The 144,179-nt window shown below is 42.9% G+C and overlaps 2 protein-coding genes across 11 annotated transcripts; one reads left to right on the forward strand and one right to left on the reverse strand.

Annotated features, from left to right (window-relative positions):
* Positions 1–39,680: 39,680 nt before the first annotated feature.
* Positions 39,681–58,351, reverse strand: POLR1D (RNA polymerase I and III subunit D). Of its 8 annotated transcripts, XR_015257482.1 has the most exons (7): positions 57,827–58,351; positions 56,280–56,358; positions 55,875–55,923; positions 55,527–55,579; positions 48,849–48,923; positions 46,379–46,553; positions 40,923–41,061 (listed from the first exon to the last, which is right to left on the reverse strand). XR_015257482.1 is itself a non-coding variant. In XM_086739455.1 (5 exons), the coding sequence occupies exons 1-5, from the start codon at positions 58,127–58,129 to the stop codon at positions 40,776–40,778; spliced, it is 918 nt and encodes a 305-aa protein (XP_086595581.1). In that variant the 5' UTR covers positions 58,130–58,325; the 3' UTR covers positions 39,681–40,775. The 8 variants fall into 8 exon arrangements, 6 of the variants coding, with proteins under 6 accessions (XP_086595581.1, XP_086595584.1, XP_086595585.1 ...); XR_015257481.1 differs by lacking the exon at positions 55,875–55,923; XM_086739455.1 differs by lacking the exons at positions 55,527–55,579; positions 55,875–55,923 and having other exon boundaries at positions 39,681–41,061; positions 57,827–58,325.
* A 191-nt stretch (positions 58,352–58,542) lies between these two features.
* Positions 58,543–117,600, forward strand: LNX2 (ligand of numb-protein X 2). 3 transcript variants are annotated; one of them, XM_086739475.1, is made up of 11 exons: positions 58,543–58,732; positions 89,614–90,132; positions 98,644–98,882; positions 99,972–100,171; positions 103,974–104,345; positions 105,847–105,993; positions 108,114–108,291; positions 110,103–110,334; positions 112,102–112,260; positions 115,200–115,375; positions 115,471–117,600. In XM_086739475.1, exons 2-10 carry the CDS (start codon positions 89,732–89,734, stop codon positions 115,333–115,335), a joined length of 2,064 nt encoding a protein of 687 aa, XP_086595601.1. In that variant the 5' UTR covers positions 58,543–58,732; positions 89,614–89,731; the 3' UTR covers positions 115,336–115,375; positions 115,471–117,600. The 3 variants fall into 3 exon arrangements, with proteins under 3 accessions (XP_086595601.1, XP_086595602.1, XP_086595600.1); XM_086739476.1 differs by having other exon boundaries at positions 115,511–117,600; XM_086739474.1 differs by having other exon boundaries at positions 115,200–117,600.
* Positions 117,601–144,179: the final 26,579 nt, after the last annotated feature.

Consider the following 144,179-nt stretch of genomic DNA (forward strand, 5'->3'; position numbering starts at 1 on the left):
AATAGGTAAGCAATGCTATAGCCGAGGGCGTGCGAGCACATCTGCCTGGTGAACCACCTGCGTGATGGGCTGAGGTCCCAGGTGGTGGCTTTCCTGGCACTCCAAGTAAAAGAGAGCTTGAGACTCCACCAGTTCACTTCATGGCAACGTTTTGCCAAGTAAGTAGGTGAACTTTTAAAGGTTAAGGTCTTAACCCATTAAGATAAAGGTCTAGCAAAATCAAGTGACGAATACTATTAATGAACATGTAACATGGAAGCCAAATATCGTGTATTTCTAAGACTTCCCTCGTTACTTTCCATTTCTTCAGATTAGCAGTATTAGATAACTTCACAACTAGAAGGGAAAACCACCAGAGGTTGTTTTTCTAGTGTTTTCATGTCTTAAAGTTTCTTTCTCAATACAGCTTTACAATATCCCACCACAAAAATATCCCAAGCAACACAACCTCCCTTTTCAAGCTGGCCATTGCTCATCAGTCTTCTCCATGTGCCCGTCACCACTTTCAAATGAAAACTGGCACTGTAAATTGGAGAGTGAAAGAAGAGCAACCATCAGTTTTCTCCGGTTGGAATTTATGGATTATACTTCCTTGCAGGAAAAAAATCAACCTTCTGAAGAGTTTAATGGCATCTGATAATACTAGATATTTAGATTATCATGTTCTCTACAGTTTCAACAAATACTATTTAACATTTTATAGTATAAATGAGGTAATAAACCAGATAAATTCTTCCTTAATCATGGAAAAATGTCCCCAGAAGAATCTCACAGAATAGCTCAGGAGAGAGAGGCACATCTTTCACTAGGATTACAAACTAACAAAGGATGCTTATGAACACCCAAACATGGGAAACATCAAACAAAAAAAATAATTCATTCATTTCACATTTAAAAAAAATGGTGAATCTGGAAAAAAATTAAAAAGTTTCCCTAAAAATGTTGCTGTTCACAATTAATATCCCATTTTAAAAATTTTCTTAGATCAGCTGCTCTTCTCTCTTGCTTCACATCAGCCGCTGGGCAGCTGGGCATGGTGGATGGCTCCTGGCATTTTTCCATCTCTCAGCCTCCAAACAGGACCAGTGCTAAGAGACTGTGGGTCCTTGCAAGGGGAAAAACTACTACATCTCTGCTTCCCTGCCTCAAATTAAACTTTATTTCTTAAACACTGCCATCTCTTCATGTTCTTGGTCAAAGGTGCTTTGAGGTCAGTGAAAGAACCGCCATTGCTGCCAATGGCTTTTGAATTCCTATCACCTTGCAATGCTTTCTAGTGTTTTGTTGTTGCCCACTCTTTAATGAGTTTATTTTGTGCTGCTCTCCATACCAGCATGAGGAATAAGGTTCTGAAGTCTCTGATCATCCTTCCCCTTCATGGTTTATCTTCACGAAGCTTTATTTCCCATTCTGACATCACGGGGTCCCTGGAGCACAGTCCAGCCATCCTTCCCGTGTCCTGGAAGTGCCAACAGCAACAACAGCAGCTGCTGAGCACTTCAGGGGCCTCCAGACAAGAGGAAGTCTTGTGTGAGTAAATCCAAGGTAGGATCCCATGTCAGGCAATACATATTGCTTGAGATGTGTTTGCATTAGCATTTTCGCAGGGAGCAATAGCATTATTTTGAAGCAAACCCCTGACCATCTCCTCATATCACACTTGGGCTTGGTTGACAGAACGGTTTGAGTGTGTGTGAGTGAGGTGCTATCTGGGGAATAGCAAAACAGGAAGCTCTACCCAAGAGACACATCAAGTGGGCTACAACCCATAAACGTGGACATGAGGATCTGAACCAGTTACTGGCCCTTCGAGAAGCAAAAAAGCAGGGACACAGTGGAGACATTTGATCCAGGGGACCACTCCAAAGCTGGTTCAGAAGATAGCCCCTCATCTGAAAATGAATGTAAAAGAAGGGATTGCGGCACCAGAGGCTTCAGGCTACACACCTGCTCCTACTGTGCTGCATTACTTCTGCAGTGAGCACAGTCCCAGAAAGCAAAGGACATGGGCCCATGGAGAGAAGTGCATCCTCTCCATAGCCGGGCCATATAAATTCACCATGCTGAGTATGTGACTTTACTTCCAGGTTATTGAGTGGATGGAAAGCTGAGACACAGTGGAAAACCAATAAACCTGAAACCTAAATACTGGGTTTTTTTTCAACTCCTAACAAGTGTCTAGGTTCTGACCAGTTTGCTGAACAAGTATCTGAGGCTCTAAACTCAGCTTTCCCAGCTAGGAAATCACTGACAACCGTAAGTGTGACTTGCACAACCCACACATCAGTCCTGGAGCAGAGGAAGCCACAATCAGTGCATGGCCTGTACCCCTTTACCTGTACATTTGTGGTTATTTCCTGGAAGGTCACTTTTCTGAAGATTCACCTCCAAAAGAAAAGAATGAGTACATGCTCATTGCCAGTGCCATGGCTTCTCCTAGAGGACAATTGCCCCACCAGCTGTGCACAATACAGCATTTCTTACAACACAGGAGGTTAAATATCAAAGAGAGAATTTTGTCATGCCTCAGTTGCATTCGCTGCCTTGTCATCCATGAGAGAGAAGTGCACCCAGAAATAGGAAAGCACTGAAGAGCAAGGATGTAAGCAAGCAAGTACAGAAATAACTGAAGTCCTATGAAGTCTCCATGTTAAGTCCAGTACAGTACACCCACTTTACTATACAGACTTGGTAAAATCAATGGTATTTTTACCTTTGATGACATTAGGAGTAGGAGAAGGCTCTCAATTTATAGGTTTTATACTGGCTGGCATTTTACAGGTTTTGCTTGTTAGTTTTATCATTATTATTATCAACAACTTTGTGAAGACATCAGTACAATGCAATTAATTAATGCAATTATTAAAAGGAAGGATGCTTGTCTTTCTACAGCATAAGAAGAAAACCAGACACAAATGTATTCTTGATGTATTCTTGAGCTCTTTTTCTCTATATGAAACTGTCTCAAAGGTTCCTTTGTCCATTTTCTAGGTTGTTCATAGAAATGCCTTTCTCAAGCAGTGATTATTCATGGTTTCACAATGGACATGGAGGTCACTATTAGAACTAAAAAATTAAAACCTCCAAATTTTTCTTTTACCATTAACTTCAAATATGGAACAAAAAAAGTCTTTATTTCCATCAACAATAGATAAGGGTCAAAGGCTACACATTAAAATCCCCTCCATTAGGCACAGTCAATTGAATTTTGAAGTTTGGTTTTCTATTCTGGAGCCTCAGTTGGGAACTAAATGTAAGAAGAAGTCACATTTCCTGGAAAAAAAAAAGCCTGAGGACAAAGGGACCTGCTGATGAGTGTTCACAGGACTCTGGGCTGTGGCAGCAATATGGACCAGGTTCTGACTCCTAGCTCTAAGGAGGCAGTGATGGATGATGTCCCAGTGTGAAGGCTGAGCAGTGATAAATGAGGCAGCCACGCTAAGCACACTCGGGGTAGCATGGTAGTTTTGCAGCACGTCATAAAATAACGCTGGCTGCTGCTTTGATGGACAAAACTCATGGATACTGGAGAGGAAATATCAGCCGCCTGTGATAAGGCACTGGGAAGGTCTAGCTGGCAACCAGATGCAAACAAGAGCACCTTTGATGGTGTCTCTGCTGGGAGAGCAAGAACAGCCATCTGGTAGGTAAAGACAGCTCATGGCTTTGCTCTGTGGATGGCCATTGAGGGGCTGTGGGAAGAACGCTGAGTAACATGGGAAAGCAATCGTCTGAGGTATTTTGAGCCTTGGTCTCAGACACACAGGTATGATGGGATATTTGGAACCTTGTTCCTGGACTTTGGAAAGAGACAGATGCCAAAATTGCCTGATAAAAAAATTCAGAGAGATTAAATAAGTGCGAATTCATGTTTACATTGGTTCTTTGAGTGGATTTTCCATGTTGAAGATATGGGCCTTCAAGCCTGGGTGAGAGGAGAGTGGCCAGCTTAGCAGAACAAACACTGACTAGGTTTGTGGTGGAAAATAACACCAAACACACAACCTCCAACACACAGAGGCTAGAAAGGAGGAGTGTGAGGAAGGGGAAGGCTAGCTGACTCGGCTTACTGCCAAGCGGGAACCAGCAGTAGATAGCCCCTGAAGGTGGCCCCAGCCATTTCCTGGAAGTACAGAGGTGTTCCCCTCTGCCTGGAAGTTACCTAAACATAGGGGGTACTAAACCTCCTTCATGAACCTCCAGAAACACCTGGCACACTCATTGACTATGTAAGGATGGTAGTCATCACATCCACCTTTGGCTGCCCAGAATGCTGGAGTCAAGACAAAGCGAGTCACCTGGGCTCCTACTGTAGCTGGAAGAGGAGGGTAGGCATCTCCAACTGGCAGCTAGTCCCCTGGCAGGGCAACCTCATTTCCCTCAGACCCCACCCCAAAACTCAACGACATGTCCTCTGTCAGAGTCACGCTCCACCTCTGAGCAATGACTGTAACCACACTGCAGTTACATTACCCAAGGCTTCAAACTCTCCTGCACCTGCCTGGCTTTCCACACATAAGCATGTGGTAACTTCCACACCAAGTTAAGCACATGCATCAGTCATTGCAATATCAATGACTAAATTAATGATCCTGAATTATTAGTATGGATCCTATATAAAAACAATGAAAATAAATAGTTTAATGCAATACTTAGGTCATATGCTGAGCAGTATAGTAATCTTGAGCTGATTAATTTTCATATTAATGTAATTTTTTTTTGTTAATTTTGATACACGTGACAATTTGCATACGTTGTACAATCCAACAGGTAGGCCATATAGAATCATAGAATGGTTAGAGTTGGAAGGGACCTTCAAAGGTCATCAAGTCCAAACCCCCTGCAAGGAGCAGGGACATCCCTGACTAGATCAGGTTGCTCAGAGCCCCATCCAGCCTGGCCTTGAACATTTCCAGGGATGGAGCATCTACCACCTCTCTGGGCAACCTGTTCCAGTGTTCTACAACTCGCATTGTAAAAAAAATTTTTCCTAATATCCAATCTAAATCTACCCCCCACTATTTTAAAACCATTACTCCTTGTGCTATCACAACAGGCCCTCCTGAACAACCTCTCCTCATCTTTCTTGTAGGCCCCCTTGAGGTACTGGAAAACCGCTATAAGGTCTCCCCGGAGCCTCCTCTTCTCCAGGCTGAACAGCCCCAACCCTCTCAGCCTGGCCTCATAGGAAAGGTGCTCCAGCCCTCTCAACATCTTCGTGGCCCTCCTCTGGACCTTCTCCAACTGGTCCATGTCCTTCTTATGTTGGGGGCTCCAGAACTGGACACAGTACTCCAGGTGGGGTCTCACTGGGGCAGAGCAGAGGGGGAGAATCACCTCCCTCGACCTGCTGGCCATGCTCCTCTTGATGCAGCCTGGGATGTGGTTGGCTTTCTGGACTGCAAGAGCACATTGCCAGCTCATGTTGAGCTTCTCATCCACCAGCACTCCCAAGTCCTTCTCCTCAGGGCTGCTCTCGATCCATTCTCTGCCCAGCCTGTATTTGTGCCTGGGATTGCCACGACCCAGGTGCAGGACCTTGCACTTGGCCTGGGTGAACTTCGTGAGGTTGGCACAGGCCCACCTCTCCAGCCTGTCCAGGTCCCTCTGGATGGCATCCCTCCCTTCCAGTGGGTCGACGGCACCACACAGATTGGTGTCATCGGCAAACTTGCTGAGGGTGCACTCTATCCCACTGTCCATGTCGCCGACAAAGATGTTGAACAGGGCCGGGCCCAACACAGACCCCTGAGGGACGCCACTCGTGACCGGTCTCCACTTGGACATTGAGCCATTGACCACCACTCTCTGAGTGTGGACATCCAGCCAACTCCTTATCCACCGAGTGGTCTGTCCACCAAACCCATGCCTCTCTAGTTTAGAAGGATGTCGTGTGGGACAGTGTCAAAAGCTTTGCAGAAGTCCAGGTAGATGATATCCGTTGCTCGTCCCTTGTCCACACATGCTGTCACCCCATCATAGAAGGCCACCAAATTGGTCAGGCACAATCTGCCCTTGCTGAAGCCATGTTGGCTGTCACCAACCACCTCCTTGCTCTCCATGTGCCTTAGCATGGTTTCCAGGAGAATCTGCTCCATGACCTTGCCAGGCACAGAGGTGAGGCTGACTGGCCTGTAGTTGCCCAGGTCCTCCTTGTTCCCCTTTTTAAAAATGGGGGTTATGTTCCCTCTCTTCCAGTCATTGGGGACCTCACCAGACCGCCACGACTTCTCAAATACGATAGCCAGTGGCTTGGCAACTTCATCCGCCAGTTCCCTCAGGACCCGCGGATGGATCTCATCAGATCCCATGGATTTGTGCACCTTCAAGTTCCTCAGATGTTCCCGAACCCGCTCTTTGACTACAGTGGGAGGTTCTTCATCCTCACAGTCCCTGCTTGTGCCTTCCACAGCTTGGGTGGTGAGACAAGACCCCTTATTGGTGAAGACTGAGGCAGAAAAGTCATTGAGTACCTCAGCCTTCTCCATGTCCCTTCTCCATACCATCTTCAGATTGTGGTTGAATGTGTGGATCAGTGAAACCAACAAAATGAGCCAAGTTTGGAGGAGGAGAGAAAAATCCTTATTTGCTTACAAATGTTTTGGGTTTTGTTTTTTTTTTTTGTTTGTTTATTTGATCCAGAATTGCCAATTCAGGAGCAATTCTCAGAGGGAATACTGAAGAGAGCCTTTAAGACAACTTTAAATTCCTTTTGCCCTCCACTAAGTCAGAATGTCTTTAAAAAGAACTCATCCTTTATTCAATTGAGTGATTCAGTTTATCTTATTTGATTAAATTTATCCTGTGTAATGGGCTAGAAAGATGACCTAGAGTATTGCTAGAATATTGGCCTTTTCTTTAATCCCTGACTTCCTTGATTCTGTAAATGTGTGTATCATTTGGGTCCAGGTCTAGCCTGAAAACAGCATACAGTTCAGTTGAAAAAAAAGGAAATCTTCACCAGAAGGAAAATGGAGATGAGGAGCAATGCAGCAATGAGCAGTGTTGAGTGTAGGAATGAGAGAGTTGCCCTCCAGGCTCCACGGGCTGTACAGAGAACATCTCCACTCACACTGAGCTCAGGGAGAGACCCCTACACAGAAGTATCTGACCCTCCTGCCCACTCCTACCCAGCCACCTGCAGCAATGTGGTCCTATGGAATGTATGCAAAGATTAAAACATCAGATGTCAAAAGGGAAAAACCACAGTGGTGGAATGTGTCACAAAAACAAGTTAAAAGAAATGTGCTGTCCTGTATGTGGTCTGCTGTGCCTGTTAGCAGGAAAGTTCACTGATGGTCATATCCATATCACAGATTTCTTGACATCTCTCCTTTGAAGAACACTTGGTCCCACATCTTGTCAACCCACTGCCCTGTAACCCTGAAGTTGGGGCTACCAAACTTGTGTGACGTGTGACTACTCATGGTCAAATGATAGCAAGTTGGACATTTCTGAGAAAAATACATTTTTCTGCCATGCTTGATACAACTTTTTTTATTCACTGTGAAGTTGTACCATGTGCTTTGGCGAAAGGACTGGGAATTAGCCTCAGAGGAAGGAAAAGAAGGGTGTTATTATGGCTTTGCTCTTTCTATTAGCTATTACCTCATTTTTCTCCAGGTTCTTAAGGAACACATTTCGGACATGCTCAGTAGACTTTGCAGGGTTGAACAACTCTTACTTATTGAACAGAACTCCATCTCAGGGCCAGACAGGGATACATGGTCAAAAAGACTCCATCACGTCTGTGGACTCACTGTGCTACTTCCAAGGAGGACCAGCAGGAGAAGGGATTAGGTAAGAGCCAGGCAGGAGGGAACGGCTGGGAGAAGCACATTGAGCCAGCAATGCTGAGAAGGCAGGACTGGACGTGTGGTGGAGATGTGAGGACTGTGAGCTCGAACATGGGGCAGCCTGGACAGCTGCAGAGTCTAGATCAGAGAGTCCAGGACTTAGACAGCGAGGCTGGAGAGGTGCCTGTGACAGAAACTTTGTCACTGGCCTGTGACAATGACTGACAAGAGGCTTGAAAAGAGAGAAAATGGGGGGAAAGTGGACAAAACATGAGCTGAGGTGGTAAGGAGAAATGGGATGAGGAGGATGGTCGGATGGTCAGAGGGGGTCAGACAAGGGCAGAAGAGCCGTAACATAGTACCACAGGCAGGAATTTCTGCTCCTTCGTTGTGCCTAAAGCACACACTAAAGGGTAAAGCTGCCATGAGCTCTGAGCATGGCCTGATACCCTGGGCTCTCATGTACGCACTGCAGAGCCCCCTCTGTGCAAAGCAAGGGAAAAAGAAGCACACTTCAGACCCATGAACCGCTAAATTGTAATTCACTGCAAACTTTGCCCTACGGCTGCCAAAGTTGAATGCAGAGGAATAAGAAACCCGGACCCAGTCCCAGGCAGAGTATGCTTGGTCTGATGCAAACAAACATGTTTGCATTGATCTGGACCTTAAAAAACACAGCAGGAAATAAAAACAGTCCCCAAGCACGAGGACATTAACCTTCTTGATTCAAGACCAAGATATAAGAAATGCCAAGGGGGCATTTATAGCAGCAGCTTTGCAAGGCCATGGGACCTCAGAGCTACTGCTGTTGGCCGTTGCCTGCACCCCATTCTGCACCATCCTGCTGCCTGTTTCTCGACCTGCCTCTAATGCTCCTCTGTGTAACTCTGCAGTGTCCTCCATCAAGCTGGGCATTATCTCCCAGAATACTAAAAGACTGGCTTTGTAGTTTTCCTTTCTTTTCCCCTTGTATTTTGAGAGGCATTAAGGTCTTCCGTTGCATGTTTCCTTTTGACTAGCACTGCTGCAGTGAAGTATACACCTTCAAACTTCCTTTTTTTTTTTTGTATCCTGGGGAGTTAGCTCAGGTTTTCTGAGAAGACAATGTCTTTGCTGGTTCAGGATACTCTTCAGGTACAGAATAAGGGCAGACATCACTGTTGCACCTCATCTCCAAGACAAGCAATGTTGAGAGCTCCAGATCTCGGTGAATAATATGTCAAGCTTCCAGAAATTACGTCTGTTATAATAAATCTGAGTTGGTCTTTTTAGTTTCTGCTGTGTTTCAGCCAGTAATAGCCACCTTTACAAACTCTCTTCTACAATTTGGACACCATGCAACACGTTATGGCTGTTTCTTAGCCCAGGCTGAGAACATAGAACTGTAGGAACTGGGACTGAGGAAAAGTAGAAAACATGAGCCGTTCATCAAGTCTGCCAAACCTGACAAATGATGAAGCTCACTTTTTTTTTTTTTTTTTGCTGCTGCTGTCAGATCAGCCTGTCCCATTTGCTATGCTGATCTAGCAGAAAGTAACCCAGATAGGGACCTTCTGTCCCTTTGCAGACTCCCCGCACAGGGCTCTTCCCCCAGCCCTGTGCCCCTTAGTCTCTTCCCTCTCTGCTCCTTTTCATGTGGCCTCTCCTTTCTGTTACCTCAAACCAAAGACTTGTGGGTGTAGCTGCTCTGCTTCTTACCTACAGGACAAGTTCACCTCCAACCATAATTCAACCATGTTTTGCTGAATGTATAACAGTGACAACAGAACCTGGATGAAAACACCTAGAGACAATTTTCTGTCATAAAGACAACTTTGGCAAAATCAAAATCTGCCCAGGGAAGATACAAAACCTAAAAAAATTTCATTTAAAAGAAGTTGCAGTGATTTATCCTGACTTTATTATTCCATACCAATAACATTTTAAAATATTCCATTTTGATAAAGTAAAAATATAATGGTTTGATATTTTTATTCCAGCACTGGTGTTATTATAGCATGTATATTTTATCATTACCTAACGTTTTATTATATTGTTGAAGTTAAATGAGTTGTAAATTTAAAACATTCTGAATTACCAAAGCAAAATTTTTAAAGGATCCTAAATCACAATTTTTTATTCAAATGTGCATTTGGCAGGTAACGTAAAGTGCTGGCTTTGCATTTGGATATAGTTCAATACAAAATGCCAACCAGTGAGGTGTATCCAGAGCATTCCTCTCCCTTCCTCCTGCCTACTTGGAACGGAGCAGTCGGCTCCTCGCAGCTCCGAGTGTGCTCCCACCCATTGCAGGACTCCTTATACAGGTAGCAGTTACCCTAACTTGTTATTTAAAAACACACTTCACGAGCTGTTGGTAACATTACAGGCTGGCTTTAAAGTTGACATGGCTGATAACAAAATGCATCAAGCACAAACCACGTTATAACTATTGATGGGAAAGTCACTGGTTCCCAGGGGATTTTAACTGCTAAAAAACTGTATCAGTTCAAATGAAAACCCAGAAACAAATACAGTTCACAGCAGCACAGGGTAGATAAAAAGGTAGTTTTCCACCTCTTTTTCAAAATCTTTTTACTTCTGAAAAGCAGAATTTCATGAAACTTGTCTAATAAAAAACCAAATTGTTTTAACTCACCTGCCTGCACCAAGGCAGGGTGCACTGAAGACATTCACTACAGCTTAGGCTTTTTGGTTTTGACATAGTGACATTAATTCCTCATTAACTTTAGATAAAACGGGATGTGCACTTAAAACAGACAAGGGTGTTCACAAGACCTTTCCACCAGTTTGACTAAACCAGTTTAAACTCCTGATTTCCAGTAAGCCTTAGCTGTGTTCTCTCACTGATGAGGCTGAACTATATATAGAAGGGAGATGTCTCCAAGCTGAGACAACAGTGGTCGAAAAACATCATGCTCCCACTGCTTTGCTGTGTGTTCACTTTCTTGAGTTTCAAGTAGAAGCCTTTATAGTCAAACCCTTGTTTACATGGCCCTAAAAAAAGAACCTGTTTGAACAGTACATCTGGGAGTGACGATACGTTTGAGTGGTTTTCAGCTATCCTGCAAACACTTACCTGGAGCAACAGGGAAGCCAAGCGTTGAGACGTTTGTTCACTCGGTGTCTACCACCTCATGTGGAGTTGTGGCAATAGTTAACTAAGCCAAACTAGCAAATAATGTAATAAAAACCTACGGAAATTAACAAAACATCTCTGAGTTCAATAGGATTATGAGATGTTACAAGATGTTATTTTAATGCTCATAATAGCTTCTGACTTAGTGGGAAGATATTAATATACCATGAACATTAAAAAATTAATTTTCCTACCTAAGCATTGTGCATCACTTCTCAGATCAAGATAATAGTTGTTCAAGTCAATATGTATTGACAAAGTGAACTCATTATCTGATGAGATGTAAAGTCTAAGGAGGAGCCACGGGCAAACTACTGTTGAATTTCTTCATGGGACAACCAAATAGAGATCACCTTCAATATTCTCTGTGCCATGTGACCTTTGAATGGAGTAGAAATGATACATTTTTCTTTTTTTTTTCTTCACAGCCTGTGATGTCATTCTGTGTTATGCACTAGCTTCACCTTTTAGCCCTGCACAGGTATAAATCACTTTGATGAGATGCTCATAGACTTGTAACCTCTTCTTGCAACCTCATCCAAAGAGTCAATATCTGACTGACTGCCCTACATTTGCTCACCTATATCTCCCTTGGCACAGTGGAAGTGAAAAAAAAAGCTGTTTTCCATAAGAAAAAAACCCACATCCTCTCCTTCACAATGAAGTAATAAAATATCTCATGAGAGACTTGCCAGTGGTGGAGTGATAATTCCCCTGTCCTCTCTTTTCAGTCCAGCTACCATGAGCAGAAATAATTAAAACTGAGGCTTTGACTTCAGGGGTGCATCATTTTCAGGGCTGGACACTCCTTGACTCTTGTTTGCAGTCTGGAAGCCCTGTAAGAGAGCAGTCAGTCTTTACTGTGCATGTCCTGTAGACCCAAATGTTAGGGAGAACACGAGCATTTGGCTATTCCTTTCCATAAACTGCAGTAGCTACTGTTCCTTGCCATGCCTGCTGGAAACAGTTTGTTTACCTTAGTTCCCATCTGGCCCTCAAACATTACAGCACAGAAAATGTGCTGTCCACCAGATCTGTCCACCCTTGAGCTTTAGCAGTAGTGTCTTAGCTATGCAACTGTTGTCATCCGGCTAGGATGCTAGTTACGACACTCAAGAGAAAGGATCATAATCATTATTATGCTCATTTCCACCAGGCTTTGGTTCTGCAGTATCTCCCTTTCTTTAATGTGGAGTTGTGACAAGACATGAAATACTGGGTGTCTGAAAGGTGTATTTCTCTCCGTTGTCCAGCTGTGACTCTCAGGGCACTATCAATTCCTGAAGACGTTCCCTTCTTGAATCTTATATCCTTCTCCTTGCTGATGGATGTGAGGATAAGTATAATGCCCCGTTGTTTGCAGTCCTACACGATACAGTTAATCTCTTGCTACTGTACTTTGGCTGGATTGTCTCCTCACAAGTTTAATGTACACACTGTCGTCATCAGAATGAAACTTGTTTATACTTTTAAGATTTTAAATGACAAAGTTGTTAAAATGTTCGGGTTTTAGGGTTTTTTAATGCAACTTAAACTTGCGAATCTAACATTTTTGGAGAAAGCTCAAATTGTTAAGGAATCAGCAGGACACATCACCGAGCTACAATAGGTTCACTTTCATGTGGATGGTGTCGCAGGCAGGCCTTCATGGAAAAACTCTGAATGTGAATTTAGCTAGTTTTGGATAAAAACGCCTTTCAGCGTCAATAAACACCATGAATGCAGCCACGGTAGAGTTACAACTTAATGAGATGAGGGGAAGTGCACAGGGTCAGGCCTCATCTCCCGGCCTCTGTCATGCTAATCAGCTGGGCAGCCTGCAGCTGAAAAACTGCTGGAATTTTTATTTGCATTTCATTTAGTTGGAAGGAAATTGACCCAGATGGTCCACAAAGGCAATAGAAGGCTGGCAAGCAGTCTAGTGCTGCACACTTTTCCGAGGGGCTGCACTTGTCCGCCCGTCCCTCTTGGAGCCCAAAACATAAAAGATTAAAACAGCGTAAGGGAATTGATTTCATGATTTTTAGATAATTTCCCTAAGATTTCAGAAAAGACCTAAAAAACCTAATTTAATCAGCCAGGAGCTCAATAGTAATTAAAGGGAAGAAAAGCTGAGATAATGAAAGAGGTGGTAAGGATTTTTGCTGTTGCTGGTGGGAACCTTTCTTAATTAGAAAAAGTCTAAAATCTAAATGATGTTAATGATGACAAGCATGAACATTTATTGCAAAGGCACTGTACCCTTGGTCAACTTTGATGATTGATTGCCAAATCTGATAAACTCCCTTAGAAAAAGCTAAAATGATTTGCTCTGCATTTCTCCAAGCCAAATGTTTCCATGTGTTTGCTCAAATGAACAATATTGGTGTCACTGTCATTTGTTTGGTCAAGGCTTAGATATTTGTGCAAGTGATGTGTGATTCCACACCGTCTGCTCATAGTTTCACCTATTTTGATTTGAAACCTTAGATAAAACTCCAGTAAAAATAAGGGTGCTTCAGATTCTGCCTGCTTTTGCATTGTAGTTTCAGAGACGATAAAATTTCAGAGCAAGTGCAGTAACCTCATGGAGGGCCAGTTGATGGCATATCTGCTTAATTGGAAGATAGAAAATGTAACTGTAATCACATTACAAAAAGTATTTTGTAAGGGCAAGCTTTCAGCCATAGATTTTCATGAGACTCCAGAAGTGCACGAAGCTGGAATAAATGGTAGGGGATCACTTATCTTCCAGTGACACCAGTGGAAGTGCTGCCATTTGCCTCCACCCTGCCCTGAAAGGATGGAACCGACCAGTCTTTCATTTCTACCAGCGTTACTCTAGTCAGAGCAAAGCTCCATCTCCTTGTACGAGGCTGTCTTTCTAGATGGTTGTGGTGCCTCAAACAGCAGTGTGCCAGCCTTTCTGGTCTGGATAGTTATGGAACACATGCAAATGAGTCTTCCCAGTGCAAATCCTGGGGAATCAAACCCAGCAACTTCCGTGGAATTGCTGATGATTTGTACTTACATAAAAATGCGTGTAAATCTGAACTAACCCCCTTGGATTACTAGGCTGACTTAGGCTTTTTATTTTTTCATTCTGCCTTTGAGGAAACGTGATAAAAAGAGCCTGAGGTAGCCACAAAACCACATGACAGTGTGGGCAGTGTGACAGCTCATGCAGGAACAGAAAGATCTGGGATTTTTCTGCTCCTTCTGGTTCTCCGAGGAGTTGCAGTTGGTTCAATTTGTGGCAGCTCAACTGCTAAGCAGCTGCACAAGTACACCACGAAGGTGACTCAAACATACCACCTGGTCCCTGCTACCAGCCAGCCAGAGACCTGGTCTTTGTCTTCCAAGGCATCAGTGACTCAGCCATGAAGTATCCCAAGGATTGTTCTTTCCCATGGTTATGACAGTCACACTTGAGCTTTGATTTTATAAAACTTACATAAAGCACTTCTCCACAGTCCTTTATGCAAAGCATATTGGGATAATTTACTTTTCCAGCACAGTCAGAGTCCCAAACTGCTCCTAATGTCCTCGTTAGCAGTTTAGTAGCTAAGAAAGAATGGAAGAATAACAGGAGGTCATTAGCTCCATTTCTTGATCTGGCAGTTGCCTCTTTAGTAACTTAGGGCAATTTATAGGACAAATATTTATGAGGGAGCCAAGATTTATGTGGTTCTGAAGACCAAATACTCAAGATATAACACCTTAAAATCATACCTAAGAACCATAAGGCAGCATGCACAGCCACTGTCCACACTGAGGGTGGCTGAAAGGGCTTCTGGCACTGCAAGTCTTTCAATTATCTTCTCTGAAAGACAGGAGGAGATCAGTACTTTTGATATGGCTCTCAATACCCCTGCTTGCCCTCCACTGTAGAAGGGAAGGATGTTGACTGTGGGCAGTGCCTGTCTCACAGGGGTTGAGCACGCTATGTAGGAGTGTTCTTGGCTTGCTTGAATGAACAAGCTGGTTAAGAAACACTTTTATTTGCATGCATCTTCCTGTCCACTTAGGAGTCTCGAGGTGAGACGACTTGATGGAAAATATGGAGGGCTGAAGCATTCAGATCATGCACTAGTTACATTAAACCCTGAAGCACATGAGAAACCCCTAAGGAAGTTTAAAACAGCTCTTCTGTGTGGGGGTAGCAATGGTATCACTGCAGGATGCTCCCCTGGGAATAGCAGTAAGTTCAGCAATGAAACCAAAAGAAGGACTTAGAAAAATCTGGATGGACATTCAACATCACTTGGACAAACTTACTCACATATATGGGTGTTCCTGTCTTCTCTGGAGTCTTCTCAGTGCGGACACAATGCAACTTTGCAACTGAACAGAGGTTCAGTGCTAGAACTTTGAATGACCAGAGTATAAATGGAAGTTAAAATCTGGAAAAAAAAAAAGAAGATACCTGTGAACACCAGAAATTTCTTTAGAAATTATTCAGTATGGTTAGAGACATGCTATCTTCTTGGCATGGTCTTCAGCAGCTATCACTAACAAAAGTTACCAGAGCACAAGCCATAGCTGCTGGAGGGAATGGAAAGGCTCAGCTCAAAGTATGAAGTGTAGCACTCAGAAGAAAATAAACTAAATAAATAAATAAACTAAATAAATAAACTAATAAACTAAATGCAGTTCTGGGACTGGTGAGTCCAGTTGGCTTTCACTGCAGGACCCTGAGCACTGCTGGTTTTTCAGACCGTTTGTTTCAAAGCATTTTAGTGTCCTTACCACATTTTCCTTGAAGACTGCAAAAGCCAACATTTGTTGTTTATGCTGAAATTCCAAGAAGGTCATGGGCAAAGCAGGAAATGTTTCTTCAAACATCTGGCAAGGAGAAGCGCAGGCTGAACCGGACCCTGGCTAACCCACCCTCCCTGCTCAGCACTGGTCCATGCTGCGCTGGGCCTCGGCCAGGGACCTGCACGTCTGGGAAACTGGGTGAAACAGAGAGCCCAGAGGAGGACAAGGAGAATGACAGTGACTCCAGAAAGTGTGATATGGAATGAAAGAACTGGGGTTGCTCTGCTGTATGCCAGGGATTTAATTATAATATTTTTCAAATACGCCAAGAGCTGCCGCAAAGATGGGGTGAAATGCTCTTCACACCCATATAGGACAAGAAATAATCTACTTAAGTGCAGCAGTGCATAAAGCACTAGAAACACATACTAGTGGTATGGACAGTGAGGGAGTGGAGTTCTGCTAGAGACATGTGTGCTGCCCATCACAGGAAATCCTTAGGGACAGCTTGGAGAAACCTCTGTCTGACACGTAAGGGTGATCGTGTCTTGTGGCAACGGTTTGGGCTAAAAGACTGCTTGAAAACCCTTTCAGCCTTATTCTGATACTTTGCTTTTTTGTAACCTTTCAGAGTGAATTTACTCTGATGACTTCAGCTCTCTGCATACTTTTGGTCTGATTACATAGAGTCACCTTACACCACACATAAGAACGTCTATGTGAGAGAGAGAATGTTCATCTCTCTAAAAATCAAAATAGCGTCAAATATAGAGCTATAGGTCATGGATACAACTCAGCTAAATATAATAATTTTCCAAATTCTTGTCCTAGTTTCTGAATTTCATCTCTGTGAATTGATAGAAAAATATAGAACTAGTAGATTGAAGGGAAATAATTCCAATAATGTAAATTATTTTAACAGAAGGAAAACCATGCCACGGAGCTCTGTGGATGAGTTTAAAATTCAATAGAAAGTTAATCCATTAGTAAAGTTACTCAAGCTTGACTAACAACAGCCTGAGTCAGAAAACCCAGCATTTTAAAGTAAACATTTAGTTGTGAGCATAACTTGATGCATATGATGCCAGCTGCAGAAATTGCCATTTCAAACCTCGCTCCAGTTGGCACAATGGGAACAAATAGCTCTCAGCTGCAGGTGAAGCCTACCAGACCTTTCTCCTCAATCTTTGTATAGTGTCAGTTCTTCTTAAAAAACAGCCATTAAATTATCACCATTGTCTTGGGGGAATGGTGATTGATGCCTCTTCTTTTATGCTAACTCAGCTTGTCTCTCTGCTCTAAATGGTCTTGTCTTTGGCGTGGATGTTGGTAGTACATCACTAGGTTTTTGGTACGCTTCGTGCCGTTTGCTTTCTCTCTCGCAGCTTTGCAAACAAGGCTGTCGGACGACGTGGCCGTTCAGCGGATTTGTGCGACTCTCCTAAACTCTCCAATACAAAAAGCCACGGGGCCCCACCTGTTGGGGCTCGAGCAGGGCGCCTTGCAGGGAACGCTTTCCCCTTGTGAATGCTGAGGTGACAAGGTAAAATAACTGGGCTTTGCCTTTCTGCGGTGCCTGTTGGGCTTCACCCCAGCTGCCGCAGGCGGCTTGGGAGGATGCACATGGGAAAGCAGGAATTAAGGGAACCCCCTGCAATGGCAGCAGAGCCCAAAACAACCATTTCAGGTGCTTATGTTCGCTTCCAAGTACCCTTGCTTCGTTGTTGCGCCGAAAATGTGAGCTGCTCCCTCGCGTGCTGGTACACTGCAGAGGAGGCCCCTTTTTTGTACACAGCTGATCGCTGTTTGTAAAAGTTCAACCATGTACCTTTGGAGAGGGACCAAAAAAAGAAGTGAAGCCAAGGAGAAAGAGAAAGCTCTAAGAGTCTGTAAAGAGCTAGAAGGCTATTCTGCTAGCACCAGTACAAGCCCACAGCAAACCCAGAGACACTGGTGGTGCAGTTATCCCTGTGACCACAGCCTCAATGGTCCCATGTGCTGTTTGCCTTACCATGTCCCCTGGGAAGCACTGGGTGGTTTCAAAAGGTGACCCTTGCCTTCACACTGGCAGAGCAGAGGGATGGCTGCTGTGGCCAAGAGCTGTTTCCCTGCTGCACCATCACACTTACCCATTCCTGCACGTAGCGTCACCCTCCACCTCACCGGTCCTGTTCCACCTCTTGCTTCCTTGCCCATTTTGGTTGCAACTTCTTTGAATGGGGAAAGTCTCCTGCCATGTGTCTGAATCAGCATAACATGCCTCTAGTGCTAACTGTGATTTGCCAGTGTAAAATGAGCCTTAAATGCTTTATTTTTTTTCCTTCATGCTCCTCAAACAGCCATAGTTTGAATCAGCTGTAATCTTCACAGCTTGTAGACTTCAAAGTGAAGACAACAAGTACTAAAATAAATAGACACATCAAAATTGTTATCGTAAGCACATGAAAAAGCTTAGCCAATCACCTATACATCCTACCTGGGGAGCATGTGAGGCTTACCCCTGCATCTGCACTTCAGAGGTGGGTGACGTGAGCTTAGGGGTTGTTACTCACGTTCGTATTTTTAAGCAGCCTCTGCCTCAGCAGGCAGCCTGTATGTGCTGCAGCCACCAGAGCATCTGGCAAACTTCATGTGGACCAAGCATCTCTCACTGGGAGCCTTGTTTGAACCAAGGCTACTCAGGGGACACTACTAGTGAGAGTACTACAGTGCTCATGGTATACCATAACCCTCTTTAATTAGTGCATAATGTGGTTTATATTTAACTCAAGTTTTTTTTTTTTTTTTTTTTTTTTTTTGTATTCTTTTTAGAATGAAGAGAGGCCAAAAACCTTATTTCTCCCTTATGTTGAGTTCAGGTCTCTTCATCTCAAGAAGGATGTAGTGAAGTCAGATGATATAGAAAAAGACAATGAAAATGATTGAGGAGTGGAGCAGCTGCCTGACGTGGAGAGACTAAAAAAGACTCCTCAGCTTAGAGAAGAGAAGGCTATTGAGGTACTGTACAAAGTTCACAAAACCATCAAGGTGATGGGTAAGGTGAACATGAAACTGCTGTTCACCAAATCCTTTAACACAAGCACCAGAGAGTGCTCAGGGAGATCAGTTTAAAACAGACACAGGACAATACATGAGTGGTAGCAAATATCTGGAAATCACGTCCATGGGAAACTGCAAAGGTGAATGATACCAGCAGGTTTACAAGAGGATTAGACACATTCGTGGGCAGCAGGTCCATGAGGTGGTACTCAGAAGCCTATGTAGGTACCTACCCACTAACATCCCATCACCTCTAGGGCTGGGGGCTCCCAGCAGTGCAAAGGGACCACAGCAAGTGGTGAAACTCCTGTGTTTTCCCTCACAGCAGCTCCTACTGCCACTGATGGAGACTGAGTAGGGGGGTAGAGGACCACTGCCCTGACCCAGGAGGATATTTCTCAAGATCATCTTCTGCAGTTTCTCCCCCAGCAGCTTCTTTCTCTCCCCAGAGCCCAAAGAAAGCTCGCACTGCAAAGGGACCACCACAGGCTGGCAGGAAAGGGGAACGTGCCGTGGACTAGATGGTTCCCACATCTCTGAATGTGGTCCTGGAGTTATTTTTATTCTGCTTTGGTGGCCGGGAACAATACCCCTTTAATAGAGACACTGTTTAAGAGTGACTGTTTACAACCAACACCAAACAGATTTTCGCAAATGCTTTCCCAAATACAAAATGATCATTCTGCTTTGGTGGCATTCAACTCCTTCTTCATCTCATGCCTTTCCAGAGATGTGAGGAGAATACAGTTTGCTAGGATGTTCGTGAGCATAGAGCCTCTGGCAAATATGCTCCTCCATGAGGAGTCACAGTAGGAAAGGATCATCTGGTAAATCTTCAAAGCTCCAGGAATTGCCCAATTTGACATCAGAAGAAAAAGTGTCTCTGAGTTACAGTCACAAAACGTAAAAAAAAAGCATCTTGGGAATGCACAAAACAATAGACAAGGAGTTTGCAGACAATCCGGAGACTGCCCAACTGCTGAGCAAATCTCTACAGGTGAATAATAAATAAGATAAACAAAATCCTTTTCCAGATAATTTTGCAAGCAAGACCCAAATAAACTAGCCTTGGTTAAGAGTCCTGTTCTAGCTTTTTGAACTGAGATTTTGCACAAAATTGGAATCGTAGAAAAAAAATGTCTCAAAGGGCTGGTTTAGATCTGGGTTGGTTTTTTTTCCTTAAGTTTGCAATTGCTTCTTTTGAATGAACACTATGCCCTTGGAAGATGTTGGATTGACCTTTCTAGGTCACAGAACCTCCTCTTTCTGAGGAAAACTCATCCAAAAGCTGAAGAAGCCCTTATTCCCACATTTTCCTAGCCAGCCTTTCTACAAGGTGACATCCTGTCATTACCCAACACTGAAGGCTTTCCGTGCTTTGTTTCTGCTGCTTCCTTTCCTCTACATCTTTTAGGTGGTGAGATCTTTAAATCATAATTACATGAACCTGGAAATGGAAGTAGAATCTACTCTTTTAGAGATCTACTGCTAGACGAAGAGGACTTTATCTGTTTCTGGTTTTTCTTTTGAACATTTAAACTCAGTGTTTCCTGTGTGAGCTGCCATGTTTACTGAGTTCATTTGTCTTATGGATTAAAGCCCTTGTTTCCCCTTATTTCTACATCAGCTCAGAGGGGGGTGAGGTATGCTGGAAGCACCTTAGAAAGTTTTCAAACCACTTCAAAGCTCCTGAGAGCATTGCTACTCCATGAGGACCAAGAGCAGATAGATGTGTTCAGGGAAGACGAGGAGAAAGGGTGGGATGGCCAAACTTTCACTGAGCAGGAACCCAAACACAGCACTGGTCCACATCTCTCCCCTCTGCTCATTCCTTTTGCTGTCTTCCCACCACGGCATCTCTGGACTCTACAGTGCCTTGACATGTCTTAACTCCATTGTTGCTCATGCCAGTAAAGAAGTTCTCAAGATTCAAGTGAGTGACATGTGAAAAATTAATGGTCAGGTCTCTGGAAAAGAAAATCAGCTTCTCCAGATCTGGTGATGTACTCTGAGAGCCACCCTTTTCAGGCTCCAGCTGATTTCTTCAGCAGTAAGGATCACCCACATTTCTGAAATGCATGTGTTTTATTTTGTCCCTGCTCCTTGCAGGGGGGTTGGACTAGATGACCTTTAAAGGTCCCTTCTAACCCAAACTATTCTATGATTCTATGATTCATGCCATCCTGCCCATAAATCACTCTGTGTGCAGGGTGATGTGCAAACTGGATGTGTGAGCCAGCCCAGCCCCTGGGAGTGGAAATGTCAGCGAGCCACTCTGCTTTGCTGAAAGGAGGACACATGCATCCAGCATTCAGCACAGTACTCAGGTACCTGGAGAGCTTTATGCAGCTGTCTAACTCAAGTGTCTAGGACTATTTGAAGGGTGTCTGCAGTTGCTGGCACGTGGGCATGTGAGGCTCGCAGCTCTGCTCCAGTTGCTGGTGCTTAGAACTCCAGGTACATCCAGGCACACAGGATCCCCGTGGTCAGGAAAGCAGTTTAATGAGAAACGGGACAGACTGTGGTGATCAGGTACGCAGACTGACCAGTAGCTTCATTACACATAATCAGCCCTTTTAATTATCTTTCCCTCTGTTTTCCCACACTCGTTTCCCCAAAGCACCTCCATTCTTCTCTATCCCCACCTTTAGTCCTTCCCTTACAGGTTACACAGCAATTTCTGTGTCCCAAAATGTTCTTCCCCCTTCTGCCATACCGAGCCCCACGTCCCTGTAGGCACTAATTCTCTCAGTCTGTAAGGTGACCAGGGAGCCTCTCGCTTGGGGACTGTTACCTCCAGCCTGTGGAGCAGATGGCTCACCTGTGACAGCCCTGGGAAGGGCAGGTTTCCTCTGTTTAGGTTATATTGGTTTTCTCCAATCAGCTTATGGGAGTTCCTCCCCTGTCATCACTGTTCCTCTGTGCTTTTTTCTATTAGCAGAGAGGAGCCGTTAATCACATAACCAAACACCTCTAGGTGGCTGAATCCCACTCCAGAGACCAGCCAGGGCCCTTAGTGTTGCCTCTTGTTCACACCCCCACACCCCCTTCCTGGCCAACCTGGGCTGCCCCTGCCAGTTTACAAGCAGTCCCTTCCTTCTTGGACCCACAACATCAGCTGGGTCAGCCACATGCACAAACATCTCTTGGTCCAAGACTGTACTCTTTACTAGGGATGAATGAAACCCCCAGGTTTCAAACTTTTTGATGTCTGAGTCCAGCTGAAAACTAAATTAAGACTTAAAGCTATGGGTTTTTTTTCTCTAAAGGCCTTGGGTTTATGCTGTATTTCTAGGAAGAGTAAACACTAGTTCTGAAATTTGGTCTCCAAACGCAGAAGAGGTTTTATTTCTTGACACATAAAAGCTGATCGCTTCTTTCTCCTCAATAGTGTAGTTGACCATAAGCACATCAAGAGTCTAATGCAGAGCAACAAACCTTATCCCTGCCTGTCCATGTGCTAAATAGATTGAAATAATATTTATCTGCCCCTGAACTTTGCTATGCCCTGTTGAACAGATGACTCGGAGCAAGAAAAAACGGTCAGTGGGACTGTCTGCAAGCTTCAGTGTTTTTGTCCTCATTTAAGAGAGGGAAAGCTCTGATGAATCCCTTCAATGCTCTTGAAAAAACTGGACAAAACTGCCACTCCAGCTATAGCCCACACTTCAAATGGCCGTGAGATGGCCTTTTCTGCATGTTACATAGTTCAAGGAGGCAGTGAAGTGCTCGGTGGAAGATTTTGTATGGGAACTTTAACTTCCCATTCCATTTGACTTTTGGTCTTTAAAATACAGGTCAAATCAATGAATTTAATGAAGGCCGTGGAACACAAAGGCTTCGCCTTGCATTTTGACCTAGATAAAGGAGAGTCAGTCCAGGTCAAAAGGCTTTAGCAGCACTTTAAGTGGTTAGTACACAAATGTGACAGAGTGTTTAGACTCTCGGAGACTTGCAAGACCCAGTGACAAGCCGTTAAAAGTATTTGAAATAGCTGCTTGAATGAACTTTGATAAGGTACTGCTATTGTCTTCTATTGTCTCTTTCTTTTCATACCAAAACACCCCCAAAAGAACAAGAGTCAATGAATGTATAATGCAGTCCCACTTTTACTGGATCTGGGGCTTCTTTCAGCCCTTTGGACTTTTTTTTTCTGTGAACTGTTTATGCCATTTTCATTCATTTCCCCACATTAAGCCTTTCTAAGATGCTAGTGATTAATGTGACTTGTCAGTAAGAGCTTTTAAAGTGCAATGATACTTTCAGAAGCTATAACATGTCAACCAACCCTAAGATTAAGAACAAATTAAGAGTAAATTTACTCTTACTGAATCTTCCTCTGAGATGGAGCTACCTTATGTGGAGGTGGTGGTGGCACTTCCAGCTCCCACAACACAGATCCAGATGTCTGAGGCAAAACTAGCACAGAGCAGCAGACCTGTATATTAAATTCTGGATTCATACCTTTCCTCTCACTGGGATTAAATAGCCCGGTGAGATCATCAGGCACTCAACACACATTCACGTACTCTACACAGGCATCTAAGTTAGGTGGTTGAAATCAGCTCGTTGGTAAAGGTAAGTTTCTATTATCAACAATAAATATATTTTAATGGTGGAAAGCATACTGTCAGAAAGCACACAGTTGCAAGATCTGCCAGAAAGCAAATCTGCATTTAAATACATAATTATTTGCCATTACCAGAAAGTATTTGTCCAAGGAAAACTGGTAAAATGTGTAACAGTTCATTACGCAGGACCAAATTTGTCTAGAAAGACTAAAATCCTAGTTAATTTGTGCAAGGCAGAAAGGTTCAGTTTTGTTTTGTTTTTCAATTTTGTTGTAAAAAGTCTGCTTCTTGAAAGCTTTCCAGGCCAGAGATCAGGTTCCCCCTTTATAATAGGAGCTATTAATGCCTGAAATGGGCCGCTCTAAAGAACCACATGTCCGTTTCACATGGTTTGATAGCTCCAAGATTTTGCTCACTGTGCTTTTGGGACTTTTCTCAGTATTCTCTATAGCGAGATTTTTATTGTATTTTACTCTTTTGTCTGGTTTTTGTGTTAGAAAATTTTCCCTTATTCATTGACCAGCAACTTTCTGTCACCCATCTTTGACTTTTCTTCTTACATCTGCATTAAAGCTGTCATTTACTTCTGCTTTTTCCCCTCTCCCCATATTTGACAGCAAAAGCCTTCATCAGCTTTTATCCCTTTTTGTTCACATTATGACATAACCTGTGCAAAGTGGCACAGCTCCCCAATTCTTGTATATAAAATTTGCAACATTTTTTGAGACGGGTCAATGCCCATTTTTGGGATCCTTTTCTTTATCTGAGTACCGTGTTAAAACTTTTTGCAGATGTGAGCTATTCAGGAGCAGCCTGCGGCTGCATGCAGAGATGGGGAAAAGAAGAAAAGGCCTTCCTATTTTGTGATTGCCATAGTAACTCAAACATTGCCAGGGTGTTTGTCGGTTTGGTAGGGCACAGCCAGGGAATTTTATTTCCTGTGCAATCAAGCCCTCTACTGGAGATCATGGCTTGTATGACACAGGGTTACGGAGAGGACAGTGGGCTTGTTAGGCCTGGGATTAAGCATTTTGCTTTAAAATAATACCCATTTGTATCCATTTTGTTCAACATAACAACAGCTGCTGGCCTTGGGATGACAGGCTTGCCTTTTTAACCAAAGTCTCGTATGACATTTATGAATGAGGCAGACTCCATTCATTTTCCCTTTGAATTCGCACTGGTTATTTTTGGTTGTTTGCTTCTTTTTTTTTTTTTTTTTTTTTTAAGCGTGTGGTGGTAGTCAACATCGTTGCTGCCATTATATTCACAGATTATGACAGAGGAAAATCTATCTTTATTTGGGGTGTCAAATTATCACTTTCATTTGGGGACAAACGGGTTAAAAAAGAAAGGAGAAAGAAGCAAAGAAAGCATCTTATGTCAGCATAGTAGACGCCTTTTATTAGACTGATGAGATAGAGATGGAGAAAGAAACTTTCAAGCTTATGAGCTTTTCTTCAGACCACAACCTGCAGGAGCCGCAACCTTCACATTCAGGTTTCTGCCTCCTTTCCAGGTCAGAAGAAGAACTGAGAGACACCCTTCACCCCTCATTCTTTCATCCCCACCAAAAGAGCTTTTTATGTTGGTTTGTGTTTTTAACCTGAAGCAAGTGAAAAACTGAGGACTGCATCGACACTGGCAGCAAGTTTTCCACCCGGAGGACACAGGGCAGCTCTGCAGCTGTGAACCTCATCATCTTTGGCCCTGACGAGTGCTCATGCTGATGTCAGGTAAGCTGAGGACGTTCCCAGTTTAGTCAGGCAGCAATTGCTCACCTGCCTGAGATAACGCAAAGGAGCAAGGCTGGCATGAATCACACCCGGGCTGTAGTGTGCCACTATGGCTCTGTGCAGGGGGGAGCATCAGCCCTCTTTCTCCATCCCCACCCTCACAGATCCAGTTCTGAGGCCCGGGCTGCCCTGAAGTCTCCAAGGAACTCAGGACATGAGTGTAAGCCCCATGTGTCCCACTGTCTCCTCTCCCAACTTCCCTGCTCCTGCAGTGGGGCTTCCAGAAACTCCCAGACATGTCTTGATGCATGTCTCCAACCTAGGACTCTGCACTCACTGAAGAATTCCAGCTTCATTTAAATACTAGCCAAAGTACTTACAATCTGGCACATCTGGGAAGGCTGTAAGGGAAGCCTCCCTATAAAGCCAGAGATTAAATTTCGCTTTTCTTGTCCCTGAAATATTTCCTAGAGGAGACAGTCACCCTGATCTTTCTCCCGCTTGAAGTTCATATTTATGAGCTTCCCCAATCCAGGACAGCAGCATGAAGCAGTTTGGTGGAGCCTCCTCAGGTGCGGGCGATCCTCTGTCGAGACTTACAGCTGCCTGGAGAAGCAGCAAGATGGGGTGGGAGAAAGGACAGTGCTCTTGCCAGCACTGGCACAGCAAAGACCTGGAGGTATCACATCCTGCCTGAACAAGAAAGGCTGTCTCATACCATACCAGATCTTTAAAAAACGCCCTCCTGGTGAGGCCTAAGATTTTAATTCCTACATCATAAAAGCGGTTTCAAGTCAGATAGGACCTGAAGTTCACCCAGGCCAAGTGCAAGGTCCTGCACCTAGGTTGTGGCAATCCCAGGCACAAATACAGGCTGGGTGGGGAATGGATTGAGAGCAGCCCTGAGGAGAAGGACTTGGGAGTGCTGGTGGATGAGAAGCTCAACATGAGCTGGCAATGTGCTCTTGCGGCCCAGAAGGCCAACCGCATCCTAGGCTGCATCAAGAGAAGCGTGGCCAGCAGGTCGAGGGAGGTGATTCTGCCCCTCTACTCTGCCCTGGTGAGACCCCACCTGGAGTACTGTGTCCAGTTCTGGAACCCCCAACATAAGAAGGACATGGACCAGTTGGAGAAGGTCCAGAGGAGGGCAACAAAAATGATCAGAGGGCTGGAGCACCTCTGCTATGAGGCCAGGCTGAGAGAGTTGGGGCTGTTCAGCCTGGAGAAGACGAGGCTCCGGGAGACCTTATAGCGGTCTTCCAGTACCTCAAGAGGGTCTACAAGAAAGATGGGGAGAGGCTGTTCAGGAGGGCCTGTTGTGATAGCACAAGGGGTAATGGTTTTAAAATAGTGGGGGGTAGATTTAGATTGGATATTAGGAAAAAAATTGTTTACAATGCGAGTTGTAGAACACTGCAACAGGTTGCCCAGAGAGGTGCTGGATGCTCCATCCCTGGAAATGTTCAAGGCCAGGCTGGATGGGGCTCTGAGCAACCTGATCTAGTCGGGGATGTCCCTGCTCCTTGCAGGGGGTTTGGACCAGATGACTTTTGAAGGTCCCTTCCAGCTCTAACCATTCTATGATTCTATGAAAGCTTCCTTCAGTGTTGGCAACTGAGGGAACAAAGAGGAGAACCACTTGTGATACCAGAGGGGATAGAGGCTGACTTAGGCACATGAACTACTGAAAAACGCTTAATCCATTGTGCACTTCACCTCGTAAACCTGCCATTTGTGTAAACCAGAGCTTCCCCAGCCCTGTGTCCTAGTATCTTCAGGATTCAGTTCCTGGCTTGCCAGTGAGGTGTAGGAAAAGCCGATGAAGTTATCTTTCTATCAGCTTCGGAAATAAAATTATTTGCTTTCATATAGAGACTGAAGCAATGATATAATACTCAAAACCATCAGTAACCAAATCTGGTGGTTCAAAGAGGGACTTTTCCTGCAAGTGGTATGTTGATAATTGAATTAGAAGGTGGCTTATTGTGCTTTTCCATTTCAGAGTGGATTCACAGCTGTGAGACTGGTGGGTATGTCCCACGCTGCCACATGGATTCAGCCTTAAACAAGCCAGAGGGCAGCAGCAGCCATGACCCATTTGAGCTGTTTGACCACCGACACGCCTGGACTGAACTGGGGTTGCCCACCAGTGGGCAGCCTCTGCAGTTACGGTTACTTACCCAGCGAAGCCCTGGCAAAGGCAGTGCCCTGTGCTGGGGGAGCTCGCCAGCTCGCCCCATGGCCCTGCCCTTCTCCTCACCAGCACTTACAAGTCACATCACTAAGAACCAGAACAGGGATTAGGATCACTGGCCATGCAGAGTTCTATGAATAAGACACTGGAAAAATCTCTTCAGTTGTTTTTACTGCAGAATCAGCCTTTTTTCCCTCTCAAAAGTAAATGAATTAAGCTGATGTAGAATGAAGAGAAAATAAAATCATGTACATTAGGATGATGGAGCAGCTGATCTTCTTAAGTCTTTATTTTCCATGAAGCATCTGCTTTCAGATTGAAAGAGTTAAGTTTAATATCCAGCTGTCTCCCTGAAGCAAACAGGACTGTAGCCCATGACTACTTCTTTAAATATGCTTAAAGACCTGGATCCAGATCACTCAGGCCACAATGGGAGGAAAGCCTAGGAGAAGCCTGAACATGCACATGACTCCTTAACCCGTGGAAGATCTTCCTCAAGGCTAGCTCTCCTTTATGCTACTCCCTCACTTTGAGCACAGAGGCGGAAAAACTAACGTGGGGACTTTTGAAGGGGCTGCCCATCATGTGGACCTCTTCTGTATGTGCTACCCACCTGGCGGGTGCACGGAGCCATGGCTGGGCTGGATGGCAGCAGCCCTATATCCCCTGCCCATCACATGGGCTTGCTCACTTGAGACTCAAATCCGGCAAATGAATGTAGAAACTAAACGCAACACAGAACAAGCTTCTGATGTGAATCGCATTCTCCTGCTGAATGCAAGAGCACTTTTGCCATGCACAGGCAGCTGGCTTGGAGCAGGCGTGGCTGGTCACTCTGCTCTGGGACTGGAAGCGGCTACAGCCCATGACCTGCCCTCTTAGTGCCCACAGCCATACAAATCAATACTGTAAGGATTTGTGCCTAAGAGAATCACACACAATGAGGCAGAAGCATCTGGAAATACCACCAAGTTCACCACTCCGACTGAGGACAGGATGTATCCATCCTAAAATCCAAATTCTGCCCTGAGATAAATTCAGTGATCTCGAAAAGTCTCAAACACAACCCAGAGGAAGGCTTCCTCACTAGTGCAAAGCTATCTGCATCTTGCATTCTTGTGACCTCTCTACTTTGTCAATAAATCCATTTTTCCTTTTCATCTATCCCTTCCCTTGCCCCAAACATACAACCCCACAGGGAGAGCCACCACTTAGAAAACAAACTTTATCATGCTATCATAGCTGACATTACTGTGTACTTTAACTATTTCCCTGTTTCCACTACCAGAAATTCATAGAATCACAGAATCATAAATTCTTCCTCTCAGCAGGTAAAAAACTTTAGGGGGCTGGAATGCTTTTATGGTGTCCATTGTCTATACGCAGTGAAATTGGTCCTATTATTATCAGTAGAAGTTTCACCTATAATAAATCATCACAATATGATAATGTAATGCTAGAATGCTTGGAGATACTCATAACTCTTTGGAGATATTCAGAAGCTGTCTGGACATGGTCTTAGGCAACGAACTCTAGGTGGCCCTATTTGAGCAGGAAGGTTGGACTAGGTGAGCTCCAGAGATGCCTTCCAACTTCAACCCCTCTGTGATGCTAAGCTGAATGCTGGCTGTTATAACAATTTTAAAAACATATTATGACATTTGTACACTACTGTAAACAGTTTTCAGAAAGTAAGGATGCAAGAATCGAGAAAGGGTGTTGAACTTCAAGGACAAGAGAGACCATGAAACAGCTTCACTTCTCATTTTCACCAGCATGAATTCACAGTAACTCCTCTGACATCTGTGGATTTGCACAGATGTAAGAATTGAATCTTGTCCAAGTCCCACAGTTCTGAAAGAAGAATATATTTTAAAGATCGGTCAAATACAGTGATGCATGAAAACCTGTTGCTGTAGAAGATAGAAAACTTCACTTGCAAGCCATGTCACATCATTCCTACTTACATTAATTGCAGAATAATTTAACTTTTTTTTTTTCCACATGGTACTTCACGTAATTTATAAGTTTTACAAGCCCAAGTAATTCAAAGTGTTGTGTCTGAATGCAGCTGTTTTCATCATGGTCAGACCTATTAAAAATGTGTAGACGTGGCACTTCAGGACGTGGTTTAGTGGACAGGGTGGTGTTAGGTTGATGGTTGGACTTGATGATCTTAGAGGTCTTTTCCAACCTTAAAGATTCTGTGATTCTATGATTCTACAAACACAGCCCAGGTCTGGTGGGATCAATGTCTTTTCTGTGAGTGAGTCATGATTCACTGGGCAGCAATGGATGCTTGGCCCTAGCCTTGCCTTTCTTACAGCAAAGAAATTAGAATGGTGGGGGTATACGTTTGCCTTTAGGTTACAAATATTAAAATTCAGATGGTGGTGACCTTTGAAATAGGGAGGTAATATGTCTTTTATATAAATTTCTAAATTTACTCCGGAATTTCATATAAATTCCCAAATTTACTCTCCCAAATAAACTCCCAAATTTAATTATTTACAAGATACCTCCATGCAGTTCCCAGAACTGAGCTACAGGAAAAACTTACTAACATAGTGTACTACGTGCTGAATCTGCTTCTGTGGAGAGTGCTAATGCGACTCAGAGTTTGTCTTCAAGGTGCTCACACCCAAAACGCTGGAGGAATCTCAGTCTTCTTCACTACTGTTGTTATATGGAGATTATTATGTGACACCTAAAACACACAATCGTACAGGGAAAATTGGCTTATGGCTGGTTACCGCCATTTCACCTCACAAATTCTGAGCTTAACAGAGCTTAGAAGCTACTTCCATCATTTTATCCTTTGCAGAGAGAAGGCTGCAGCGGGACATAACTAAACCTCAGTACAATTCTTCACTGTGTTATTGACTTTATTGCCTCGCCAGATACTTTAACGTGACATAAGCACAGGGAAAGCCAAATAAAACCTGCAGTAAGCTCCTCCTCAGCAAGGTACATAGCGTACAGCTTCGTTGCCTCTGCTGATAAAGAAAGATGCTCAGACCAGATCTCTAATGGCACAGGAGAGAGGAGAAAAGAGCCTGCGCTAGCCATGGCATGTCTGTAGCCGGTTCTGGCCCGGGAAGGGTTAAATGCTTTGTGGTGAGGTGGGACAAACTTCACTTAAACTCAATTCTGTGGCCAGCCTGATTGTTTTGACACCTGCACTATGTGAGGGATGGCATGGTCTCCTTTGTGGCGTATAATGGCACATCTTCATTATTGTTCTAATACTCTGCAAAAAAAAAAAAAAAAATCCCTAATCTTTCTGTGGTGCCAGTGACTGTAACAATGCCGGGACGTTTTATTTTCCTCCTTGCTCTCTCTTTCCCTTAACCCGCTATTGTTGCCATAGCCACGACGGTGCAGTACTGCTGGTTCAGGGAAGTTTCTGTACTGTACCGCCCTGAGCTTATTGTTTAAATCTTTATTATTCAACTGTTCTGAAGATTTACATTTTTAATGGCTCATTTATGTAATCCCATAAATAAAGTAGCAGAAAAGCATCCCACACAAATGAGTGAATTGGGGTTTGAAAAAAGCTGCTGAAGCAGGTCACTCAGGGTCTCAGCTGCGGGGCCTTGATTGGTATCAGCGATATAGCCACTGTGGCAATGGACTTAAGACCACCCAGTCAGCCCCAAAATGGTGCATTACCAGGGAATAGTGGAATGGTGCTATAGTTCAATCTCCCCTATTTAGCAGGGAGCAGAGTTCTGCCGCAAAAACCATTTCAGTCTGAGACTCATTTACCTTATTGCTTTGACAGCTGCACCTCTCCCGCAGTAAAGTTTAGATGATTAGCTTTTCCCTCCTAGCAGCTGATGGTGATAGTTGTGGGGTTTTTTTCTTCCTTAACCAGTATATTCCTGGGGCTGATAAATTCCCCCTAAAGAGGCTGTGAATTCAAGCACCTGCCCAAAGAATTTATTTTATAAACTGAGTGCTGAGATGGAGATATGTTCTAACAATTCACTTTTAAGCTTCTCCCCACTGCTCCCCTTGCTGGCTCCCTCCCCACACACAAATCCTTCGCAAACTGTAAGTCCTTTGAGCAGGGTGAGTGCGTTCGTTGCTGCAGCCACGCTAATGAAAGACAGGGACGATATCTTGTTTCCAGTCAGTTCTCACCCTTCAAAGCCAGATTTAGTCACTATCTCAAAGAGCAACCGCTGCACATCCCAGGGACTCTGTCTCGGGGCATCCACCGCATCTCCCAAAGCATAGAACAGAATCATAGAATAGTTAGGGTTGGAAGGGACCTTTAAAGGTCATCTAGTCCAAACCCCCTGCAACAAGCAGGGACATCTCCAACCAGATCAGGTTGCTCAGAGCCTCATCCAGCCTGGCCTTGAATGTTTCCAGGGATGGGGCATCCATCACCTCTCTGGGCAACCTATTCCACTGTTCTACCACCCTCACTGTAAACAATTTTTTTCCTAATATCTAATCTAAATCTACCTTCCTTTATTTTAAAACCATTATCCCTTGTCTTATCCCAACAGGCCTTGCTAAAGAGTTTCTCCCCATCTTTCCTATAAGCCCCCTTTAAGTACTGGAAGACCGCTGTCAGGTTTCCCTGGAGCCTTCTCTTCTCCAGGCTGAACAGCCCCAACTCTCTCAGCCTGGCCTCATAGCAGAGGTGCTCCAGCCCTGTCATCATCTTCATGACCCTCCTCTGGACCTTCTCCAACTGGTCCATGTCCTTCTTATGTTGGGGGCTCCAGAACTGGACACAGTACTGCAGGTGGGGTCTCACCAGGGCGGAGTAGAGGGGGAGAATCACCCCCCTGGACCTGCTGGCCATGCTCCCCTTGATGCAGCCCAGGATGCGCTTGGCTTTCTGGGCTGCAAGCACACATTGCCGGCTCACGTTGAGCTCCTCATCCACTGGCACACTCAACTCCTTCTCCTCAGTGCTGCTCTCAATCCATTCCCCACTCCGCAATCCAAGCATCTCGCTCTTGAGGACAGGTATCAGCAGCCAGCTGCGTGCCCCACATCTCGCATCCTTAAGTCACTCCGCTGACTCAGTGGGAGACACCTGCCTAACTCCAGTCCAGTCTCTTTGGCCCTGCCTTCAGTCCATGCCACCCTGGCATGGCTTTGGCCCTACCAGGTAGCATCACCTCGGAGCTCAGGGTGAGCAGCTTGCCTGGGGTTGCCCTGCTTAAGGGACTGCAGCTGGACAGACAGGAGCCAGCAGCCCTGGGGCTGGAGAACCACCCTTGCCCTGTTTATTAGTACAGACAAAAATGCGGAGAGCTGGTCCTCAGCGTGAGCCCTCATCACCCAGGCAGCTTGGGGCTCCACAGGTGCTTGGGTCATGGCAAGACGGGGTAGCCAGGGCAAAGGGACAAGCTGCTGCTGCCTGAGAAAGGGACGTAGGGCTGGCCATTCCTCCTCCTCACCCCCAGGAGCTCTTCTGGGGACCCTAGTTGGTACAGCATGTTTGGGAAACACTTTGCCCTCCTCTAAAATGGGAGGCGGGCACCCCTGCAGCTGCAGAGGGGGAGCTTGGCAGTGGTACCAGCAGAGACCCTGCTATGGTAAGCACCAACCCTGGGGGACAGCAGTAGCTCATCCCTGCCAGTTCCCACCTTCCAAATTGTGCTGAGAGATGACAAGGGGCACCAGCCTGTCCCCGCCACAGGACAGCCAGGCCAGGTCCCCGCAGCGCTGCTCCCATGCACCTTCCCTTGTCCTGGAGAGCTGCGGGAGCAGCCCCATCCGTCCTCCCTGGCTCTTCCCAAGGCTGCCAGGACGAGCGCCAGCCAAGGCACAGGTTGCGGGGCAGACAACAGCCACACAGCCGGGGCCGAAACAATGCGACCCACACCCAGCACCTGAACTGTGACATGCGGTCTGCCCTTACCGAGATGCGTCAATGCTGCCTTCCCCATGCACAAGTGTTTTAAGCGCAAAGAAACAATGTGTTTTCCCCTAATTAAAAAGTAGAGCAGCTCTTTACAGAGGTGGGCCTGTGTGAAGCTCTGTGGGCAGATAAACCGCAGCGCTGCGCAGGCGAGGGGCGGCCGGACAATAGCCCTTCCTCAGTTTACCTGCTGGATCTCGTTCTGCCCGGCTGCCTGGAACGGAGTCAAAGGAAGCTGCTCGGAGGCAGGGAGCAGGCAGCGAAACAAAGGCAGGGAGAATACCAGCCGGCCCAAAGGAACAGTGGGGAAGCTGGTAATTGGGCCGTGTGTGCTTGCCTTTCGCCAAGCTAGCAGGTTTGTTTTTCCCAGGCTGGAGCCTAGGCTGAAAGAGGCACAAAATTATTAAAGGCCTCAACCTAGAAAGGAGAAAAAAGGAAAAAAAAAGTTGGCAGCAGCGGCTGGAGGTGAATCTCAAGTAATGAGAGCATGGTGGGGGCTCTCTGCTCCCTCCCGAGGGCGGAGGTGCCTGGGAAATAATTTTCAATGGGCAAAGAAAAATGAAGTTTAGGTAAAATTCCTGCCTATGGTTATTTCTAGTTTAACTAATTTTTCAGACAGCAGAGAGCCTACCGGGCAGGATGCAATAGGTCCTGCTGCGGAAAGGCAGAGCTGTGCCTTTGTTGCAAGAAGATTCCCGTGGGGATCCAAGCCCAAATGGGACCTGCTGGTGAGGCAGACCCAGAGCCACCCTTGGGAAGGGATTCCCCTGTGGTGGGGCTGATCTTCAGTCCTTTCACCAAGCAGAGGATGCGAGGAGCTGTACGTCTACCTGCAGGTCTGTAGTGCTTCTTGCAGGTGCAGGAGCTCAGGGTAGACCGAAAGCCGTGCCAGTGCAGCACCAAGCCTGAGCTGCTTCACCCTGCTTGGGCTTAACACCCTGCTAATGCCAGGTGTTAGTGTGGAGGACTGCGATTCCTCGTCTGTATTTGCAAAGCGCACTATAGACATAAAATTTTCAATAAGGTAAGCAATCACTCTAAATACAAGCCTGAGGATAGGGAAGGAAAACACATTTGCAGCCCCTTTTCCTTTTGGTTCAGAGAGAACATGCCTTGAGCCTCATGGTCTCCATTTGCAAGAAAAGGTGATGCAAAATCCTGCTGCTGGACAGGCAGGCATGACAGCCAGGGGAAGCGGTACCCAAATCATGAGCCCCAGGGAAAAAAATAAAACGGGACAGGCACGAGTTGCTGGCGATCCCACACTGCTCTTCTGGCTTCCCTTCCCCTTTAACCCACACGCCAGTGGCTTGATGGAGACAGAGCCAGGTGCTCTTGACTGCAGTGCAACTTCACCCAGGTGAGGATTCACTTACTGACAGGGTATCATCTGCTTTTCTAGGAGCCTACGCTTTCTCCCAGAGGTTTATGTAACCAGAGCGGTCTCCAGCGTTTGACGTGCAGGGGGACTTGGCAGTAGCCGTGCCACACGCAGCATCCTGCTGGGGTCCTCTGGGAGGGGAGGCACAGGGCCAGACCATGGGAAACTCCGCCTGCCTCTCCTCCAGGCATTCCCCAGCGCAGTAAATTGAGACCAGGAGAGAAAGAAGGAGATGACATTCAAACTCCTTCCTAGATAAAACATATTCCATCTTCCAAGGATTTTGCAAGTGCCTTCTCTGCATGGAGGGGTTCAGCGTTTTTGGGAGGAGTGTTAGGAACTGAACCAGCAATGCCATGAAATCCCAGCAATACTGCCTCTCTGCTGCTTTAGCAACGCAGTGGATTATGCTGAAGAGCAATGTTTAAATTTAGGGGTCTGCTGTGGGCAGAGTTGCCCAGGTTACGATATCCAGATTGACAATGTCAACTATTCTGCTTACCTTCCTTTTGGTGTTTTTTTTTGCTATTACTTTGGTGTCTGCTACCATGGTAGGGAGAGAAGACTGTATTTGAATATAATACACAGAATTAAGACAAAGCAATAGCTCACATAGAGCGTTGGTTTTCTTCATGTGTTATACTCATTTCTTAATATTCTTATTACTGAACTTAACAACAGCCTATTACCAGGAACTGCCTGTTGTTGCTGTTCCTGATGGATTAACTGCTTGCTGGCATTTTTCTCTCTCTGACACATTTTGAATAACTAGCACTGGGCAAACTTTCAGTCCTTGTGGGATGTTTTAAAAGACATGGGCAGCTCCCTCTCCAGGAAAAGATGAAGAATTCGGAAGACACAGAGTCTCAAGCAGAACACTCATGTTTCCCAAAACCAGACTTTGGTTGTTTTCATACAACTGATACTAAGCTGTGTGTAATATTGCTCTTGTAGCACTTTCTGCAGTCTTTCCCATTCCTGTCCATGTGCTCCAGGAAAGCACAGATGGCTTGACCAGGTCATGGGTTTCATGGCAAGCAGATGACCAGGGACACACCTGGTGGGAGGTGATCGGGTTCGCTCCTGCTTCACAGGAGGGAGAAGTGAGACTGTGCTAAGACTACTCTGGCTGCTGATTGCCCAAGCAAGCACCAGGCCACATCCTTGCATTCTCCTTTTCATGCCATGGTCCTACATTCATGCTTCTCTTTCAGATTCTCCGTGACAAAATTGAACTCCTCCACGCTGGAGCCCTGCAGTGGCCAACCCGCTCCAACTGCGACCACACAGGCACAAACCAAGGAAGGATCTCCAGAAGGTGAACTTTACTGAAAATGCTAAAAACAAAATTTAAAAGGATCAATGATTAAGTAGCTACAGTATATGTTAGTTTTTCTTTATTTTTCTAATTACCATACATTTTTGATAAGTATTTGAATCAACTCTGCTGAGTTGCAGGGCTCATCCTTTAGCCTTAAAGCTGACAAATGTTCAGGATCTTTGCCATCTCAGCACAGACCTGAGACGGGTCAGGACCGATGAGAGAGCAGAGAAGACTCTCACTGCGCTTCGTCTGCCGCTCAAGGGAACACAATCTGGGAGCATGTGGTCTCTCCCAGTCTCCGGCAGCTCTCTGTGGCTGTACTTTCAGACTTAGAGTCCAATGAAATCCTGTGTGGTCTATAGTTTTTTCTCATCCACACCATTAAAGATGATACTGCCTTCACTTTCTGACAAAGTTTTGATTTTTGCCTCTGTGATTGTAGTGTCATATCCTTGTAATGCTCTTTTTGTGACCATGTGCCAGCCTGCAATGACACTGAGATGGCAGAACACAAGCCTGTTCATCATGCCATGCTCCAGACCATGACGGTGCTTCAAGAGCGACAGAGTGCCTGAGGTTATCGACACAAGGTTGTGATACGATTTTCTCAAAGCATCCCTATGCATCTATGCTGGGTATTCCTACATCTCAAATCCCCTTTTATAGAGAAGAAACAAAGTCCAAATTTTACCCTGCTCACTGCCAAAGCCACAGTGACCTTGGCTTGCCCAAGGCTCGTGGCAGTGATGGCTAGTGGTCTGGAGGACACAGGGCTACACAAGCCCATGGGAACTTAGCAAACATGGCCGCACTGGGAATCTGATGGCCATCTGCAGAGCAGACAAGAGGACAAAAGGTGGCTGAGAAACACAACCTGCAATGCTTATGACCATGCAAAACCTATTCTTTATGGTACAGACATACCCAGGGGAATGAGAAAACCTGTCTAAGATCCTACAAGGAAGCAGTAGATGGCAACTGAACTTTTCTTCAGAGACGTATACCAACATTATAAGGGACCATCTCCCTCTCCAGGGCACCACGCCACTTCCCACACAGCGCTTGCACAGTTAGCCCTCTGTGCTCACAACATAAAAGACAGGACGCTCTTAGGAGAACTACGCAGAACTCACACCATTTCTTAACCTACAGTATTTCTCTCAACATTCCAATCGTAATACAAACCTCATTATTTTGGGTAGTGGTAAATATTGTATGAACAGCAATTTTGTGTAAAAATAGCATATTCTTCCTGCTTTCCCTTACAAACAAATGTTTATTTTTGTTGCATACGGATGGAGATTCAATGTTTTGAGATGCAATACAGATGCAGCTTTCTAGAAGCATTTTATGAGGTGGGGGGTGAGGGACAGAGTTACTAACACCATATTTGGTAAATTTAGAGTCTAAGCAATACTAAACTGATGTAAAATACATAAGGAAGGTACATCAAGAGTGTTCAGTTGAGACTTTGAGAGGCTGCTAAATATTTGGCAAAAAAGTATTTGAGTTTTTTTTTTCTGTCATAAGACTATTGTATCTGGAAATGAATGTGTGAATATGTAGAGTTTGCAAAATTTTTAAGGCTTTTTTTCTTTATTTGGAGCTATGCCCTCTTTAACATTTACTCTTGACTACTTCCTATTGACAGTCACTAAAACAAAGAGTGTGTATTAATGCAGACAAGATAATACAGGATTATTTGCAAGTGCAAAGATCACTCACATGAATAAAGATTTGGTGGATCAGTGACTCTACTGATAAAACAAAATCCTTCTCCAAACACAATCCAAATATGTTTTCTTGCTACTTAACCAAGCAAGTCTACATTTGTGTTGTTCCAGTTTAATTATCTGAAAACACATAATTATTATTGAGAGCTCTGACAGGGCAGGAGAAGAAACGTGTTTCTCGGTGATCAACTTGCAGCCACAACACAAAACCCAGTTCTGTTTGTGCAGGAAAAGCAGCCCCCTCCTGCTACATTATTCCATTGATCTACAAACATTTACATCTCCTTTGTCAAGTAGTTTTCTGTAGAAACTTCACAATCACTAAGGAACACTCTTACAACAGCACCTCAAGAAACTTCTGTGAAGTAAACTTGGATCCGTCTGAGAAAAAGTGTGCATATTTGCCTAAGACATGTTATGTAGCAAATCTTTCTTGGACGCGTTCATGATTAATTGCAAGTAATTCAAACTGGATTTACAAAAGAGAAGAGGCTGCACAATGAATGTAAGAACTGTGTGTTACTATATCACTGACAGTCTATAAAAAAGCATTCCATAAAGTCCAATCTTAAAGTGTTCTCTCCTCCTCTTTCACATTGTTTTATGATATACATTCACTATCAGGTTGATGAAAATGAACATGTTGGAGGATTTCTGTCCAACATGACAATAAAGTCTAATCAACAAGTTATTGTGGCTATGGCAAAAGAACACCCTCACCTGAATAAACTTATCCATAAAACCTGCACTGAAACTAACCAAAGACAATGTTAGTAGCTCAGAGATAAGTAAGAAACACCTTTGAAGTATCATTGCAACAGCACATCCCTGGAAACATTCAAGGCCAGGTTGGACGGGGCTCTGAGCAACCTGATCTGGTTGCAGATATCCCTGCTCCTTGCAGATATCCTATAAATGTGATGGTGGTGCTGCACAATATGAGCAACTATGGATGCAACACAAATCTGGCTTTTTGCATCCAATTTTTTATTTTAAAAGTGCGCAGCAGGTGAAGATTTGCCTTAGGAACAGTTAATGAGCAGCAGTTTTTTGTTTTTATTATGTACACTTATGAAAGATAGCACTAAAATATGGAATCAACCAATGAAAGGTTAATTATTCACATACGTTCTGTAAGTGAGAAAAAAGTGGCATTATATCTGAATCTACCACTACTGATGAAAACAGGCTTTCTCCAGCTACCTGGTTTAGGTCATGTCAGATCCTTTAGTTCAGTACTTCTAATACAGAAGCACTCTCCATCAACAATCCAGACTAATTTTGAAAGCATACTCTCATCACTTCCCCTATCTGAAAGCCTGGCTTAAATTAACGTAGAACCAACGGCAGCACTTATCCTAAAGAGGTGTGTGAAGGCCTGAGTGTGGAAAGCTCTCAGGACACCATATTATCACTGCAAGCCCGATCAGCAGGAATGGAGATTTGTTCTGTGGAACATCTCCAGCCTCAATCCTGTCTAACAGTGAGATGAATTCTCTGCTGCAAACCCACATCCACTCAGCACTGCCACTGCAGCAAGAGCCTGGCTGGCACTATAGGTGCTGTCCTTCCAAAAAGCATTATTAAGGAGAACACAACCAGTGTCTAGCAAAACAAGGACTGTAAACAACATCTGTTTATTTAAACCAAGGATAGTCCTACATTCTCCAAAGATACTACTTTTTCCTTGATGCCCCTTACATGGTTGGAAATTTTCTGAAAGGCTGGGACTTCTATTCTAGTGCTACGGTTCCTGCAGGGAAATAGAGAAACTACCCACAACTCCTCAGTGGAAATGTAAAAGTATCCCACTATGTTGGCTGACCCTAGCAGCCACCAGTGGTGTCAACGTCAGTTTAACTACCTTCCCATTACTCAGAAGACTAATTCCCACCTCATGCATCAAAATTCAGCCACAGCAGACCTCCACTGTGGTCTGCCCATCTCCTAGCTAACCCGATCTTTCCAAGAGAGACAGGCAAGTACAGCAAGGCGAGGTACAGAAAAGCCTATAGGTGGCACTCTTGCCATGACACAACACTGAAGAACCACGAAGCGCTGCTCCTCCTTTCCCTTAGGAGGAGAGAGGCCCATTTCAGTTAAGAAACTCATTAAAAGCATTAATTCCACAAGGCACTCTTAATGAACATTTTCGATTTTATTGTCAAGACACTTAAAAACGGAAACCTATGTTCAAAACAATTATTTCTGAGAATAGGGACATACAAAATATTTCACACAGAAGTTTGTCATTGTAACACAAACAGAAGTGAGACGTAGAATATGCTGATGTGTATTATATGCGCTCCAAGTCACAAGTTTAAGAACTGTACCGCTACAGAATTGTCACATAGGCTTGGAAAGTGAGCATTTGACTGTTTTTAAGTATCATCTCTGCATTTCTAGTATTACACATTTACTTGGAAACTTCTTAGCAGTGGACAGAGAACATGATCATTTTATCTTCAAGGTTTGTTTTCAAAGCACCATGACAACAGACTGTTCAAACTACTTCCTTACAGAGGGAAGTCTAAACAGAGACAATTATTGCAGTTATGGCTTTTCAGGGGTAATGTTTGTTATTATCTATGACAAGTTTGTGAATATACAATTACAAACAAAATCAGTATTTCCTGGTAGTTCCTCCTGGAAAGCAAAACCAGCGCTGCCCATTTTAAATCTGTTATTTTTATACTGAAGAAAGTAAACCCTTATATTCTATACAAAACGTATCTACTTGGCCAGACACTGACCAGCTTCTAGATTCTGTAAAACTAAACTGACCCAAACACGCAAAACTTCTTTATTGGTTAGCAGCAAAGAAGTTCTGCCAACTTTACACAATAAATAGATTTTTGCTTAATTTAATTTTCTTTCCAAAAGACTGACATGACTAAACAAGTTGTATCACACAGTGACAAGTGTGACACACATATCGCACTCCGTCACTAAGACCCCAGGCTTAGTCAGAAGGAGAGAGAGGAATGGAGCAAAGGGAAAGGAATGTCTGTTCTAAAACAACAGAAAGATTTACACTGCACTTTGCTTTTCTCTTAAAGATCCTCAAGAAAGGTTTTCTAAAGCTACCTCAAGGTTACTTCCCACACAAGCAACTCTGTTCAAAATTCCATTCTGAGCAGCACCTTTTCCTGAAAAACTAAGACATCCCTGCACTCCGACACTTAATGACATTCCTGGCTTGTAACAACACATATTCATCACTCTCCTCTCCTCATCGTTTACTTGATCGCTTTTCATGCTTATCCTTTGTGTGCTGGTTCCTGCTTCGGTGCCTTGGAGGAGAGTAGCTGACTCCCCTTCTGGACTGAAAGCTGGGTGTATATGGGTGAATTCTGCGTTTCTTTGGTTTTTCTTCTTTCCTGCTTTTGTTTGGCTCAGGCTCCTTACTGTCTTCCTTTTGCTCACGTTCTTGGTCTTGTTCTTTTTGAGATGGTAATGTGTTTTTGATGGTATTAATAAGAAATCTTTTATTTGTACCAGCAAGAGGACATTTCAACCTGTAAAGACATTTAAAAGTGATCAAAAGACAAGATAAAAACATCCTGAAAAAAGTCTGGGATTTTAACTTCAACAATTTTAAGACAAGTTTGTGCTTTTGGTTTTCCTTGCATGCCACCTAGTGTAAACTCTCAGTACAGAAAGGCTGCTCAAGTTTTTCTCAATTCTTCTTACTGTATAAGACAAAAATTATTCTACTTCAACATAGTGAAAATCCACATGATTTTCACAAGGTAGTGTGTGCAGCGGGAAGCACAGTATGACAATATATTTTAAGGTTGATGGTACTTAACTTAGGTATTAGGAATAAAATATTTAGTAACATATTTTAAGTCAATTTGGAATGGTTTACAAGATCATAATCTACTAAAGTCAGCATTATTTAACAAACTAAGATATTCAGAAAGTAAAAGAGCAACTTACATGAAGAACCCAAATAGCTGCAGCAATTAAATATATACACGAGGCATACGAATTTTAACTTGTATCAGGCAACCACCAAACAAAATGTTTTATTTCCTTTTCTTAAACAGAAAAGATACTTATCCAACTCCTTTCAAGTGTTTCTGACTTTCTTTTCTTGCAGCTTAACACTCACATAATTTATCAGCTAGTTTTAGTAAACAAGTACAGTACATTTCATTTACCTTGTTGGTATCAGCTGTACTCATTCCCAATTTATCATCTCAAATAACAGAATGAGAAAAACCAAGTTTGAATATACCCCTGCAGTAAGCTGAAACAATCTGAAGACTTTGTTTATAGTTGGAGCCACCATGGTGTTTGTCTTCACAACATTTTTGAGTCTGCATGTTATTGGAGAAGTTACAGGACTCCTCTAAAAAAGCAGAGCTGTTGGAGATCACAGGGCCACTACTGAAACAACTACAGAGTCAATTGATCCTAACACCACAATATTAAGACAATTTATTCTAACTGAATACTTTGTGTAGTTGTAGAAACTATACCTTCACCGTTTAAAAACATTTGACACCTCTGAATAATCAGAGGTATCAGAAGAACAAGAAAATGTTAAAGATCACATCTTCATGACTTTTAACTGATCATGGCATTTACCACGGTGTTTTGCTTCAGGTCTGCCTACTAATCATTACTGATAATTGTTCTTGTCTTAAATCCTCAAAGAACTTACAAGAGTAATTTTAGAAGTATACATTAAACAGCCACACTGTTTTACTTCTGCTAAGTATTTCTTGATACATTTCCACAACTTAACTATCTTCAGAGTTTTCTAAACTTTCTGCATATAAACTCAGTTTTACTCAAATCCTGGTTAAAAATATCACTTAAAAAATGTCTATATCTGTATCTAGTATAGCTCTTTTGTAAATTAGAGAGACTGTATTTATCCATTAACTGTATTACTGAGTAAAAATACAAGGTTAATGTATGTCAGTAGAATAGGGCTTCTATTTCAAGCTACATCAGCTACAAACACAGTGCTGAACATTCCATGGCATAAGTTACACTCAGGACATAACACAAATCAGCCAGCGTTTAAGTCCTCTACAAGTCTTATGTCAGCATTAAACTGTTGTACCTCAACACTTCCTGCCAAAGTGGGCAGCTTTCTCTAGGCTGCATCCAGACAAGAACTATTTCACATTTGTCTCCTTCCTCTTGATTTTCCTTAAGAGCTAATGCATTGATTAAGCACTAATATATATAGCACCAGAATGAGGCAATCTGTCCTAAATAAATTCACCTTGCTGAAGTATTTATTTCTTTTTGGCACTATGAGTGCTGTTTGAGCTATACTAAGAACAAAAACTGATGAGAAATGAAGAGCTTCAGTGTCAACTAAGAGATGCCATTATTTCACTATCATACAGTGATTAAAGCGAGCCAGACGGCTTTCACAGAGCAGCAGTAAGTTAGGGCACTGAAAAGAATGATCAGTCCTTAGTTTTATTGACCTCAGACTTCAACAAAGCAAATTCTGCCTTTAAGTTTTAAAGGAAATGAGATGTATGGCACATGCTACATTACACGTGCACACACACAAGCCCATCATGTTTACATATACCCATGGTATATACTGGACTGTGAAGATTAAAACCAAAGTGTATTAATCCACTGATATTTCAAAGAGATTTCTAATGGTGAGAAAATTGTGGAATACTCCTACAGTTGACCTCGCTGAGGACAAGCATTTGGCGTGCTGTAGGTCTGATCCTGCAACGCTCAATTCAGTGACAGCTTTGCCCTCAATTTAAGTTCTGAAGGGCTGGGAGGTAAGCTCAGCCTACGCAAGGTGGGACACAACACTGACTAGCGAACAGTGCCACAGAACAGCTTTTAAAAGCTTTTCTTAAAAAAACCCAAACAAACAAAAGACATGTCAAAAGAGTATTAAAGTTCCAAATTGAAACATGCCTGGAGCAGGGCTGCAGGCGTGACCAAAGCAAGCACGCAACCTGCAATTCCAGAGCAATCTTGTCTACAAAACGGGCTCCAGTTCTGTAGCAATGTAGTCACTCAGTGTAAGAGTTCTCTTTTTGCTTTGCAAGCTCCAACAAGCTAAATAAAGCTATACTTACTCACAGAACATCATCCCTCTCCATAGACAAGTCCCCCACACCCCAAAATCTCTCCACCATGCAATGACAACATGTCAGATCACATTTTGAGCGAGAAAAAAGATTAAATCCATTATTGTGAACATCGGTCAAATCTTAACCCTATTTTTGATATTTTAAGCCAACTTCTGTGCAGTAACACAGAATTTACAGACAACATCTGTCATCAAGTGTAGCAGTGCAGTTCAGCACAGAAGTGTACCATACAACTTCTTATCAGTAAAACACACTGACACCACTTAAGACACAAGAGTACAGTGCCATGTGCCACAGTCTCTTCTCTGCTGAGTAACTGGACATACCAAACAGGCTTGGCACGGTCAGCCTTGGCATACCGAGTGAATCAGATCTTTCCAGGAAATAGAGTTCATTATGCATGAACTTACAAGTACACTTCTACCACTTCCAAAACAGCCATGGCAAACACAGTACTTACCAGAAGAGTGATTGAATGGAAGGGGGAGGGGAGGCGTATTAGAGATTGCTTTGCCAAACCAACTAATCTAGTCTGTTATCCTTTCACAGAGGATTTCGCAAAAGAGGATGCCTGGGAGGATACTGCAAGCTTTTATGTATAGTCTTGGCAGATAGATATAGCTGGTTTGGATGGGAACCTGTGCTCTGATCACAAGATTTTAACATATTTGCTTTGCAACCTCTGTGTGTACCCTGTTTCTGCTCCTCTTCACATTTAAATGAGAGATGCAGTGGAATCACATTGCAGTGTTTATGCACAGTCCTGCAACATCCATTTAAAGACAAGATGCAATACAGCATTTTGTAGTTCCAGTGCCCTCAAACCCTTCGGCCTCATCTTCATTATTTTGTATTCTGCTGCACTTCTGACTAACAGATTTAACATTAAACGGAAAGCTCTCTATAGGAAAGAAAGCAATTTTAGGACAGCTTTACAAGAAACAGGGTTAGAAATAATTTAATGCTTCCAACATTTATCTTCTTTTTGCAATTTCATCTGCTCTTACAATGCAGAGCTGAACAAACCATCCCAAAATACCCTGTTTTCCATACCTTATTTTAGGTATTTTAGTAAGCAGAGAAGACTACACTCTGTTCAGCCTTGGTTCACTTGCTAGCAGCATTTTTGAAGACCAGATCTCCACCGGAGGAAAAAAAAAAAAGCCTCTAGAACTTGTCCACACAGTAGCTTTTGTGGCATTTCAACTGCCTTTCCCAGTTAAAGCAGGACAACCCCTTAAAGTGGGACCTAACTCCACTGCTATAAGAAGGGTATGAATTACATACATAGGACAGAAAAAAAAACCACTTAAGGAAAGTTGAGCTTTTAGTTTGATTTTTTTACCTAGAGACACAACAGAAATCCCAATATCTTACAGCTTTGATTCATTTGATGAATCAAGGATACATTAATCTGTTTCAAGTGTTTTTACACTATTTGTCCACAGCTTCCCATCCTTGATCCAGCTGGTCCTTCAAGTGTTGACTTTTAGACAGCTGCTCCAATGTCTTTTTTAATCTCAGAAGTTCTAGTATCACAGCAGCATCACTGAGATTTAGCCACAGATTTTGCTCTCTTTTGATCAACGTTTCTGGGATTAAGACACATTCAGAAGAAGACCCTCCCTTCCCCTTCTCTCACACATCTTCTTATTTGTGATTAGCTCCACTAATGCTTGAACCAGATACATCAGCAGCAGGATCTGCATCATGTGGTATCATAAGGATGTAGGGGATCCACAACAAGGATGACTATGGCCACAGAGTGCATACAAAGGGAACACTGAAGGAACTAGAAATTCTGCAGTGCTGAGAGCAAGAATCTTGAGAACATCCAAGAAACAAGTCAATCTACAAACACGACTATCCAGTGTTTCTTGGATCAATTTGCCATGTAGCTAGATACTGCCAATCAAAGCAGTCCTGAAAGCATGGAGGCCAGTGAGCTAGAACTCTTAACCATCTGAGAGCTCATGCAGCCCACTGGCAATACTAACAGCTCCTCCAGAGCCAGAGAGTCTTCGATAATTTCCCTTCCCACATAAGCTCTTCCCTGATGTCACCACCAACCTCCCTGTTTAGGACAAGCTTTTCTTCTACCAGCATCTAACCCCTATAGGTTGCAGCACCTACCCACGACATCCACAGCAAACTTGTAAGACAACATAACACTGGCAAAACATTCTCAAACTGGAAGAAATACTAGCAACACTGTCCCACATTTCAAGGCTGAGTCTTTGTATCAGATACCATGGGCTAAAGGATGACTGCTAGGTATATTTTTTCTGTACCTGCTTACCTGTAAGCTATGCTAGCTTGGATGCTTTCAATTTAGGCTGAAAGAGCAGCTGACTATACATCTCACATGAGGAGACAGCAAAAAGTTAGGTAGGGGTGCTTGGGGAACTTCAAGCAGTGCACTTGAGCTATGGAGAACTAATCACTTTGGACAGTACTGGACCAGTGTCTTGAACCTGAAAGTAGTTCCAAAATAGTGTTCAGAGGCTTGCTGGCTCAGGTTTTGCTGCCATCAACACCCAACAGGAGACACTACTCCTTCGTAACGGTATGCACAATACAGTTCCCCAAAGAACACCACCTCCCCACACATCCCTTTAACCAATTCCTGTCAAACGCCACTGACTCCAGAAATGTATTTCCAGTATCCAACAGCTGCTGGAGAGCAACATAAACCGGAATCAGCAAAGCATGAGCAGTAGCAGCCTCTGCTTCTCCTTACCCAAAGACAGATGACAGAACAAATCTTTTCTTCATAGGCTGAGTTGCTTCAACTATCCAGTGCCAATGCAGGATTGATGGCCTTACACTAGATGTCTCCAAGGTTTGTGCATCTCTTCTCCAGGACTCCTCTGACAAAGGGCTGAGGAAATCCCAGAAGTCCTCATGAAACACACCTGTAAGCATTTTGAGTTTGGCAAGCAAGGAAGGTTTTGCATTTCACCTATTAAGATTGTGCTTTTAGACAAGCTGGTGATGACCTTGTCTCTTTGCTTCTACCAGTTTAGTCTATTAATACACATTTTCATGAACTAACTTTTCTACTCATTTCATTTGGTATCCACAAAGCTCAGAGCAGCAGTTACCTTCTTCTCAGTAGTTTAAAGTTGCAAGGTTACATGTCAGTCCTAGATCTAACCTCTGAAGCCCTTCAGGATTTACTGTAACATCAGTTACATCTGATGGCATTTTGCTGGAGTGTGATACTCAACTGAGCATAGTTAAGTCTCCTTCCAAATATCTTACTGGTTATCTCATCTCCCACGTATGTATGCAATACCTAGTTGTTGGGCCAGTTCAGAAGGACTAGGACAGCACAATGGGGCACAAACAATATTAAGAGAGAAGAGAGCACTGTCAGCTTCCAGCTGCTGTTCTGTCTCTTGGACTTGCAGAAATAGACACCAAAGACTTACTGGGAGTCTGCCTATATGTGGCTACTTTCTTGTACTTCTCTTCCATTTCTTAGGCACTGGCTATCGGCCACTGACGGAGATAGGGCACTGCAGAGATGTATCCTTGGGTTGACTCAGTATAGCTATTCTCACCTCTGCAGTAGCAAGGATCCTTACTTCAGTCTCAGCTCACGATATCACCATGCCAATCCCTATGTCAACAGTCCTCCTCTATCTGAAGCCTTCTTGACAATCCTCTTCTCCTCCTACACCTTTAACACAACCCTGGCCTGGCCAAACACTGTGTCGCTCCAGTGGAATCTACAGCTGTTCTGAAGAACAGGTCACCCTTGGCTATCCCCTCCCCTGGCAGGTCTTGTACACCAGGCATTAGGAAATGGCATGTTACCCCGAGGCTGAGGAACACAGCCAGCGGCGCAGGATCATTACTCTCTTACAGACAAGGGATGAGAGACAGCTCGAGCCAGGAGCAGAAGCCCATACATGCTCCTGACAGGTATTCCAGAGTGTACAAGCAGCAGTGATGTTGCACAGGGACACTTTGTTATCTCCCAACAGAAATCCTCAGTCTCCACACCTGGAATTGACTTGCACGTTCACAGTAACTGGATGCATGCAACACTTCACAGTGCTAATTACCTGCATTGGTTCCCCCGGCCATTCGGCAAGGCTGACAGAGGAAAAGCATGCTGTATCTGTACAGCTATAACTACCCTAGGGGATTAAACCAATCTCACTATTTTAACACGAGGAGTATAAACTGCATCTCTAGTAGAAATACTGGGTAAAATATACAACACACCACAAAACTTGTTTAGAAAACATACAGGATTAACTTGTTTCAGCAAGATGCTCTTTTAATGTCTTGAGAGCTACTAAAACATAGCCAAGAAATCAGCTGAGAACTTCATTAACAATGCAGGCTTATCTTTTCCTACTGTTGGTGGAGGAAGCCGAATCTTAACTACAAATGAGGTTACCGCAGTCAACTGGTGCTCTACTTAGCGAACATCCCTAGATGCAACAGCTTCTTATCAAAGTCACGTACATCATTTTAAGATTAATGACTCTTCTTAGTATGTTATTATTTCTTTAATTACAATTACTTGCATTACATTCCATTATGATCTAGCTGTAAAAACTGAAATACTGCATTGAAGAATTAATACTGTATTTAACTTAAGATTTAAATATTGTGATTCTTTTCCCACTTGTTATACAAATTAGCCCCTGAGTTGTAGAGGTTATTTCAGTATTAAAAAATACCTCCTTCCAAAGCTGAATTATACTTTTGAGTTAATTTTTGGTGGCAATTTACACATGGATTCTCTACTAGAGGATCATTTATTATTTTTATTATTTTAAGGTTTAGGTTTCTTTGTCAGGCTAAGTTACACAGGATCTATCCCAGTAACTCATGGCCAGTATGTCAGTGCATGCACACTGAAGCTACCCAGTATTTTAAAGATTTAAGAGATTCCAATTCAAACTTTGCAATTCCATCTATTGTAAGGAAATACTATTACAGAAGCTACTCCAAGTCTTCCAGTTGTTTTGACTTCAACACATTCAGTCAAGCAATTTCATGCAGGCAGAATTTACTTCAACTTCTTTCTTATCTGGATACAAATTTTTGCTCAGACAAATTAATGCATGGATGAAGACAAATTATTTAAACATGAAACAAATCAAAAGGTAGAGGCTTCGGTCACACATTAAATGTAAAATTTATTTTGGCATTGGTCATACCATTCATTTCCTCTTGGCACAACTTACCAACCCATAGCTCCCATTGTTTCAGCTCTGGTTCTCCCACGTTTTGCCTCTTTAAGTAACTCTTCCACAGCCTTCCTAAACATGAAGAAAAGAAAAAAAAAGTTACCGCTTGTGGAACACAAGAACTTGCCACTTTATGCATTTATGTAAATGAAGTGGAGAGCTTCTTACGGTAACGAATTAAGCAATAGAGAAGCTACCAAAATCATCTTGACTTTCTCATTATGATAATTCAGATTCCTATAACCAAGATTAAGAGAAATATTTTAACATATTAAAAGCCATTAAGGCTGTTGCAAATACAACAATTGTGATACTAACTGAAGAGCAGAAATAAAGTGTGCACAACTGGTGTACTACACTCAAACCACAGTCCCTATCACTTCACCTTGAGAACACTCTTCCCTGCTATCACTTCACTCAGGTTCTTCCCAAAAGCTTTCAACCGCAGCAGACCTATTTTGAACACAGTTAAACACCACCAGTAAAACAGCAAGCAATGAGAGAACAGTAAAATCACTGCAACTGCCAGTTGTCAAACTGCACCAGCTTTATGTAACAGCAGAAGAGCTCATCTTCGTGACTATGATCCAGTGTCATCCAGAATGTCCAACCTTTACACTGCCAGTATCTTCTAGAAGAAACTAGCCAGACTAACAGTAAAGCAATTAAATAACTATGCTCACATAAAAAGTCAGAGAGTGTAAATTATGCAAATTATGGATAACTCCTGCAACGTCAGTCAGTCAGTCCTCTTTACAAATTAATTTCAATCTCAAATAAAACCTAAGTAACCGCTCTACAGTACGTGGTTGAAGTTAATGGGAAAACCAATGAGCAAATAATGTGAGTAATTTATTATATAAAATGAATGCATAAACTAATGATTTGGTTAGTTAACTGCAAGCAACTATACATGTCAACCAAACGATTGCAAGACAAAAAAGAAAAGCTATGCACCTTGCTGTAATACCCAGTATATGCAGCTAAGCATTAACAACACCGACGTGGATTAAGACCAAATGTTTGAGGAACTGCAGGTAGGAGGTAATAAAGAGGGTGTTTATTGTTTAGCTCTCCCAGCTATGATGTGCCAGAATGGCTGCTGGCATTTGGACTATGCGAGCAACGCAATCATCATCTTGACAGTACAAGTGTGTGAGTACACAGTGCAAAAAAGGTAACTGCCAACAGACTTCAACTCAAACTTCAAGGAAGTCATGTCTCATCACGTTGTTATGGGATTATCAGCATGGTAGGATTTTGCTGCTTTGCCACAGATTAAAAAAAGCCTGAGTATCAATTTTGTTGTCACGACAAAACTGAGAGTAGAGAAGTCAAGAGTCATCATCTAACAGCAGAAGCAGATCTGAGAAGAAAAGAAGCAATTTATATGTCAGGTACATGTGAAGATCTAACAAGTTAATTCTGGGCTCTAAACATCTAAGAGAGTGGTTTATTACCATTTCGGTTATTAAAGCCTACAGAGAAAACAGAAGAGGTTTTAGCTTTAAATGCATCCACTGCATGTACATAACAGGGAATGAAAACAAGCAGTACAGAATTTCCTTTAGTAGCTAATGAGAAAACGTTACGCAGTTGCACAGTAGCCTACATCTGTCAGTCTAGATCTAACCTTCTCCGCTTTGTTACGGTCTTAACATAAGCCTTTCCCAGTGCCCTTCACGCTTGTAATCATGGATTCATTCATTCATTAGAATAGGCTGGTGACATTTTATAAACACAGACACACTTTCTCTTCTGTCTGTATTGCTTTTGGGCACATTTTGGTTTTCCCTGGCAACAGAAAACAAACTGGTGCTAAATGAGTACAAGTGTAATGTACACCAAGGTGTAGCTACTCTTTCTACAGTTACTCTGCAGTTCTGCTTGAATACAGTTTTCATATTTTATACTTAGAACCAGCTATCGCAGAACTACTTCCGCACTTTACACTAACTTCCAGCAAGCAGTATTTTAGCTAAAGATTCCTAAACAAGTTTCCAGAAAATTTTCAGTCACAAGTTCTCAAACAACATACATATAATCCTTGATCAACTTATTCATATACATTCCTTTGTTCCAAGGGGAAACCATGCCATCCAGAAAAAGCTGAGATCTGTACCAGACAGACATGTAAGTACTCACAGGTCATAACTTCTTCCTTCGAGAGTTTGCACTTGAAGGGCCTTGCAAAGGAAAGTATCCAAGACTTTAACAGAAACAATAATAGACAAATGCGCCAAAAATTGTAGTATTGCTTCTCTGTGCACTAGTTTATTAATGGCACATTGACTTAAGGTTCCTCACATCCTCATCTTAGTAGCCTTTTAAGTCAACATCGTCCTTTTGTATCAAACATTGTTTCCTAACATTGGTCCTTCAACACCACTCTTATTCACTGCACCTTTACAAAGCCCTTTCGACTTTCACAGACAAACGAAAAAAAATACTCAGATCCTCTTTGAAATAATGTGTTTCTACTCGCTGAACTTAGATCCTCTACACAAGTAAGCCAAAAACTTAAAAGCTATACAAACAAGGTTATTACATTTGCTTTTAGAGGCCTCTTGGGACTCTACATTCCTTGCTCCCTTCATTTTTACAGCTTGGTTACAATACAAACAGTCCTGTGGCTGCCAAGAGCAGCATCATGAGCAAAGGGAACGCAGTATGCAACTTTCACATGAGAAAAACCCAAACACTAAGGATTAACAGGAAGGAAAATTAGGGACAGGGGCACATTTAAGAACACTGTCATCATTCTGATATCTTTTATAGCAACCACCACTTAAAACTTGCTGCAGTAATCCTTTTTGAGCAATCAAGCTTAGCTGCAGAATTACAGTAACACAAAGGTATAAGCAGTCATGTTTTTATCTTCAAGAGTATGGTCCAAGACCTATTTTCATTTCTTGGGAATCAGACTTTTTCCTCTGTATTCCAAGGTTAAAGGCAAATCTCCTGTTGTATAAATCCTAACAACTTCCATCACAAATGGAAAAGAACAGGAGAACATTAAATGCTCCCAAGTCAGGCAAAACCAGAGATATTTTCTACTCCTTACTCAGAGAAACAACTTCATTTTTTTTCTGAAAGATCAAATGGACTAAAAAACCAGCACTGGTAATAAACAGGTATGTCTGATACAGTTACAGGCAACAAAAATACCCTGTCATTACAGAGACCACCCAATGTTTTTAATTATAGACCACTTAGGAGAAGATATATCACGCTGGAGCTGACAGCCGAGAGAGGCGAGGCGGCTGCAGCTCCACGCCAAGGTCCAACTAGTAGCAAGGCTGAAAATCTGCTCCCAGCAAGCAGATGCACACATCACACGTACACACCACTGGCCACAGCGATCACAGACAGACACAGAGCGCTTGCACCAACAGCTTCATCCTGCTCCTCTCTCTGGCCAGGCGTAGGAGTCCCCCAGGGTTCAGCCCAACTCCAGTTGCTGGTAGACTGTCACACAGAGCTGGCTGAGACTCCCCTGGTTACCTAGTCCCCAAACCCACTCCAGTCTTGTCCTTACAGACACGCAGGCACCCACACGAGTCTCGCCTCTGGAGACCCCCTGACACTACAGTCTCTCCAGCAACCGGCCAGGACTCCTCACTGCCTCTGACAGCTACCTCCTCCCATGGTCTTGCTCTTAAAAGATATCCACTCACCTCCCAGCTCCCACCTCATTTACCCACTCACCAGCTGATCCAGCTTGACCTTCTCCAGCAGCCACATGCTCCCTTGCACACACACACTTGCTCCAGTGCTGCCGCACAGATAAATGGGTCCCCAGTCCCACTCCAGTGGCTCTCACTTGGTTTTACTCACTCCATGAAGTGCCCCCAGTCGTTGGCCCTCTGGCCCAGGGTTCCAGCCCAACTGCTGGCATCCAGACCTGCACTTGTTCCAGTTCCTGGCACCATAGACACGTGGTCCTTCCAACTCATGGTTTGACTCTAGTTGCTAGCACCAAGATGTACATCCTCTCCCCTCAAATAGAGTCCCTCACCCAAGAAAGAGTTAGTAAGAAATTTAAAAGGACAACAGGATGGACTGTGCTGACTAGGCACAGGGCACGGTCAGACAAGTGTACCAACTAGTGGCCTATTCACACAAGACCAGATCTTTTTACTCCCTTATTCCTCTGTTTTTCCTCTCTTGCTTCTCCCCAAATCACCCAAACCTATTCCTTTCCCCACCTGTGGTTTCTCCCCTACACATCCCATAATAAGCCTTATGCAATACCAAAATGCTCTTCTCCTGCACCCTGTAATACGTCCCACGCCCCTAGGCAGCAACACCCTTAAGACCTAAAGGTACTCCAGCACTGACTCATCCTGATGGGTGTCAATGCCTGGAGGCCGAGGCTGTCTCCTGGGACCAGCCCTGGGGAGGGGCCCAAAGATGATGTTTGTTCCTCTGAGTCCTTACTGTGGGTTCCCACCTGCCACTGTGCCCCCGTAGCCCTCTGGACTCATGGAAATGGACCTCTGATGGGCTGGTGGCTCCTGGGATGGGCCTGGGCACTATTTGGGTTCGCCCATCCACCATGGTCTCTCTTTAGTCCTCTGTAGGTGTGCCCAGGAGCTTCTGGCACATAACCTAACAAACTCTGCCATCTCCACCCACGCCATCATCTCATTAAAGATCCCAATGAGAACTCTAATGCAAATAAATCTACTGGAATTGCTTCACAGAAAACAACTGGCTACAGAAGTGCACAAACCTGCAGTAGGAGGGCAGGATTCATATTCAACATCTCCGAGTCAGAAAAGTGACATCTCTATCAAACACATCTTCGTGAAAAACCTTCACAACATTAATAACTGCTTGCAATCTATACCACTCCTATTCAAGCTCAAAGGCCAGGCTGCTCGGCTACTGTGATCCCCAAAATCACTCTTAAACCTACCTCCTGAGGTACTCTAGGTCATGAGATCAAGCTGCAAGCCCAGGAAAAAAAAAACAAGCAGGCTTTTAAAATCAAATTTTCCTAAAGTAGTTTCATGCTGACTATGTAACTTATTTTTAACTGTGCATGTGACTGGAAACAGGAGTGGATGTTGGTAGTCTGACTACATCTGAATAATTAACACCAAGACCTTCCATCAAGTAAACAAGGCTACTGCCTTCTACAATAAAGGAATGGTAATGAAGGCCAGTGTTATTTATAATTAACTCCTGTGAGTTGGTTTGTCCTATCCGCTCACACTTATTAAGAAAACTGATGAAAAGGAATGTCAAGAATAAAGCCTAAGCCGCAACATTAAGAACAAGAATGAAAAAAAAGACAAAAATATGCCACAAACTTCCTATCATTTGTTCAAAGGCAAAGACACTCCACATAGGGTATGTGAATGCTCTAATTCTTTGTCTATCAGGTTTCATACTTAGTTAAATATTCTATTTGTCAGTCCCACGAGTACTGCTTGCAGCACATTTCCAGGCTGATACTCTCACCAGCTTGAGTAGTGAACATACCACTCCATTTCAATCACTGATTTTAGCTTACAGACCACTTTTTTTTTTTTTGCCATGAATATAGGAAAGAACAGCATACTGAATCCTAACACTTAAATTTTAACTGTTAAAAACAACAGGAAGAACTAAAATTTAATTTCTCCAAGACACAGAGCTTACTTGTTAAAATGTGTAATTGGGATGCCTGTGCAGCAAAAATATTAAACTATTGAGTCTGAAATCAACTACAGGCCTCTTGTTACAGAATTATAGCATTCCTTGTGATTCAGAGGATCATTTCACTAGGAAACACTCAAGTGCAAGTAAATGATGCTCCAAACAAGCTTGGTAGGCACCTCTAATAAGGCACAGTATCCAAGGTTGTGAAATATTTATAGCTGCCGAAAGACAGAACAGATTATGGAAGGATTTGGACACACAATATAACAAAGCCACTTCCTTTATATTCACATAGAAATGACATATTTTCTGTGCTTCAAACACACAGAACAACCACGACGACAATTTAGGAAGGAGAGGGGGAAGAAAGATTTTTTTTTTTTTTTAGATACGGATGAAAATGGTGACCTCTGTAATATCCCAACGCGTGTTTAGTTGAAAGAAACTAGGAAAAGCACATACATGTGCTTGCAGGGGAAACTAACTAAACAGTTCCTAGCAGCTGATTTGTAACTGTCGTCGCCTCCGCCCCGCCCCCCCAATTATTGGGTCATATCTTCACAATACCACTAATTACATATTAACAGAATTTAGCCTAGAATTTTCTCAGAACCACACTGTGTCTCAGGGCTCTAGATCTTCACTGACGTACCAGCAAGTTCACAGGAAAAAATGTCAGCTCATATTTCCAACAAAGGTTATCGGGTGAGATAGAGTAGAGGAAATAATTCAGTAGACTGTAGCAAACACTACTATTTTACACACCTCCGATATTTATAGCTTTTAGAGTTTTAAAATCCAGAAAATGCAACAGTCACATTGTAACTTGCAAGTTAGTATTCAGCTCTGGTAGTGACTATCACTTTCTATTAAAGTGAGGAAAACAACAAATACAAGGTCAAGTGAGAGTCAGAAACAGTAGAACTGAAAAATAACAGCAGGAAAATGTGGCAGTAAGAACAAAATAGAATAAGCAAGATAAAGAGAACTCTCCTCAGAGAATAACAAAAAAATAGGATGACTGACTTGTCTTAAAAGATCACTGTCTGGAATAGTGGGACACAAAATTTGCTTCAGACCTGAAAAAATATGCACAAAAAGTAGTTATACCTCTTTTTCCCCTGTAGTAAATTAAATAAAAAACACACATACAAAAACCTTAAGCTGTTATTTAAGATTTGTGCATTGCAAGGAAAGCCTGAATTCAGAGACAGATGACTGAAAACATTCCAAATAAAGCCATTTTTAAACACTAAAAATCTACCTAAAATAGTTAGCACTGTGGCTTCAGAAATGCCATTACTTGTATGCTAAAGTCATATTATAAAGAGTCTAAAAATTACAAACCCTAACCGCCATCACTGTACTACTCACAGGAGAGTATGAACAATAGGCCATCGGATACGAAATTAAGGAGTAATGTCTGTAAGGATAAAGAAAGGTCTGTATTAGACCCCTGAAGCCTGTATGGGGAAGCATACTTAGAATAAGAAATGCACAAGTACAACATCTAAACGCATATAGCGTGAACTGAACTCAGGGTGCTACTAGCAAAGCAAGCTGTTATGAAAGCCAAGGGTATGAAAAAGTAACTAACAACAGGCAGATCCAGGACGGAAAGTGATAATCATCACGTACGCTATGTTGTACTTACAATGTGTTCAGAGCTGATTAAACACGTACAGAGGTAAACGGTAGCATGGATTGAAGACACCGGACAGCTAAACCCTACCGTGTACCACTCGGTAAGTAACACTGAGCCTCATCCTCTTTACCTACCATGCTGCCACAGAAAAGGAACAGCAAATCCCAACTCATATTGCAGCTGTGCGGCAGGATAAAACTTTGAATCTGGTTCCTGGGAACGAGAGCATCAGGAGAGCAGTCAGCTATAGCTGGTGAGTGAGCAGCTATGCCCTGAACTGCCGGAGGACCCCAAGTCCGCAGCACGGCTACAGCAGCCAGAAGACAGACAGCATGGAATAACAGTCATATGGTTTCAACTTGCTATGGAGGAAAAAGGTTTAAGTTTGGAATGGCACTAGGAAAAACAATGTTCACGCATATACAGAAAGAAGCATTAACTATTAAACTGATGATCCGAGAGCAGAAGCAGCTTACTAAGAATTAAAGGCCTCTTAGGAAGCATTATGCTCTCCAGCCCTTCCACCACTCCAGTGCTATTGCTATTTAGAACACCTGCCAGATACAAGCAGAAACAGTTATTTTCTATAAGCACTCTCAGACATGGTTTCTTAAAAGTTAAAAGAGAGAACCATGAGAACAGTTCAGAAAGCCTCTGGTCATCCCTTCACTGTAAGGGTTTTTTTTAAACAGCCATAATAAAAGTGTGTGTACTCACAAGCAAGCTGGCAAAAAATTCCAATAGCTACAAATAGGATTATTAACCCCCAAATTTGTGATATGAACACCTAAAGTCTATTCCTAAAACAAAAGTAAGAAAGGCCGACAGTGACTGAGTATCCAAATACAGAAATCTGCATTTTAGTCCTCGATGTTTGCTTAGGGACGGTGTAACTCTACGCACAGTGAGATGAATCCTCTCGTCCCAAGGAAACGCAAAGTAGAAAGCAATTTCATTTTTTGACAAAATAACTGCTGAGCATTTTGTATCATTCCGTACAAGGAACAGGGCAATTTTAGCAATTAGCCAACTGACACAACTTCGACACTGAAAACAGACATTTTTAAGAGCTGAAGTTTAATTTCTTTTTTAATTTTACCATGTACACCTAAACACCAAGTTATAGCTGATGAGAGATGAGCCACCTAACACTTTTCAATCTTGTTTCTAAACAGTACTAGCATACATCACACAAACAGTTGATTTTTTTTTCTTTTTTTTTTTCAAGTAATGGATTTTCCCGTTACGTAGGAAGATTTTATTTATTTTCTACAGCAGTTCCCTCAGCGAGGGCTCCCCGGTTCCGCCGCGGAGGCCAAACACAGCCCAGCTCCCGGCGGCGCACCCCTCGGGGCGGGGGCGCAGAGCGGGCGCCGGCGGGGCCGGGCAGAGCCGGGCCGGGTCTCAGGGCCTTGCTCTCCGTCCGGGGCCTCCCGCCCCGAGCGCCCAGGCCCGGCACCGGGAGGGGCCGTCCCACGGCCGCTGCCAGCCCCAGAGCGCACCCACCCGCAGGGCCGGGCCCCAGCCGCCCGCGCAGCCCCCGGGAGCCCGTCCCATGCGGCCCCAGACCAACCCTGCCCGAGCCCCGCGGGGCAGGAGGCGACGCCGGGCCCTGCTCAGCGGAAAGGCCCCGCCGAGGCCGTGAGCTCCCGGGGCCGCTCAGCCACCGCCCGCCCCTCACCTCTCCAACTCCGGGTCCTCCTCCATGGCGGCACCCGCTCTCCCCCGCTGCCGCCCGGCTCCTCAGGCGAAGGCCGGCGCCATGCCCCGCTCGCGGGGCGGGCCGAGGCGGCGGGGGCAGGCGCAGAGGACGGCGAGGACCCCGGCGGGGAGGAGCCGGGGCGGTGCCAGCCGGGCCGCCGCCACACCCCGCAAGGGACCGGTGGCCGCGCCCCCGGCTCCTCCCGAGGGGACGGGGTGGGGGGGCGACAGCCAGCCCGGTGGGCTGCTGCCCGCCCCGCTGCGTGCCGGCGGGACCCGCCATACACCCCCGGCCGGCGGCGGGAGCCCCGTGGGCGTGGGGCGGTCACCGCTCACTCGCCCGCGGCTGAGCGGGAGCGGGCTCGGCGGCAGCGCCAGGGAGGCGGGAGCCGGGCTGCTGCCTCCCGTCAGCGGCGGGGCCCCCCCGGGGTTTGCCCCCCGGCAAGACCGCGGGGCTTAGGCGGGCAGGGACAGGGCCGGGCTGGTCGCGGTACGGGGCAGCTCCCCGGCCGGCCCCTCCTCCGCCCCAGCCCCGCCCGCTTCCCACCGCCCCTGGCTGCGGGCGGCGAGCTGCGATCAGGCGAGTGGCGGGGACACCCCGGCCCGGGGCTCCGCCGCGGCCCGCCCTGCCCCCGCTCCCATAGGCTGCGGCGCGCCCCCCGCCGCCCTGCCCCTCGCCCCGGGCTGCCGCCGGAGTGGCGGAGCCCGGCTGTCACTTGGGCCGCGCCGCTGCCCGGGGCGGGCGGAGGCGGGAGCACCGGCCCGGCGGAGACGCGCTCTGCCAAGTGCTGCCCGGAGTTTGCCTCCCTCCCTCCCTCCCTCCCGCCCGGCGGAGCGGGCTCGGCTGAGGGGCGCGGCGGCGGCTGAGGAGAGCGCGGCAGCGGCGGTGAGTAACTTCCCCGCCGCGGCGTCGGGCGGCTCAGCCTCCCCTCAGCCGGCGGCGGCAGGGCCGCCCACCCCACCCCCCATCCTTCTCTGGGCTGTGCGGCGCCGGGGGTCTCCCCGCGGGGCTGGGCCTACCGCGGGCACCGGGTCTGGCCGCCCTGAGGGCAACAAGTACGGGAAAGGGGCCGGGGCCCGGGAGCCGCCGTGCGGGGCTGGGGTGCGTGCAGCTGTGAGCGGGGTCCCCCGGCCCTCGCTCGGGGGGAGCTGGGCTCCCTCCTTGGTCTCCCCGGGAGAACGGGGGCCGCGCCCGGACCCCCGGCCGGTCTCCGCGAAGCCGAGCTGTGGGCTGCTGCGAGGGCGCCTGGCTTTAGGAGGGGTCCCTGAAATACACCTGTGCTGCTCTCGTGTAGCTGTGTTAGAGAAGCTGCTGCCTGAAAAGGAGTCGAATTCCAGGGTGCGGGGGCGGCAGAGGAACAGCTGCGAGCAAAGCCCCGCTGCAGGAGCTGGTTTCAGGTTATGTGTTTTACAGCTGCGCCAGAGGAACTCGCAGCCCTGTGTAAAATGTCTCTGAAGCCCGGGTAGTTGGCAGCTTTTTCAAAATGTTAACTCCAGCCCTCGGCGATCTGACCCAGGCTCTCCGTTTTTTTCCCCCGTTTGTTACCTCTTCTCCCTGGAAATGTGGCTTAAAAACTTAAAACCTCGTGTCTTTTAAACTTTAACAAGGCATACTTTAGCGTTGCTCTTGACAGGATATTAGTAGTCGTTCAACTAGTTGAGAAAACCATTGCTGGAGCTGGGGTAGTGGCAAATCTGACAGTCCCCGCTGACTTTTCTTACCGTGTTCCTAATGTGTAGCGCTGATTGTTTACTTCTGTAGAAATCCACTATTAAGTACTTCTGAGCTTCATTTAATTCCTTTTTTAATTACATGATATTGTGGGTTTGGTTTTGTCTCTGTGTGCAAAGTAAAAAATGTTAGGGATTAGCTTTGGGGTACCTTTGATGGTCTGTGGAAATAAATGTCGAATCGTAAATGCATTTGGGCTTCTGTTCAAAAGATAAACTGCTCTGAGGTAGGCTGTCATTAAATAAACACTTTGAATTACTGATTTTTTTTTTTCCTATTCCTCTACTCAATTCCTTTTGGCTTCGTGATGCTTTATTCTAAGCTGCAATCCAGCAGCAGATCAAGGAGGCTTAGGAAGAAACATCAGATGGTTTCAGTTAGTGTCCCTACCACTTGAAAAATAAACATGTTGGTACCATATGCTGCCCTGACTTTATTAAAACAAATTTTCTCAAAGTGGGAAGAAGGTACATCAGTATATGTGCTAGAACCATAAGACTTAAAAGACTCCTTTATCACTTACTGGTTCTTTTTTTTTTCCAAGTAATCAGCTCACTGAGGGAGGAATCTTCCTTCCTGAACACAACGCAATATAACATGATTAACTCCAAATTCAGCAGGCTATGAAGAACATAGTAATGTTCTTCAAGTAATATTATGTTTTAAAGTGCTTGCATTATTACAATTCTAAAATCTCTTTGATTTTGGAAGAAAAAAAAAGCATAATTTTACAATGAGAGTTTTCAGTACTGAATTTCTAACTGTACTCGCCCTTCGTGACTTCAGCAAGAGGGCCCAAAGGCCTTGGACTTAGGTCTGAGATTTGCAAACACAGCGTGATTTCTGAACGCAGGACTTGAATCTTCTATTAAAAAAAATTAAGCTACAATTTGGGAACAAAACTTCGCAAGATGAATGTAAGCTGGTGTTGAATGGTACTGTTCTCTTGAGACAGTTAGATTAGGTTAAAAAAATAAGCTTACTAAAACCTGCCATGCGTAGTTAGAAAAATGTTGGCTTTGACGTTGCAAGCTGTGACATTTGTTTGGAGTCTGCTCTCGTGGAAGCACTGATGACCTCAGTGAAACTTTCAGCCTGTCAGTCTCGATGTTGGTATGTATTTATGGGCCTATATCACTAAAAAACAGCAGAAGTTTGTTAGCTGCTAGTTAAAGCTCTACTTGAATATACTTCAGAATATCCCCCTCTTTTTTTTTTATCCTGTTTTTCTGTATTCTTAAAAAGGTCTTCATATAGTTGAAAACAACTGTGAAGAAGTGATACCAACAATATCAAAGTGAAATGTGTGAAGATGTGAAGTGTACTAGACATTGGTTTAATATAAATTATTGTCACAGATCATCAAGATGCTGCTTGTTTAAAGAGATATTAGGCATTAAGAGCTGTAACTAATAAGAAAACAGCATTCATTCAGTGTTAAATGCTCCCTGGTGTAAAAGGTACCTGAGGAAACTGGTTGCCTATTTGATGCAGCAGTGGCTTGTCTCTGATATTTGAAAATTCTTTGTTGATTTGGTTTGCAGAATCAATTTCAATGTGACACCATTGAATTGCACGCAGCTTAGTTGCTTTATTAGGTCAACGGAGTTTGTTGTTTAGAAATGGTAGTGCCTTTTGGTGAAAATCATTTTAAATATCAGTATTAAATTATGTAATTTTTAGGTCGTGATGTCTACAGAGCAATAAAAAAATAATAATGTTGTGGTGTGTGTTTTTTGTTTGTTTTGGCCCCAATTCTGTAGATGCTTGTACTTACATATGTTTAATTTTAAACACCCAAGTATTTCTTTTGGAATTAGTGGATCTGTTCTTAGGCTTAATGTTAAGCCTGCATGTAAATGTTTTCAGGGTCAGGATTTATGCTCGCAAAGTTCATAGGATAAACCTGTCATGTGTTTTCATACTGACTGTTCTGTATTCTGCATGAGATAATGTAGGTGGCCAACTTCTGCTTTGGAGCTGGGGACTGGTTTACCTACTGACAGGCACAGAGAGGCACCCAGCCTTGCCGCTGCCCTGCCTGGCGGTAGCAGTGCTGTACCTGAGCTGGCTTCATCCTTGCAATGTGCTTTGCAATACTACAGTTGTCTATTATATTTCTAAAGCATTTTTGGTGATATAAATTTGCATAGATGTCAATCCTTTATATACTGATGGACGCTTATTTCAACTGATGTTAGTTTTACAAGTAACTTGGGGGCTGGAAGAGGAGGGGAATCTCTTGCTTCACACTGAGTCCTTCACACTGAGTATGCATTAGATGGTGAAAACAAAAGCTTAAGTATGCAATTGTTTGATATAAAATCAGATAACTTGTGAACATGCAAGATTTTAAATTGTTTTGCAGTTCTGTGATTTTTCCACCCAATTAGTGGGAACTATTTTTATTTTAAAAATTAGAACTTGGGGTAATGTAGCTCAATATTTGCAGCCTCATTTTTGTTTTAAGTAAGCAAGTAGTAATGTTGCTCTGGGGTTGTGGTATTTTGTTAAGAATGTCTAGAATTTTCTTGTCATCACAGCAAAACAGACCAAATTGGGTATAAAAGTAATTGTGAGGTTATAAATGTGTCAGATCAATATTATATAGAAGTTAATTTTTGCCCGGACAGAGTTGGTTTACTTTGGGATGGAGTGATAGATGTTGCATTATGCCTGTCTGTTTTTCCTTCATTCCACAGAGAGAAATGTGTTTTTGTATTTCATTGCAGAGATTTGTCATGCTTAACTACCATTTGATGTGGTGTCCAGAATTTTTACGAAGAACCCTTGTTTGTAGAGCAAAATGCAATTTGATCAAGGAGCATATCCAATGTGTGAACTGATCTGTTTTTAAAATGTTGTAAATGATAGTAATAAGTAGTTCTAGATCATGAAGAAGAAGGAACTATCACTTATTTATCTTGTTTCTACCAAACTGTTTTTAGCAATAGAGCACAACTGGCAGTGGTGTGTGCTAAAGGAGGACCCATGTGTGTCTGGGCAAAGGGAGTAGTTGTAGAAAAACAAAGCGGAGCTTTTGGATCAGGGTGCCTAGCGTGGTGTAGTGCTGTCAGATATTATTCAGCACACTGGGGAAAAATCAGTGGCAAGCTACATGCTTCTGCATTGGTCCGTTCTTTGCAGTGGGAGTGATTTTGCAGTGCTATAGGCTGTGCTCCCCACCCCAGCCCCAGAGATAGCACTGCCACTGCGTGTTCCCATGACCTTCTCCCAGGAGGTTGCACAAGCCCAGTGGAAGGTGTCAGGATGCCGGCGTCGTGCGTTCCCGGGGGCTGGCTGGTTAGAAAACAATTAGGAATAAGCATGGTTTATTATTGGGTTCAAGTTAGCATTCCTATAGGTTAACACTTTTATCGGCTCTTGCAGTTGTACTCATCGTGTAGATTATTTTTTTTTTTCTTTGCATGCAATTTTTGCTTGAATCCAAGCTCTTGTCCACAGACATCCCTCTCTTAATGCAGTGCCATTTTCAAAATTTGGGCCAAAGAATGCTAGTCATGGAGGATTTTAAGCTCTTACCTTCCTGTGGCTTTCTTTGTTCTTCAGATTGGTGCTAATCCTAGTTTCCAAGTTCATACATAAGAAAAAGAAAGCTGGTGCAGGAGAGGTTTTAGGCACAACAGAAGCAAATGGAAATTCAAGCACAGCTAACGGAGGTAAAATGTCGCTGACTTGTGTACTGAAACCAATTCGAGGGAAGCAGTTTTCAGGGGTTGCTATATCGTGCTTGGATAAGCTGTTGTGTTCAGCCACAGGAATGTTATGTTTGCTTTGAAAGGACCAACCCATGGGGCTTTTTTTCTGACACAGAGCAACATTTCAGAACCTAGGCGTGTCGTGATTTTTCTGGCTATCAAGTTTTGGTTGGCATTCCTGAACAAAGTATTCACTAGAAAAAAAAAAAAAAAAGCTTGGCTGGTATCAGTGAGCCTTCTTTGCTGATGCCTTTTAGTTTGTTATAGCGTGACTGTGCTTTTGTCTGCGTACCTTGTAGTAGTACCTAGAAGAAACGAGCTATATCAGCGACGTACTCTTATGGCAGTAAAATAGAGCCTGTACTGGGGTTTACTGTGGGTATAGCAATGTCATGCAAATCATTCCCCTAATTGACATCACTACCTGCTACGCCAGCAAGAACAAAACAACAGGAAGGCTCCACGACCGCCACAAGGCTCTTAAGCTAACCACGTTTTGACTTCAACACTGTTGGTTCTTCCACTGTCCTCAGTCTGTGCAGAACAGTACATTCAAAGTCCATCGTACGGCGGGGTAGCCTACGTCTAGAGCAGGTCATGTTTCAGGGCAAACACTGGAAATGTTAATATCTGTATGTGCCTCATGGATAGTGCACTGAATATCTGCAATAGATTGAATACTTAAATGTGGACCATGTTAAGTTGCTTCTGCACGTTTGGAGGTTAAGAGTTACAGAAAAAAAAGATCAGTAACAGCTATTGCCACTTCAGACAAAGGAGGACACCTTATTGTTACTTCCAAGTTCGTGTATTTATTTACTAATAGCCCACCCTTCCTTGGGTTCTTGCCTCTTTTTGTTAGATCTGTTCCTCTACCCCATACAGTTTTTTCCTCTATTTTATTTGAATTAAGTTGTTTAAAAGTTGTTTGTAACCAGACTGAAATATCTGTAAGTGAAAGTTGATCGATGCATCACAAGACCACATAGACCCTAATGTGTTCTATAAACTTTCTGCTCATGTTCAAAGAGTTTGCTATAAAAGCCCATTCTGATCGTACAGCTGTAACTGTACCCTCGGTGCAGCATGTGTGCACCATAGCTATCATCCAGACCCCACTGCTCCCTGGGGCTGCCCCCACTGTTAACTGAAGTAACTTGTTTTTTAAACTTTTTTTTTTTAAAAAGTTTTTCGGTCGAGCTTCTTCTGGAGCAGGTTGATGAGAATTTCCTTCTGTCTGGCCTCTTTTTCCTGTCTTTATGTCTTGTTTGTTCTAGAAGTGTTTTCTCAGACGTTTATTGTTACTGACAGAAGCTAATGAAGGCTCACCCAGTGAATTAGTAAAATAGTTCAATATCTGTGCTAGATCTTGCATTTAAGTTAATTAAAAATTAGTACAAGTCAATTCCTGGACCATTTTTACAAGTGGTCCATTACTAAGCTGTCATTGCTGCTTCTAATGAAGGTTGAAGCTTTAAAAATCAGAGTTTTGTGCCTTATACTGAACCAGTATAAAATGCTATTCATTCAGTGTTGGATGCCTTCAGAATTTATGTTCACTTCTTTATTTTAATTCCTTTTAAATGCTCAAGGTAAAGCCAATCTCATCCACATTATATTAGGTGAAAAAATCCAGATATGTTTGTGTACTTCTGGATCTGTCATGCATTTCATCCGAATGTCTTAAAGAGGTGTGTAAGTTAGATCTTTACGTACACATTACAAAGCTTCATAAGAATTCAGTGACAACTACCAAATGTGTTTATTTTTCGACTCGCCAGTAAAAATTGTGTCTTTCTACTTTGTCTGGCAAAATAACCACTCTTCATTTCTGCTATCTGGAGGATGGCTCAGCACATCTGTTCAGTGCTGATACTTTTATGTTCTGTAGCTTCTGATACGGATCTGTCTATAGCTGGAAGTGGCACGAGCTGAATTAGGCTTCACCGCACGTACAGCAGCAAATGTACCTGTCGTGGTATATTTATACAGCGTGGGCAAGATCCTGCATAGATAATACTTGCGGTTTTAGTTGTGGGGAGTTCTTATTCTGACTTTGAAATCCATTTTGACTGATAGCTGCTGACTTATCTATTGACTGTGGCTCTCCTGCTTTCTACAGGGAAATAACTTTCTGGTGAGGCAAAAGTGAAGGTGATTCAGTGGTGGTAAAAAGGAGAATCAGCAGCACAGCTTGTCTGTGCGTTTGACCTGAGCTGTCTTGCCATGTAAGCAGAAAAAGAGAATCTGTGGAGAAAATTAACACTAAAGTGAGCGGTAATGCAGAATTTTGGGTTACCGGAGTGTGAAATGAAACTGTTACAGCTTTTTCTTCTGCAGTAGGGGATGTGTGCCGTTGACTACAGAAATGCTGTAGAAGTGCAATGCTTTCCCAAGTCATGTTTTGAAAAGTTTGAAAAACTGTGAAAGCAGGAAATGTTCATAACTAAGTGTCATGCTGTTATGAAGTGGAAGATATTTGATTAAGGACTTCTGGTTACAGCTCCATGTGTTAACTCTTACAGATGATCAGAACCATACGGCTTTCACGACAGGTATCATTTGTCTTTGAGTAAGTCCCAAGTTTAGTGAAGGTAACTTATTTCACGCAGTAATGTCAACATTGTGCTGTGATGGGGTTTTTGTTTTTTTTTGCCTGAAAGGGTCAAAGAAGAAAGATTTCTGTTTCAGCTGTGATACCGTCTTTGACAATAATGGGTTTTGTTCTAAAGTGTTGATACAAGTGAGGCTATGTATACCTGAAAACCTGCTAAGCAGGTTAAATTGAAATGCAGGAGAGAAGGGACTTCTCTACAATGCACCCACACGAGTTAGAAGCAGTTGCTACCCCATGTATGCTGTTTTTCAGATGATGTATCACATGCTGAGTCCTACTTAGCCATCCCTACAGCCTGACTGTACAATGGAATCTGCAGTGGTGACTCTATAGGGTCCTTTGTGGGCATGAGAGTCCTTCTGCCTGCTTCTGCTCCCAAGGAAGTCACTGAATTCACCACAGCTATGATGATGTGGTTAAGCATCTCTTGTGCTAAATCTCTTGTGGTTAAGCATCTCTTATGGGATTTCTTTGCTAGGGCTCAATTGCTGATGGTACAAATTTGGTTAGCGTTCTACTTATATATACTTCACATATATGTGTATATATAAAATTAATTTCTATATATAAATAAATAAAACAGTATAAAAAGGAAAAAAACCAAATCCTATTGGAAAGAAAAATTTTTTTCTTTCAACAGTTATTTTTGCTCTCTCTTCTTTCTTTCTCTTCAGATGTTAACTTAGAAATCCTTCCAAATTTAGCTATAATGTGAAGCAGTTTTTAGGTAAGAATTAAGTTGAAATACAGTAGGTACAGACTTTATAGAAATATGATCCAGTATGTTTTTACCAGCTGAATTATTGTTCGATTCTGTAGATTTTGCTTTTACTTAGTTGTGGAGTAACCTTATTCTTCAGATGCTGACAGCAGTTCTAGCAGTGAGTAGCTTCAATAATGTGTTGTTTAAATAGAAGATCTGTATAAATATTATTGATGAGCAGCATTGATTATGGAAAATGTCATGAGCAATTTATGGGTTTTATTGGTGGGGGGGTTTAACATGAATTACCACAACAAAAGGTTGGAAACCAGTAAATGAGTGATGGAAAAATAATAACATTTATAAGATAGGAGGAGTTATTTTCTTAATTTTCCAGCTGATGAATAGGTGCATACAAAAAGACAGACATCAGATTGCTTTTGCTTTCATGATATAATATGTATTTCTGTAGTCCAGAGGTTAAGTTCTATACTTATTTAACAACAAACTTAATTCAGTTTTCTGACTTAAAATTAGCCTGCTTCTCAAATTTGAAATAGAATGGAAGCAAGCAAAAAAGGTGGAATAACCGATCTTTTAATCAGATATTAAAACTCTATTTAAATGCATTTAATTATTTATTAATTTATAAAATTACATTTAAATAGATTGATAAAACTCTTTATTGGAAAAAATGATTTGCCTTAACATGAATTGAAGAGGATTAGGATTTAGTAAAGTGAATTACTGTTTTCTATTTGACAGGGAAAAATATTTTCCTCCAAGGCTCTGCTTTTAATACTACCATCTTTCTTCCCAGATGTTCTTGAATGCATTTTGCATTGTTTTAAAACAACTCTAATCTTTAATATGATTATCTGCAAACTTCCTTTGTTAACTGAGGGATTTTTTTCAGATTACCAAATCATTTTATATACAAATCCTCCTTTTCTTGGTGCATACCATGAGTCTCCATTGCGTGCCTGAGGCAGCGCCCCAAATGAAGCTGACTGACATCAATTATTGATGATTATTCTCTGCACACTGGAAAGTGAAATTAAGTCTCCAGTCTTGATTCATGGTTTGTTTCAAGCATAGGGTAATGAGAGCAGGTGCAGGGAGACACCAGAGCATGTGTGTTGATTTGCAGCATAAGAGCACATGGGACTGAGAAGACAAAATGATTGGAGCTGAAGTTGTCGTGTGCTTTTAAAGAGCTCTGTCAATATGTTTTCCTGCTGCCCATACACCAGAATGAGAGGAGTTATTTTCTCTAATCATGGTGGTGATATTTCATTGCTCTGGTGCATGGGATAGCACTTAGGAGGGAAGAGCCCCTCCGTCCCAGTTCTCCATCCCACCTGAGTGTGGCCTGATCTGATTTGCTCTGACTCCATCAGACTTCACAAGCTAAAATTGTACTCCATATTTCTCATGCACCAATAACTTTCTTTCAGTGGTTTTTTTTTTTTTTTAAATTGTGAAATCAAGCAACCTAACACTGGAAATGTGCTTGTGCATCCTTCATGCTACTCCCTTTTTTGTCCATCCTTTGCATGGGACTGGGCTTCTGGGGAAAAAAAGCTTCTGAACAACAACCAGCAGCTGGTTACAAGACAGGCTCAGGAGGGGTGGGGAAAATGGAAAGGCAGTGCATAAGCTAAAAAGTGGCATTTCTTAATTTTGTAAATTAGCTTGTAACCTGAATTATCATGTTTTAACATTGCTACATGTAATTTTTGCCATTGTCTTTTTAAATGACTGCAGCAGTTACAGCAACTACATCATTAGTAAAATCCTTACTGTTTATGAGGTTTAGAAGGAGCTGGCAATACTGCCTGAGCTACAAGACAGCGTAGAGACAGAAGAAAACTTTATTATCCTATGGAGGAAAAATAGTCTGCTTGTGTTTTTTTCTGGAAGACAAAATATCAGTGAGGATTTGGGTCCAGCCAGTTTCCTCCGCTGCAAGTTCTGACCAGTGCTAGCAGCCTCTCGTGCGACCAGCTGCCTGAGTTTCCCTGCAAAGCATCTGCTCTTGGGTATTCTTTTGGCAAGCTATCTTCAGGCTTTCTGAAGAACAGACAGAAGAAGGGAAATATAAATTTTTTGCAAAACCCAATTGGAATTTCTTGGAGCAGAGCAAGCTGTGCAGGCACACGAGCATTTTTCATCTTCAAAGTTGTCAGAATCTGTTGTAGGGAAAAAGGTCAGATGTGTGTGCGGGAGCCTGATGTGTCCTCATCAGAACTGCCTCTCCATCCTCTGGATGCAGGAGTTCAAACACCAAATGTAGGGGGGGGGAAGTCAGAAGTAAGCAAAAGATGATGTGTTTTTGAAGGACGAGTCAGTGCAGTGAGAGCTTCCCTTGCTGGCAAAACCCTGAGTAAGCAGGTGGGGCTGGCAGCGTGCCCTGAAGGTTAATGTAGTCAGTCACCAAGCTGGAGGAGGAGGCAAAGCCCTTCCTTCTGCTGAGGTTCTTAAGAAAGATGCTCTGAGAAGGCTTCTGCCTGCTGCCTCTCATTTCACCTTGGGCACTGGAAGAAAGAAATGGTAGCTAGGACTGAAACAATGCAAAGCTAGGGGAAAAAAGAAAAAAAAATCAATATATACAGTATCAGTGGCATTTAGAACCGTGTTGCTTTTTTTTGGTGGCTCCGAGCAGCAGCTGGGCTGGTGTTTCATTTCTTCTGCAACTCAGCTGCCTCAGCAGGCTCAGAGGCTGCCATCCACCCTCCCAACCACCCGAGCTGCCCGCCACACGAGCTGAGGTTTTATGGTGCCTCTGAGGCTATTCCTGGGTGTCAAGTCTATATCGGAGAAATACTGCCACGTTTTTTTTTAGTGCTAATGCAGGAGAGGTCTAGCTGAGCACAGAGATAGTGATATTGTTAATTTTCCAGGCTGTTGCTATCTTACTCTCAGCTGTCCCTAGACATCCTCACCATTTTATATTTCCTCTCTAATGGCATGAGCCAGGATGTCATAATATCCAAACTCAAATGTACCAGAAAATATAATAAATTAGTCGAGCTAGCAGAGTAATTGAAGAATAAACTGAATTTTAAACAACACAAGATTGCATTATGAACTGATTGCTATGCACAAAAAGCACCAGAGGAGTGTGACTTCATGTAGATTTACTATTGATGGCAGCATTTCCCAGATTGCTACTGATAAATGAAAACTGTTTGAACCTTTGAGTTAGTGCCACAACATAATATTGTAGCGAAGGAGAAGTACTGTTCTAGTTACACTGCAAAGTAATTCTGGAATAAAAATTTTCATAGTGCTTTATTTATTTGTATATCGGAGAGGCTTACCTGTGTTCAGCAATTCTGGAGTTTATAAAGCCAAAAAGCAAACGCAGGCTTTGGCGTGGAAAGAACTGAATTTGTCCTCAACTCTTAATGTAATTCTTCTATAAGAAATTACTTAGGAAATGTAGCAGTACAGTGGATTCCTCTCAGTTTAGAAAATTGAGTTTAAGGACATTTGATGTCCTTAAGGAATTCAGAGGTTCTTTGCCAGGTCAGTTTTATGGCAGATAGCCTGCATTTTTTGTTTCAATAATTTTCTTGTATTGTTTTTCATTAAAAACAGGTAATGCACATACATAAGACATTTTTAAAATAACCCTCTAGCTGTGATGCTAGTAGAGATGTAGGGAGATGGCATAAGAAGTTTGGTTTTGTGAGCTAGAAATTACCTCGGCTGAGCTTTGGAAGCTAGTGAAAGCCACCCTGAAGGCTGTTCTTACAACCAGAAGTTATGGGAAAGCCCGTGAAATACAAATAGTCGTAGCAGGTATTTGCTAAAAGATAACAAATCTTGCTTGAGCAGCTGGGTGGAAGAAGCTGAGTGGACTGGATGAGAGCAGATCTGTGCAGAGGTGTTCGTGTGGAGGTAGCTGAGCTGCTGATGTGCAGAGAAACCTGAAAAACATTTTTGACCATACTTTATTTTCTATTCATCCTAATGTTGAGAATGCAAAGGAGATTCTGTAGGGATGAGATTTTTGCAGGCAGTAGTTTAAGCTCAAGTCAAGACTCCGCCATTTCCAAAATTACGTTCTGCACTGAAATACCAACACATTGAAGGGCGGCTCAGTGGTAGAGATCAAACATAAGCTGCCTTTGGTGGTAAGGGGGGCAGGAAAGCAAAAAAGCAGTAGTACTGCACTGAAAGAATCTAATTTGGTAGTGATAAACAGTATGATTTGTTTAAGTGAATACTTTTAAGATGACAGGTTTAAATTGTATTTAAACATGAAAAGGTATTGTTTATTTTCATTATGCTTGTAAAGTTTAAATAAGGTTCTCTACCAGGATTGATAATGAAATATTCTTGATTTCTAAACTAATTTTATAAAATAGTGAAAAAAAGGTAGCTTATGTGAGTTAGATACTTGAGTATATACAGTAGGCTTTAGCATTATTAAACTAATTCAAAGTGCTGTAAATCCCTTGATTTAAATTACTTCACTGTGCCACAACCTAATGGAAGCCAAAATTAATCTAGGAGATGCAATTAATAAGCTACTTACATCCTCCATGTAATATTTAAAATTAATTATTTCTCTGTTTGTGTTTTGATCACTTAATACCTCCCCTCCTCGCGTCCATCCCTCGTTTCCATAGCAGTGGTCTCGGAGCTCACCGGGAGGCAGGGGGGAGGACATCCAGCTGCTGCCTTCCCCTCCAGGCTGCCTGGGGAGATGGTAAGGGCCAGTTTCATGAACGAGCCGCAGACCACCGCAGCTCTGCCTCTTCCAACTGGTGTAGCAGAAAACTTGGGAAAAGGTGTTATAAAGGAAAAAATAATCTGCCTAGCAGTAGGGGAAAATAGGCAGCATTTAACCTATTTAAAAAGAAACAAACTTGAGCACTACAGGAATTCCTACAGGCAGGTTTCGAGGAAGGTGATCTTCAAGACCTGATATTTCTGCTATCTTCAATGGCAAGTTCTGGTATTTTGTGGAAAAGTCAGAGCTGAATTTTCACTGAAGTGAAAAATTTAAGAGCTCTCCTGTCCTTCTGAAGCCTCCCTATTCCTCTTCCCCTGTCCCCCATCCCAGGTGACTTTTGGTGAGTTACACAAACACCATTTATCTTTGAGAGCTTACCCAGCGGGACATGACACTCGTAACAAATATTTGTACGATTAAGCCTTTCTCTAGCTGTGGTCAGTCTCTTTTCTAATGCTTGTTACCTAGTTAAGCCAGCACGTGAAATCTGTGTACCGTGACGTCCTCTTACTGTGCAAGTGAGACCACTTGACAAACTTTGAGTGCGGTTGTTAGGGGTATATGTAGTGGGTAAACTGAGCTCTTTTAAGGAGTTGTGGATCATCGTTTTCTTTCAAAATATATTAGCGGCATGGAAGAAAGTGAGTATTTCTGCTAAAGTTTATTGTGATAGTAAATGATAGAAACAAGTCAGCAATACTGAGCAGTCCAGATCATTTTGGAAGCTGCAGGCAATTGGATGATATATCACAATTTAAGTGATTTATTCTCTGTAACGTTTAGAAGTAGAAAGTCTAAACCATTTTTACAGGGTGAATGCTTCCTGGAAACGTACAGGACTCATCATGGGAAACAACTCTGTGTTCAGACCCATGTTAAGGTGCCTGAGAGACTTTTGAGGAAAGATATATAAAGAAGTATTAACAAGGAACTCCAAGGTGCTGGTGCTGTGGTATGGGGCAAAGGCGGTTCCTGGGACCTACTGGTTTCTGATGTGAATGATCTTAAAGAGTTAACACAGGAGAACTGGAAAGACTTAAAAAAAAAAAAAGTTACAAAAATTATTAGAGGTTGCTTTATGGTATTTACTTAAGAACTCTTCTTTCCTCATGTAATTGGTAAATGAACTGAAGTGCATAAAAGTCATGGGAAGTTTCACCATTTTCACCTGGTGGCATCGCTCACAGGCAGCTGATACAGCTAGGTAGGCCTGGTAATGGTTTGCTACAGGCTGAGTAAATATCATGAACACTTCAGGATGGGAAACCCTCAGGAACAGTAAACATGACTGGCTAATACCAATAAGTAAAGATTTCACTGTTGGGTATAAAATTGCAGATATGTATATTTAATGTGTACACACAAACTTGTCACTTCAGCTAGATACATACAGCGATGCTGTTGGGATCAGCACTTAATGGTATATTTCTGTTAAGGCATGCTTTTCCTGTAGAAGGTGGGCAGGGAGCTGATGCTACGTGAAGTCATCCCAGTGCTGCTGATAGTGGGGACAGGTGGGAGCAGAGACCCTGAGATCTTGGTGCAGGAGGCGGCCACATCCATCCTGGCATACCACTGCTGCTGCCGTGTCAGGCTGCTGAGGTTCACTTTACGGTATCTCGTGGAGTTCAGTAGGGAAAATCTTTTAGTCTGGCAATCAGCTTTCTGGTGGAGACTGTTGTGCTTGAAGAATCTCTTCAGTCAGTTGTTTTAAATTATGTATGCCCCAAAGCAGGTATAAATGAATGCTCCTAGTATTTCCATTAGATAGTGAGATGGACGGCTCGTAAATTCAGATGTTGCTCTGTTTCATGTTCAGTCAAATAGACTTTGATGGTTGTAATGTAGCAGCACAAAGGCTTTTTGAGTTTTGTGAACGCAAGAAGGAATATTAATTCAGTTCAGCTTTATCCTTGAAAAGTCCAATGAAAACAATGAGGATGAGCCTTACACATATTTTGTTACCTTGTTTTCCTACCTTGGTAAAAGCTGCTTCTCTTGAGCTTTGATAAAAGATGCAGTAGCTGAAAGGAAGCTTTTCCCACTTGAAGGAAAAGTGTGAGAAATTGCAAAATGAGTTTACAAGATCATCAACAGAAATATTTCATGGGGCTTATAGAGGCTCCCTTTGTGTGAAAGTTGGAGAACTACAGATATAAACCAAGTCCCTACTTGAGGTAATAGTTTATTTGAAGTGGCATACCAATAATTTTTTTTTTTTCCTCCCAGCTGCTCTGCATTTTTAAAGAGGGAATGGAAAAAGCCCATCAAAAGAGTTCATAAAGGTTAAGACCTTTATGGTTGTCAGTGACTTTGAGGTTCTTAGCTGAAGGCATTAAATAAGTGGAGTATACAGCGACTATATAATGGGCAGTGTGTTGTTCTGTCACACCTTAGAGTTAAAAATGTCATGACTTCAAAATGTGTTTCCTCATATTTATGCACAACATAGAACAGCACAATTGCTCAGCTAAATAAACAGGACATTTTCAATTATAAGGTGCCATTACCTTTCTGTGTTCTTGTCATTTATGAAATCAGCAGGTGGTTAATTAAATTGCTCCTTTGGACTCTTCTGAAAGCTGTGTATTAATTATATTTTAGTACTGGTGTGCACAGTTCTCAACTTTTTAATGAGGGTAAAAGTTGTCTACCTGTACCTTCAGAAATGTATATTTTTTTTCTTGAGGTTAGTATAATATGGGGTTTTGTGGTGGTTTTTTCTTTCCAATAAAATCTCATTAGGCAGCTGCTCATTGCAATCATGTGGCATGCTTAGTTGAAATCAAATCTTAAAATCTTAGTTTTCCTGCTGCAAATCACTGCTAAAACTGTAGAGTCTGTGCATTAAACTCCATTTGATGGAGGCAATAGGTTCATCACTCAGGAGGAGGCCGTGCTTCCTTCTCCCATCAGGTCTTTTGAAGACATGGCTCCTGAAGGCAATTTTGGGGCTCAAACCTAGAATTTCAGTTCAGCCTGTTGACTGAGCAGGCAAATCCTGGCTGTTTTCCTCCGCCTTCATCATCAGTGCAAGCAGTGCTGGTTGGGGGTTTGGAGAGAACAGGGCTGCGCTGGGGAGCAGCTTCTGTGCAGCAAGGTGAGGGCTCTGCTTTTAACCCCGTGCTTCATTACGCGCAGTTTCACCACGCCGTTTCGCAGTATGGAGAAGATCCTTGTGCTAAAAATCTTGGTATCTTAGCAAATGCCATTTCCAGACATGACTTTCTTTTTATTTTAATTAATGACACTTGCATACTAAAGGAAGCCCACGTAGGTGGAATGTAGGTGTGCTGATAGAAAAATGCTTCTGCCAGGATTGGTTTATACTGGTTCTCCAGATGAAGCGGTGTTTTACAGGCGAATGCCCAAACCCAAAGAAAACACTGTTGTTTTAGTGCCATTGGAAATGTCTCTAGCAGAGGTCAAAAGTTTCTGTAGCATTCTCTGGGTCTTTGAAATACCATTGCAGGTTTTATCTCCCAGGAAGGAACATGGGCCTCACTTCTGGTGGGACAAGTTATTTAACTGGCCTGGTGGCCCCACCAGAGGTGATGTCTTGTCTAGGCCATGCAGCTCTCCTATGGACCAGAAAGACATCATTCTTCTTCGTTATGTTTTTTTTTTTTTTTTTATCCAGGCCTGTTTGTTTAAGACCATACCAAGCCAAAAAGAGTCAAGAAAAACAGTTTGGTTACTTTTCAGGTGGGTGATTTGCTTTGCAGTTGTGTTTTCTGAACTGGAGAGTAGCATGAAGACCACCCTGAAGTCTTCTGAAGCATCCACTGAGACCTCAAACCAAACCCTTCTCTGCTGGAGGAGACTTGTCTGCTCCTGATTTATGATGATATTTGTAGATTCAGGGATTTTTTCATACTTTTCATGGAACTGCATAAGTGAAGGGAGAGGACAGTGTCTTGAGGGATACGGTGGTTATTGCATTTAGCTGGCTGTAGACTCTCCTGCGTATCATTTGTGTTATGTCCAGTATTCTGTAAAAATAATAGTTAAGTATTTTCAATTCAAAAGTAGAGTTATCCTGGTACAATTCCCTGGATTTTACAAAAGCTGCCGTGGAAGACAGTGATTTGTAATTTGTGAGTCTGCAAATATGCAGTATATCTAATATTCAAAAAGCCCTGAAGTCAGTTAATTTGAAAGAAAAACAGGGGTGGGGTTTGTCTTCTTTTTTAATTGATAAAAGCAGAGTAATTTCAGGATGTAAAATTGACTTTCTGCACTGAGTACCTTTCTAGTATTGAGACGGTGAATTATGAAATTATCCAGAAACTAAGAATTTTCAGAAAGTATGCACAGTTTTGAGAACAGTTTCAACATGTAATTTTTTTTAAAAAGAATTTTCTTAAATAGAGGAGAGGAGGAAAGGAAAGTAACATTATATAATCCCATTTGTTGTTTTTCTTGCAAACATGTTGCTGGAGTAGCTTTGCGTAATCTTCATAGCACGTGGCGAGCACGACAGAGATTTGAGACGTCCTGTATGTGTTGGAAAGGCACTGCGTACGTGGAGTTACTGTAAGTATTCCTGTGCGTGTGATACCCGCCCGTGCTCACCGGGTGTGCTTACAAAGCTGTGATGCGCTAGATGTAGTAGCACCGTTTCATTATGCATTCATGAGAAGTTGCTGGCGACGTTTTAGCCTATGGTTAATTTTAATGTTAGGTTTAGGATTTGAAAAGGACACGGTATAAGAGAGCGTCCGCAGATGTTTTACGCTGGCTTCTGCTCCGTTTAGAATTTACTGAGCCACAGCTATTAGGGCTTCACTCGTATCAGTGTGGGGTTAGGTGGTCAGATGAATTTACTGCTTTGAGTAAATCAAACCCTGCTGTAGAGAGCTGCTGTAGTGATTATAGGAGGGGCTGGTCCTGTTTTAATTACCCACCAGTGAATTAATTTGTGTATATTGGCATGCCAACAGCCTTTTTCCTTGAAGTTCCCTGTTGCCATGTGACATCCCCTCCTCCAGAACAACCATATATTCTTCTTTTCCTTTATGTTGGGCAGGTATGCTGTGCTCCCTCCTCACCTCCGCCGGGATGGAAGGGTAAGAAATGCAGACTGAAAAGGTGATGAAGGGAAGGTGTTGCCGTGCTCTGTGTTGCAGGTTTTGTCAACAGATCCTCAGTGCCGGCTGCCGAGGAATCATACCTGGTTGTTTCCAGGGCTCTGCTCGGCATTTTAAAAATGCTCTTCTTCAGAGGCTGGGCACAGAGTGCTTAATTGCAGGTTAGAGCCTGTGATGAGAATTACAAACAAAAAAGGAAGGGAATGTTTTCAGTCGGGCTCGTTTCAAGTGCATAGGCTATTCTAACGTAAAGTGTGTCTCTCTTGAATTAGCTTGTTTGTGCTTCTTGTTTATTTTTTTCTTCTTTTTTTTGAGGGGTTTTCCTAAATTATATGGTTCTTTAATATGTTGTATTTAACAGCTAGATGTTTTGCAAGATATTGCGGTCAGTGATCTAAATGTCACTTGCATACATACAAGGGCTCTTTCTGGTGATTTGCATGTATGTGAATTTTTAAAGATTAAAAAATTTTAGCCTTGCTCAGTTGTAAAATTCAAGTTTAAAAACACATTTTTTTAATTACATGAGATTCCTGACATATTTTTAGTCAGAAAATGAGAAAGAAGGAGAAGTGAAATAAAATGAAACATTTTATGTTGATATGAGCAGAGGTCAGTGTACGTTCTGGCTGAAATTAAACCAATGTGCTCCTTTCCCACAGCTATTTTTTTTGTATTATTTATAAATGCATGAGATGTGTATTGAGAGGGTGGCTGGGAAATAAGCTGTTAAATGCAAAAGCTCTTTGGTCTCCTAGGATACGTATGTAGCAATAGTTGTACGGTTATCCATAAGGTTTTCCAGTAGGCATCCTAGAAACCCTGGTAAAATTCCAGGTAGCCTTTACAACCACCTTGCAAAAAAAGGCTTCTGATTTCATCAGGTGTTGTGCAGTGCATGCAGACTTTAAGTAAAACAAGTCCTCTAGTTAAGACTTTAAAAAAAAAAAAACAAAAACGAAAAGGGATGAGATACTTCTAAAAAACAGAATGAGGAACAGAAGGTCGTTCTGTTCCTTCTTTTTACTAAATCTGTTTGCTTTCAGGACTTCTATGTAGAGAAATAGAAGTTAAGCACTCTAGTGTGTAGGTATTTTGAAATAACTGTACTTAATGTTTTCAAGAGGAAATGTTTGTCCCAGAAGAGTAATTCCTGTTTCACTATTTTTCTAGGATTTGAGGAGGGGAAGGAGGGAGAGAGAAAAACAAAAGAGCAAGTGAGGTGTCAGGTCTGGCTTTCAGGAGGTTATTTAGTTGAAGATTTGAAATTGTTGGTGAGGTTCAGCGGTTTTGTTTGTGCATTTTCTGACCCTAAGCATGCTGCGTACCAATGTTTACAATCATTATTTGGGACAAGGTTTTATAGCTAGTCAAGTGCATGCTTTCACCCCGTTTGCAGCTAAATAGGAATCTCTGAGCCGAAGTGTCCCCCTGGTTGCATTCACAAGTCTGGAGGGAGTCAGGAGGACAGTGGAGAACGTGGGGCTCCAGCAGACAAACTGTTCTCCAAATCCAGCATCAAAAAAAAAAAAAAAAATCCATCTTCTATTGCATATGGGAGATGTGCAGGGATTTATTTTCATTTACTTAATGAAAAAAAAAACAAGACTCTCTGTAAACCCTTTGAGCTTTATATTTACTTCCATTTAGTAGTAGGGGTTGGCTGAAGCTAAAGCAACACAGAATGCCTTGAAAACAAAATATCAGTTCAGAGTTTAACCTTGTTCAAAGTCTCGTGATCAGTTAAACTGGTCTGTATGGACAAGCAGTAAATCCGAGTTAATGTATTTCCCAATTTGAAGTTCATAAAGAGAAATGTATGCAAATTATGCCTTTTATCCAAAGTATGCTGTGTTATTGCAGTAGCTTTCTAGTGTAACTTCTTGGTTCTGTGAAGGGTTTTACCTTTTCAATCTTAAAATTGCTCAGCTGGGATGGCCTTTTCAGGACTCTCTTCTTTTCCCTGTATGTTTTCTTTGCATTCACTCAATAGGTGGAGGTGGACTTGTTGCCTGGGATTTTATTTATTGTTTCTCTGTTCTTACAGCGTATGACTAATAATAAGAGACAGTGTTGCTTGTATTTGAGTCTACTGCTTTTAAAGTAAAATGTCTCCTTTGAATATCTCATCATGTTCTTGACTGCACTTCTGGTTTTCAGAACGCACACCAAAAGGACAGGATGAAGGCTTCTAATGACCCTGTTTGCCAACCTCTTGGTTCATTAAATTTGAATTATTAGCTTTTAAACTCTCAAAAACAGTGAAAGTCAAGGTTGTTTATTATTGCAATGAAAAACAGGTCTTTACAGAAATGTGAAATGTTGTTTTTCTGACCCAAATGTCTCTGTCTAGCTGGAAACTAATAACCATAGAGCAGACTAATTTTTTTTTGTATGTGAATTTCCTCATACTTCTCTATATTACAAGCTTAATGCAGAAGGGATGGACCCTTCTCTGGATAAAGTGTGCACTCATATCCTAGGTATTCCTTAGCTTTTTGGGGACCCTGCCAGGTGAGGATGACTTATAGCATAGTCTCTTTAACCCGCTAGACCTTGTTCCTGTGAGCCACTGGACTGCTCTGAATTTGATATAAGTTTGAGTCATTTCTTACGAGATCTGGATTTTATGAACTGTCAGTTTGCAAGTGAACTTCTGACTAGTTGCTTGAATCCTCGTTATTGCTGATAGGCGCGGAGAAGCTTGGAAGTACGTTATTTCCAAAGACTCCCATCGCACGCTAGTGCCATTGCGTTAAGCTAACCTGGCCTTACAAACACAGCTGCTGCTGCTGCTTCTGTATGAAGGGTAGGCAGGTGTCTACAGCACCGCTGGACCTTGTATGGCATTTCTGGGGTCTCGTCATCTCGGTGCACAGCACTGCTCCCTTTTTATGAAAAAGAAATATGTCCCATGGGAATGTGAGTCTTCAGCTCGCAGAGACAGCATTATCTTTTAGGTTTGTTTGTATGGCTCCCAGTGCAGTAGGAGCATCGTCTGTGATGGTTTCTGGCTCTTGGACAATATAGCAATTAAAAAAAAAATATTTATAAAGTTTAAAAAACATTTTGTCTAAGTATCTGGCATAAAACATGTGAAAGTGTTTAGCATGAGTTGGGAGTAACAAAAAAAAAGCATGGAAATAAATGAGGGTTTGAATTTTTTATGTCTGTGAACCTAACCTAACTTGTTGAGAAGTGCTTGGTTTGGGAAAATGAGCATTGTGGTTAGGGAGTGCAAAGAGGATGGGCACTCCTGAGGCTGAATCGTCTGCCTCTTAAAGACCTTTTTTCCAAAAGCAATGCTAATGAAGTAATATCCTTCAAAGCAAGACTGGTATTTTAAGAGCTAGCTCTTAAAGGTTGGATACGTAGAATAAATGAGGAAGTGAAAATTGTATCATCCCCCACAGAATCTCAAATGCAAAATTTCACCATGCTGAGAAGAGATTGGACAGGGAGGAGGGGAGGAGGAGAAAATTGGCTCCTTCCCAATGTAGCATGCTTCTGCCAGCCTCTATTGCTGGAGCCATTTTGACCACGGATCCAGAAAAGTGGTGCCTGAAGTTAGGAATCTGAACATCCTACCTGGTGGGGCTCTTCAGCTCTTTTCCCAATCTCTTCCCAAAATGTGGTGAACCAGAATTCCGTGCTAACGTGAGTAAATGACTTCTGTATGTTTTGCAAATTCATGATTAAGTATCTGAGAACTGAAATGTATTTTTCTTTCATAATTCTAGGCCTTAAATTTTTTAACAATTCAGCTTTTGTTCGTTAGACAAGCATGGCAGTTGGAGCCCTGATACCTCTCCACTCTGCCAAACTTCTCCTGACCCTTTTCCCTGTTTGCTCATAGGACAAGTACCCTCTCTGAGCACCTTCTTGTGCTGTTATTGGAGAATTTTATTCTAGTTTATTTCTTTATTTATAGTTATATATGCTCTATATAATTTCTGCATATGGCTACCAGTTTGGTGTTTTACGTAGGTGTTACCACTTGTGTGTCTTTAGTGTCAATTTTTTTCTTAATTTGTACTACTGACTTAAAAGGTAATGATTTTAATTTGTCTGCCTTTGTTTAGAAATCTTGGTTTTTTTTTTTTAAAGAAAGAGAACAAGACAACCAAGGAAAGTGGACAGAAATGCTGTGACAGCAGTTCAGTGCTCACTCCTCCGCATTATTCATTCTGCAAGGGGGAGGTAGAAGATTGCTGCTTAATATTTAGCCCCTGTCACTCATTTGAGAATACATACCAGGACCTGTTGGCTTACTGTGTGTAACTACGCATCTTTGCTGACATTTTCACTTGAATTTTAAAGGACTGGTTTTCAACAGTGCTGCTGCTGAAGTAGTTTCTTTCTAAGAGCACTAACAGGATTCAGGGGACACATTGCAACAGAAAAACTTTGCACCTTAGGCAGATGAATAACTGCACTGTAAAAGCCTTCCTATCTGATAGGTGCTGAAATTCTTTTTTTTCCTCTTTTTTGAATACATATTTACATACATGAACGTATGTATAGATTTAACATGCAGTCAGATAAGCTAAAAGGAGAAGTAATTGCAATAAACAGCTGACAAACATGGTTAGGGGATAAATGTTTTAGGAAAAATGTTTGGGATTTTTTCATTTGTTTTTTTTAAAGTCAATGAATGTTGTGTCCACCCTTTCTTGGTGGCTGTGGAATGACAAGGGCTGAAGTGGAGAATATATGATTCCTACAGTGAGACTGAAAACAAATGCAATGTTGTCTTTGCTTCCATATTCTTTGTTTCTGTCAAATCTGTATAACCAGACTTGACTTTACATAATCAACTCAATGTCCACTTCCCTCTCTGAATCCTGTCTGGCCGCCCTGGATCAAGTACTAGTCTACTGTTTATGTAAAGACCTGTTTACATACAAAATATGTAAATGTTTTTTATTTAAGACAGTATTTGTATATTTAAGACTACAGCTTCTAGATCTAACATGTTCTTGTTACATAAATTCTGATGATCTGTGGATCCATTTATCTTCAGTATATATGTACAGAGTATGTCTACCTGAGGTACAGTACATGTACAGGGAGCATAAGCAGAAGATCTCAATGTAAAGTGTTTTTTTTATTTTCTGACAAGTATCCTACAAAATAATATGGGGGTATTCTGTATCAATATAAGAGCATGAGGACAGGTCTTGCTCGGCCTTTCCTGTCTGCTCAAAGCTGGGTCAGGCAGCTGGCTCTGAAAATAACCTTTTAAAGTGGATCAGAAGGGAAGTTCTCCCTGGAAATTAAGTGGAAATTAAGTTATGTACAACAGCAAAGTGAAATGCCTTCAACAGAACTAATAGGTGCACCACTATGCATCTTCGAGGTGCAGTTATCACTCTGAGGTGTTCGGAATCAAAGAACGTGCCTTTATCGTGGAGTTAATTCAAGAGACAGCTAGCGGGTGGCATCCCCAGGGTAGGGACTGCTCAGGCACAGCAGTGTTTTCAGGACAAGTCACCTGCTTGCCAGCTTTCCCTGGTTGTGCTGGGCTGCAGACCAAGGGGGTAGTTTTGCAGGTGAACCAGCTACTCTGCCTGTGGTACCCCTGCTCATCAGTAACTCGCGTCTCCTGGCTAATTTGGCCTGTGTGTAGGTAGCCCGAGTTAAACACACTTTTGACCGTGGACTTAAGAAGGCTTTTTATTGTCTTATTTTTTGGAGAGTCCTGATGGGATGATATTTGTTTTCTTTCATTAGGGAGAAAATAAGCAGTCTCCAGGCTAGGCAGACTGGCTTCGGGGACTGCCTTAGCTCTTCAAGTGATGCTCCTGAGCTGCCAGGGTGCTGTTTGGCAGGTTGAGGCTGGAGGCTGAAGCCACAAACCTTGTCTAGACCATCCTCTGCTCTCTTTCTCCCATACTTTCAGGTTTCTTCCTCTGGGCATAGGTTGTCATGGGTTCCTCGCAGCCGATGCTCCTGCAGAGGACTCTGCCTGCTTTCATGCCGAGGAAGGACAGCATTTGGCTTATTGTTTCTCTCAGCTGACTCTAAAGCATGTCCTCTTGGCTCAGTCTTGCACAGATCTTAGAAATCCTTGTTTTCAGAGAGATTGTTCTTTTTTTGTTAGCTTAGTAGGGAGCAGGTTCATTTTTTTCATGGTGTCTCTGAGTTAAAGAACTTCTTACTAACAGCGTAGTTTACCTTTCAAAATAGCTTTCGGGTTCTGGTTGATGGGGAAAACCAGCTGTAACACGTTACACAAGGTGGCATATGCCCTAAGGAAGAGTTGGGGCTGGTGTTTCTCTCTGAAAATAGTTAGTCCTGTGATTTAACTACCCAGAAAGTTGTTATACCCTTCTTTCCACCCCTCTACCCCCAGCTTCTCTCTGTTATCAAGGCCATTTTGTGATGATTCCAAGTGTTGTCTCCCTGAATTTTCTCCATGCGCACCTGTAGGGATGTGGGCTGTTTATACAGAAGAGCAGAAAAAGGGAACATAGCGCACCGCCTCCTCCTTTATTTTCTTTGAACCGCTTCAGCTCCTTAGAATTTGAATTAATCAAATCAAATTCTCTCTGTGCATACCCAGGAACCAGCTACGTTTAATCTAGTTAAGTGTTTTCTGTTCATCCACAAAAGTCCCTGTTTCAGGGCAAAGTGCTCAGGGGAGGGCTTTCCAGAAGGTTTAGCATCTTGATGGACAGCTTTCTGCTGCCTTCATCTCTCCAAACAGAAAAGAGTGGCACATATGGCAAGGGCTGGTGGACAGATTGCACTGCAGAAAATAACCATGGCGGATAAGCAAATGTTTTACTCTTTCTTGCCTTTCTCTTCTGCTTCGTCACTGAGAAGAAAGCCTTGCTAATTGTTTCCTTGCCATGGTTTTTTGACTGTTGGGGTACTTTTTTTGCTCCCACTGGATATAAAAGCCCACGCATTACAAAAGTGGTAATGGGATGCTGCTTTTGTTATGTTCTTTGCACTAAGAAGGAAATTTGTCTTTGGCTCTACCGGCAGGTAAGTGTGGGTTATTTTCACTGTCATTTTACTTTCCTTCTTTTTTAAAATCTTTTCTTTCACTGCTGCAAAATCCCAGGAGGGGTTTAGGAGCCTGAAGGAGGTTTCATGGAGAATTTTTTTTTATATGCTCAGGTCTAAAAGTTACAAACCTGCTCGGTTGTTTGGAGACCTAGCAGCATCTCGAGGCCGCAGGCACCTGTCCAGCATTCGGTGATTTCTGCAGTGGGATGGCTTCTGACGCTAAGCAGGTTTAGCTCCCAGAAACAGACCCTTCTCTTTCCACTTTGCAGAAAATTGAATGTAGCCACAGAAAATGGATCTTCAAAATTGTAAAGGCGGCCACCATCCCTCTTGTGAAACAGGCTAGCAGAGAAGGGCAAATAGTTGTGAGCGAGATTTCGGGTAAGGTGGGCAGCAGTGGCTCCGTGCCTGCAGAGGAGAGAGGGTGCAAGTTCAAGTCCTTTCTTCTCTGAGGGCTTCAGGCTTCCTGTGGGCCAGGAGAGTGACCTGACCACCCAAACCTGGGCGACTCTCATCTAGCTTGGTTTGTGTGTCTTCTTCCTTTTCCAGTGCCCCTCAGGTCCAGTAGGAATATGCAAAGTTTAATATGTAGATGCGTCTTTGTTAAAGATTCATACTCTTGTCTCCTTTTCTTCTATTCTGAGATGATTTATCAGATGTAGCTCTGTATTTGCTGTAAAGAGTGGATATTTCGTTGCAGAGACCTCCTAGGGTCACAATCCTCATCTTCCCTGTCTCATTCAAGACCGATTTGACTAAAGTAAAGCTATTTTAATCTCCTGGTCCCAAAATAGAAGCCATTCCATTTGTGCTGTAGAAAATGACTGCAGGATGATCTTCGTGTGTTTGAGCAAAACCTTCTGGACACTTGTTTTGTCTCCAGGCACTGCGTCCCTCTCTTTCCTCCCTGATGTCAAGCATCTCTGAGTTTGAGGTGCTGGTTTTGGCAGTTGGGCATCATCTATCTTCTCTCCTAAGGTCGAATGGTCTTGGTCTTCCCCTCGTTTTCCCATTTCTTTACATCTCTTTGTTCCCTGGTGCGATGGGTGCTTGGACCCCCCAAACCTCTGCGAGGCAGAGGACGGCGCAGACATCCCTCCTGCCAGTTCCCCCACAGCCGCGTGTCTCGCACAAGCCACCTTGCAGTGAGGGCCCTTAATGTCGCGCAGCGGTAATTAAAGCCCATAGCCCCTCGTTGCCACGGAAACGCAGCACTCCACAAATACCGAACACAATTTACAGTCCTGTTAATTTTCCCAAACACTCCTTATTCACCAGATTTAAGCAGCGTTTCATTTCACAGCCTGGAAGAATGCAGTACTCTAGAAATACGCAGCAAGGGGAGCAGGCCTGCACATCTCCTTTAGGATTTAGTATGTAAAAACCCACACCACGGAGGTGGGGAAGGAAGACCATCGCCTGTGACCCATTGCCTTTGCAGCAATGATGCCACATCAACATCTGGTCTGAGATCCTTCCTCACTACCTTCATGCCATGGCCATGGAGAACAGACTTCAGAAATCCTGTAACATTTTAGAATTAAGGCAGCTTCTCCTGAAATCCAGGGTGATGATCGCGCTGTTGTTTGTAGTTATTGATCGATATGTGTTGCCTTACAGGTACAAATCTGACTGACCAGGAAAGGACTGCCTGAGTTTAGGGTTATATGAAACCTTCACCATATCTGTTATAGCTTCTTTCTGTACCCTCCCATTCCCCATCACGGAGGGATAAGAAAGGGATATGCTGAGGCATCCCTGTGCTGCTCAAAATGTTGAGCTCTCTGGGGTGAGAAGCAGCAACCAGCACCTGCTGGCATTGAATTGAGAGGAAATACAGGTGGACATTTTCTCACTTGCAGTTGGATGGATTCAGTGGTTAGGTGCATTTCAGTGAGATGTCATCTGTTCTGGCGTAGAAAGCTGTTAGCCACAGAACTGAGAGATCTGCATCCCAGCTGTTTTAGGATACAGAGGCACCAGAGTCCAGCAAAAGAAGAGGGATGCCATCATCAAAGGGTGTTCTTTTGACCTTTGCTTTTGGTTGAGGATACTGCATGGAGTAGTAAACAAAATAGGAGATTATGATATATAAAAAATAATTTTTAGAGGGATTAGATGGTAAGACGGGTATTTTCCTTAGTTGTTTGTTTCTGGGATATAGTCAGATTGTTGTAAAATTTTGAACAGCCAGTTAATGGGCTTTAAATCTCCAGGATTTTAATGAGGGAATTTAGCAATAAATTACTAAAATCTCTGAGAGCATTTGTTGCAAAATACATATTTCCATTAACTCCAATCTGAAACTAGTGTTAATTATTTGTGTCTTGTGTAAAAAAAGACAACTGTAGTAAAAAGGCTAAGTTATTGCTACAATTCCAGTTTGCTTGTGGTTTGTTTTTTTTATAGTGCCCATTCAGACAGAAGAAATAAAAGTCATGAAATCTGATGTAGGTATAAAGCCTGACATCTCATGCTTTTCTAAAAATGTGTCAGGCTTCTCCAAAGAATGTTAGTTGAATCAATAAGTCAGAACTAGAGGAGGCCTAAGGATAAGGCTGTCTTTTTCAGTTTAAAATAGCTCTCATGCACACTCTACTTAAAAAATAAAATAAAAAATTGCACAGTTGGTTGTCCAGTCTTGCTCAGTTCCCAAGTGGATTGTGATTTAAAACTGATAGCAGGGCACCACCTGCACTGTTTGGCTCTTGTAATGGAGTCCTGGGAGAATTATTTCCTAGGGAATTATGTGACTTGAATAACAAGCCTGGCTGGCTCTTTCAGTCTCTTTATATTTTTTGTGATTCTGACTATTTTTCCTATTTGCAGCTTTCCTGAGCTGATACCATCCTATGGAGCTGGTGATCTGCATTGATAAGAGATACAGCAAATAACACAAGGGATGCATAAAGAGAGTTGAAGTAGGGCGTTATAAATGGCAGTGCTCTGGTATTATGGATTTTGGGGATATAATTCTTTACATCAGTGTTATTTAGACCCTACCTGCTATCCCAGTTGTTGCTTGGACCACAAATACTGTGCTTGTGTATTTTGTAAATCAGTGAATAATTTCCACTGGGAATAGGCTGTAAAAAGTCTTGGAATTGATAATTAGGCAGCTGTGGTATGTAATCAATACAACTCCTGGTGACTGATTCCTCAGCCGTGGAACAGGCTTGCCCCAAATGCGTTACAGCAGTGCAAAAGTGAAGAAATCTTGATGGGGTCTTTTCAAGCGAGGGGTAGTAGGTTTGGGTTTGGATTTTTTTTTTTTTGAATATTCATGTTATAATCCACTATTTCTCCTGTAGCACTGCCAGCAGAGAGCTGGTGGCAGGGAGGATCATGTCAGCTGCGAAAACGGTGGTGGAGTTAGTTTGTATGGTATTTATTGGTAGTTTAAGCTAAGAGGGCGTTGATGGCACTGAGAGGTGGCTAGAGGCAATGTCAGCAGCCTGCAGAAACAGCCTGCCCCTGGCATGAAGTGGCACCTCCCAGCAAAGCACAGCCAAGGGCACTTGTCCCTGCCCCAGCAGCGTTAAGGCACTGGGATGGGGCAGTGGTAGGAACAGGCCTGTCTGCTCACCTCCTTCAGTGGTGGGCAATAGGGAGTCACTGCCTGTGTTTCACTGAGGACAAACTCTTGTGATTTCAGTAAACAGATGTATTTTCAGTAATACATATATTTTCAGTAAATAGATGTCTGGATATACCTTTCCTAAAAAAGAAGGCTCATCATGAAAATGTGAAACATGGCAGTGAAAGCCTGATCACTCAATAACTTTTCTTCTTTTACTTTTTGTTCAAAATTTATAGTAAGCTATTTTAAAAAGTTCTTAACACACAAAAGGATTTAATTACAACCTTCTGAAAGAGAAATGCAGATATCTTTGACCGTAGCAAGTATGTGTTCAGAATACCTCGTGAGTATATTTACTGTATGACAGTGCCTGGTGCTCTGTAGCAGACCACCATGTGAGTCACATAGATTTCAAAGGATAGAAATGCTAGTAGAAGCCTTCAAGAAGGTGAATTCAGGGTGCTCAGTGTCAGGGTCCATAACCTGAGTTCCGTAACTGCAGTGCACATGATGGTCCTTGGATTTTTCTGTAGCCTTGCTAATGTAGGACTTGCTCCTTTCTTTTGGGACCTTGGTGACTTGGAGAAGGAGGAAGAGTCTTGGTCATAGTCAGTAGTAGGAGTGGGTCTAGCATTTGGGCAGCACACTCTTAAAATGACTGTTTCTGTCTGTTCTGCATGTCCCTTTCCTCTGCCCTGCCCGTTGGTGTTGCTGGTACCCCCAAGTGCAATACGACATGCGCCACACGTTCCTCTCCTGGTGCCCTCAGCAGCAAAATAATTTGGTAAAGTCACAAATCAATGCACTGTTTTTCTAGAACATCTATCTGGTTTATTTTGCATTACATAAAGAACAGCCTTTAGATGGGTCTCATCCCTTCCACATTAATCCAGCAGCATGAATGCAGAGTGAGAGCGCTGCGGTTTGAGCACGAGGGCCCTGTGCATGGCTCTCCTTATCTGCTCTCCAGTCTTTGAACTCTTACATAATACGTTTAAGACTGGTTTTTGAGTAATCTCTTTTGGGGTCTCATTTTGCATTCTTAGTCTCCAGTAACAAAGAACCGCTATGCTCTTTCCTCGTGAAATCCTTTCCAGAAGGTGCACATTATCTACTATGAGGCAGGGCAATGATGAGCATCAATTTCCATGGCAGAATAGAAGCCTGGATTACAAATTACTATTTAATCCTTTTTGCGTCAAAGGATATAATAATCCTTGTAAAATGTGCTCTAAGTCTTGTGCTTGGCTCTGTGAGGTTAAGGGGCAAAAACCAAAACAGGGATTCTCTTAAATGTGCAGCATGGTGAAATGCATGTGTTCCACATGAATTTCAGAATGTATTTATGGATACATATCAGCAGCTAAAAATAAAGATTATGGGCTGGTACCTAGACTAGCAGTTTTCATTTCTCCGTATGCTTGTTACTACTCTGCTAGAATACGGTATGTGTCTGTCATGAGTGTGGCTTGCAGAATTGCAATAAAGAATGCACAAAGTAAGCATTGCTCAAATTTGATTTTTCTTTTTTTCCCCACCGATGAGAACATTTAGCAAAGCTAACGAATGAGGAGGTCTCTTAAGAATGTGAGAAAATGTGTTTTGTTTTCTAAATCATCCTGTTACGAGTGTCAAGCAATGTGATTTTGTAAGGGAGAGCAGGGTAAATAAGGTTGGGAGGGGTAAGGATTTAGTGTTTGAAATTGCAGACTGATGGCTGCTCAGTTTCCTGACCAGGCAGCTATTTTAAAAGGGGCAAAGTTTAATAACTTACAAAGTTTAGAAAAAAAATCCTAGAGTGACAGACCTACAGTCCTTTGACTGACGTGATTATCGTCACATTGGGTATGCTGTGATTTTGTTAGCTGAAAAGCAAAACAGGTTAGTTGCTTGGAACTAGTAGCTTCATATGATTAGTTTATTCCGTATTTTTGTTACTGGCCTTTGTACTAAATCAAATGTGGCATATTGGGTCCCTCTTACTGTGTAGCAACCCACAGAGAAAACAGGCAGGTAAGTGGTGGCATATATGGGATGTTACTAATGGAAAGAACAGGGTAAGCAGTTTGTTGCTGTTCTTTTTAATGCAATGTATTTAGACCTTTTATATGTAATACTCTGCATTAATAGTAAAAATAAAAAAAAAGAGAGTAGGACTAGATTAAAATCATAATCTCATATTAAAGAACACATTTAATTACTTGGTCATGTAACTGTTATTCCACAATAGGGTATTTTTGTGCTAGACGCTAGTTGCACGCTTCTAGTGTGACATTGCATAATGCGGTGTCCTTGCTGTCACAAACTGGTCATCTTGCAGGTGAAAGCTGTGCAGTGCAGCAGCTGTTATGAAGCTGTAAGATGTTTATGTTGTAAAAGGAATTGTACTTAAAGATTTTTTTGTTGTTGTTGCTCTCTTCTATGACAAATTTATGGAAATCAGGAATATTCTCTTAATCTGTCTAGCTGTTGTGTTTTGGTAAACCCAGAGGTCAAAAATTCTGCAAAGAACTTTCATAATTCATGTAAAATGAATAATTTTTATTTCTTTATTTGTTGCAGGAAATGACACTTGACTGAAGAGCAAAATTTGCCCTGAAAGAAGTCGCTTCCCTCTGAGCTCTGTGCAAGCAACCCCATCCTATGAGGAGGAGGATCCCTCAGCCTTCGTAGCCATACAATGGGGACTACAGGCGATGACATGGCTTCAGTGGAGCAGAACGCCTCCTTGAACCCGCTGTGCTTCGAGTGTGGCCAGCAGCACTGGACAAGGGAGAACCACCTCTACAACTACCAGAACGAAGTGGACGATGACTTGGTGTGCCACATTTGCCTTCAGCCCTTGTTGCAGCCATTGGATACTCCCTGTGGACACACTTTCTGCTACAAGTGCCTAAGGAACTTTCTGCAGGAGAAGGATTTCTGCCCGCTGGATCGAAAAAGACTCCATTTTAAACTCTGCAAAAAATCCAGCATTCTTGTTCATAAACTGTTAGACAAGCTCTTTGTTTTGTGCCCCTTCTCTTCCGTGTGTCAGGAAGTCATGCAGCGATGTGACCTGGCGGCACATCTCAAAAACAGGTGAGCAGTGCACGGGCTTGCGTTGCATGTTCCTTACATGTTTGGGAGGCCAGTTTGTGTAGCAGTAGAAATTGGGGGCAGGAAGGGGGAGAGGGTTATTAATGGCTTTAAAATTTGCAGTGGAAGACCAGAGGAAATGATCAGTCTGTAAGTGTGCACAGCTGGAGCACTGGATCCTGTTTTGGACATTGCGCTTCAAGAATAGCAAGGAGCACGTGAAGAGAGTCATGGGGAGAATGACATGATTCATTACAGGTCTTGAAAGCATTATTGGTAAATAAAATGGGGTTGTTTACGATGGGGAAAAAAGACTGAAGGAAGAGAAAAATAAGATACACGCAAACCACATCTACGAAGAGGAAGGAAATAGTGCAGGAGGAACAAAGGAGATTAGTTGCAAATTTTAGGAAAAAATACTTTAGAGCGATCCGGCACTGACATAGATTGCTTGGGAGGTGGTTGTGTATTCCCCACTTTCAGAAAGTGTTTCAGAATGTGTTAAACCAGCCTTTATCAGGAATGGTTACAGCAGAATTGGTTCTGCTTTGAGGTAGGCAGATGGACAGGGTATCTTTTGAGACTCCTGCAAGACCTATTTTTCTCTGTTTGGTTTTTTAATCTGTTTACTGTACAGGTTGATGGTGTGTCGTGTGAGCATGATGTAGTTTCTAGGATTTTTTGTTTGTTTTGGTTGCTTATAGAACACTTCCAGCACCACGTTAATTTGGTAGAAACTCAACACTTCACACCAGTGAGAAGTTTTGGTGCGGTTTTTGTGGATGATTTTGTGTCAGAGAGATACATGTCAATGTTACCTGCACCTAAATATTTAGGAGCTTATTTTGAACTGTTAATGATTTTATATTTCTGCTTTATGCCATCCTACCCAAAATATTTAAATATTGAAAGGAGGCTGTGATAGATAGAGGGAAATAAGATGGTTATAAGGTTGGACCAAATGATCCTTGCAGTCCCTTCCAACCTGATATTCTGTGATTCTATGATTATCAAATTCAGAAAGAATGATACTTCATATTGTGCCGGCTAGTGTACTTCGTTCTTCCAGCAAAGGAATTGCCGTGTGTGCAGTACCCTGCTAAGTGAAGATGTTTCATTCTTCTTTGTAAGACAATGCCATTTTTCTCATGGAAAAACGTTAAACTTGTTTGGAGGGGCACATTTGACTACTTCTGTTTTCTCTATAGTTTGGAGAATAGTTTCAGTAAATAAACAGAATTTTTTTAAATCATCAGCTATTTCATTACATGAGTCATGAACAAAAACTCAGACAGACCACTTACATTAAAGCTAAAATATGGTGGAATTAATGAGTCAGGGCTAAAAAAATATTATGCGTATCTATACCAACTAACTTTAAACTGTTCAGAGATTTATGAAATTATAAGAGTATGGTGAAGAATTGCATAGAGAAAGAAGTTACGTATTCAAAGGGAATGCATCTGACTTAAAAAGATACAGTTCAGGTGAACTGCATCTGCTACCAGAAAATACTCCCTGTGTACAACTCAATGCTATTTGAAAACCTTTGTTCATTTTGCAGAGAGGAGTTTCAGAGAGTTACATAACTGTCCCTGCAAAAAAGCATAAAACCCAGAAGAATAAGCATTGCACATATCCATTGTACAGAAACAAAAGTCACTAGGGAAATACAATTCAATATGTGAGTGTTTTTGTCAGCAGCATTCATTAAAAAAAAAAAAAAAAAAAAAAAAAAGACACGTCTGGTGACTCTTCATGGAAATCAGTGGTACAAGTCCTAACTCTTCTGGTCTCCTTGGTCACTGACTGAGATGAGATCTTTCCATTTCCATGACTTCATCATGGGCTTTGTTCTTACCTGCTTTGCTTTCTTTCGATTTGATACTCTTTTTTTTTTTTTTTTTTCCCCTTTATTTTTTAAACCAGCCTGCATAAACTTCAGCAGTTGCCCATTTTATGAGGATGTTTCATGGTTTGGTAGTCTTTATCTGTGCCAGCTCTTTGGCAAAAGAGCCCTCCACATTGGGATTGAAAACCCCAAGCCCAGAGGGAGGGGCAGAGGTGACTGTGGCAGGACAGGGAGAGGTTTCCTTTATGTCATCCTCCCCAAAAGGAGGGCGGTGTTAGCTGTGTGCCTCCTCTGCCTGCCCTTGGTCCAGAACCAGCCAAGGTTCAGGTGACTGCCCGGATTGAAAGGTTGTTTCAAGAGGCGCATGGATCTACCCATTAACTTCTCTCCAAATCTTGGTCTTTGTCCAGTTGGAGACTCTTGGAGACCATCTTCAGGTGAAGGGTGACATTGTGGAGGAGATTGCTTGGGAGTCAGGCATGATGTGGGCTTCCATGCAGGCAAGTGCTCTGCAGAGAAGGAGAAGAGAGCAGCCACCACATGCCTTGGAAACCACTCATTCACATGCTTATTGCCAGCGTGCCCTCTTCCTTCTTCCCCACGGCCTGAAGGCTTCCAGGCATTCAGAGCCTGGGAGGACCTTGGGCACGCAGAACATGCAGCAACCTTATGGACTGTGGTGAGCCTGGAGTTGCCTGGGTTTTGTTGGCTGTTGTACCCACAGCATGGCAGCCATGTCAGGGAGGTACACGGACTAATGAGGAGCCTTTCTCTCTTGGTTTCTTTCCTTTTTTTATTCTCTACATGATTTCCATGTTAGCTTAAGCTCCTGCTTGCTCCAGGCAAATAATTTCTGATCTATATGATGACTTCGGGGTGGCAAGGCCGCCTGTTTGTTCCATTTATAATCCTCATATTAAACTAATTTGATTTTAATAAAAGGCAAAATGTTAGCAAGATTCCTGCTACATACTTTGTTCACCTTCTGGTTTGCCACTGTCATTTTCCTCACCTTTTCAATCTGTTTTCCTTGGTTGGCATCTCTCTGAGTGATACTAGGGCTGTTTACAACAAGTCCATGTAATTTATTTGTACATGGAACACTACATATGCTCACTTTAGGTAAATATGAAATATTCATTTACTTAATGCACAGGGTTGTTATGAAATCAGAGTGAGCTGAGTCACTGGCTTTTCCTGTTTGTCGGCTGGAAAAAAGCTTTCAGTTGCAGAAGGCTGCTCATCTTCAATTCCCTCTGTTGTCTTGGGATGCCGATACGCATTTTGAGTATATGGTGATTTACAGTTTTCAATTAAGTTTATTTGCAAACATCTGAACACCTGTAAATTATCATTTGCTGGCATAAACAGTGGCAGCAACTGCATAGTTTGAATTTGATATTATGTTGATTTTATATGGATTAGTGAATCCCGTAAAATTCTACTACTGATCATTAAATGTAGGAAAGAAATAAAAAAGTCATTATTATTATAATTTTCACCATAGATTAATATAAGCCAGTCTTAACAAGCCCTTAGGTGAGCTAGTTTGTATTCCTAAAAATACAACATAGTTGGTTAATTGTCACTGTCTAAAACCATTCACACTCAGGTTTTCCAGTGTTGTTATAATCTGCTCCATTTGAGCATAAAAGCTGGAAGAAAATGTCATCGTATCCACCAGGCACCTCAGAGTTTGTTTGCTGCAGGCTGCTCCAGCAAGTGAATGAGAGGCACGAGGCACAAACTTGATTAATTCATTGTTGCATAGAGAAAATATTATTGATTTGTCAGTCTTTCAGTTTCATCACATTCAGTTGGAAACTGTGGTTTTCAAAGTTAATCATAATACACATGATCTGATTTAAAGGGGGGGAAAAATGAGTAAGGCCAAGTTGTACTGTTTTTGCCAGCAACTGGCTATAGAAGATTTGTTAACGCTTACTAAAGTAGGTGCCAATTTCACTTCTAAATATTGAAGGTAAATTTATCAGAAGGAAATCTGACAAAAAAAATTATTGAGCTTTTCTGTGTATGATTTTAATTCAGTTAATTCTTATGGATTATTTAGACCTGAAGAAACTACGTTGTACAAAAACATACCCTGAAATTCATACAACTTTTTAATGACAGGGTCAGGTATTGTGCTTATGTGTTGCTTTTGAGTTGGGCTCCCGTTTTCTCCTCCTGTATTCTCCGATGGTAGTTTAAGTTATCATTTTGGATGGAGACATTTTTTCTGAATGTTTTAATGTTGAGGCCAATATGCAAGCCAGTTTAATGTAAATGTAAGTTTTAAATTTATATGGGATTGTATTTTCTGGAATTGAAGAAATTGAGATGTTCGCTGTGTGTCAGTCAGCATGCTTAATATATGGATTTAGATTAGCAAGATCCATGGGAAAATGAGTTGTATAGATACAGAATTTTATCATTCCAAATCTTGTCAATCCCAGTTATTTTGGTGTTTATGGTGGTTCTTTGCTCCAAAGCTTCTCAGATGGTTAGATGTGGAGGGAAATGTGCAACAAAACCAGTCTTTTATTATTCTTTCTTTTTCCTGAGTCTTCTCTGATTCCCAAATCAAAATAAGTCCTAGTGCCTCTTTTTCTCTCTTTTTTTCTTTCCTCTCTTTTTTTTTCTTTCCTCTCTTTTTTCCCCTTTTCTCTCTCTTTTTTCCCCCTTTCTCTCTCTCTTCCCCCCTTTTCTCTCTCTCTTTTTCCCCCTTTTCTCTCTCCCTTTCCCCCCCTTTTCTCTCTCTCTTTTCCCCCTTTTTTCTCTCTCTTCCCCTCTTCTCTCTCTCTCTTTCCCCCTCTTCTCTCTCTCTTTTTCCCCCTTTCTCTCTCTCTTTCCCCCCCCTTTTCTCTCTCTCTCTTTTTTCCCCTTTTCTCTCTCTTCCCCCCTTTTCTCTCTCTCCCCCCCCTTTTCTCTCTCTCTTTTTTCCCCCTTTTCTCTCTCTCTTTTCCCCCCCCTTTTCTCCCTCTCTTCCCCCCCCCCCCCCCTTCTCTCTATCTTTTTTTCCCCCTTTTCTCTCTTTTTTCTTTTCTCGCAAAAGAAAAAACAAGATTTGAACACTTAAAACACCGTGTTGTACTTTGAATTGCAGCTGTAAATCTTGTGAGAATTACTGCTTAAGGTCACTTTGCTGACGAAGCTTTATGAGCCATAGCAAAGGCATTTGGGTTGCTTCTCTGCGGTCTTTCCTTAAATTCAGACCCTACTTGGAAAATTATTTAGTGCAACTGGTTTGAGGCTATTTGGTGTGTTTGCTTTTATCAAACTTCTAGACTGGGCAGAAGCCAATGGCATAAGTTACAAAGAAATCTTTGTTTTCTGTAGTCAGTGAGCAGATGTGTTTTTTGAGCCCCTACTGTTATTCCATGAAATACACTGTAAACTACATCTTAATTTTGTATAAAGGTCTCTTTATCTGCAAGGAGGGATTGCTGCTAGTGTTCCAAGAAGTCACCTTTTAAATGAGAAACCCAGCAGACTTGGCTGTAAAAAAACCCTAAAAAAACCCAAAAAACCTATTCCTCTCTCTCTGATATGGAAGGAGAAGTTGAAGGTAAAGCTACACGTTGTCACCATCCGGAATTGAGCAAAGGCTGGTGCTGCAGGAAGGAGAGGAGAGAGTTGATGAATATAAGCAGAAGCTCATTTTACATCCCAAGAGCAACTGCCCTTCAAGTTTCCTGATAAATAACGTTGCTTAGTTGCTTTAGCTGGTTGTTTCAGTATCTCTACTCTTGGGCATCTTGATTCATGAAAAAAAAAAAATAATTCCTGGAAATTCTGAAAAACGTGCCTGCCTTTCTTCTTGCTCCTAGGCAAGATATATATTCTGGCTTTGTAGGTCGATATGAAATGCTATTCCTGTAAGACACATTTCCATCTCATTTCAGCCCTTATTTTTGCAATTTGTTGTGTGAGAATGGATTCCTCTACCTGTAAAAACAATCTTTGTTGCTAGTTTGGATCCTGAGTGCCCATCTGTGTACGTAACTTGTCACAAGATTTAGTCCAAAATGCTCTTTATCTCAGATATTTGGCAAAAACAGTATTAGTGAAGGTGTGCACCTTTAGAGATTTATTGGCACTTGTTAACCATTAAAACTGCTGTATGGTGTTGCTGTTTGTGGATAATACATTCCTACTGCCAATAAAAATCTTTTTATTTTGCAAGTGGAAATGAAATATCTCCTTATGGATGTACTTGAATACCAGTACTGGGCTTTGCTGCTTGATGGGTGGCATATCGTGTTTAAAGACCAAGGAATTGAGACAACTACTTTCCTTACAATTCTGGTTTAAAAAAATAATAAATTTCCAACCAGCTCCTTTGGGATGCATGGGCCTTGTGACCTGGCTGAATCCGAGTCAGCAGCACAATGTTTTGCTAGAAGGAAGCGCAGGAAGCATCTGGTTCATAACATGGTCTCGTAAGGCTGGACTCTGCTGCCTAAGCTTGGTGGATTGAAGCGTGGTCCTCTGACAGTGTCCATTTTGAGCTGTTGATTCACCTTTCCACCGAAAATCAGCACCCTTACAGCAGAGCAGGCAGGGACAGCAAGGACATGCAGCTCGGGGTGGCTTTGTCCTGAACTCGTGCAGATTGTTGTGGGAGAGCACGTCCATCAGAGCTCCCAGTAAACAAGAGGTTCCTTCTGCAAGAGCATTTACCCCTTGCTGTGTTGTTGCAGAACTGGGATTGGAGATTGGTCCTTTTTTTTTTTTTTTTTTTTTTTTTCCTGTTGCCAGTGCTAAGATTTGGGGGAGTGTGAGGCTAACCCATTAAGTTACAGTATTTTAGAAATTTTGAGAGAACGGATTGCACCTTTCCTTTTCTTGGCCTTTTGGGATTCTTATTTTGAGGTTTTGTTATGGAATGGTGAACGATAAAACTTCCTGCCAAATTTCAACTGAAACTGTGGGTCTCTGGCCACCGGAATAAATTGAGACCAGCCAGATTTCTTAGCTGATCCGTCTCACCAGGCCAGTGATTTTATGTAGTAAGTATTACCTAACCAAAACCAAGAATTAGAGTTGTGTTCCTTCATTAAAATCAGATAAACTTTTTCACAAAGTGAAGCCTTTCAAATAATTTGCATATTTCATGCTTGTGCTTTCTTAACTTTGAAGAACAAGATGACCAGCAGTCGCATTGAGGAAGGCCCCAAGAAATAATTTCTTAAATGTGTCACTTCATAATGTGAACCATCTCCAATTTATGTATTTATGTGCATCTCACAGCACATTTGGGTTACCTTATTCCACTCTTCTAAATGTATATATCATGATAGAGAGATATAGATATCACTTTGTGTACATGTAAGACTGCTGGGAGGTCACAAAAGCTGTACAAGTGTTCTTATCAACATTCTTCAAAGCTGAACAACTTTGTTAATACTTCTTCAAAATCCCTCATGCCGCAATAATCTAACTATCTATCAAATTCCCTTCAGAATGTCAGAACAGAATTGTAATTCTCAAAACATTCTACTTTAACAAGTTAGGACTTTACTAGACTTCTGCTGGCTTTTGCTCTGTTAACGCATTTCTTCTGTTACAAAAATAAAGCATTTTTTCTTTAGTTATAACAATCTGTCAAGTTCCCAAACAGGGAGTCCTTTCAAGAACACTGCTCCTTTTTCCTGACACTGCTGCAGTACGAGCATCTTTAGGTGGTCAGCAGCTCCAGAAGCAGGAACTTTAAGGACATCAAATACTGTAAGTGAAATATCAGATGTTGGCAGAACTGTCACACAGGCAGGTGTAAGATTGATGTCCACATCCAATTATCTATGCGTAAAGGTAAGACCATTCAATAAATGAAGGCTTTCTGCGAATTTGCAACATTGCAGCCCTTTTTTGCAATAAACTATTGTAGGATCTTAAACATAAGCAAAAAAAAAAAAATCATTGCGTTAGGAATAATGGGAATTCATGAAAAGTAGCTGACAGTGAAAAGCACAAAATGCTGATGGAGCGTTGTTACATGAGGTAAAGCAAAAAACTGCACCTCCTGTGTGAAGGAAGAAAAAAGGGGAAACAGGAGGAGAATGATTCAAGATGAGATGATGAGCAGAGCTGTTACTTTTGCTAAACTTTTCATACAAACTTCTAGACAAGCATATTTTTTTTCCAGTATTTTAACACTTAGATTACAATATAGGTAAAAATTTCATCTCTCTCTTTCCTCCCTCCAATGACTCCAGGAAAATATGATGCTTCCTTCTCTCTTGGCTTACTAAAGTGAAAGGAGATTGCTTCAGTGGGTCCCTAGATGTGTCTTTGGACAGGGCTTCTCTTCTGTAGAGTTTTATGCCAGTCTTGTTTAATCTTTTCAGCAAGGTTATCTATCTTCCAGAAACTGGAATGTACATAACAGAGTAAGTCCACATTCAGAAGGTGTTGCTGCATTGGTACTCATGGCCAAACAACTGTGTAGTAGAAATTTTGGGAAGAAAGCAGTATTATTTTGGGGTTCTGTCCACTAAAACGTATTTTGACCTTAAAATCCAATGTGCTCAGTATTTTTTATGATTAGTTTAAAGCTGTGGCTTTGAAGAAGACTGATTTCACTTGATGGAGTACTCTGGCATTTTGTACTACAAACATTGCTGCAGGCTTCAAGCATGGTATGAACATTGTCTTCACAGGTGTCCAGGGGCTTCTCATCGAAGGGTTGCTCTGGAAAGAAGGAAAACGAGCAAGCTGCAAGCAGAAGCAGAGGGTGAGAGTGGTCATGGTGGGACGGAGCAGCCTAGCAGTTTATCTCCAGATGCGGATCAGGGAATAGTGCCAGGCGAGCAGAGCTTCAACTCACCCGCCCTTCCCACGTGGACAGACGAGCCCAGCATCGACAATCCACCTTTTGAGGAGAACACAGTAGCAGACAGTATGTCATCACTTACCTTCTCAAGTCTCTTTTATCAAATGTGGAAACATCTGTGGTGTCAGAGCTTGTCTCTTACCAATCCTGAATGCGTGTCTGCATTTTCGGCTCTTTTCTCATGTGATTCCTGGAGAACTGTTAGTGGGTTTTGGTGATGTGCAAGTATACAACTGGGATACAGTCACAGTTAGGAAGGAAAAAAATGGCTTGGAGTGTGTGCTAGATATCATAGTGCTGTATGATCACGTACCATATCATGGTGCAGTAGTTCATCTGTTAGTCTGCTAGTAGCGCTGGCCTTTTATCGAGGTGGAAGGAGTGTATTTTCTGTAAAATTATAAAAGATGCTTTCTAAGATGAGATTTCTTTTCCCCCCTTCCCCCTCACTCGGATCAGCAGCCTTCCCACACACGGAGTGCTGGCTTGCTGGAACGAAAAGGCAGCTGAGTAACTCCTGCATCCACCTGCACCGAACAAGCAGTAATGTCTCTAGCATCTGGGATTTTAGAGAGGAAGCACTGAGCCTTACCACAGAGGAAGGTGGTCCTGTCCCCTTCCTTCTCCTATGTATTTGCTATCTTTTAGCATCCTGCTTTCTCCTCTTTAGTTGTCTCCATGTTTGCTACAGAAATGGGCTCCTTCTCTTGACCCGGTGACTCCATGGCAGCTACTAGTGCCTTTGTGAGACCGGCTAACAAAGAGGCATGACCAAGTCATGCTCCGTGGGGTAAGCCCCAAAACACATTTTTGTTATTATCATCAAACATGAATACACAAGTGATCAAATTGGAAATGAAGTGTATGAAATTTATGATAACGGACAGAATCCAAAGTGTTCAAAATATCCTTTTCCGATACAAATAACCCCATTTCAAGAAGCATGGATGCTACTAAGTCATTAGAGAGCTCTTTCTAACTAGAGAGCTAGGTGTTCCAACAAGTAGTGGAACTAATCCAATTGCACTTGTTTAGTTTCTTGTTAAACTGTTGTCGTGTGGCCTGTCGGCATTGTCCTTTGGTGATTTGCTTTCTTGAAAGTGAATAAGGTATAAAGGATATTAATAATCTTTCTTTTTATAAAATAATTGGCAGCAAATCAACAGCCACCTACCTTGCCTGAAGGAGAGATCACTACTATTGAAATTCATCGGTCCAACCCTTATATCGAATTGGGAATTAGCATAGTGGGTGGCAATGAGACGCCTTTGATCAACATTGTCATTCAAGAGGTTTATCGAGATGGGATCATTGCCAGAGATGGAAGACTTCTTGCTGGAGACCAAATACTGCAAGTATGGAACCTACTTACGTACTCTGTTTGCCTGCTTTCTATTTGCTCCTTGCAGAACTGCCTGTTAAATGAGATGGGACGTTTTCCTTATCAGACTATATTGTGTAAATGTTAGCTTTGTAATTATCAGTTGGAAGGCAAATTAATGTTCAGAGCAGAGCCTGTTGTTCCAGCACTTTTGGCTATCTTGCTTTCCCTTGTTTGTTGGATCAGGCCCTGGACTTACTTTTCCTCCTAAGCATCTCTTATCAGTGTTTAAAATACAAGTTTATTTTTCTGTTTTCAAGTGTTGTGAGACTTGGTCTTTATTTTAACTTTATGCATGCTTTCTGAAGGAACCCAAGTTTACATCTGGCTAACAAGGTGGCATAATTTGTCCTGTGTACAAAGCAATTTGTGGATTGTAAGGCTGATTTCATCTAAACTGTTATTTTAATCTGGCTTCACTATTACCTTGCAATAGCCTAGGCAGTTGACCTGCGTCTTTCAGTATGTGTAAAAGAGTCAGTGTTATTCTTCACTGCCATAGTTTGAGGCAAGTTGCTCTAAATATTTTTTTAAAGTAAACAAACAACTGAAATTTAAGTTTTTTATGATCGACTGTGTATTTTTGTAACAATTTTAAGTAATTAGCGACAGACAATGTGAAAAGATCAATTTCTATTATTTTGAGGGTTTTAATTTTATATTAGGGGAAGGGATTGTTTGTAGGCCTCTTAAGAAGGGCACTGAGTTCTACAAAAACAAGACAGTCTTCCATCTTTTTTCTATTTTTAATCATTCCACCTGAAATAAATATATTACCATAATTTCAAAATTACTTCAGTAATAACATTTGCTTTTGATGTGATAGCCTAAGATCAGTCCAAAACTAGCATCAGCCTTTTTTATTCCACTTTTTGAAATCAAGCCAATAGAAGTAGCTTAAATAATGTAGTTATGATAGGACTGAAATTAGTTTGCACTTCAGAAAATAAAGTCTCTTTAGAGAAACATGCCTTTTTCTTCTCTTGGAGGGTTAGGATAGTAGCTGGCCAAGAAAGCAACCCAAGCGGTTTCCAAAATGTTGCCTTTTTAACAAGCAATTGCAGACACTGATTGAATGCCGCCTCATTTATTTCAATACTCAAGGGCTCTCCTTGGTTGCCAGAATAGGGAGCTCAAGCTCCAGTGAAGCTTTAGAAATCCTTGCTGTTTGGGCAGGTGTCAATTACAGTTTCCAAAGCCGTAAGTGGCAATAAATTTACTATAAATAGGATTTGTAGCCTGCGGTGAGTCTTCCCTGTCAATGTGCTGGCACTGGGGCTGTCAGATGCTGGCGGGGTGTCCGTCAGAGTCCTTCTGTCATGCTGAGGGAGAGGTACAGGAGGTAAAAGCCAAGCTTTTTGGAAAATACAGTATCTTTATTGCTTTGAATTTACCTGTGCAGGTACGGAGCTGTTGTCTTAAAATGACCAGGCTCAATCTCTGCCAACTGTAATTAAATACAGAGTTAGATGCAGCTCAGCATGCTCACTTCAGTCAGGTATTTCTGAAAATGTCTTCAAAGGTTTTTATGAGCAGTAAAGGACTAAAAGAAAGCCAGAAAGGACTGCAAGGTGAAACTCAGCATTTTCTTGCCCAGTCAGACAAGGGGTATTACCATTTCAAGATTTGAGGGAACAGCATTTAGTAAAAACGACCTAAAAGTGTATGTTGTCTGCAAGGTATAGATAGGTGCCTAACATTTTCAAAGTGCTCTACAAATGGTCCCTTTTTTGTGCTGGACTATGATTGTAATTCATGTAAAACACATCCTAATGAGAATCTCTTTCTCCGAGAAATGCTAAGGCGTTTTTATTCTGAGATTGTGAACTGCCTGGTAGAAATAAGAATTACATTTTATTGCACGTACTCTTCTGTGCCCTTTGAATGCTTCCATATTTTATGCATTTACCTTAGCTAGTGACAGCTAAAAATAAAACTAGATTTAATTTAAAGGCTCTGACGGATGAGCTCTAGTGAGTTTTGCTGGTGGCAGCTCTAAATGTTATTTCCCCTAGCTATGCCTCCTTTCCCTCTGCCCAAGGTTAGAGCCTGTCTGGGGGCAGTAGCAGACCAGGACGTGGCCATGTTTCAGTGTCTGGGCTTGTGATGCTGCCAGGAGCGGTCGCTTTGGGCCGAGCATCTATCTGGAGGATGGAGGGGGCTCAGGGAGGGCTACCTCCTCCTGCTTCGCTGCTGGAGTAACAGCCTCTCACAGGAGTAGAGAGCCTCTCACAGGAGTGGTGGATATGGCTACGCCTTTGCCACACTGAAGCCACCACGGCCAAATTGTTTGCCGTTGACCTCTTGGAGCCCCTCAACTCAGACGCATGATGTAAATGTGGCAGCTGTCATACCTAGATTTCTGGGTCCTTTCTCTTCCTATTTTTTTTAAAGTGTTAATATTGCTATTAGGTGATTGCAAGCTGAAAGTTTATATTTTTACTTACTTACTTTACAGTGGGGATCATTAAAAGGTTTGGGTAAGGCAGGTCAGTATAATCTATTTGGTGTTGGTTTCTGTCTGCTGAAATGACGGGGCAAGGATTCCTCTATCAGGGCACAATCATATGTGCAAAGGATGAAGTTTTAGTGCTAACTTTGAGCCCCTTCTTACAGAACACAGCAAATACAGCTTTGGTGCTGCTTTTTGTGGTGCTCCTGTTTTCTGCCAAATGTCATTGTACTGTCAAGTTTTATCTTAACTTTGTAGTGCAAGAAATGAATGAAGATTACTGATCTTTGTATCAGTGGGCCACATAAAAAACACAATTCTTGTTTATAGGGAGGGAAAGTTTAATCTATGTTTCATTTACAACTGAATTTTGAGTGATACAGGTTATAAGTCTGAAACTGACCTAGTTGAAGTCAATGGAAAATATCAGAAGTTCATGCTAACTTCTCAACTTTGTTGAGAATGAGTACAACCACCTTTTTCTACTGTTTTAATGAACACGTTTCATTATTTTATGGCTATTATTTTATAGTTCTAAGTTATGCTGGGCTTGACACTGAAAGCACACACAAAGTTCTTGGGACAAGAACAAACAATGTAAAGATTTAAGGAAGACAAGCGTAGGAGACCAGGAGAAAAAAAACTCTGGACTATGATCATAGAATCATAGAATCTTTAAGGTTGGAAGAGACCTCCAAGATCATGAAGTCCAACTGTAAACCTAACACCACCATGTTCACTAAACCATGTCCTGAAGGGCCACATCTACCTGTTCTTTGGACACCTTCAGGGATGGTGACTCCACCACTTCCTTGGGCAGCCTGTTCCAGTGATGACAGAAAATGTTCACTGTTAGAGAGATGTTGTCACCTTTGTAGGAAAAGGCCTCAGGTTACGCCAGGGAAAGTCTGGATTGGATATCAGGAAAAATGTCTTCACTGAAAGAGTTGTCAAGCATTGGAACAGGCTGCCCAGGGAAGTGGTGGAGTCACCGTCCCTGGAGGTATTTAAAAGATGTATAGATGGGGTGCTTAGGGACATGGTTTAGTGGTGGGCTTGGCAGTGTTAGGTTAACTATTGGACTTGATGATCTTAAGGGTCTTTTCCGACCTAAAAATAGGTTTGTAGATTGAGCAACCGAAGTCAGTTTGCAGGAGAGGATGGAAGGACGAGAGAGGAAGCCTGGTAGGGTAGATACGTAGGTTGCTCCAAGGTGGTTTTGCAATGAGCTCTGAATTTAGTTTGGAAAGGACTTTATTTGCGTAACTGGGAACAATTAAACACGTGAAAATATCATTCAGATTTTGTTTTTGTTGTTTTGCAGGTCAATAGCTTTGACATAAGCAACGTGTCTCACAACCACGCTCGAGCTGTGCTTTCCCAGCCTTGCTCGGTGCTGCACCTCACCGTGCTGCGAGAGAGGCGGTTCGGCAGCCGCACGCACAACCACGTGGACTCCACTGGCTCCTTGCGGGAAGACAGCTTTCAAGTGACACTCCATAAACGTGACTCCAGCGAGCAGCTTGGCATTAAACTTGTACGCAGAACAGATGAGCCGGGAGTTTTTATTCTCGACCTTTTGGAAGGGGGGTTGGCTGCTCAAGACGGCAGGCTCTGCAGCAACGACCGCGTACTTGCAATCAATGGACATGACTTGAAGCATGGGACACCTGAGCTTGCTGCTCAGGTTATACAGGTAATTTGCATTCCCTACTTGAGTCCTTAGTTCAGCTTTATTTCTTGGGCAAAGCCTGGGGTAGAACCTGTCCTGGACAGAACAGCTTGGGTGACGCCTAAAAGCCCGCAGCGATGCAATTTGCTGTGATTTATGTTCTGGAAATAATAGTGCAAAACAAGGTCTGCCTTGGCACCCAGCAGATGAACTTCAGCTTCTCAGAAGTGGAAAGTGCATTAGTTTTCCCTGACATACAGCCCGAAGGTTAGAAAGACTGCTCATGTGAGCAAGGAGAGTACCGTGTAGCCCATTGTTTAGCAGAAAAAAACCCCTGAGGATTATTATTATATTTATGTTTGTACTGTAATTTTAATCTCTCAGCAAGCTCTAGAGAAGTGGGCTTTGTTTTGTATTGATTTGCCTGTGCATAGAATTGAGGTTAAAACAGAAAAGTAATTGTCAGACTTTGTAGAGGCAACAGGTAGCACCTGGGAAGAAAAAAAATAGGTCTTCCATGAGTCTCGTGCAGTAAAACTCGTTTTCTGAGTGTTTAAGAAAGGGCTGTTCCCAATGTCTGGCTCTGCTCTGGACACAAATATTACCCAAAGCTTGATGCAGTCTGACATATGACCCTTCCTGTTGCTGCAGGAAAACCTTTACTCCATGCCTTTCTCCTAGTATGTAAGGAAACAACTGCAGCACGTTGCTACTTCCTGCTGAAGGGTTGTTGGTAAAAACTACTCTGGTTTTAGGAAAGTTGGAATGGACCAGTAGTAGATTTCTGCAGTCTAGTGCTTTGCTTAACCCAGCGCCACATAGAGAGCTGCGATACTAAATGAGTAGTAAATGTTTGTTTCAGGTATCATTTTAAGAGCTTCCATTGCAGTTAAAAGAAAATAACAATGATCTTGGGAACTGTAATTTCAGCTTCCCAGGTTTTGGATGCAGTGAAGTGCTCAGAATTTTACACTGAGAAACTTTTATCTATTGAGATGTATTTTTGCAGCAATAGAAGGAGTTGATGTTTCATTTAACATCTGATATCCAAGTCTCCTGATATTCCCCAGACTCCAGAATTTGATGGTCTGCTCATACATAGCAGAGGTGTTCAGAGCGTTTGACCAAAATCTGCAGACCCTGGAGCTGTCACATGGGCATGTCTGTCTTTCATTGCTGTGTTTTGCAGAAATTTGCAGAGGCTGCAAATGGAATTGGGTGATTTTTAATGTTCAAAGCTTCATAACTCAAAGTGAGAAACATCTTTTTGCAAAGAATTTCCAGTTGATACAGATGTAACACCGGGGGATAAGCAGGAGTGTTAATATCCCCTCCGTTCTGGAGGGGATTGCAACAAGAAGCAAGTAAGGGACTGTGCAGTCTAAGCAGTTTGTGGTACCCCCAGGATCTGGAAGACAAATTCTACTGTCATCTTGTTTCATATTTCATCTCATGTTTTCCTCCCTCTCTGCTAATTATATCAGTATCCTATCAACTTCATTACTTTGTTTTATATATTCGACAGGCTAGTGGGGAGAGAGTGAATTTGATCATCTCTAGACCCCTGAAGTCACAGACGCTCTGTATTACCCGAGACACTGGGACTCACAACAGCAACCCACACCAACACCAGTCCCAGCAGCTGTTTCACAGCAGACCCAACTCACATAAGGTTGGTGTTTCTCTTTCTAAGAGGTATAAATATGATTTTAGTTTTGTGATGGTCAAAGTGTGTAGCAAGGTAAGATTGGAAGAAAGGGTTGTATCTTCTTTTTTACCTACTTCTTTTTTCTTTTTTAATCGACTTCCAAGTACTCAAGTCCTGCCTTGTGTCTGGAGTGCAAACAAAAGATATGCAACAGCTTTTCAGTATGTTTTGGGATTTGCCAACTGCAGTGAAAGAAGAAAGTTCTCTGAGCTCATATGGCCGCAGTTGTTAGACCTTGTCTAAGACAGTGGCTCGTGTTACTGCTGCATGGGAGAAGAGCTGTCATTCAAGAGCATTAATTTTTGTTGCCTCTGTGCTGGCTGCAACCAGCAAGGACAGCAGATGTGGTGCACACCATCCAGCATATAGAGAGCGTGTTGGAGGTGTGTGTCATCTCCTCCATGAGCCAGCAGTGCTGGCTGCAAGACTGCTGAGTTCTGCAGAGTCAAACAGGGAGAGAAAGGCAGAATGAAGAGACTTCCCTGAAGCTAGTGTGAAATTATCTGGAAGACCTGTAGAAATAGAGCCTATGCTGGAGATGTTCTTGTAGTTAGGAAAAAAAAAATGACTTCTTACTGTTGAGAAGTTGATTTTGTGAAATAATTGTCATGTCGACCATGTCAACCAAGCCACCTTTCTTGCTGTCCACTCTGTTAGCATCACTGTTTAACATCATACTTCTGTTGGGAGGCTTTACATGTGTTGATAGTATTTTCTTTCAAAAGTTATGTAATTTTAGAAAAGAACAAGTGAGGCTCTAGGAAGCTCATTTTCTTCCTGAGAGACAAAAGTTAGTACTTGCTACAACATTAGGCCATATCAACACAATAATTACAGCTCACCTATATGAGCGCTTGATATCTATATAGATATATATAGATATTCATCTATATCTGCCAGCCTGGGTTGTGTTCATATCACAATTCCATGGTTAATCTGTTGGCTGAGCTGATTTTCCTCATGTATCCATATTCCGTGCAATATATCTTTGCCTCTCATTAACCTATAGTTGGCTTAGCAGTCTTGTGGCTTAAAAAAATGTTAATATAATTGCATGGCACCAGTCACTTAAGAAGGAGCTGTCTTTGTAAGCTATGCTGTGTATAGCTACATCTGTGATTAACATGTATATACGAGGAGCAGAGCGAGTCAGAAGGAGTATGTGGCACTGAAAGTGAAAGAAAGCAGTGTTGCCATTTCCAAGATAAATAAACATTTGTAGCTGGAAAAATCTTCCAGGTTATTTCTTTGGTTATTTTGTATTCCTTGCAAGTATTCTGTTGATTTAAGATGCTACTGTAGGTGTATGTGCAGTGATTTGAATGTACCACTAAATATCCTGAAGAGGAAGAGTTGCAGCTTATAAAATATACTTTGATTCAGATTTAGATCCATTTGATGGGGCAAAACTCAATACAGGCTAAACTTTATAATTCAAGTGTTAGAAGATGAAATACAGAATCTCTTTTTGCTTCAAGTTTGGGTCTTCGTTGTAATCATTAGGGAGTCTGCACAAGGCACCCATTACCAGCCTATAGCATTGATTGGCCTTAGTTACTTTGTGCTCTGGAAGATTCTACGTACCAGCTGCAAAAAGAAAACATGACGTATAAGGGCTTTAAATGGTCTCTCTTTGTTTGCGTGAAAACACATGTGTTTTCATTTCTGAAGAGCTTCTTTGTAGTTCTGGGCCATATTCTACTGATAAATGAGATAATGCTGATGTTCGCCAAAACATCAAAAGATTTGTTTCTGGCTTGTGTCCACTCTTTTGACCATATGATTTTGTAGTGCAATCCTGAAATTTAGCCTATTCCTGTGTGGGATGTGAAGAGAAACTGGAGTGAGATTTTCAAGATGGACCTTTATAAACTTTCTGTCTATATTTAGGTATCTACATGAGTGGCTTTTTTGTTATTTCTTTTTCTGACTTGGAGGAAATCCAGTCAAAGCTGATTTGTACTACTTAGTCCTTTTAAACCATATTATTAAAGTGCCAAAGTATACCTTTGGGGTGTACTGAGTTGTGTTTTGTTCTAGTTTTTTTTTAAGTTTTAACAATGTTATTTATTCTTGTCAAACAGGATCTCTCCCAGTGTGTTACATGCCAAGAAAAGCACATTACTGTGAAAAAAGAGCCCCATGAATCTCTGGGAATGACAGTGGCAGGAGGCCGAGGCAGCAAAAGTGGCGAACTGCCCATCTTTGTGACAAGTGTACAGCCTCACGGGTGTTTGGCAAGAGACGGCAGGATTAAACGAGGTGGGGCTTGGCTTTCCTGGTGGCACGAGTGGCCTCTTGATTGCTGTTTGATGAGTGTGTTCTCTGGAATCAGACAGTGTCAAAAAGTCTATTCACAGAGGTAGGGAAGTGCTGATGGATGCTTTTCTTCATGTTTCAATAATGGAAATATGGTATTTAGTATCACATTTCCACCTTTTCTAGGAAAGGGATGTTTAGAGAACGATAGCAGGGGAAACGGATAAGACCAGGAAATGTCTGATTAAAATCTTTAAAGCTGACGGTATGACGGTAAGCCACTGAGCTGAAGGTCTGGTGCAATGCTTTGTACTGTAGTGCACGCATCCTGTTTTTGTGTTTAATGTGGTGGGCTGGGCTGTGTCTCTGTTCAAGGAATGTCCGCTCCTCAGGCATTCAGTGTAATATCTGAACAGCAGAGATGCTCTGATGACAGGCCACAGCTCACCCGTGCTAAGTTTACCCCCAAAGCTACATCACTGTTGACCCTGGTTCCTGAATGCTTTCTTATCCTCTGGAGCAGCTTGGGTTTGTCGGTCTTCAGGGGTGCTATAGCACTCATCAGTTTTCCTCGGCTTTGCAGATGGGAACTGGGAGGTGGAGGTTAGCCTCAGCGTGGGTGAGGCAATCCTGCCTGATCAATAGCAAAGCATTTGATGGTTAAAACATACTGTGCCGTATGTGAAACAAGGACTGCCTATGGGATCTCTGCGATTCAGAGTTCACAGAATTGTTTTCTGAAAGAAATGTAGGGAAAAAAAAAACTTCACAGATTGCAAATTTAAGAAGAACAGTGTGGGTGCATCTATATATGCTTCTGAGAGAGGGAGATCTACACCCACATACCAATGGGGTACTTTTCCTGTACTACTATGAAAAACACACTTGATGGAAGAATCGCAATTGCTCTTTCATTGTGTAAAATCAAAGTAGCCACAGCAGCAACAAAAGTGATTTCAAGTTGAGCTGCACCTCAACTTTAGCTTTCCCTGGGAGGAAAAAGCTTTTTAAAAATGAGTCTTGTTCCAAATGTGACCCAGGTGGGTTGTTTTTTGTTTGGTTTTTTTTTTTTTGCTTTGATTTTTGTGGCTTTCATTGGTAAGTGAGACATTGTGTGAAAGAGGAGACTGTCACTGCTTGGACAGTAAATAACATTCTTGTTTTCATCCTGAGGCTTTCTAGAAATATTCTGAAATAAAATATTGTGGCAATTTTTTTAGTGGCTTCAACTCTTTCCAGATTGTCTTTGTAGAGATGCTCGCTCTTTCTTCTAATGGACTGGGTTTTGTACCAACCTTTCCAGTCGTTTTTTAATTCCATTTTGTTCTCCCAAGTAACAAGTTAGAAAAAGCAGAAGACCTAAAGCACCCAATGGAGCCTCACTTATTTACAAGACTTGGTTACTTTGTGGTGCCTGTATTGTTCCTTCCATCATTCTTCCTTCCCTTTTAAAATTAGGGTGGACCTAAGAGCCACCACTGGAAATTATTATCTAGTAGCATCTGCTGTAGCAGTTGCAGCTGAGATGGTGAGGTGCTTTGGTAATTTCTGTCTTAAATTTTCAAGGCAATATACCATGGAAGTCACAGCGTTTGAGATGTTATGTGGAAATAAGTGATACTGATCCAGCTTAATAGTTCAATACATTGTTTCCAACTGGCAGTATAAGGCTTCAGAGCTATTCACATTCCCAGGCTGTTCAGACTGTCTCAGCTCCAAAAAATACAGTATTATATGAAACCTTGGTGCAGGAGGTGCTGTTGGTAGGAGCGACTCTGACAAACTGATGTGTTCTCACTTGCGTCTTTGAACAGGTGATGTGCTGCTGAACATCAATGGCATTGATTTGACCAACCTAAGTCACAGCGAGGCAGTAGCCATGCTGAAAGCCAGTGCTGCCTCTTCAGTAGTCGCCCTGAAAGCTCTGGAAGTCCAGATTCTAGAAGAGCAGCCCCAAGCTAATGAGGAACAATTGAGTACCATCAGTGAAAATGAATATGATGCCAGCTGGTCACCATCGTGGGTCATGTGGCTAGGCCTTCCAAGGTACAGAATTAATTGATAAAGTAATTAGTTACCTATTTTAAGCGAAGTCTGAGAAAGCTACAAAACCAGAGACCTTATTAGTTGTGGCACATCTACCCTTATTTCCGCCTGACCGACCATCTCAACTATATTCTGTTGGCAGTGTGCTTAGGAAGAGGCCTGTGAACAGCAGCAATGTTTCCTTAGGAAACTAGAAGAGAAACAGACTTGGTTTATCCCTTCACAAACCGTAGTAACTACCCACAGGGATTCTTCTAATTGAACACAAAGTCATATTTTCCATTGCTTAACCATATCGTAACTTCCAGTAGAATATGCAAAACCAGAGAGGTTATTAATAAAAACACAAAGTATTTAGCCACGTGTCTTTTTGCTAATCTGCTACCTAATTTTACAAGGCAAAATATACAACTTGAAAATCTTGGATCAGACTTGCCATTCTCACAGACTCTTGACACAGGTCTCTTACACAGGTACAAGCCCTTAGTTACAAATCCTCATGTATTTTTTTTCAAGAACCCAGTACCATCTCTGCCAAACACAAACTCTCTGAGATTTGCAGCGAGCTCCCTCCCCTTGACTAATGTGCAGTCTGCTGAACATCACCATGTTTCATTTTTACTCTTCTGTTTTTCACTCCCTTCTGGCTACAGCTATAAGCTCATTCCAGCATTGCTTGCTATCAAGAAGATCTTCCACTACAGCGAATAGTGCTGTTAACTTCAGTCAGCAGATTTATTGCAGATTTATTCCTCTCCCTCTGATAGAGTTACTGGGCTCAGGTCTGTAGTTTTAATGTAAAACCCCAAGAACTGGGTATATTGGTAGTAGAATGCAGTTTAAGATAACAGAACCATGCATTTGCCCTCCAAAGATTTCACACTTTTTCTGAGTTTTACTGTCAATTTATTTATCTTCCATTAAAGTATTAGTGAGTTACCTAATCTCAATAAACAGCTCCGAGTTTTGCCAAATGTGCTTCCTTTCCATGCTTCAGGAGTGGTTTATTGCTTATATACTACAGATGCCCATGCATCGTTCTTAAGGTTATGCTGTGCATTGTGCTGCTGTTCTTTAAAGGACTGTTGTATATCAGTAAAGAACTTGGCATCTTTTTTACCCAAAAGTTAATTTCGGTGTTGTTTTGTTTTAATTTACAGTCATTGCCAATTTCATTAGCAAAAATGAATTTTCACTGGGGGAGATAACATATATCAGTACAGTTAGTGAAACATGATGTGGACTATTTACATTCTGTGTAATAAAACGGTTAATTATTTATACTTTCATTACTGGTGATGCATCAGTTCAGAGATAGAGAAGATGATGCATGGATTTTTTGCTCTTTACTTAAAGTAGAAAAAGCCTAACCTGGCTAGGGGTGGAAGAAAAATGCACCACGTTTTTGACTTGCAAACTAAACACATTAGGTATCCATTTTCCACCCACACTCATACCACCTGTGAAATTCCTAAAATGCAATTCTGTTATTGTCAGTTTACAGAGTTAACTGTGTTTAAGTAATTATTCTAGCTGCATTATTACTTTTAAAACACTTTTCTGTCTCAAGATTGTGGGTTTTTTTTTAGTAATTGGTTTGAATATTGCAAAATTGCTCTGGGAACAGAAGTCTAATTACCATCCCTCCCCATGGTGGGGGATGGATGGTGGGAAGGATGAAACAGCAGGTGTTATGCCTACTAGAAAAATATCTACACGTGGTATACACGACTTTTTCTCTTGCTGTCCTGTGCTTCCATTCCACAGCTGCCTACATAGCTGCCATGACGTGGTACTGCGGCGGAGCAATTTAGGGAGCTGGGGTTTCAGCATTGTTGGTGGCTACGAGGAGAATCACACAAACCAGCCTTTCTTCATTAAAACGATTGTTCTCGGAACTCCCGCGTACTTTGATGGAAGATTAAAGTAAGCTAAAATAACAGTAGTAATAATAATCAACACTTCTTAAATAGTTTTGTGCTGGTGCAACTAATTGCTTAATGACATACGCTGTAGCATCTCTTGTTGGGGAGGGTCATGCAGCCCAGTAGTGCTTTGCCTTCCTGATGAGTGCTGCAGGGAAGTGTGGGGTGTTTCTGCTGGGGAAAGGGCATCTGTCAGAGGTAGTGCTTGTGCTGACATCTCTGCTATCTCCTGTCCTCCTCCCCAGCTGTGGTGCTGATGTCACCTGCTGTCTCTCTCTCCCAGTTGAACCCTTCTTCAGGACAAGAGATATTGCAAAATGTGTATGTGCAGAGCTGGCTAGTTTGTAAAATTTTTGTCTTCCTAGAGAACAGCTAAAAAAATGAGAATGAACTTCTGTAATGTGGGGAAAACTGCTTTATCCTTTCATATAGCCTTCTGAAGCCATTGCTGAAAACTTTGGTACTGAAGATGGGTGCTGCTGCTTTAATAGAAAGGCAAGAAAGTAGATGAAAAAGATCTCTGAGAAGATCATTAAGTAACCGAGTCTCCGTACCAGTGCCCTGAGAGTCATTAGTTGGCAGGAAAGATACTAATAAATGGGACAAGTTCAGCAGAGGCCCCTGAAATGGTGGGAGTTGAGGCACTTGTCCATGATGAGAGGGCTTCAGGGGCATCTAACAGCCCCTTCCAATACCTACAAGAAGATTATCAAGGAGAGTGAGCCTGGGCTTTTCACAGTGATGCAGGATGAGAGGACAAGAGACAGTGGGCACAAGTGGAACAAAAGAGGCTGAGACTGGTTTTTAAGGAGAAACTATTTCCCCATGAGGACAGTCAGGCAGTGGCACAAGTTATGTGGTCTCTGCCCTTGGAGGTTTCTGAGACTTGACTGGATAAAGCCCTGAGGCACCTGGTCAGATCTCACAACTGACCTTGCTGTGAGTAGAAGGTGGGACTACAGACCTCCTGAGGTCCCTTCTGACCTTAAAGATTATATGATTTTACTTACACATTATGTTTGGGTGTAACTCCCAGGTCTAGTATCCATATATGCATCTTAGCCCAATATAGGATTAGTTCAGAACTAGGACTTAGAATTCCTATTAAAGGCTCTCTTGTTCATAACCTGATTTTTTTTTTCTCAAGGTGGCAGTAAAGAATATGCAATTTAAAGTTTTATGGCATGATTTTTACATGTAGATTTACTTACCAAGTAACTTAAGAAAAAAAAAACTTATGCCTAGAGCCTTGACAGTAATTGATTTTTCTGTTCAATGACTAAATAAATGAAAAAAATAGCTTGGCTACACACAAATTTACTTTTTTTTTTGGCCAACTATGAAACAGTTTGGATTAAATGAAAGATTTTGGTTCCATCTAAAGTAAATAAGTTCAGATTGGGGACTTAATAACTAGAAGTCTTCAGACAAAAGAAAATTCAAGCATCATTCCTATGAAGGAGGGAAGAGTGGTTGTGGTCACACTTACTCCCCTGTAAGAAATTGAAAAGATGCGATAGAATCATAGAATAGTTTGGGTTGGAAGGGACCTTTAAAGGTCATCCAGTCCAACCCTCCTGCAAGGAGCAGGGACATCTCCAACCAGATCAGGTTGCTCAGAGCCCCGTCCAACCTGGCCTTGAATGTTTCCAGGGAAATACCACCTCTCTGATATTGTGATACAGTACTCTCTGTTCAAATGTACTGTCTCCCTGAGAATATAGAGTTAAAAATGGGCCATCGACAAGGGACAGCTCCTTAGAACTTGCACCATGAGTTACCGTGGGGCAGGTCTTGAAGCTGTTCTGTTTTGTTTAAATAATCTGAATGTTTTGTTAGACTAGAAGAGGAAAGGAGTAAATAACTTCACAGTTCAATAGTTAAGACAGTTTTCTGCCTATATGACCTGTCTGGTGTGATTTTATAGAAGGTGAAACGACTTCAGCAGAAAGGCTGAGTGAGTGAGATCCCCACTCAGTGAACTGTAGCATTGTGGTTTGGGTGATGGGGTACCTTGGTTCAGGCAGAGAAGGATTTTTGAATGCATATTTTACTGGTGTTGGTCACACTGCCTCTTCTTCCTCTGTTCTGCCTTAGTGGAGGGCACCAGGAGAGCTCAGGAGAGCATCTTTTTGCCATCCATTTTGGTACCTCCAATAGCTGGGAGGATCAGTTTCAGGAAGAGTCCTGTTAATCTCCAGAGTCATGTTCCGCTGCTCTGGGGGATACCAAACACACACTTAAGTCACAGAGAAGAGATGCTTGGAGATGGAGCATGCTCAATGTAGGAAGAACTTAGGGTCTTTTTTGAAGTTTCTCCTGAGCTTGTAAAAACTGAAACTTAATCCTTCGAGGTCAATTTTCTCAAGGCCGGCAAACAACACCCTTTGAAATTTCTGTTCCCTGCTTCAAAACACAGAGATGCTACAGCTTCTCAGTTGAACCATCTGCTGAGGGAGATTTCAAGCCAAATAGTTACATTTGACAAAATCATAAGCCATCAAAAACACAGTTCTCTGTTGGAATGCGGTTGGTAACCATAAGTATCTTTACTTACACCTCCTACAGTAAAGGCGTGTTTGGTGTAAATGTGTTATAATCCACACAAACAAACAGAAATGCTTCTGTCATGCACATGCTGTCTCATTATCTTCTTTTGACTCTATTAGAACTTGCCAGCTCTCTCCTCACATTTCCCTATAGGTCAGCTCTGAATGCAGAACTATTTTTGTATTAGAATTGAAATCCAGTGATTTGAGAATTTCCAAGATTAGTTTCAGTAGTAAAACAGACTTAAAATTGAACCCTTTGGGGTTTTTTAGCTACACTTCCAACCTGATGGAAACCTATCCCCACAGGTGAAGCGCTGTTTGTTGGTGCATACTAGTTACTGCAGAGCAGTAATCATCTTTTTTTTTTTTTTTTTCCTTGTGTTTTTAGGTGTGGTGATATGATTGTTGCTGTAAATGGACTGTCCACGGTTGGAATGAGCCATTCTGCACTCGTTCCCATGCTGAAGGAGCAGAGAAATAAAGTGACTCTAACGGTGATTTGCTGGCCTGGAAGCCTCATATAGATTTGTGAATCACTTTGGTTCAAGCAGTTTCTTTTTCTAGGTAGCTGGCACAAAAATCTCCTCTGTCTTTTTCTCCCCTATTGATACAGCTGGTTATAAGCAGGGCCAAAACTGCTGGATTTTTTTTTCTCACAGGCCTCTCACTCACTCTGTGTATCTTTCTATCCTGAAATAGCCGTTTCTGTTTGCTGTATCCGTTGCTGATGCAAATGAAAATATACACGAGCTCACAGAGAAACTGCCACTCCGATATGGCTGTCATTGAGCTTTCCTCACCAGGCTTGTAGAGTCAGCAGAAGAACTTACTGGTTCTTTGGGTTTCTCTGCACAGTCCTCAAATCATATGTGATATATCTAAATGTAATAGCCGTGTGCCCATTCTTCCCTAAGAAGAGACGATGTGTCGGTACCACAATGACACATCTATGTGCTGCTGTGAATCAAAATCCGTTTCCAAAGGTACGTCTCTTCATTTTGTAAGCCTTTCCATTTTTGATTCAGTATTTCAGACTGATTCAAGAAATCCGTGCTAATCCTCAGAAATTACTTGGGCCCCCAAGTTTTATTTGCTGGGCATCAGTGTTCGTAGAAAAGTAGGACAAAAGCCTGATATTACTGGAATTTTTATAAAGTGCAATAATTGGACTCTTTGTTAGGAAACTTTAATACATTACAGAGTTTGTATCCTATAATGACAAGAAATATGGAAGTAATTATTGTTGCAGCGCTGGCAAGAATACACGTGCCCGAGGTCACCTTTGAGTGAATGGCTTGCAGTATTAGACTTTACTTTACAAATTAATGTTTTGCTATGTCAGAGAATTTTGATGAACGTTTTTACAAAAATCATTTTTACTGTTTCTATTGTAGTTGTCAGCTCTCTGTATTCGTGTGTGGAAACAATACTTTGACTTGTACTTTCTAAATGAGAGAATTATTTCCAGGGGAAAAAAAAAAAGCAAGCTATTAAGAAACCATATGTTACGGTTTACATATGGGCAGGCTAGAAGGAAGGCTCTTTGAATTCAAGTGCAACTGCAAAGTAAGCTGCAGAGTTCACTCTTATTCTGTCACCTCCTGACAAATGTGCAAATGCCTTGATATCAAATGCTGAAACACTCTGTTGCATTTCAGGATATGGTTGTTTTTTTTTTTTTTTTCTTTAGAGAGCACCTGCTATTAAGTTGTCAGTAAGAGTAATACTATTTGTCTTGGACTGTATGTAGTATTTTTACAAACCAACCTGTAACTTCTAGACTTTGCCTTTCCACGATATTTGTAGGCTAAGCACTCATTTGTTTAAGAAAAGAGGGGTGGAGCGCAGAAAGAAATGTGCTGACCTGGAGCTAACCCTGTGTGTTGTCAGTGTTCTGCATATTTCAAAACGAGCTTCATTTATAAACCAGGTTCCCAACCTGAACTGATTCTATGAATGACATCTGTATTGTATTCTTAATTACCAGAGAATGTATTTGAGAATCACAGCATATTTCAATTGTGAAGCATGAACTTTATTTTCAGATTTAGCCAGTATAATATTGGGGCATATTATCGCATGTCATTAATTCCAGTAGCTTTGTTTTCAAAAGAAATAAAGTTACTCTTTTGCAAAAAAAAAAAAAGTAAAAATCTCATATAAATAAAGTGGTTTTATTCCTCTCTGTAATGTATATTATCAATTTAATTTCGTAATATTAAAATACAAAAGAATGTCCTCTACAGTATATTACTGTACTGAGAATCTTTGTTTCTGAAGCAAACACCAAACTTCTTTGATACTCTAACTGATCTGAGAACAAGTTTCTTCCCACCCCCAGATGCTGTTTAACTGTATACTTTGCTCTTAATGCCAATTTTTTTTGTAAAATACATCTTACTGTAGACTTTAGGGAAGATTTTGACATATGTACTAGATTTAACATTTTTTATTTTAGAAGTTACACTTTTCATTCAAAACCCTGCAAAAATATTTTTTTTTCTTTTATATGTGTATGTAACAAAAGCATGAGTTAGTTTAAACTGTGCAGTTTTGTTTCCATGTGCTGTAGCTTTTGATCAGAACGTCTAGCGATAAAGCCTTTCTGAATTAATTCCTGTCCTGAACAATTTTTCCCTTTTCCCTTGTAGTTGCATAGTTGGGTTTGGTTTTCTGTGCCTTCTGTTTTAAATTATTTCAAGATTTTTTTTTCCAGATATTGCTATCTAATTATATGGTATTAATGAAGGATGAATGAAAATAAAAGTTCATTCTACTCATTGTCATAACTCAAAGTATTGTCTCACTCTTTGCAAAAGATATGGGTAGCTCAATGCAGACTCAGTTTAAAGATTTTTTTTTTTTTTTTCTGCTGTGGTTTATCATAAATTACAGTTAGTGAATGTATCGAAAGAATCTGAGAGTGTGCTTATCCAGCCAGGGTAAGGTGCCAGCTGTTTATCCAGTAATTCCAGCACTGAGAAGTGTTTCTACAGAGGAGGTAAGATCTGTGCCTTATGATACTTGGCTGCAAGCAGGGTTTCTTCTTTCCCCTTCAACGCCAGCTGATACCCATCAGCTAGAGGATGTTTTCACAGCAAAGATTTGATGCAAGGAGACAGTCTTGCTGGAAACATCAGTTTTACAGCTGAAACTCAAGCCTCCTGGTAATCAATTCCCATCTCCATCTCCTGTTGGCAAGTGTGCTCTATCTTTAGACGTCTGTGAAGCTGGAATGAGTCTAAAAGCAATTTCCTAATAATTTGCAGTAAAGTTGCTCAGAACCTGGATTCTTATTCCCTGCATTAGTTAGTGGGTTACAAATAGATGAGTTCCTTTAAAAGAAAACCATCCCTGTGTACAGAAATGCAGAAGAAACTAGCTGCGTCTGCCAGTAAGTTACTAGCTCTTGTACTTCTTGTAAGGTAAGAGCCAGATCATCAGAGTTTTGATTTACAGACAGACGGATGAATTTACTGTTGCATCAGTGAAGGTGTGCAGAGCTGTTGTGTGAGGTGGTGGACCTAGTCATCTGTGTGCTGGAGCTTCATTGAAGGAACACCTTCCCCAAACAAACCTGTGGATGTCCAGCAAAGAACGTAAAACAGTTTTATTCTGCTTCAGAACATGTCAATGAAGCAAAATCCAAAGATACTTCATTTGCCGTTCTAAACTTCCTATTTAGAGTCAGGAAAGACTGAGGGGAAAATTCAGCATAAGAAGGACGTGGACCTGTTGGAGCGAGTCCAGAGGAGAGCCATGAAGATGATCAGAGGGCTGGAGCACCTCTCCTGTGAGGACAGGATGAGAAAGTTGGGGCTGTTCAGCCTGGAGAAGAGGAGGCTCCAGGGAGACCTTATAGCGGTCTTCCAGTACCTAAGGGGGGCCTACAGGAAAGCTGGGGAAGGCCATGTAGTGATAGGACAAGGGGTAATGGCTTTAAACTGGAAGAGGGTAGATTTAGATTGGACGTAAGGAAGAAATTATTCACTTTGAGGATGGTGAGGCATGGGAACAGGTTGCCTAGAGAAGCTGTGGATGTCCCCCCTGTCTCTGGAAGTGTTCAAGGCCAGGTTGAATGGGGCTTTGAGCAACCTGGTCTAGTGGAAGGTGTCCCTGCTCCTTGCAGGGCGGGTGGACTAGATGATATTTAAAGGTCTCTTCCAACCCAAACTATTCCATGATTCTGTGAAAATAATTAAGAATGTACTTGCAAATTCCCTAGTAGATTTGAGGCAGGTATAATGAAAATCTAAGCCTGGTTCTCAGATATAGTGTGACACAGCTCCTTTTAGTTAAAAAAGTGACTATTTACTTCTGATGCGATTTTAATAGGTCATGAAGATTTGTCAACAAACTAAGGTATGAGGTCCTGATGAGTTAAAAGAATGAGGCAGGGAAGCAGTGGTGGCAGACGGAGTTAGGGCCACACATGTCTGATGCCACATGGCCCAAGAAGATGTCATAACACTGAAGAAGGTCAGTGAACATCCTCATCCCGGTTGTCTTGGGCAACTTGTAGGCAAGCTTACTTACCTAAAAAGTGGATCTCCCCTGATGCATAGAAAAAGGAGGGAGAGGGTATGAGTGACCTCATCACACCTGACATAAATTTGTCCAGCTAGTGAAGAACAATTCTTAGATTACTTGTTGCCCAGAGGATGGAGAAGGCTTTAGACTTTATGCTTCTGGAACAATTATAATAATATTACATGGGTAAGAAACCTTAATTCTCACTAAATATTGATGATGTTCTTCTGCTTGTCACCCTATCACATGGATGGGTCCCCTGAATATTAGCAGTGCAATATGGATGCAGTGCCCGTATCAATGATGCATTGCAATTCATATGATGGTGATGAACTCCCTTCTGTAGGGTGACGCAGAACACATCAGACAACTCAGAAATCGAAGAGGTATGAGAGTCCGGTCAGAGGTGCACCGCCTGCTTGGTGTCAGCCATGGCATTCACTGTGCCTGAAGCTGTTTTAGAAGGAGAAGGAATGTGTTTGGGTTTTGGCAGGGGTGGGTGTTTTTGCTGTTAAACTATACTGGTAAAGGCTGGCTGGAGGAATCTGTGGGTTGCAAGCACAGCCAAGCAGAAACAGCACACTCCCCAGCGGGGAAAGGCAAGTTTGTTTTGCCAAAGGAGGAATGAGAGCCAACCACTCAACCACTCCCATTGCTGGAGGGGGAGAGCTGCTTCTGCAGCTCTCAGGGGCAAATATCACGTCTAGGAGGCGCTGCCCCTCTTCACCCTCCTTTCCAAGTAGTAGTAGCTACCTTAAACACCTCAGCAACCCTCCCAGGCCTTTCCTACCCTTCCTCAGCTGCAGCAACCAGCTCTGGAGACCATGTCTCAGGTTTGGAGAGAAGAGGCAGAGGCATCAAGGCTGCTTTGCATCCCACAGCAGCCTGCTGCAGTGGCGAAGACCCGCTTCAGCTATGCTGGAGTCAGCGCCCATGGTCTCAGTGGTGATTCAGTCTTGGGCATCTTGTAGGGAGGTCATCTGCAAAGCAACCACCCCTGCTTTCTGCAATGCAGTTGCAAGGGTTCCTGGAAACATATCAAGAGCTCTCTAGCTCGGGTCTCAAGAGTTAGGCTTGCCCAATTCTGCACAACCATAGCTCACAGAATAACCTCTGCTGTGTGGGGGAGGTTCATCTAGCAGCTCTGCTTTACCCCTCAAGCAGAGTGTCTGGTGCTGCAAAACCACGGGTACTCAGCAGCTGTGTTTCGTCGCGGCTCTTCTGCCATACCGGTGTTGGCAATCATTACAGGAACACTTGAAGGAGAGGAGGTAAGTTTTAGTAAAACAGAGCTCTTCCTTCATGCTTTTGCCTATTCATCAACTTAATTGCATTCTCTGCAGCATATTTTCTGTACCGTGCCTTCAGATTGATAATAAATCGTGGTGTATGAACGCTAAATGGCAATGGAAATTAGAGGTGGAAGTGGTCTGTTGCATTAACTAGTTTACCACCAGGCTGGACAAAATAACAGCATGTAAGGGAGATGGTATCATAAGCAGTGAGAGAATTTAATTACAATGATGAATTTAATGCTATGATTGGTTTTAGATATAGCTGGGATATTAGCTACCTGTAGTGACTTCATTGCTTAGCAACCTCAGCACTGGGCAGCAAGACCCAAAATGCCTTTTTTCTGCCCCTAAAGCAGGCGGGTACTGAACCTCAACCAGCCTCAGGGTGAGCCTGGGCATCCCACTGGTTCCACAAGCCCTTCCTCAGTGAGCAGCTGCACTAAAGCCAAATGGAGCCGGGTTTGCAGTTTGGGCCCAGCTTTGTGCGGTAACAAATTAAATACTCAATTAAGGAACCCATTTGGTATTTCTTTCGATCTGGGACAAACCAAAGTGCTGGTGGCTTTGCTCCCAGGTTTTGTCATAAAGCGATTGCGGAAAGCTACTGAAGAGAAGCGTTTTAATCAGATTAGAATAGATAAAGAGTATAACCCCTTGGTTATACAATTGAGCTTTCTAATCATATTAAACTTTAATACCAGCATCAGTGCCATATTGGAACAACAATCGCAAAGAGCTATAAGCATAAAATATTACAGATCCTTAAACATATTACAAAATGTCATCCACTAAAGTTAAAAAATGTTACTGTGTTTGGGGAAATGGGCCAGCTGAAAAAAAAAAACACAACACACCCAGGAGCCTGAAATCCTGTGTACATGTGGAGATTAAATACAGCACAGCAGAGGCAAGACTTGACCTTTTTGTTTCTTACTTTTTCATTAATCAAATTGTTTCCCAAACAGCTACTTCTGCCACCACTATGACCCACCTTAGTCCTCATCCACCAAGGTGCTAAGTGCTCTTAGCTCTTTTTGCAATCAAAGGGTCTCTCGTTGTGGGATGAAGCAAGAGGTGGCTCCTCTTTACTGGTGAAGCAGCCCCAGCAAAAATCAGCTTCAGCTTTGTCACACCTCTGCTGTTGCAACCACCATTCAGCATCCATCTGTGCTTGAAGCAGGAGAGAACTGAAGCCAAGAGCCGAAGGAAAGGGGCTGTTAATGCACATTAAATGCCTGATTGAAGTGGGTTGGTCTGCCGGCATCTACGCGTTCCCGCTGATCTGAGTTTCCTCTGGGATCAGGTTTGCGAGTACAAAGGACCCCGCTTGGAAACGGTGGCCTTGCACTGAAACTCCGCCTGCGGCCGCAAGCCCTGACACTGCACCTCTGGGCTGCAGCAGCCTTGGGTCGCAGCAGGCGGTCATGGCTGTCCCTCCCTGAGCCAACCAGCCAAGCTTTTAAATAGCCAATGTTCAAACCCAAAGCTTTTCCTTTCTTCTTCCCTCCAGCTGGAGTTTCCTTTTCCCAGAGGCAGGCAGGAGGAGCCATGCAGTTTGTTTTGACTGAACAGAGTCAAGGTAGCAAAGACCTCGAGTTTAAACCACGCGGTGTGAGCGCAGCTGGCAGCTTGGCGTGGGACGATGGCCATGAGGGCAGCTGGGACAGGCCAGGAGCCACCCTCATCCAGGGGTCCGGGGACAGCCGTCTGGCTGCGGTAGGTTCTCCTGTGCCCTTGGAGTGAAATTTTATTCTGCTGAATGTTCTGCATCTCACAGAGTCTTTCTCATCCTTAAACTAAATAGCATTTGCTCTCTGATTTTTCTTCCTGAGCTTTCTGTTGTTTTTTCTGACCTTTTTGCATGTTCGCTGTCCCACTGCCATGATGCTCAGCCGCTCCCCTACAACCCTTTAAGTGCTGCTTTTTCCAAGGCATCTTCCAGCTCGCTACTGCTTCCTCCAGTCTCAGGGTCTCTCTGCATCATCCCCTCACAGGCAGCATGCAGCCTGCGGCACAGGGAGGTGTAAGGGGTATTTTGGGCTTTCCATCGCTGCTGGCACTGGAGGTGCAGCCTGGTGCAGGGAGAGCTGCTGGGTTTGCTGCTCCCCACCGTGGGAGAAGCATCACAGCTGGGTCCTGGGGAGGTTCCCCATCTCCAGTGCCCACCCCGACACCCCCACACAGCAGTGGCCCCTGGGCAGTAGGAGGGGACCGTTCTCCAACAGCCTGGGAAGTTTGGCTCGTTGTGTTACTTTGTGATTGACGCCCTGGTAATTATGCACCTTATGAAGATATGCCAGGTAATCATACCCTTCTGAAAATGCCTTGGATTAAAAGCTTTTTCTGGGTCTTTAGGTGATGGGCCTGCAATTACAGAAAATGAACTGCATTTTAGCTTTCCATTGAAATGAATAACAGCGATTCTCCAGTTGACTCCGTGACTAGTTAATGGAACAAACTGGATGCTTCACTACAATATGGGTTTTAAAGCTATTTGAGAGAGATTCTGTGTTTCAAATAAGAAATTAATTCACACAATGCAAAACCATTTTGTTTGCATCTTTGTTAAATAATGGCTCTGTGTAGCTTAGAGATGTAACTGTTTATCAATAATGATTTCAGTGTGCTTTTCCATCCCTTGCTGCACTTGTGGGGAATGACCTGCAGAGAACTTTAGAAAAAAAAGAAAAACAAGCCAAGGAATTAATGATGTATAAAAGTGCTGCAGCCTGGCCTGAGCTGCACAAATGGGTTTTACCATAAACCTTGAAAAATAGATCTGTGTGCGTTCACACAGGGGCAGAACAGCGAGTATTCCGGGACTTGTTGAGTTTCAGTTGCCCCATCTCCAACTCGGCTCAGTTAAACTCAAACTGTGGCAATCAGCCAATTTTGGAGTGCTGCTGGTGGGTTGCAACTGATCTCAGGCAAAGAGCAGCCAGCCCCTCTCCTACATCCAAGTTAACCTGCCCCACAGGCAGGGGCACAAATAGCTCACGTGTCTTCCACTGCACCTGCCTGCTTTCATAGCTCCTTGCCCACTGAGCAGAGGTGCGTCTAGGGCATCACGTTCCAGGCGAGGAGAAAAGCGACTGGTCCCTCTTTCCCCAGTGCCTTTTGCATATGAACTGGGCTGAGGATGGACCAGGATCCAACTCTGCACCTCCTACGGTGAAACCAGTCCCGCTGTTCCTCTACCCTGGGGACACTGGAGGCCCGGAGCAGGTTCAGACCATTTTTCCCGTGGAAGGTTGTACCGCAGGGTATCTCACCTCTCTCGCTCCGCCATCAGCACCCATGTGCCACCAGCCCTGCCCGCTCCTTCAGTGCCACAGTTCACTTATGTTTTAACACCTTTGTCTCTCAGTCAGCAAGCCCACTCTCATGGAAGCCATGAGTGAGCACTCAGCCTTTTTGGTCAATGTTTGTCTCCCGTAACTGGGAAGCTTTTCCTGGCACTGGCCTTTGCTCAGGCAGATGTTGAATCTTGTGATCCCCATCAGCTCGTGCTGCAGCCACTGCTTTACAGCACTGGCCATGGTGGTTTTGGAAACCTGTGACCCTGTCCATTATTCCTCTACGGACACTGCTTCAGTGTCCACATTTTTATCTCCCACCCACCTTTGATACCTTTGCATCGTGAAGCTAAAGCAGAGCGGGTGCTGAGTGCCACCAGCCATCTGGCACTGGTGCGGGCACTGGGGCTGGCTCCCCAGCCTTTGTCTGTTTAGCAAAGCAAGAGGAGCTGCGAGCACACCAGCCCCCTGCCCAAGAAGTCCACTCCTCAGGCGGTCCCCTGAGGGGTGTGGGATCGGTCCTCGCTCCCACATGCTGTGTCCTGCCGGGGGGGGGGGGGGGTGTCTGAGTTTTAGTACCTTCTCTGGCATCAACAATAGTTGCATTTTCAGGGCATCTCTCTCAGCTGTCCCAAGCAACCTGAACCACAACCCACAGAAACTATTTTGCAAGGAGTTTCTTGAATAAAAAACTTTTGTTCCCTTTTTTGTTTTTCTCCTCTCTAAAAGCATCTTCCATAAATCTAGTGATACTTCAAGCACAGAAAAATATTTTTCATCAACCAAATCTCCTGGGACTCACACACTCACAGGAAAATACCCCCTCAGTGAACGGCCACGCACATGCACCTGTACTGCAGTGGCCTCCTCAGGTACCCCCTCGGAGGCTAGGTGGCACCAGTTGCCAAAAATGTGCTCTGAAACCTCTAGCCTGGGCCTAGAGCCACTCGCAACTGCAACGCTTGCACAAGGATGGGGTTTTTTTGGTAGCATCCTGCTTCCTAGCCAGATTGGATGTGGTCAGGAACGAGGGCACATAATCAATCAAAACCTCAGGACAGGGAATTTGTAGGTAATTTTCTAGCATATTTTACAGATAATATATTTTTATGACCTATATATTATTCATATATTTAGCTATAACTGCCTTTATGTTATATGTAACAAATTACAGATAATTACCTAAAAGTTTGCAGCCTTTTGAGTGGTCCAGCATAGGCAAGACTGAATTTCACTCATTCATTCTCCTTCCAGACTCGCAGCTCCTTGAGGCACAGCTCTGCTTCCTTACACAGCTGTAAATCTTCACACTTGTTTTTCCTTTGTTTCCTTCTTTCCTGATTCACCCTCCCCTCACCTTTTATGTAATCTATACCTTTCCCAAAGCACCAAGACTCGGGAAGGACTGACCCCACCACCCACCCAGCACCTCTGGAGCAGAACTGCTGCTGCAAGCTACAGCCAGGACAGGTGACCCAACCCCAGGGCAGGCTTTGACGGCATCCATCAGCTACGTTTCTGTCTCACTTGTTTCATTTTATTTCTGTGTCTCATCATTTTTGTTGGCAAGGAAGGTAGGGGGAGGGATTTTTTTTTTTAATCAAGAGTGGAGTCAATGGAGAAGCGCTGCAGAAATCTCTTTCGGCAGACGGCTGCTGCTCGCCCATCCTGCACAAGGCAGAGGAAAACTGGTCCCAGTCTAACAAAGTCTGATGCGTTCATCTGCTTTTAGAAAAGCCTTCATTTATTGCTAAAATTGGTTAATCGTATTAGCAAATAGATCAACTACATCCAAGTCTTTGTGTGTATTATGGTCTCACGGGCTGTGCTGCACTTGGATTAACAACCAGAGGTGTCTGTAACCATTTGGCTTTGCCTTAATTCATGCTGTGTCAGCACTAGAATCATGGAATCATTTAGGCTGGAAAAGACCCTTAAGGTCATCAAGTCCAGCCATAAACCTAACACTGCTAAGTCCACCACAGCTCTTCAGCTATTCCTGTTTATCATGGCTGCAGCAATCAGGTACCTGGTCTTTGAAACACAATTAAACCGAAAACCTTGCTCCCTAAACAAACTCCGCTGTGCAGAGCTCCATAACAAATCAACCTGTAACATGCGTGAAAGCCCCGAAAGAGGAGGTTTTAGTAGAAATGCTGACAGCCCCTTGCTTAGAGCCACTCTGATGGTTGACCCTGCCACCATGTCACTGCCTGATGCTGGTGTTCTCGTGGGTGCCATCAGCTGCCATGGGCGGGCAGGGCCTTCAGCAGGGCCTGTTGCGATAGAATGAGGGGAAATGGTTTTGAAACAGAGGGAGGTAGATTCAGGTTAAATATTAGGAAAAAAGTTTTTACAATGAGGGTGGAACAGGTTGCCCAGAGAGGTGGTAGATGCCTCATCCCTGGAAACATTCAAGGACAGGACTCTGAGCAATGTGATCTGGTTGGAGATGTCCCTGCTCCTTGCAGGAGGGTTGGACTAGATGACCTTTAAAGGTCCCTTCCAACTCAAACCATTCTATGATTCCTGGGCATCGGCCACAACTTTGTCTGGAGGACTCCAGGTAAAGTCAACCAGAGTGAATAAGATGCGAGGCTCGCGGCTCATTCTTTGGTTATTATTTTACAAATGAATAGCCAGATGGACATTTTCCTTGGTTTAGGGTAAATACTTTATCAGTCGTGTCTTTCATACGCCGCGTTGCTCTGCCACTGTCTCCCATTCACAGTGAAGAATAAGGAGCTGCTCACCTGGACTGGAGACTGGTTTTTTTACCGGTCATATTGGTTGTGATGCTAAAATGAAAAACCTATTGACTTCATCACTAGGAAGGAATGCTGAGCACAGAGATGCATCTTTGCAATGCAAATTTCCCCTTTGTTTAGTGTGATTTTTGATTGTAAAACAGATAAAAGCTAAGCAGGGAGCAAGGAGCAAACCTGGCATGTTGTGACAGACACTCGCAAACAACAGATAAAATATGTCATTTCCAGTTTCAGCCAGGTATGTCTGACTGTCACTCAGTAAGTCTTTGGAAGCCTTGAATATCAAATATTTTAATTATAAATGCTCAGTCATTTCAATATATTTCTCAGTACAGGAGCAGCAACAGACAAAAGGGATTTTCTTAAAATCCAGCGTGCACAGTGAGATCCTCAGAATTTAAAAACAAGACAAGCATATGTTTAAAAATAAAGATTTAAAACTCATATATACAAAAAAGGAATGGCAAAACAGACCTTTGGAGAGACTGCAGGTAAGCTTCAACACAAACTTTAAAAGAAACATAAGCTTTGGAAGTCCAGAAAGACTTTGCAATGCGTAATTACGTTGTGCTTCCACACCTTGAACTAAAACACGGCTGTAGCTGTGCAGCCTTTGAGCCACCCAGGAGCTTCATGATGGAGATGAATTTCACCAGACGGGCATCTCTCCCGCCGACGGTCTGGATGGGAGGCGTGAGGATGGAAATGCTCTGCCCAAGCACAGATACCTGTCATGTTGATACCTAATGTTTATACCGGGGAGCTTGGGCTCCCTTTCTCCTTAATGGAGAGAAATTGGCACTTTTAGGTGCTGTCCATCTCATCCTAATGTAGTTGTCTAAAATAAATCAGATGACTCACACTGTGGGCATAGCTTTTTTTTATTCCCTGTCTTGAAAGAGAGTGGGGATGAGCAGCTAAGGTACTGACTTTTGCACAATAATGTCTCAAGGAAGGTGAGATGAATCCTGCCATAGACAGGAGGAGTTTTCCAGTTAAGTCAGATGTAAAGCCCCTGAGAGCAGCTGGTTTTGAGAGCAGTTAATAAAATTTAAGCACCAAAGAAGATTTCAACTCCCCTCCTGGGATGCAGGTGGCGTCAGACAACATTAAGCACACATGGTAAGACATAAAAATGAGTTCCAAGGAGTGGGAGATCCACGCTGGGGGGATCATCGCCTCAAGCCACCTCCTGTAAGGTGCTCTTGGGTTGGAAATGATGCATCTCAGACAAAACCCAGCTCAAAGCTTGTAGTCTAGGAGCTGTCAGGGAATCATGATCTCTTTAGGGGTAGCATTGGGTAACCCAGGAACAAGCCGTCCTTCTACAAGGCCCTGCACCTTTGCTGGCTGCTGCTGTCGGCTGCAGGCAGACATGCCAGCTGGCGTTAGGGCTCCCACCTTTGGTGTCTGTAGTTTTGCAGAGGGAAAATGCCCATCCAGCTCGTTGGCAGCTGCGGGGAGGGCCCATCTCAGCCATTTCACCCATCCAGAGGCTAAGCATCTCCTCTAATTGTGTCTCCATGAGCAGCAGGGGAGACCAGTAAGATGATCCCTCCGCGTACTTAGATGGTTGCCCAGCAAGAGCTGGGCCAGCCCTGGAGCCTTTTGTGCCACCTGACTGATGAGGGGGTTAGCTGAGGGCCCCCTTGCATGGCTGAGGGGGTCCCATTGACACACCATCACAACCAAGCGGCAATGCTGGGATGTGGACTTAAAGAGTAGACACTTACATCAGGCATAAGCAGCGCCTGATTTTAAAGACAAGCTTAAAATAATGATTTGTTTTGACTACTGTGTTAATTCGTGGTGTCTCAAAGGCACACGTTGCCCGATACACCTAAACTGAAGAAACATCAGCTCCCACCTTGGAGTTATCCAAAATCTTTCTGGATATGGTCCTGGGCAACCAGCTTGAGGTGGCCTTGCTTGTGTAGGGGAGCTTGGACCAAATAAGCTCCAGAGGTGCCTGCCAACCTCAACCATTCTGTGATGCTGTGAACACTAAAAATAATGTAAAACTAATACAAAAAATGAAGAACATTCCTGATTAAGCTTTTTCTGAGAGACAACTCTGAGATTTTATAAAACAGCAATTTTCAAGAATACTTGCATCACTCAAGAGCGCTTTCACTTTCAAGTTTCATCAAAATGACGTGCTTTGGTGGAAGCACTCACATTGGCCCACCAAGATCTACAGCTCACTGGGTCCTTTGCAGCAGAAAGGGGGTGCCCACAGGGCCACCCCCCCTCCCACCTGGCTGAACAGGGGTTCACCACCACCACCACTCACCAGTGAGGCACTGCCAGAGCTGGAGCAAGGGTATCCTCCCCCAGCCCAGAGCCCCTCTCCCCTCCTGGCCTGTCCCTGCTCCCCTGCCACATGAGGGGGACATGGCTGCGGTGTTGGGCACCCCTCCATAGTCGATCCGTGGCAGCCACCCTCGTGCCTCACCGCTTCTGCTTGGGTTTTCACATATGCTACGTACACGCTGGTGAGATACAGACAGCAAAACCCCATCCCTTTCCTCCCCTTCCGTTGCTCTGTGTCTCTGCACCTGGAGGGGAAGAGGCTGTCAATGTTGGTTAGATACAAAAGTAAAAAGAAAGAAAAGGAGAAGGCAGCAAAATAATCCTTCACTGGTGGAAGACTCTCCTGTTTGTTCAGATCATTACCATATCAGCAAATCCACATAAAAGTACCATTAATTTTAATACTTTCCCAAGCCTAATTAGGTTTAAATTGGGTAGAAAATATTGTGCAAATAACTAGCCATGCATAAAATCCTTGGTGAAGTTTAAATGGGAGTGGCAGAAAACAGGGAAAACAGTTTTTATTAATGCATTTACACCTTCTTAGAATTTCCCTGAATTGTGTTTTACCTTGGCTATAAAAATGAAAACATTTAAATTTCTTTAAAATTACATTTGACTTAATTACAGCCAATCCCTAATACCAGCAAACAACCCATTTTGCCTACTTTCCAGCATAAATAGCCACCAGCCTCATCATTTCATAAAGAGTTGTTTTTCTACATGATGTTCTCTATGTGCAGAATGTTAATAGCTACTATAGCTGAATATGAATAGGCTTTGTAGCTCCACTTGAAATATAGAAAAATGGCCCAGACATTAAAAAAGATAAAAGGGAAAAGGGCAGTAATGAATTTAGAGGAAAATGAACATTAATGGTACTAGCATTACCTCATGTTCCACATAACAAATTATTGGAAATCTGTCAAGCACACCAAATTATCTACTCATCTGCTGTTGTGGGGCCCTTTGGAGCCATCCAAAACCAGCAAAAGCAAGACAATTTAAGCTAATTTTACTATTTATAACAATAGAACAGACCATTAAGATAAATTAATGTCATTATCAAGTTTCTATGAAAATGACAAATACCGCTATTTCAAGCAGCTTTAGAAGCTGTTGACTATAATGAAATCTGCTGTACAGGTACTAAAAAGAAACACTCCAAGTAATTATTTTCTAGTAGCTTGTTTGTTTCCTTCACATTCATTTACTTTCACCACAATTAGTTCTGTACACAATATATGGTAACTAAACAGTCAACACTACAGCATTAGGACTAATTGGGCAATTACGATGCAGTTTTCAGCCTTTTAGGTCCTGAAGAGAGCCAGGAGTAAACATTTTAGAGGCAACAATAGCGGCACCGCGCCGATTTGTGGGGTTGGAGTTTGAAGGAATACAAAGCAATGCGAGAAATAAAGCCAGGTAAAATGCTTTACCCAAAACAGCCCCAAATGAGATGGTTTATTAAATGATCTAATTGCTGAGGGTCCGAACATGAGGCTGGACACCGCCGGCAGAAGCCAGCTGGGGTTAGGATTTTGGAGCAGGGAGGAGGATAATGCCAGGTCAGCACCAACATCCTCCAGCCTCAGCCATCTAACCAACAGCCAGTGTTATATGGTTATACCAGGCAGGGGTGGGAAAATATGTGCGCTGGAAAGATTTATTCATAACCTCTCAACTCCAGGTGTTTCACATCTGCATGTCCCATCCTCTGCAGGACCTTCCTCACCCCCATCACTACTGTGTTAGACAACAAATTATGAAAAAAAAAAAAAATCTTTTCTTACTGCCAGTCTTGACTTTTCACTTTGGACGATAAAGGAAACAGGAGCTCCTGGTCCCTCTCTTTCTGCCACTCACAATTTACTAGACGAGGCCGGGGAGAATACACACATATTGCAAACACAACACGGATGCGACTCAATATATGAACAAACTCCATTCAAACCATCGAGATGTTCAGCTGCATTAACCAAAGATGATGGAGATAGCCATGGAGAGCTAGGTGGAGATGTCACACTTTCCCAGGCCAGCCTGGAGGCTTTTCTCCCCCACCACAACTCCCTCAGGCAGAGGGCAAGAGGAGGATGAGGGAGCTTAGTATCCCTCTTTGAACTCCTTTTCACTTTCCCCATTCCTGTGGCTGCCAAGCTTTTATCTCCTCTGTGTGTGGCATTTCATGCCAGTAAGATAATGAAATAATTTGCATAGTTGTACATAATTTCCGCACAACCATCTCCAACTTTATAACCCCTGTATGGCTGGGGTAGGGGTAGGCGCAGGATGCAGACAGAGCTCATGGGTGTGAAGCCAAGGGAGCAGCAAAGCAAAGCGCCCCGGGAACGTGCGAGTAAGGCCAAGAGCCTGCTCCTCGCGTCAGACACAGACAAGGGACTGAGCTGGGGCCTCCCCAAATTGCCGAGGCGGAAGCCACGATCCTTACGCTCAGCTCCCTGCCACAAGGGTAACGCTCCACAGGGCAGAGGGCAGACTGCGCATGGGGACAACCCGTGTCATTAAAACATCCAAGGGCCTGAGGACAGTGCTCCCAGGGCTGCAAGGTGGTCTCCAGCCCAGGGACAGGTGAGGAACCCAGCCGCTGACACAAAGAGCCTTCCTTTCTCCTGGCTAGTCCCTGTCCCACAGCCAGCGATGCCACCACGGCACAGTGGTATCTTAGTCTGGGCGCTGATCGGTTCTGTGCTAATGATAATGAAAGGCAATTAGTCTCTAAAAGCATTATCACAACATTCATTGCATTTATGACATTTTATTAGTACTATCAGTCAGGGATTTTATGAAGCAGAGGTTTGCTTTTCCCTTAATTAGACATTTATGAGAGAATATCAAATCTAACAATCCATTTAGGAATTTATTACAGAATAAAGAGACTCCAGCTGAAATTCAGCTTTGGTTTATACACCTGGTTTTGTGCTGAATTTAACAGGAGTTGCATCTATTTGCACCAGTGCAAATTTGGCTCAATGGCCTTGCGATAGACTATGCATCCATCAGTTTAGGGCAGGCTGAACCGTCCACCCTGCTCACAGCTGCTTCCAAAGGCTGGAGATGCTCAGGTTGCACAGACAAGAGCAAAAGTCCTGTGAGCTCTTGCACCAGGATGATTTTTTAAATGGGTTTCTACAGTAACCTCTTAAGTAAGGACTTAAGAAATGCCGGAGCAGCTGCTGGGGGACCTCTGCGAATCACAGCAATTATTCAGGGCCCAACCAGGTGCATGTGCCAGGCCAGGTTACACCCCCCCTCTTCATCTGGGCTGCAGCAGTTTTCTGACTCTCTTCTCCCACCACTCAAAGGTGAGACAATATAGAACAGTTAGGGTTGGAAGGGACCTTCAAAGGCCATTTAGTCCAAACTTCCTGCAAGGAACAGGACATCTCCAACCAGATCAGGTTGCTCAGAGCCCCGTCCAACCTGGCCTTGAATGTTTCCAGGGATGGGGCATCCACCACCTCTCTGGGCAACCTGTTCCACCACCCTCAGTGTAAAAAATTTTTTCCTAATATCTAATCTCAATCTACCTCCCTCCATTTTGAAACTGTTACCACTAGTCCTGTCACAACAGGGCCCACTGAGCAGTCTCTCCCCATCTTTCCTGTAGGCCCCCTTTAGGTACTGGAAGGCTGCTAGAAGGTCTCTGTGGAGCCTTCTCTTCTCCAGGCTGAACAGCCCCAACTCTCTCAGCCTGCCCTCACAGAAGAGGTGCTCCAGCCCTCTGAGAGGCTCATGGTTGGGCTGGGCCTCTGTCCCTGCCAGGGAGGCTGACATCCATCACCTGGCCTTGCCACTGCCTTAAAGCTCAGCCAGGGGCAGCTGGAGCCCAGTAGCCAGCACATGGCAGGGGCTTTGTGAGCTCAGTCACTCAGACACACGCCTGAGCCCTCAGGATTTCCCATTATATGGCCAGGTTCTTGCATGACTCCATCTCTAAAAGTTGCTAAAAGGAATTTCCTATAACTATTTTTAAAATTTCACACCTGAAAGGAGGGACGAGCTGGCTGCTGACCCCTCAGCAAGCAGCTGCCAGCAGCGCCGGAGCACTCAGCAAGTGTGTGCAGGATGGGGTGGCTTTGCCACTGGGACTCATCAGGGTCTGGTGACCTCTTCAGTGGCCAGGAGAGCAGCAGGTAGCCCAGGGACCGGTGGAAGGCAGAGGACATCCATGTACTACAAGCCAGAATTCTCAGTCTGCTAAGTCTTCTGAAGAAAAGGCTTTTGAATCCTGAAGCCAAATGCGGAGCAGTAGGGAAGGGAGCAGGACAGCAGTACTGTGTCCAAGGAAGGATGAGGAATTCAAGGAAGAAGTGGGAAAACAAGTCCTTTGTGTGCCTAAAGGGCTCTTGTGACCCTTGCATATCCAAGCAGGGCTAAAAGGGCTATTTTAACCACGCATACTAACAGCTTCTGGCCTCTGCAGTTTTGGAAGGTGTTCAATAATAAAGTTAAACAAAAAAAAACCAACCACCACCAAACAAACAAACAAAAACCAAAAAACCTTAGATTTCAAGACTTGGAGAAAATGCTGCTGTGAAAAACCTGAAGTGTTTATAAAGGATATTGAGAGTTGACCTTGCTACAACTTGTATGAACTTGGTCAGAGAGAAAACAAGGTTTGCCAAGGGACTGCATGATATCAAGCAGAAAGTCAGAGCGAGAACTAAGAAACGAAGCTGCAGCTTAGAAGTGGAGTGCAGAGGTCCACCAGCCAGGGTGTTCAACCATCAGCTCCCACTGCCAAGGGCAACAGCTACCGCCAGCTCATGCCAGATGCCTGTATTCCCACACAAGTAACTGGGCTCCAGACAGAGGTGAGCAAACGCTATGTAATAGCCTGTGATAGACAGGCAGTCTGCCCAGGCCATTCAAGGTTCCCTTCTGCCCTTAAATACCATGAATTTACGAGAAGGATCTGCAGGCTGAAGGGCTAGGTCAGCAGGGAGCTCCCCTGGGCACGCACCCAGGACACACATCAGAAAGGACTGCAATGGAGAAAACACGTAAAATAGTGTGCTTGCTGATTTTTTTTTCCCAGGCTTTTAGCTCTAAATAAAATATACTTTGAGAAATTTTGGGGAAACCAGGATTTTTTTGTGAGGTCTTCTGCACGCACAGGAATGTGGTGGAGGAAGGAAGGGAGAGATTCATCACGGGAGACAGTTACATCCTTAAATACCAGCTCTTCTCATCCCACTACAAACAGATGATACCCCACAGATATCCACAGTCGTCTCTGTCTCTGATAAAGAGAGCTGGAGGTTAGCTCCAGTTTTGGCAGTCACAGGCAGGGTGACTGCCCTTGGTGTGGAGCACAGGCCCAGCCAGAAAGTGTCAGTGGCTCAGCAGGCACCCAGCCCCACGTCCAGCGCCTCAGCTGCTCTGCCACGGGCCTGGCTGCTGGTCTTTCCTCAGTGGATGCTGTTTAGCATTTACTTTATGTAAGAGTTATAAAAATTAACACTATGTTTGCAAGAAGAGACCCAAGTAGGAAGAGGAATGTGCTTTTTAGATCCTTCATCCTGCCTTGTGCCCAAACTGCTTTTATCTGTACATATGTGTTAAGGAAAGAGACAGACAGACGGTGGAAAAGCTGCAGGCATGCTGGTGAGGGTACAGAGAGACAGGATAGAGCTTTTTCCCGTTTCTTCATGCTTTAGCAGGAGATGCAGGGCGGCAACGTCGCCATGCTGTGGGCTCTTCCCTCTTGCCTCTGCAACCCCCCAAAAGCCCCAGCAAAACACCAACCATGATCAAGTTTTCTGTCAATCAACTGATGCTTTGCAACAGATCCTAGCCCGAATAACCCAGAAAACCATGTGGTCACTGGTTTATGTTGTTTTGGACTTTTCAGAGTTCGGGTTTAAGTTTTCCCTCCACACCGCAGAAGCACAATTTGGGTAGTGATGAAGAAATCCCCTCCTCCCAGCCCCATAAGTATTTTTTCTTCCCCCCCCTCATGGAGAGAGGGTTAAGCCCTGATGTGAGCACGGTAAGATCAGGGCAATGAGACTGTCTTAGAAGTCTGCAAGCAGCCTGGCACGAGCCACTCAGGCCATGGGCTAGCACAGTAATTTAAGCAGCAGCAAACCAAAACCCAAAGTGATTAATGTGCAGCTTACTGAAACTGGATGCTTGTGAGCACAGAGACAAACACATTAGTGTACTAGCAAACCAACCACCACCGAAGTGTTCCTATTGTCAGATTAATTCCATCAAATCTCTCCATTTTAAGAAATGGATGGATTTTCAAGGATATTTCCATGTAAAGAGCACAGAGGGCAAGAACCTGGTGCAAAGCTGACTGCAGCGCATGGCAACCTGCAGACATGATGCTAATAGCTGCTTATGACATCTTTCTCCAGGCTGGATGGAAAGACACGGCCTCTTTCCCAGCAAAATGATCTATAGCGCACAGTGCACCAGGTAGTATAGAATGATAGAATGGTATGGTATTAATGGAAGAGCTGTAGCATCCTTAATTATCTCTAAGCACTTCTCCTTCCCCCAGGAGAAATCCACCACCATTCCCTTCTGAAGATGGACAAAAGCACGTTCCCTTCTACATCCACAACTAAAAATAACAACGAGCGAATGCAGTTGCCCGCCAGACTGGCAACGTGACCAGAGGAATGATTACCTGCTAGTAATTACTGTCTCTGCCCTGATGGAGCTTTTTAATCCCAGCAATGCTTCCTGCTCTCTGTCCCCCAGAGAAGCCTCCTGATGGGGCTGCAGAGGTGGGTCCAAAGGCTGCAGTCCACATTTGCTGCCCCTGTGAGTAGATGTCCTTGGAAAGGCTTTGCCATGGAGGGCATTTCACACCCCATAGATGACAGCAGGTTGTCTTCTCCTTTTAACCCTGTGCGCACAGGCAGCGATGTGGTGTCTGAGCCTCCCTCCAGTGCCCTGTTATCATGGAGAGCTTCTGTGCCCTTGGTGGCCAAGCTATGCCTAGGATATCCCAGTACTTCACCCCATGTTAGATGCCACCAGGGGCTCTGCCACCCTTGCGGCTGGGGACACACTCTGAAGGATCGTGCGTTATCCACCTGGGTGGTTTTGGCCTGAAAGAGACCTGGGGGAGGACGCACTCAACCTGTGTGACTTACAGACAGCTTGGAACAAACCACTTCAGACTGAGAATTCGGTCAAAGAGAGTCTTGGGGCACTGCTGGGTGATGTGGGATGGTAAGACTTCCTTCAGCAGGTTAAGGAAAGGAAGTGGAGTAAAAGTCATCTAGAGATTCAGATTTCTGACTTACCCGCATCCAAGGAGAGGAGCTGGAGCATTGACTTGTTTTGGCCCACAGTGAGGAGAGGAAAGGCAGGCACACATGGAGAGCTAACATGGAAACCTGCTCAGCAACACTGGCTTTGTCTCGTATCATGGAAATGGCTTTTAGCTGGAGACCAGAAGGTAAGGTGTTGATTTGGGCACACCAGCATGCCACTGTGGTACTTGAACTATGCATTTTAATACCCAACAGTCACAGAGTCTATATGACACCACTACATGTGCATGGAGAGCCTCAGATGTCAGGAGCAGCCGCCGACTTTTCCACCTCTGGGTTTGGGCTCTTCCTTGGGCTCCAGGGTAGCGATGGGGGCACAGGGGACACAGGTGACACTCCAGCAGTATCACAAGTCCACACGTTTACGACACCAATCAGGCCCTCAGGTTATGGCACTCTCAACAAGACAGGCTCCGCTTTGTGCCGCTGCCTTCACCATTAGGTGCTAGATTAGTCAGGAAACGAAGGAAGCTCTCTGCCCCTGCACGCAGTCACCTGAAACATTTCTACAACACTTCGGTGACACTGCTGTGGTACCAAGGCACATTTCTTGGTTTTGATGGAGTTTGACAGTGTCATCTGTCCCACCATTGCAAAGTCAACGCCACTGCTGAGCATGTTGTCACCAGCCAGCTGATTGTGAATACCAGGTGATGCATGGGCATTATCAGCAAGATGGTGGGGCAGTGCTGCATGAGGGTCTGGATGTGGGATATCTGGCAGGACCATGGGGGACACGGCATAGAGTCTGGTTCCTGGGCTGTATACATTTCAAACATATTTGTATTGTGTACATTTCTACATTGCCACTAACAAGACAGTGAACGCATATTTCCTCCCAGCTCCATGTTCAGCATTTGCTTCTGCTTCTAGTCTGCCCACCAGTTGTGCCAGCACAGTCGTTTCTGAGCACAAGGTGACCAGGACCACTGTATTTACTTGTATGAAAAATAACCCACCTTCTTGCAAAGTCATTTTTCAGCTGTTTCAGCTGTCTGGCTCAGCACTCCCAGAGCTGTTTGAGGCAGTACGGCACAGGTGCCGGCACAGTGGGTGGCAACGAAAGGGCAGGGGAAGGAGATGAGAGCAGTGGCTCTCAGAGAACTGTCTCCACATGAGGCCGTGGCTTTGTGGTGAGCAGCAGTGCATCTCTGCCCCCTTACTTCTGCAGCACATTCCTTTGCCTGCCTGGTACACCTTGGCTCTGGAGCAATCATTTTGCAGCCACACTGTGAAACAAGTCAGGGCTCTTGGCATCACTTCTAAAAAAATCCTGTAAAATACTTATTTTTAAACTAGATCAGCTTTTCAGTCACGATTCACAGCACAGACATAGTTCCTGCACAATTCAGTGGGTGTTACGACATCTCATGGGCCGGAACAAAAGAAATGCCATTTACAGCAGCTGCTGAGACCACTTCATACAGTAACACCACTGAGCAGTGTAAGTCAGGACCAAAATGGGATGCGTGTGCCCACAGAAGACTTCTCAACCTTAACAACAACATTTGTCAGCCCTCTCCTTCCAGGTTAGCTACTGCAATGACGCTAATGATGTGAAACTCCTTAAGGAACCGGGTTTCATTTAAGTCCAGTATGATAAAGAGAGAGGAAGTATGCAATGTACATGGTCACACTTTCCTCTGTGATGAAGACTGAAGGATAAACATGGAATATAAACTGTTTAGTGATGCTGTGGTCCATGACCTTTATCTCCAAAATTAAGCTTTATAAATAAATAATAAAACAAGCACTGTAAGTGAAATTCTGAAAATGATCACTTTAGTTATTTGAAGAACATAAACAATATAGATATATTTTTAACCCCTGAGACTACAGGTCTTTGAAGCCTGAGCAAAGCTTTGAGTTCAGAGGAAAGTGGTGGGCCCCTAGGGAGGAGTAAGATGGGAGTGAACACAGTGCACAGCTGCTTGAATTTGGCACAGGGTCTTGCACTGGGCCCGGGGGACTTATTGCCAAGGTGAGTGCACGGGGAGCAGCGAGAGAAACAGAGAAGAGCTGGAGCTCTTTCCTCAGTGGGCCTATCCACTCACACTGCTGTGCCCTTTCCGTTGAGAAATAAATCACTTTCTCCACTACCAGGTGATGGTAATGGGTGATGAACTGCACCCCAGAGCCCCAGTTCCACCTGGGGAGATCACTGCACTCTCCAGACAGAGCACCTTTGCCACTGGCCTGAAAGACACAGGCAATTCATGACTAAATCACAAAATGGCAGCCTGAACTAAACAGCAATTCACTTTTTTACAGCCATTAATTGCAAACAAACAATCTCCAATTATTTGTGTTAATAAGTGACAATTAATATTAGATTTGTCTGGGAGAAAGATAATTTGCTATCTAAAGTGAGGGATATTAAATAATCTTGTATGCAGGTCCTGCTCAAAGACGTGATTTGAGTTGCATATGGGGACCGTCACAGATGGTCAGACCTATCTTTGGCCGGTAACAGTTATAGGACAACCTGATGAATAAGATATCCGGAGTTGCAGCTACTGTGGATGGATGTTTGAGACTTCGCGCTGACTACTGGAAAGCCTGATTTAAAACCTGGATCAGGTTTCTTAGGGCCATCTTCAGCCAGGGTCTGAAGCCCTGCAAGATCTGAGATTCCCTGGCTGCCTGGGAGAAGACCCTGGCTCCGTGGAGTGTCTTTTCACCCAAAGAGTTGCCTCAGATACTTCATTTCCCATTTGCTTGCATCTTACTTTCAGGTGAGATGAGGTCAGTAGGAGCTTTGCCTCACCCACCTTCGTAAGTACTTTTTCCTCTGTGCACAAATAACTTTTTTTTTTTCTCCAAAAAGGTCTCACTCAGGTCCCTCATGAAGGCTTACAGAAATGGAGCTGTCATGAAAAATCCTCCTATGAGGATTAATAACTAATCTAAAGTGGTTAAAATATGTGAAACAAAAGGTGGAGAAGATGAGGCAGTTTTTCACAGTGAAGGAAAACACAGCACACTGGGGAGCTCTGCTGGCCAGCATTTTAATAAACAGTTTGGAGAAGGGGTGAATAGTGAGGTGACAAAGTTTGCTGATGTTGCAAAATTGTCAGGGAGTAACAATGACAACTGGCTATGAAGAGCTGCAGATGAATTTTATGCTGTGGAGTGACTTTGAGGATAAAATGGAAGAAGAATTTCAACATTGATAAATGCTAAGTAATACGTACGAGGGAAAACAATCCTAACTATGTCTGCTCAGTGATGGGCTCTAAATTAGCTGTTATCACCAGGGAAGAGATCTTTAAATAGCTCTCTGAAATACCAGCTCGTTACTCAGTGGTGGTCAAGAAAGTAAATATGATGTCAGGAGTTATTAGGAAAAGAACAGACAGCGAAATAGAAAACATCTTTATGCCATAGTATGGAGGTACTCAGACCTTGAATACTGTACACAGTTCTGGTCTCCCTACCTTAAAAGCATGTGCTAGAGCTGACAAACGATGAGATAAGGATACTGAAGGTACGGAATGGCTTTTATGGGAAGTGACCCCAAATAAGAGGACACTGAAGTTTACAAATAGAATGAATGAACAGGGGTAAGACAGTGAGACATTAAATTATGAATGACATTAAGAAACAGCAAATAGCCATTATTCTGTGAAAAATAGCAAACAGCTATTCTCTTTCTCAGAGAATAAGAAGTTTTAAAAGAAACAGAAAAGTACTATTTAAACTGTGAAAGACATTGTCACAAGATAGGAGAAACAGGTACAGATGAGTTGTGAAAGGGATTAGATACAAATAGCATAAGGAAAAAAAAAATCAAGTGCTATTACAAAAAAAGATGGCAATGCAACATGCAAAGAAAATGGAAATACATTTTTCCACAAGTACAGAAGCAGGAACAGATATACAAGTACAAACACATACATGCACACGAACACAACTATTCCTAAGGCAGAAGGATACACCAAGGAAGTGTCTCTCTACTTGCTGTTTGTACATCCTTCTGTATGCACCCATACTGGTCACTGCCAGGCACCAGTCTCTCCCAAGACCCATTCACATGTCCATCTGTCTATCTGTCCGTCCATCCATCCATCCCTTCCTGTTAGGATCCCTGTCGCAGATGTCAAGCACTGTTCTCTGCCATCAGGTCTCTGACAGGAGGTGACACTTCACACACAGCTGGTACCAGGCACTGGGACACCGGCAGCTGGCTTGAGCTTTCCGAAAGAGAAGGTGCAATTTTATGTGACCATCTCTGTTCAAAGAACAACATCTGTAAGTAACTAAGAAAGGCACTGTGGAAAAAAAAGTAATGAGTTTACATTGCAGATTACTGTGTCAGAAGGAAACTGAATTGCACAATACTAAAGTCTACTGGGATCTGACAGGCAAGAACTTTTTTTTCAAAATTGGGAATGTAACCTGACAAAATTAAATTAATAAATGCAGTGTTTAGAGTGGAGCTTGGACCCTCCTGATGTTTGCTAGCTCTTATGCATCCTGCCTTTGAGTTCAACCATCGTACTACAGTTAAACTTAAAGAGAATAATGAATGTTTTTTCAGGACTTTCCTCTCTTTTCCAGGACTGCTAGATCCTGACTGCCCCTGTACAACACACTCCTCGCTCTCTGACCCAGCTGCACTGCTTGGAAAGGCACCGTAAAGAGTACGTGCCAGGGCAGGGTTGGTGCTTGCCATCAAGTGTTTTAATATATGTCACACTCCTTAACCTGTGTTGTAACCAAAGCAAGGGTCCTGATGCTAGCCTTTGCTTTTATGATACAAAATAAACCTTATGACTGACAGGAGGCACAGGCTTGCAGGAAAAACACGTGAGACTCTGCTCTAACGACCCTGCACGTTCATTCCTTTCTTGCAATTCAATGGACAGGTCTGGAAATGGTGAACATGTAAAAGGATGCAACATTTCCAAATCGTTGAGAAATGAATAATGCATTGGAAAGCAAACATAAGCATTATTTCTCTTCTAATCAGTATCATGAAGTACTTCACAAATTAATCACCTTCCCCAGACACTTACTCTATTAAGTAGCTCTAGGCTGAGCCCCTATCAGGGTGGACAGTGCCATCTGCATTTAGAAAATTGCCTATACATTTATTAAAGTGAAATTCTCCCATTAATTAATCCTGTCAGCATTTTCCCTGGAAACTCTCATTAGCACATTGAGCTAATTATGACAACTACAGCACTAAGGGGTGTGTGTATGTGCAGGCTGGGGAGCAGGGAAGGTTATTCCAACTTAATAACAGAAAGAATACTTCACTCTTACATTTACATTAAAATAAAATTGACAAAGTCAGAATAACTTTGCAATGAGATAAACCTGCCATTTTATTTTCCTTCCACATTGGCATCTTTTCCACAGGAGGAAAAATATATTCAGAATATGACAGAAATCTTCTGAAGCTGATTAACCAGAAGGAATGAGACATTCTTCTAGTTACCCATTCCTACATAACTCTAATGTTAAGTGTATTTTGACCTAGGAAAAGGAAGCTACATTTGTGTAGCAATACTACTCAGTTCCTTTTCTACAGCTCTCCTTGCTCAGGATAGTTTCCTTCTTACTTGTATGGCAGCAGCCTCTAGAAACCTTGGCTGGACCGCAGGACTGAGATGCACCACAGAGTTATCTCCACCTGCCCAGTTTCTTCAGTGAGGTGAGCCAAGGTGAATGTGGTAAGCTCTTACCACATCAGCTATGTTAACTTGAACCTTTTCCACTGAGGTTTATGTTAAAACATTTTTTCCTCATGGGTCCCACAGGTTAGGAGTGGCTGTGCAGCCAGGGACTATGATGAACATCACTGCATGAATATCAAGTGAAACACAGTGAAAACTCCTCAGGGAGCCTGCTGGCTAACCTGACAAGATATCAGGTGGGAGGGAAACTGGCAGCATAGAGAAATGAAATTACTTTTAAAGGTTTTAGAGTAGAAGGAGGCCAATACTAAATCCAGGAATCCTAACTCCTCATTGAGTCACCCTGCCAGCACACACAGCTGCCCACACTAAACACCTTACAAATTTTATCCTTTCCTTACAAATTTATCCTTTCCTTACAAATTTGCCATATATTGCACATGGATACAAAGAAAAAAAAAGTATTATTTTAACAACTCTCTTACTTCAACCGCATACTTGTAGCGTAGATGTAAATATAGCCATTACTGCCAGTATTTCCCACAACCTTTCTACATGGGCAGCCCTCCACGTGCAAAATGGGAGCATCCAGGGAGAGAAATGGCAATAGTCAGATCACAGACAGCAAAATACAGCTGGCAGACAAGCACATTATCCAGCTAACAACACCAGGGCACATATGGTGTAAATACCACAACAACGCACTCATACGCATGGGCTTTCCAGAGTCACATAGCAAAGAAAGTGAGAACTGAGGGTGTGTGGTGAAAGTCAATACTGGGAATATCTTAGAGACCCCACTGTCAGGCTTGGCACGTGTTGATCTTTTTGATAGCTGAAGACTAGGCCAGGCTCCACAGGCCTGCATCCTCAAGGGAGAGGAATCAACTTCTGGTCATTCTACTCCTACATATACAACATAAGAATCAAAATTAAGGGTCCTCTCTTTTCAAGATACTGCAGAGCACAGGACATATTTGTAAGCAAGAAACTCTATGTAAGGTCATTGTAAAAAAAAAAAAAATTCCATCCCAATTAAACATGATTTCCTCTTACTAATTTTACTGTAATACAATTCTTGTCACCACAATTATCTAAAGCTCTAAGCAAAGATATACACAGGTACTTACCAACAAACCCACCAGCAGCCCCAGTTCTCAGCACTCTCCTGCACACATAACTTTTCTCAAGCCTTTTATCCCTTCAAAGCCAGTAGGGCAGTTCCCACATGTAAAACAGCTCTTACACACACATGCCTTCAGAATCAGACCTTAAATAATGCTTTGTAACCCCAAAAGCATTTTCTGTTTAATGAAGAATAGTAAGAAATGTTTCCTCTACAAAAAGACTTTACAAAAAATACTTTTACTGAAGCTAGGACCCTGACCTCAAATAGGGAACTGGATTATTTCAACTTGCTAGGGCTTTTACCCAGCCTTTTCATTATCTTCTTCCTTGCCTTCTAATCCTGATAGATTTCAGCTGTATTCCTCTAGCAACAAACGGATTCTCCTGTGGCTAAAATAATTGTATAAATAGAGATGCTAATGTACTCCCTTCAGCTGATTAGTATCAAGTTGTAGTGACAGTGAGTTCAGCTTGTACTTGTATTATAATTTCTGTTAACTTCTGCCCCCAATTTCTATGTAAAGATACTCTAGCAGAGAAATAACATTAAATAAGCACAAGATGCAAAACAATTCTGGTGTTGAAAAATGAAAAGAAGAAAGAATTAAGAAAGAACTTCATCTGTGCCATTCATGCCAGATGGCTGCTTATTTAAGTAACCAAGTGAAGCAAGATGCATTTAGGGCTATCTTATTTAATTTGATTATTTAAATGAATCAACTGCCTGTAAGGCAGTGGGTTTTTTGCAGATATAATCAGGTCATATTCAACCCTGGTTTATATCTGCTGATTTTGATATGGTTAGATCCAAAATGAATTAGTTCATCATTTCGCTTGTAACTAAACTGTTTTGCTTACATGAGGAATCACAGAATCATAGAATCGCTAGGGTTGGAAGGGACCTTCAAAGGTCATCTAGTCCAACCCCCCTGCAAGGAGCAGGGACATTTCCAACCAGATCAGGTTGCTCAGAACCCCGTCCAACCTGGCCTTGAATGTTTCCAGGGATGGGGCACCAACCACCTCTCTGGGCAACCTGTGCCAGTGTTCCACCACCCACAGTATAAAAAATTTTTT

Source organism: Chlamydotis macqueenii, chromosome 1 (assembly GCF_036417535.1).
Source record: "Chlamydotis macqueenii isolate bChlMac1 chromosome 1, bChlMac1.mat, whole genome shotgun sequence".
In the NCBI taxonomy this organism is placed as follows: domain Eukaryota; kingdom Metazoa; phylum Chordata; class Aves; order Otidiformes; family Otididae; genus Chlamydotis; species Chlamydotis macqueenii.

Bases quoted from the DNA above. Each gene is read 5' to 3' on its own strand.
- POLR1D (XM_086739455.1), bottom strand. From the start codon at position 58,129: ATGGCGGGTCCCGCCGGCACGCAGCGGGGCGGGCAGCAGCCCACCGGG. The intron at 56,359-57,826 runs GTGAGGGGCGGG...TCTCGTTCCCAG, and splicing joins GAGGACCCGGAGTTGGAGAG to GAACCAGATTCAAAGTTTTA. The intron at 48,924-56,279 runs GTAGGTAAAGAG...CTTCATGTTTAG, and splicing joins TCCTTTTCTGTGGCAGCATG to GAAGGCTGTGGAAGAGTTAC.
- LNX2 (XM_086739474.1), top strand. From the start codon at position 89,732: ATGGGGACTACAGGCGATGACATGGCTTCAGTGGAGCAGAACGCCTCC. The intron at 100,172-103,973 runs GTATGGAACCTA...GTTGTTTTGCAG, and splicing joins CTGGAGACCAAATACTGCAA to GTCAATAGCTTTGACATAAG. The intron at 110,335-112,101 runs GTACAGAATTAA...TCCATTCCACAG, and splicing joins ATGTGGCTAGGCCTTCCAAG to CTGCCTACATAGCTGCCATG.